Genomic DNA, 121,191 nt, shown 5'->3' with positions numbered 1-121,191 from the left:
ATGATACAGATCTCTTATTTGGGTCATACATGAAAAAATATTATTTTTTATTGTGAATATCGATAAGATTAACTTGTCACACATATAAAAATTTATGAGATCGTACCACAAAAGTCTCACTCATCCAATGTTGAGCCTAGCTATAGCAGCCATCAAAATTATTGATCACCAATGTGCTGACAAATGACTTGGAAATTTCAACGTTTCTAGTTTAGTCAACAAACGCGTCTCTCTCAGTTACATATCTGAACTTGGAATTATATAATTTATATTTACATTTTACTATTTTGTTTGGAATTGAACGATTAGAAATTCTGATTTTGTTTTAAACTTAGGTCTTTGATATTAAATGGACTATAAACCATCGATAACTTGAAATTATTTTTAAAATTGTGCATGTTCGGACATTTTTCTTTATTAGAAATAAAAATTTTAGAATATGAATAAATAAAACATCGTTGTTGCATATGGCACAAAGTATCTGCATTCTCATCAAAAATAAAAAGACTTAATATGGATATTACACGCACGAGCTGAAAATTGTAATAAACGTTAAAATCATAGATTTGCTTCTAATTCTATCTCTAAAAGGCCAAATCAAGAAGATTATCTAAGCTCATATATAGAACTTCACAAACTTAATCCAGTTGATGTATGACATGTAACATATTATATCACGCTTAAGAATAAACAATTGGAGTGTGAAGTTTACAAAGCACTAGCAGGAGACTCATAAGAGCAGTCCAACGCATAACGATGTGCCAGAGTTCCGATATCATATTAACATCGTGAATTTGGATGTAACACCACCTCAAAAGCTAGCTGAAGCTTAAAGGGTAATGATTATCCAAAACTATATATATATAAATCCTAAGAACTTAATTTAGTTGATGTGAAATATCAAACAAATATTTACTAGTCTAGATCAATTTTTTCAACACAAAAACTTCTATAAAACCGTGTCACCTCGTCCTCCTATCCCGGTTTCTTACTTCCCATTGAACTCGCAAATGTCACGCTTTTAGTTGGCGTTGTTTGTATATTTTAATTCGTACGAGGCTTCTTTCTTTAGATCGATCATCATTTTCCTTGGTACCTGCACCAACGTAAAGTTTAGAGGATTTTAAATGTTCTCGCGTCAATCAGATAAATTGAGGATATTTCAGTGATGTTGTAATAGTAGCCACAGTGCCGCAATTAACATTTCAACAAATTTGTAAATATAGTTTGTTTATTTTCATGTTCTATATGCCGAATATGTATCTTGTGAGACGGTCTCACAAATCTTTATATATGAGACGGATCAACTATATCGATATTCACAATTAAAAGTAATACTCTTAGAATAGAAAGAATAACTTTTTCATTGATGACCCAAATAAGATATATGTCTCATGCAATACGACCTATGAAACTGTCTCACGTAAGTGTTTGCATTGGGTAGGTTAGGTTATGATTTTTTTTTTTGTAATAATGTTTTCGTAGAACCGAATAATGTTGACTTGATATTAGAAAATAATAAAGTGAAACCGAAAAATGATCATATGTCACGTCTATACTCCTTATAAGATATACCAAAAGTTCAAACATGAACTAATTTGCCGAATCAAAACTAAAGGAAGGTAACACAAAATAAACATGTATTGAAGAGCATTTTAACTATTATCTCAACTAACAAAATACAGAAATTTGGTACACATGTCTATATTTTTTTTTCAAATTTGTTTAAACTAGAAACTTGTGAGAAAAGACTGGAAACTGTGCTTGAGACATCTTGGAATTTTTTATTTTTATTATTTTCAAAATAAATAATGATCCCCATGGAATAATAAATAATAAAAATATAAAATGGCCACACGCGTTGTGGTCAATTTCCTTGCTAAGGAAGCTGGTTGAAAATTGATACACACACCACCCCGATTTCCAAGTGGGTCCTTCCATTTTAATTATATAAAACTAAAAAATAAGAAAGAAATTATACTAGCTAATTGTGCGTTTCGTTTTCAAAAAACAACGTTATCCTAAGCTGGATAACACATGCAAGTCATCTAAATATCTTTTCCATCTAAATATTCACTACTGTATACCATTGATTTGTATGTCAGAACAATACCTGGTTACAAATTTGTAACCGGATATTGCAATTTTTTTTAATTATGAGATATGCAAGCGTGAGTTTCACGTTAACTCGAGACACTTACGTGCATTGTACTCGTGCGCTATCGACAATCAATGGAAACATTAGTCGACCAAACACATTTTGATCGACCAAATTGGTCATCCTGGATGACCAATTTCGTCGACCAAATTTTTTTTGGTGGAACAAATCTATTTGGTCGACCAATGTTTTGGTTAACCTAGTTTGGATAGACTAAAACTTGAGAAGTTTTTTTTGCACATAATAGTAATTAATGACGGTTAAATGATTTTGTTTAAATGAAAATAAAATATTAATTAAAATGACAGTAGGACCCATAAATATTTGATTGGTATGATATTTGATTGTGAAATGTGATATATTTGAAAGAGAAATATTTGACTGATGATGTGGATCATGAGGTCCACAAATATTTGAAAGAAATATTTTTCTTATCGTGGATGACCTTATATAAAAAAATATAATTTTAATTATTTTAGTCGATAAAATTTTCCACGTTTCCTTGTGTTCAAGAATCATAATATTCTCGATTAAGTTAATGCACCACTTGATACAGCTAAAATGTTAGAGACCCAATCGGTATTCTAATTAGCAGTATGTGGTAAGTGGGCAGCCGGCCGTCCACTTAAGCTTTTTTTTTTCACTTAAATATCTAATTTATTTGTTCGTTTCAGAATTTTAAAAAAAAATTCTCTAAATCGGATTCAAACTCAAAATATATGACACACTTTTTTTTTATGCGATACAAATTGATTGAAAAGTATGTCAAACAATTTTTCCAAATATTGCCTAGTCAGAAAGATTGTAAAAAGCGACGAAGCGCGTTTCATAAAGATTGATGTTTTAGAAAACTAATTTTTTTTTTAATGAAATATTTGATCAAATGGGTGTTCATTTATCAATTTGAAATTGGCCCTACACACTGGGGAAAAAAATATCGATGGAGTCAACTAAAAATTTAAATTTGACCAAGGATGGAAATATTTTCTTGCCCATCAAGTTGATTTCTTTCAAGAATGAAGATCACTCCTATAAGTAGAGACCCCCGTTTATTCCTAAACCAACCAACTTAACAAGCTAATTGAAGCAAATAAGCACATCGCCCATCGAGCTTTTTGTGTTGTTTTTGTAAAAATACAGCAATGTCATTTTTTTCATGGATTTTGAGGCTCTTCTTCAAGTCAATCAGTTCACAAAAATCCGATGATTCCAGTGTAAGCATTCGCCATAAGAAACTACCTTCTAATTCCGCTGAGGAAAAAGGTGTACCAAAATCTCGGAATGCTCCAATTATAGTTCCAAATTTCCCAACAAATTCCACACATTCGTGCCTGTAAAAAAAAAAAAAGAAACATAGGAGATCGTAAGCCCCGTTCGGTTGAAGTTTGAAAACCTCCAAGCGTATAACTGTGAAATCGGCCAAGTAGCTCCGAATAAAGCTGATCATCGGCTCCACGCGTGTCTCTGCCTAGCAGCGAGAATTCAGAGAGGTCTTGTTTCCGAGCCCGCATCTCTGCGGTTTATGGCCCGGGGACTTTCCTGAGCGCAGCCTACATATGCAGGCACAATGCCCACACGCTTCGTCTCCTATGTGATAGTTATGTGCCATCCATATCTCCATTTTAAAAGTTAAATAGTATCTTCAGCTTTTCGATGTGGGATTTGAATTATTTTTTTCATGAGGGGCAAGACAACTAACACGGATGAATAGATTTAGACAAGTCATTCAGGATCTTACTCGTCTACGGTAACGTGAGCGAATCCACTCCGGTGACACGTGAAGAGGAGTACGCTTCTCCTCCACATGCCTTGATATCAAATGAGTAGACGGTAAGGATGAAACTATCCGAACATCGTTTGCCAAAACACTTTTGAAATGATCCAGGTCAAATATATCAGAAAATTCACTGCAACAGCCAGAAAAGCCACAGAACAGCTTACTTCCACAAACTAGAACATATAACACTGCTATCATGAAAGACACAATTCAATGTAGCTCAGTTTTATTGAAACCGAAATACTGGTGGGCAGAGCAAATGAAACAAAAAAAATTAGAAAGCTGAGCTACAATACCAAGACTTGTCATATCCAACTTACACTAACATGACCTCGTTCCAATGTATTCTTAATTCTTAAACGAACCAAAAAAAAAATCAACTCTAAAATCCCCTTCTCATCTCACAAAAAAGAAAAATTAAAATTTTGCTCATAATTTTTCGAGGAAGGGTGAGTTTGGCGCACAAATGAAGAAATGGCGGAGAAACAAACCTTTCGTCACCCCAAATTACATTAACTTGCAAAATGGGGACAACCAAAGACGCACCAAGAATTCTTGCAATAACAACAGCATCAACAATCTGATTCCTCTGCTGATTCATCCCACCTGAAACCACCACAATCAAATACTTTGCTCTCTCCTTCACAATCTCAACACTCTCTCTTCTGTATCCTGCACTAAATTCCAAACAAGGCCTATAACCAAACCCATTAGGCTGCTTCCAAAACCGAACCAAATATTCAACATCCAAAGAAAAACAAGCACAGAAACCAAGAAAAGAAAAAATCTTGGACTTTTGAACAAACTACCCAGCTTTCACTCATTGATCCAGAACAAAATGTGTTTATATTCCTAGAGCTCATATATCACTTATCTCACGGATCCGTGAGACTGAGAACATCTCACAGAAATTCTACTATTATTTTAAACAATAGCTCCAAGTGATATACTTACTACTACTTCTGTATTTTACGGTTTTATGCTGATTGTTGGGGTTCATTTTATTTATTTGCAAAAAATGTCGAAGGAAAAGTTTGAGAAATGGTTTTGGTTATAAAATCCAATTGTAAAAAAATAGGTCACATCGATCTATTTGATCCAATATATTGGTCCATGTATATTTGATCCAACTTGTTCCTCACGATTTTCCCCAGAAAGATTCTTCAAATCACAAAAATACTTGAAAATTAAGCTACTACCTCATCAAGCTAAGGCACAAACATGGGTTTCTTGTCAAATCTGTTGAGTAATTTGTCGTCAAGTATATCTGATATAAGTGCTCTAAAAACCATATATGTTAGTGAAGAATGAAGAGAAATCACCTCTTCATTCTTTGGATCGATCATCATTTTCCTTTGTACATGCACCAACGTAAAGGATTCTTAATATTCTCGCGTCAATCAGATAAATTAATGATATTTCAGTGATGTTGTAATAGTAGCTAGCCACAGTGCCGCAATTAACATTTCAATAAATTTGTAACAGTGTCAAAATAGTTTGTTTATTTTTATGTTTTGTCTAGGTTAGGTTAGGATTTTTTTTCTACCAATGTTTTCGTAGAGCTGGATGATGCTGACTTGATATTAGAAAATAATAAAGCGATAACGGAAAATGATAATGTGTCACGTTTATAATCTTATAAGATATACCAAAAGTGAAAATATGAACTAATTTGCCGAATCAAAACCAAATTAAGATAACACAAAATAAACAAATTTAGAAGAGCATTTTAACTATTATTATCTCATGTCTATTTTAAAAATAATAATAATAAGAAATCATGCATTTACTTGGTTAGGTCACTTCTAATGGAAACTAACCATATTAGCGAACAACCAGTATCGCAAACAAAACCTGCGATTTCAACTAATAAATCTTATGGGGAATGGATTTTCAAATTTGTCTAAACTGTAAACTTGTGAGAAAAGACTGGAAACTCTGCTTGAGACGTCTTGGAATATTTTATTTTTATTTTCAAAATAAATAATGATCGCCATGGAATAATAAATAATAAAAATATAAAATGACCACACGCGCTGTGGTCAATTTTCCTTGCTAAGGAAGCTGGTCCAAGTGGGTCCTTCCATTTTAATTATATAAAACTAAAAAATAATAGAGAAATTATACTAGCTAATTGTGCGTTTCGTTTTTAAAAACAACATTATCCTAAGCAGGACCTTTTAGAAAATTGGCTCAAAATTTATTATAAAGAAAAATATAATCTTTATTATTTTAGTCGATAAAATTTTCCACGTTTCCTTGCGGTCAAGAACATAATTTTCTTGATTAAGTTAGTTCATCACTTGATGCAGCTAACATATTAGAGACTCAATCAATGATCTAAAAAAGGTATATGATAAGTGGGCTGTCGTACACCGTTTGGTGTTTTTTTACTTAAATATCTAATTTTTTGGTTTGTTTCTCGTGTCAAAAAGATTGAAAAAATAGAAAAACGCTTTTCATAAAGATTGACGTTTTAAAAAACTAGTTTTTTTTTTTTTAATGAAATATTTGATCAAATGAGTGGTTCATTTATCAATTTGAAATTGGCCCTGTGCCTGTAAAAAAAAGGGGAACATAGGAGATCGTAAGCCCCGTTCGGTTGAAGTATGAAACCTCCAAGCGTATAACTGTGAAATCGGCCAAGTAGCTCCGAATAAGCTGATCAAAGGCTCCACGCATATCTCGGCCTAGGATCGAGAATTCGGAGGAGTCTTGTCATCAAGCCCGCATCTCTGCGGATTATGGCCCGGGGACTTTCCAGAGCAAAGCCTACGTACATAGACACCATGCCCACACGCTTCTTCTCCTATGTAATTATAACGTGACACCTGGGATCTCCTTTTTTAAAATTGAATTGTGATTTGTAACTTTTAGATGTGGGATATTTTAGCGACGGAATACGTATTCCTATCGTCGCTAATTTGCGACGGTTTAAGTAACCGTTGCTAATTTGCGACAGTCATACTAACCGTCGTTAAATGACCGTCGCTAAATGATCTTGAACACTTTTTTGTTGCGGTGAAGATTGTTGGTGTTCAAACTTCGGGTAAAAACCGAAAATCGAATTTTGTAATTCGGATATAAATATTAAAACCGAGTTTATTTGGTTCGGTTTCGGATTATATATGTAAAAATCGAAAAAATCGAAATTTCATTAAATTAATAATTTTTTTTATATTTTTTTTATATTATGTATTTTGATATGATATTTAGTGAATGAATAACTATTTTGAATAATTTTTAGTTGATTATTGTTTTTTTAATTAATTTAGACCTTATATTTAAATATTTTTGTAAGCAAACATGTAGAAAGTTAACATATTATATTTTACAATATATTTATATTATTAATTTAAATAATTATATCAAAATCGAATTAACTGACCGAAATAACCGAATCGTTTTGGTCCGAAACCGAACCAAATAAATTTCGGTTTTAATATTTATATCTGAATTACAAAATTCGATTTTCGGTTCCGTTCGGTGTTCGGTTTTTTCGGTTTTTACCCGAAGTATGAACACCCATAATCTTCACGACAATAAAAATGACTTTTCGCAGCGCGCAAATTTTCTTTCCGCAGCGTATATTGCACGCTGCAAAGTTGCAAGCCGTTGAAAGTTCAAGATTATCAGCGACGTACATGTGCACGCTATTGATACAATTATGCGTAGCGTGTGAAGAAATAAGTATTTCGGCATTTAGCGACGGTTTCTAAAACTGTCGCAAATGAGCGACGGTTTGTCGCTAAAATATTCTGTCGCTGACTTGCGTCCGTGCTTACGAAGACGTGAGCAGCGTCCGCGCTCCGTAAACGCGGATTGCAGTAGTTTTGAAATTGTTTTTTTAAAATTATTTTTGAATTTTTTTTAAAATTAAATTATTTTTAATAAAAACCCTTTTGTATCATGTTTTATATTATAAATAATCAAATGATTAGACTTGATTAATTTGATAAGTTTACGAGTCATGCCTTTATCTTTCCGTCAATATTAAAGATATAACTTCAAAGCGATTTGAAAAATTGAGCTTATGTGCCCTAAACAACTGTCTGAAGAGCGATATTCTTCACTAGTACTTTCTTTAATGGCACTTTTTGATGATTTAAATTTTTACATTCGTTCAAATGCAATATACCAAAAAATAATAATAAATGTACAATAATTACTGGTATTGTGTGGGCTGTACATGCTCAAAGAGGGGAACAAAAGAGTTGGTTTGAGTCCAATGCATTGCTTCACAGGTGAATCTTTCTCTGCCCCCTTAAAAAAAACAATAAAAACGTGCAGACGTGACCTTTTAACACATATTTCAAATGCATCATGATCGAATCTTCCCCAAAAATGATAAATCCTTGATGTGTGCTTTGACTTGGTTAGTTTAAGATTGACAACATTTGAGTTCGTCATTCAGATTGACGTGTTTGTATCCGTACCATTGCACATACACTCGGGGATCGGATACTTTGTCACGTCCCTTCCGGATTTGCTCGTCCTGAGTTCAGGCTGTCCGAACGAATCTTGATGCAAGTTTAGTACGATTTTATTGAACTCGGCTTCAGGAAGAGATTGATTCATAAAGTATCGAAGCATGTGTCTTTTGTTTGGGATGATGGTCTTTTTGTGCCCTCCATATGCCCTATGTCCCTGTTTTCAAGAAAACACAAGTAAATCACTGAAAGGGAATCTAAGTCATCCCTTCATCCAAAGTAATGGGTTTGTCCCAGGAGATGGACTCAATACCTGGATGGCATGGCCCATATTTCCACCATGAGATGCCATGAATACATCACTATTTTCGGACACTATATAATCAATAGCAGCCATTAGAGATGCCTTGTTCGCAAATGCTCCAAGCTCCCCTGGCAATGAAAGGTCTTCCTTGGTGTAGAAATGAGTAAAATCTGTGGTTAATGGGAGTAAAGCTTGTTTTCCTCCCAATGGAATCCCACCGGCCCAGTAGATTCTTGTACTTTTTGGCGCCCGTAAAGCTTTAAGCAGTCTGCATACACAGTGACATTATAGTATATCATATAACAGAGTATATCCTACACAAAATGATTGATTCTCGCAAAGAATCCTAAAAGTATTACCTTGCTACTTCTAATGCATTCAAGGGGCAGAGGCCTAAAAGTTTTCTTTCTTGATACGTCATATTGGATCTTGAAGTCAATAGATTTGGGCTCGTTTTTCTCTCATTATTTATCATTTCATCATATTCTTGGCCCAGTCCAGGGAGGCACCCAGTTCTTACCCATACATCCTTTTCCATTCGCAGATGAAGAGCGAGATATGGTCCTTTGCTTCTCATTCTGTCTGTTAGCTTGTTACCAATTTCTGATATATGTGAGGCAAATCTCAATGCATGAAATGCCACCTACAAGTTTAATAGGATAGCATAATTAGATGTTAAATTTGAAGCAAAGGCTAAAGAAGAGAAGGGATCATCTTTGCAATGCATAAGGGTCGGGTCAATACCTTGCAGCGTAGCTTTTGAAGATCAGGAGGAAGGTCCTTAGAAAGCCTAGAGTCAAGACCACGTAAAATCAATACCCCATCCCTCCTTAGCTGCAGGACAAGAAACTTGCTTCATTTAAAATCACTTGCCATTTAAAAAGTAACAGAAACGTTAGAACCTCAATCTTTTCCTGTTAATCATTTTTTAAGTGTATACAAGGACATAGAAAGCAACAACGAGGATAAAAAAATCTTGGACAAGTATATGCATTCAGCATAATTTGACAAAGGCATTGACACATAAAGTTCTAGCGATAATCACCACTGGAATGGATGACTTTTTCCCATCTTTTTTACGCACTCAACTTTGGAGTCCATTCCTACATAAGCAATTTTTCTAAAATATTTTTTGTAGAAAAAAAATACGGGTGAACAATTCGGTTAAGACTGATACTGACTTATTTATAAAGCGAAAAACAAGCTAGAGGAAGAGGGGAGCCAATGAGGGGCAAGACAACTAACACGGATGAATAGATTTAGATAAGTCATTCAGGATCTTACTCGTCTACGGTAACGTGAGCGAATCCACTCCGGTGACACGTGAAGAGGAGTACGCTTCTCCTCCACATGCCTTGATATCAAATGAGTAGACGGTAAGGATGAAACTATCCGAACATCGTTTGCCAAAACACTTTTGAAATGATCCAGGTCAAATATATCAGAAAATTCACTGCAACAGCCAGAAAAGCCACAGAAACAGCTTACTTCCACAAACTAGAACATATAACACTGCTATCATGAAAGACACAATTCAATGTAGCTCAGTTTTATTGAAACCGAAATACTGGTGGGCAGAGCAAATGAAACAAAAAAAAGTAGAAAGCTGAGCTACAATACCAAGACTTGTCATATCCAACTTACACTAACATGACCTCGTTCCAATGTATTCTTAATTCTTAAACGAACAAAAAAAAATCACTCTAAAATCCCCTTCTCATCTCACAAAAAAGAAAAATTAAAATTTTGCTCATAATTTTTCAAGGAAGGGTGAGTTTGGCCGCACAAATGAAGAAATGGCGGAGAAACAAACCTTTCGTCACCCCAAATTACATTAACTTGCAAAATGGGGACAACCAAAGATGCACCAAGAATTCTTGCAATAACAACAGCATCAACAATCTGATTCCTCTGCTGATTCATCCCACCTGAAACCACCACAATCAAATACTTTGCTCTCTCCTTCACAATCTCAACACTCTCTCTTCTGTATCCTGCACTAAATTCCAAACAAGGCCTATAACCAAACCCATTAGGCTGCTTCCAAAACTCACCATTTTCATCAATTTCAGCCACATTTCCATCCATACTTAGTCGAGAACTGAAAATCACACCAACCATTGGCGATTTCTCTCGGAAAACAGCACAAGGGTTAGGTGAAAGAGGCATTGTGGGATCAAAACCGAACCAAATATTCAACATCCAAAGAAAAACAAGCACAGAAACCAAGAAAAGAAAAAATCTTGGACTTTTGAACAAACTACCGAGCTTGGAGATGAAACTCTGCTTTTTCTTAGGAGAACGTAGCAATGACTCGAGAGATGACTGTGAAATGGAGTTGATAATTGAGACGGGACAGAGATGAAACTCTGTTGGTTCTTCTTCTTCTTGTTACTCTTTGAAACAGTCATTTCATACGTTGAAAAAATGCTCACTCTAGGAGCCTTTTATCTATTAAGTATAAAAAAATGTAGCAGCATTTTCTTGGGATTTTGGATTTCTTGGAAAGATTTCAGATAAAAGAAGAGGAGAGGTAAGAGAGAGGGTTGTGGAGTAATGGATTGATGCTCGTTTTGCATTCGTTTCGTATTGAGCATTCAAACGTGAGAGTCAGAGGAGGTCTGTTCTGTCAGGTTTTGGTATATTTTCCTTTTCATGTTTGGGTTTAACGTTTTTTGAAGAAATATTTGTGATAGATCATACTTATAAATTGTGGCTTGCCAGAGAGAATGTGGAAAACATTTCACGTGTTTTACTAAATAAATATATTTACTCGGAACTCCATTGAAATTATGGATTTTTTTGCTTCCAATTTTATATGATAATTTTAGAGTATTTTAAAATTATTTCAAAAATAATTTTATTGTAATAAAATATTATTTAAACTAATGACATGAGTTCGTGAACATGTTCACAAATTAAGCTTATGTTGAGCTTGTAAATCGAGCACAAGACAAAGTGCTTCTTTATTTGATTTAGAATATAAACATTTTTTTATCGGATTAAATTTGAATTTTAACTTGTGTAATTTCATAAGTTTAGTTTACGTTAAGATTGATATATTTGATTTAAAGTCATGAGTTTGATTCGATAAATGATTTGAATGATATATTTCAGATGACATTCAATTATTTTCGTGTATATCAAATCCTCAACGGACTACGATTGAATTTTAACTCAAATCCTCGTCATCTCAAATATAACCATCAAAGCATAACATTATAGTCTAATTAGACATTCCTTGAACTGATATATCCAAATGAACTTCTCACATCCACCCTACTAATTGATTTTAGAGTGTTAATTTTAGTCATTGGTGATTCCTAAACATGGAAACTAGTGGACACATGCACTGACAGTATAATTTTCTGCATTATGTGTGTTGACTTTTGAAAACTCCAATAATTACCACATCATCTTTTCATAATTTTTTTTTTTCAGAAATGGTCATAATTTATAGTTCTATCTCATATCAAGATTTATATACGAGAGAAAATCTCGAATTTGATATTCAATTATAACATATAAATTATACAAATACACACATTTTATTTTTAAAAAAATATTTCATTTTTCTTATGTCAGTCTCCTTGAAATCATCATTTTCTCACTAACTCCTCAAAATAATTGATCAACCTAAACTCCAACTAAAAACAATTCATCAAACCAACCACACGACTTTTGTTCAACTAATAGCGCTTTCCACATCTCAATCATTTACCTCGATCGCTTTGCTTCGGTAACACGCTTTTAATATTTGGTGCAAATCCTTACCAACAACATTCATTCAATTTTCGATTAATTGTGAATTGCATTAAAAAGTGTGAGTCAATCTTAGAATTATTGTCGATTAGTAATTAAAATGGCATATTAATATACCATTTGCATAAATTAAATATACTTAATTACTCAATTGCCATATATATTTAAGAATGATTATATATTAAATGAAATAACATAAAATAATTAAGAATACTTAAGCACGATATTAGCATTCACTCATATAATATTCTCGTTGGTAATTATTAACCAACTAAATCACGATATTAAAAAATTGGGACACAACGTTCGAACTACCATGTAAAAATTAATAATTTATAAAAATGTGTTAATTAAGCTAAATATAAATTAATGGATTTAACAAATAGATACATACACGTTCAGATTTTTCTAACATGTAATATTTTTGTCTTTTTATATTGATTTATTTTATTTAATATATGTAAATTTGAGTGAGTCTTATGTGAGATCGTCTCACGGATCATAATCTGTGAGACGGGTCAACCCTATCCATATTCACAATAAAAAGTAATATTCTTAGCATAAAAAATGATACTTTTTCATGGGTGACCCAAAAAAAAGATCCGTCTCACAAATAAGACCCGTGAGACCATCTCACACAAGTTTTTGCCTGTAAAATTTTTATTAAAAAAAGGGAAAAAAAAGAAGGTATCACTTTTGTTAAGTGAATGGATGCAATACAATATGTGTAAACAATATAGTGGTGAAATAAGTGAGCATTTGACCAGTAATCGTAAGTTTGATTCCTCTTATCGATATTTTTTCAAGTTAGCTTATCGCTAGAGTCTGTCTAGTATGATTTATTTGACTAACATGATTTTCAAGTTATTGTGTTAGTTCGATGATTTATCAAGTGTGCGTCAAAATATAATGAGGAAAAATTTGTGTGAGACGGTCTCACGGATCATATTTTGTATGACGGATCTCTTATTTGGATCATTCATCAAAAAATATTACTTTTTATGCTAACCGTTACTTTTTACTGTGAATATTGATAAGATTGACACGTCTCACAGATAAAGTTTCGTGGGACCGTCTCACAAGAGACCTACTCTAGATAATGGTTGCAATTTTCATCCAGAATTGATATCTTTTAGAAAAATGCACGATTATTCCAACGATAGAAGGAAATAAGAATTGGCCTCGTTGAATGCAGAATATTTCAAACACCATGGTCCAGGTGTGGATAAAAAAAGGAAGAAAAAAATTGATTTTTAATGAGTTATATAAAGTTTTTAATTCTTATTAATTAAAAAGAGAAAATAACAGCTCCTCTCTTTGATGGCATCGTCGTAATTACATATGAACTATCTATTTCGTACGATGTAATATATTTTTGGAAGATAGTTATTGAAATAAGAATCCTCAACCGCTGAAATAATCAGTCGTTGGAGGATGATTTAATGGGTCAATTAATTAAATAATTGCGACGAAACCAAACTTAATCAGTGATTAATTCTATCGTATTCCGCCATATGGAAGCTCTGGGAGAACAGAGAAGATGACGAAGGAGTGGAACTACTATTCAAATTAAGACCGTTTCAAATTTTTTTATTGAATTAGGAGTAAATTTGTATTAAATCTTCGTACTCACACTTAAATTTGTATTTAAGTTATGTCAAAAAAATTATTTGCTTTCACTCATTGATCCAGAACAAAATGTGTTTATATTCCTTGAGCTCACATGTCTTTTCTCAGATGAAAATCGATAAAAAAATATATATGATATCAATATATTATTTTTGAGTACCAATTGTTTTATATATAGTATTTATATATGAATTTTGAGTACTCATTCATGTATAACAAATATTGATATTAATGACACGTTTGTTTTTTTTGGATGAAAATCGATACAAATCATTAACATTATTTTACTAATATATGATATTTGAGTACAAACTATTTTAAATCTGGTACTAATTTATGATTTTATTAGAACCCAAAGATATGTAACAAATATTGATATTAATAAAGTTGTTCCAATTATATACTCAAAATCTTATTTTTGTATCAAATCTAAAACAATTATACTCTATGTCATATATCAGTACTATATTTTATTGTTTCGTAACTTATTTTCATTCGAAAAGATAAAATTTTCATTAATATCAGTATTTGTTATACATGTTTTTTAACAGAAAAATCATATATTAGTATCATATATGAAATAGTTGGTACTCAAATATCATATATTAGTATCATATTTTTTGTTTTTTGTACTTATTTTCATCCAAGAAAAAGACATGTGACTCAAGGAGTTCAAACACATTTTTTCTGCCAATATTTGGTATTCATGTTTGGGTACTCAAACATTATATATTATTACCAAATCTGAAACAATTGATACTTAAATATCATATATCAATATCATATTTTTTACGTTTTATTGATTTTCATCCAAGAAAAGATACGTGGTCAAAAAAGTTTAAACACATTTTTCTGAGATTAACAAGTTATTAGATTTAAAAAAGTTCAAACACATTTTTCAATTTTTGTAGGTAATGTTATACACACACACAAACACAATTATCCATGTGTATCGAGAAATTGAATGTTCGCTCAATTTTCGAGTATAGCTAAAAAGGTGATTAACAAGTTATTAGATTTACAATGGGGAGGGACACAAGGAATCAATATTTTTATATGAAAATGATGAAGTTGTTGATTTGTTATAATCAAATCATGGGAAGTTGAGCTACTCATTTTCTATGAAGATATCATTCTAATAAATTAATTGGCTTTGGTAATAAGGCTCTAAGATTAGTGTGTAATCAAACATCACATCCCCAGTTTCAATCTTTGGCAGATTTAAATTTCTTAAATGTGATTTTTTTGGCATTTTGCATAGTGTGATCACAGAAAACATAAAAAAAAAAAAAAATCAAAGGTGAAATCTAACGAAAATTTAATTTTCACGCATAGACAAATCATCGTGATTCAAGGTCGGACGTTGAAAATGGTTTATAAAAAAACTTTATGATGTGTTAAAAAACAATCTCTTTTTTTGTGAAATTGCAAATTATTACACTATTGAAATTCTATAAAAACTAACGTATATTATGAAGTTCTATCAGATTCAGAAGATCATTAGTGTTATCACTGTTCACATGCTCTTTCATCGTAGTTATAAATGTAAAGTGTGAAGTGTTTTAATAGGTGGAGATAGTCTCTTCAGAATCAAAATTCATTAAGTGTCGAGTTTTAATACTAAGAGTTTTAGTGGGCAATAATAACTCCTAATAAAGTGGGTTAGTACAAGTATGTACTGATCAAAATCTTTTAGTGATATCTTCTGGAAATAAAAGAAGATGATACGTAGAAGCGTTTTGTCGTTCGAACTTTCAGAAACAAATCTCGTGTTATTTTACTTTCTACTGTTCTTAAGTTTCATCAAATGTTTTGTTCAAAAAAAAAAAAAGTTTCATCAAATGTTGTTGACTTTTTCGTACTTTTAAGTACTCTGCTGCACTTGCAAACATAGAGATAAGCTTCTGACTTCTAAAAAAGTTTGAATCACATATTGAAGAAGAAGAAGAAATAAAAAATTTGTAGTATTTATTCAATCTCCTTCTAAACATCAACCGATACTAACATATTGAATGATTTATGTAAATTAATTTTAATCGAAAAAAAATAAAAACGCCTATTCCGTTAAAAAATACCAATTATATGTTACATTATCCACTTTAACTATCGAAAATATATTTTAAGAAATACCGAAAAATATATCCAAATATATCATACGGAGGCAAATTCCTTGTTTTTTGTTTTAAAAACAATTATTTAGGTACGTTCTCATGATTTCCATTGAAGTTCTCATTTTGATTCAATTATTATTTTATGGCAATTTTTTTTGGAAAGAATCACAAACATCTATGTTCTACTTTTTGATTTCTATATAAATAAATAAATAAAATTATAGAATGTCGAGATATATTTAGATAAAGTTAAATATATAATGGTTTATGTATTTATGTCAAACTCAAAGAAAAACGGCTTTGTGGTTTTGGAAATGGTGTCGTGGTAGGGTTTTAAAAATGGATAGAAATTTTTTTGTCAATCATTTAGTACGCAGAATGTCACAAATAATTTCCCAATAATGTCCCATAATATATATATATATATATATATATATATATATATATATTTATTTATATATATGTTTTGGAAATGGTGTCGTGGTAGGGTTTTAAAAATGGATAAAAAATTTTTTGTCAATCATTTAGTACGCAGAATGTCACAAATAATTTCCCAATAATGTCCCATAATATATATATATATATATATATATATATATATATATATATATATATATATAATATATCATGTGACGTGGGCCAGAATAGTTTCAGCATTGCCATCTAGATTTCCATTTTCTGAACACAAGTACAAATTAATCGAAATGGTTAATCTCTTGCTAGAACCATTGAACAAGGGAGAAAAGAGTGAAGCAGGTCGTGCACCCTAGCTATCTCTAAACCCACGGATTGGACGAACGAGAAAGAATGCGAAATAATTGATGCACAAGTTTTCTGTTCTTAGTCTCGTCTCCAGTAAATGCGAAACCTGCACGTGATATGATACGGTGAAAAGTCTTTCATAATTCTTGATGTTTGTAATTAAAAATATATTTTCAACCTTAATATTTTTGATAAATTATGATATTTTTAGCGATGAGACATGATTATACTTCAATGGTACCTTTTTTAATATAAACCAAGTGCAACTCTTATAAGCCGCAAATTTGTTTTTTCTATGTGGAATTTTTTTCTTCATTTTGTTTGAGACCACAAACGAGTATCTTTGGTTTTGAATGGATAAGTAATCAAGTGAAGATGCATTATAGAATTTGTAGTGAATTTAGGAAACAAAGTATATAAATCCCCATGTTATTTTCATGTGGGAACTGTCCCCTTTGCATGTGCATTAAGTCCTATCAGTGTCTTATTTATTAATCTGAGAAAAAAAAAAACTATTTGGGGAAATATATGTTTACGAAATTAAATCCAAATAGTAGTTTATTTATGATCGAATAATGTTATGTTTAGACGAAAATCGAAGAAGACTAAAAATTAAAGGCATACCTGACATGTGTTATGTAAATTTTGGTTTTTAGAAAAATTAGTTTTTGAAGGTATAAACGATTTTCTGAATGGACATGGTTTTTTGTTAATATTCGAAAAGTTGGTCAAAATATGACAAATATATGTAAATTTAGTTCGATCAATCAAATCGAATAAATAAACCAATATAGTACAAGGCCGCGAACGACATATCAAATAGTTAGCCCAAAAGCAAGATCCAGACTGAACTTATTACCACATGTAAAGTAGAGAATACAAATGGCCACAGCAGAATTCCACTCGTAACAATCCATGCCCAGAAACCCACCGTTTTCTGTAATATAAATGACAAAAATTTACGTGAGACGTATTTTGTAAGACCGATATCTTATTTGAGTCATCCATGAAAAATAATAATTTAATGTTAAGAATATTACTTTTTAATGTGAATATTAGTAGAGTTGACCTATCTTAGTGATAAAGATTCGTGAGATCGTCTCACATAAATTATCTAGGTATATAGATATTTGTCTATTTTATTGATAAACAAGTAAATAATTAATTACTTGATTATGAAATGTAAATGGAATATAAAATTGAATATTCTAATTTTTATTTATAACAAAACACATAAGAGTAGGTCTCATGTGAGACCGTCTCACGGACCTCAATCTGTGAGATAGATCAACCCTACTCATATTCACAATAAAAAATAATACTTCTTGGCATAAAAAGTAATACTTTTTAATGGATTACCCAAATAAAGAACCGTCTCACAAAATACGACCCATGAGACCGTCTCACACAAGTTTTTTCCAACACATAATTAGATCTGATTATATGAAATAGGTATTTTTACTCCGTAAAATAAAATAAAATCCAAAGTTCCAAAAACAAAGGTATATATGTTAAGCGCCTTAAATTTAAAAGCAACCCATTGTTTTAGTTCAAAAACCCAAACCCACTCTAAAACCAATACACGATCTCGCGCCACCGCAACCTATGGCGCTCTCCGCCGCTCCTCCGCCACCCGACCCTGCCTCCCACTCCCACAACCACTGCGGATGCTACCACCAACACCAACACCAACACCACCACCTCCACCACTACGGCTCGGCCCCTTTTTCAAAATCCACCGAGACCCTCGAACCCTCTCCTCTTTTACACGCCTTCAACCAGGCTCCCCTCCAATCCCAACCCCAATTACGCACAATTAGCCCCCCGACCCCCTCACCCACACGACCCTTCGCAGCTTCTGTATCCTGTCGCTTCCTCTGGACGTGGCTTTCTCCATAGACCTGTAACAATGCCTGCATCTCGACCTGTTTCGAGACCGCCATTGGTGTTCCCTTATGGGGATTCGGGTCAAGGAAATATGGGTTTCGTTAGACCGACCTACTTGCCCCACACACACCTAGGATCTGCTCCTGGTTCTGTTGCTGTCGCCGCTGCCGCTGAACCGGCTGGTGGGACGGGTGGAGGGGTAATTCCCGGCGTTGTCAAAGGAATTCCTGTCTCAATTTCTCATCAACCAAAGGTTCTTCATGTTTCATTTATATACTATTACCTGTAAAATTTGAATTTTTTTCCGTTGCAATGGATGGCTAGCTGCTTGGTTCCTTTTGGGTCAGATTTTTTTCATTTTAATTTTGAGGGGTTGTTCTCCTGTGGGTGGGTGCATTATCTGGGATATCTTTGAAGATGAAAGCTGCTAATGTTTCATTTGGTTTTTGGTCAGAAAAGAGAAAATTGAAACGGAACGAAATGTAACGATTACGAATACTGTATCATTTGTATGCAAGTTGTAGTATGTGTTGATGGAACTTGGAAGAACAATGTAGTGATCACTAATTTACTTCCGTTATTTTGGAACTTTAAGTAACACCCTCCATTTCTTTCCTATCCTCTCTGAATGACTTATTCACATCTCAATGTGATACTAGTTTGATGACCTGGTGCCTGGATCTTTTAGAGCCTTCACTTCTCCTCTTGAAGCTGTAAATGTATACGCAATGCCTTCAAGAACCTTTTTCCACATAACCTTGGTACCACCATTCCCCACTATTTTTAAACCTCGACAGAGAGATTGTTCAGCATCGCAATGTTTAAAATTTTAAACTTTCCTGAGGAGTCAAACATCTGAAAGAAATAGACTATGGAGATGAAATCTTATGCATCAAATCTTTTTTATTTGTTCACTTGTGCCTAAGGAGTGTGTTGCTGTTTTATATTATCATTTAGTAAGAGGAAAATTCGAGTTTCAGTTAATGTCGTGAACATGTATTTGTCATGTTGCCAAAACATTCAAAGGAACAATGATTCGTTTGTGCACAAGGCACGGTGGCTGAAAATCTGCTTTTTCAGAATTTTTGTGTCAATTCCATAAGTTTGTGTTCCTTGATTTCTCTCGAGCCTTCAGTGATGTAGGCTTTATTCCTTTATAAAAGGCTGCACTTGTTTACTGTTCCAATTTGCCATCTCTTTCCAATATATACATGCGTGAGATATTGTATTGAACACATATATATGTATATAAAAATTGCTACAGGTTTGCATTTTCTTCCAAGATTTTGTTTCACCCTCTGGACTTCTGAAAGAGAACATCCAAAAAAAATGTTTTTACTGGAAAGTTCAGTCGGGTGGAGACATGGAGTATCTCAAGCATGCAATTTTTTATGGTGAACTTATCTTAATTATTTTTATTTAGTTATTTTCTGTGACTAATTAGGTAGGTCTTCCCCCAGTTTCAGTATCTGATAGGCACAATCACACAGACCCAAGGTGAATTCTTACTTCATTTTGCTTTCAAATGTTTTTAGTTCCTTGCCACTTTCTCTATCCTTTTTAAATTCTTTTTTTTATTTTATTTTCTGGACAGAAATAAGGATGATACTTTAGCAGTTATCCGAGACCGAAAGGTAAAATTGTCATCACTTTGAATATGCAATTCTGGATGTGTGGTTTTCAGCATACACATATGTAAATATGTCTAAAATTTAAATTTTCAAATGTCATCTATTTAATTGTTTCTGAGACAGAAATTTGATTTTTGTTAGTCGTAGACAACAACCAAATATCAGAAGAAGTATTTTAAAAATTCAGGCGAATTTGTAGTCATAGACAATAACTGACGATTTGTTTTACAACTTGTTGCCTAATATTTTCATTTTTTTTGGTGAACCTTGTTTTGCAGGTCCGAATATCTGATAATGCTTCTCTTTATTCCCTCTGCCGATCTTGGTTGAGGAATGGTTTTCCTGAAGAAACTCAGGCATGCTCCGGGAAACACTCTCCAATTCAATTCTCATGCTTATAGTTTTTATGCTTTCTTCTTTAATCCGTGGTTCACATCAATAACTGGCACAAACATAAAACAAAAAACATCACATCCCCCAGATTGATTAAGTTGTTACCCTTGTGGTAAGCCAAAAATACATCATGGAGTTCAAGCAGACTAAGTCAAGTACTGCTAGGAAATGAAAAGTTATCTGCGCGACTTCTTCATAAATTTTTTTCCTCAACATACCACAGTTTTAAGAAAATATTTTTAAGTAATGTTGTCTTTAGATTGAAGATTTCTCAAACCTTCTATGATATGAATTTTTTACCCATGCCTTTTTCTATGAGTAATGCGTATCTAATGAAATTACGATGGTTTTTTTTTCTCGCTTTCTGCTGATTTGATCTAATTTGATTTCTTCTGAGTCATCAAGTGCACTTTTCCTTCATCTTTTACATTTTGAACATCTTTGATAAGAATGTGAATATGTCGTTAGTAACTGTGTGTTCGTTATTTTTATATTTTTTCTTTAATCTGATTTTCCACTTGGGTAGCAGCCTCAGTATGTTGATGCTGTAAAGTCTCTTCCCAGACCTTTGCCTGCTGCTGCACTAGTTTTCGATTCTCCAGAGAAAAAGGAAGGAAACAAAGAAGAGGGGGATGAGGTTGGTACTTGAATTTGATGTTATTGTACTTTAGATATCAATTTCTCATTTCTATGTTTTTTAGAACCTCTTTTTTTGTCAAATTTGTTTGGAAATTTTTTTACGTTGGTAACGTGTGGAGGCGTATGGATAAAAATACTTGAAAGACTAGGATTTCAAATCATCTTTGCAAATCCACTCAACTTGCTTGGATACTTTTCAAATTCATGGATTTGAAATCCTTCAAGTTATAATCTAACTTGTTTCTGGTTCAGACAATGTATACAAATATTAAGTGATGGTTTATTGCATGCACCTTAGATATCAATTTCGCATTTTTATGTTCTGTGTAACTATTTTTTTGTTATTTTGGTGAACATAGTTTCATCGTCATCATCATCATTTAAAATTGTTTTGGAAAAATTTTGTATGTTGGTTGTGAGGCAGCATTTGGATAGAAGGATTTGAAAGACTTATAGTTTTATTTGTTTCTTGTTCATGACAATGGATTCAAGTCATTAATTAATGGTGTATTGAAATCCACTTCAAAGCCTGTGCTTACATCAAACTTTGAAATTAAATACAACCCAAAGAAATTGATCTATTGTTTATTTTAATTGCATGGAAACTTCTTAAATGAGTACAACTTAAACAGGGTTGATGCTCAAGAGCTGTCTGGCACACAAGTTTTATATTGACATGATTGTAAGTTTATATCATGAGTTTAGCTTGTGAATTCGAGCTCATGAATAGGTTCACCTGTTTTATCGATAATAATTAAAAATATTTTATATAGGGAATGATTTTATACACATAAAAATATATGCAAAAAACAAATTATGTTTTTATTTTGATATTAAAATACTAAAATGATTTTGAGCTCTAGATGTAGCTGAAGCTCTTTAGAAAGCCCTATGGTTTCCTAGTGATATTTGTCTGGTTTAATCATTTAGCGTAATTTCGTAACGTGTTTCATTAATCCCCTGAATTCGTATTGTGATGTCTTCATAGTAGTCGATGATGCAATGGTAGTTTGCCTGGCCTTGCACCTCTAAATTTTTATTCATTAACTTTATCCTAGTTCAGGCTGGTGACTGCAAATGAACTGCAATTCACGTTCTGAGAATAAATAATTCATGAATTTTATGGTCCATGCCGACAATCATATGCCAACTGGCCCTGCTCATATTCTATGTTGAATGGGAAACCACATTTTTTGTTTTTACAAGATTTCAAACTGTGTGTTAAACTTTACACCATGTTATATGGTTTAACTAATCAGAGGAAATATGCTCTTGAAATTTAAAGCACTCTTGTCCTGGATTCTCGAATTTCATTTCCACCCGCACAATACACCTACAGATGTATTTGCTTTTGTATCTGAATGCAACACGTGCAATAAAAAGGTAAGAAATTATGTCCTTCAATTTCAGGATGAGGAATCTGTTGAGCATTTGTCTATGGATGAGCTGTTGCAGAGACATGTCAAACGCGCTAAGAGAGTTCGTTCACGGTAAACTGTTTTTTTTAATAAATTAATTAATGTTCACATTCACAAATGGGCTTTCGGAATGGAGAAATATCTTTGTTGCTTTGCAACAGCATTGCTGAGGCTTTACTAGCTCTGGCATGTTCTTGTTTTCATCTTGAGAATACAAGTATGTGGCTGTTTTTATTAATGCACAAGAGTTCAAGATTCTGCGCTGGTAATGAGCTTGCTGCTCGGGGATTTAGAGTCTGGAATATTCATTGTGTATATTATTGATTGGTGCTTTTGTTTGAAACGTGTTGCAAATTTTCTGGGAAAAATTAACTTATGCCACCACTAGTTTTGCTTCAGTTGTTTTGGGGTGAAAAGGAAGGTTCTCGATATAATCCATAGGCAAAGTCAAATAAAAAAATGACTCTTGCCAAATACATTTTTTTTATTTAGTTGATTATCTTATGAAAACATTCAACTTCACTATGTTTTGGTTGCTCACACATTCTGATACAGGACGACCCTATTGACAATTTGCTATGCAGATTAAAAGAAGAAAGACTTCGACGAATTTCAAGATATAAAACCAGGCTTGGTCTTCTTTTACCCCCAATGGGTGAACAACCCTTCAAAAATGATTCTGGTCCAGCAAATTGAAAGACCCCATTCTCGTTAGGATCTGTCTTACATATTTGCATAAAATCTCACGATGTGTTCGCATTCATCTCACGTGTTACCTTGAAGATGTGGGAAAGATGAAGAAGACTGGTGGTTTGCTCAACGACACTGGTGCTTTGGATGGTGACAAAGCTAATTTAAGGGTATTTTTTTTCTTTGGGTGTGTGTTTTCTTATTTGTATTGTGATGATTAGAATACCAAAAAAATGCATTTAGATGGTTGGAATGTCGAACATGGGCAAATGTTATAATAGTTTCTCATCATATCGATTTGTGGAAACAGTTTGAAAAGGTTTAAAAAGATATTAAACGGATTCCTCGTGTAATTCAGGTTAATCTTTTTCTTTTTCTAATGTAATTCAGGTTTAAAATAAATATATATGTTTTTTATTTTTAATTATTATTTTCAATGTATTGAGAAATTATGTGAAATTTCAGGATAACTAAAATATATTGGACATGCAATATATGAGACAGATATACATTTTTCCCTTTTTTTAAAAAATTAGATTTAATTTTCTAGATGCGTAATAAGATGGCATATCGCATCGGAGTATGACTTATCGTGCTGCTATTACTACATGTTCCATTAGTCCCCATTCTAATTTCAAATTGGGTTAGTTTGTCAATTTGATCAATTTTGAAGTTCTATTTTGAACAGTCGAATATATTTTTCTCTCAAAACATTTATACAATCAAATTATATATTATAAAATAGGTGACTGCAGAATAATAAATGTGATATTAATTAAAAGAGAGAGATCGAGAGGAAACATAAATGTACGTACAATTGCAGTTCATCTCAGCCAGCAGTTGTTCCGCGATAACAGTAGTCGTGTGGAAGCTGGGCATATATCACAAATGATACAGATGCACACATGACCGAAGAAAAGTATTGGCAATACTTTGTCAAACGCAGTATGTTATATAAAAAGCCACCAAATTGGTGATATGAAACAAACAAGGGGTTCGTGAGAGAAGTTATAATGAAACAAAGGTCCACATGGAAATATCGAATCACCAGCTCCGTCAATTTTGAATTGAAATGCCTCAGTTCAACCTTCTCCTTCTAGTTTCGCGCAAATCGCGACTATCCATATCATTAAGCCGTGACATGATGCTTCTTCTCCGGGAAGAATAAGGAGAAGAAGATGATGAAGGGGCCACCTGCAGACCAACCTCATCACCATTTCTCCTCGACATGGTGTGCGCTAGAGAACCGGAAACTTCGGAGGGTGGAACGACAGGTAAAGTAGAGTTGGTCTCTACACTTGAATCCGGAGGATGGTGTTCAGAGTGCACCAAAGGAACATTACGAGTAAATGGATTTCCAACTGCAACTGATGATGCCCGTGCTTCACTTCGTAAAAACCTATTGTTTATAACAGTCTCCAAGTCTTCAACTAACCTTTCTGCATTACTCAAAGCAGATGAAAGCGAAGAAAGTGATGCAGCACTTTCTGTTAATACTCTGGAAACTTGCTGGATCCTCTCGCGCCGGGTTCCACCTGGTTCAGCAGTTTGCGCCTCCTGAGAGCCCGAGTCAAAAATGGGAACAGCACCACCAACCTGCTGGTGAGCCTGATCGCCCATAGCACCAAGACTGATCCTAATACGCCTCAATGCTTCAGAAACAGGAAGATTGGACAGACCACGAATTAGGCGTTGTTGCCTAACACTCTCAACTCTACGAGCTCTAGGTCTTGGAGGTATCTTCAAGCCAGATTCAAATTCAGATACATGCTCATTACTATCATTTCCATAAATTGGAATTACCGTGCTATCTGATACCTCTCCCTTACAAACAGGGCATTCTTTCGAAGTCGAATCAATGTATGATACCTGATAAAAACACATCCAACAAAACAAGTGACCACAACAAGTTAGGACAGGCTCCTTTGCTAGATCCAGGCATATATTACAATCGTAAAAGCTCCCACCTTCCTTATCAACCTTCTTGACCTCCAAATCCATCTCCAATGCCTTCGCCACCAAACGAGAACTATCCCTTTTATAGCCTTCCCCTCTCCCAATAGTCCTTTCTAGACTACCCAGGTTACCACTTCCGTCAAGAACAAGTCTCTCCCCATTCAAATCAACCATCAATTCACCCGAAGAATGAACAGTTTCCACGATATTTCGAGCTTGTCGCCACCTCTGGCGTTGCCTTGCTCGAGCAGTGACAGCCTCGAGCTGTCGAATTCTCTGCTCTATCCTACCATGAGCAGTTTCCAACTCATGCAACAAGAAACCAAATCTTTCAACTGAACCCACTGGTGGATCCACAGGTTCTTGATTTAAATCAAGATCCATCAAATTCTCCCCAATCAAATTATCATCGCCCATCTCACGAAAAAGCAGGAAACTTCGGGATTCAAAAAACCCACTTCAACCTAAACAAGAATTAAATAAAAAAAACACAGTAACTAATTCTTTTACTCGAGAACTGATTCTCAAAAACCAAAGACTTTTTCTATCTAATCTTTATAAATAAAAAAACTAAAAATTCAACCTTTGATTAACAAATATGGAGGTTCTGAAAACCCATTACTTCAAAAAAGACGAAACTTTTAAATACTCTAACGCCATGTTTGGGAGATCAAATTAGCACGAAAAATCTAGAAAAGCAAGAGATGACGTTTTGAACCTGGATTTGCCCCCCTCATCTGTACTGAATCTCCATTGTCCTTTTTTCTTTGATTTTTCTTCCATCCACTATTTATTTAACAAGTGGGATTCCCAATTCATGTTTTTAGAGAGAATAAAACGGCAGAATCATGGATTATTCGGGAGACTCACTGAGAGTGTGAGGTGAGAAGAAGTGCGGCGCCAAAGGGTTAAAACAAGAAAGTCGACGGGGGAGCCGAGAGACCATACGCGTGGTCTCATGGAATGCAGAAACGCGACTTTAGCGAGCAATTACAACTGGCGGTATCCCATATTTCATAATCTTCAAAATTTTAAATCTCTCTATAAAAGTTATAATTTCCTTCTTAATATATACATTAAACCATATAGATTGTTACATTACAATTTTCAAATTCACGTACAATTCTTACGAAAGTTAGGCTTCTATGTCACATTATGTCAACATCGAAAAATTAAATATTTATTCGAATTTTCTAAATTGTTGCGATAAAAATATATCTGTTTAAAATTTTATTTTGACGAGAGAATGCCTGATATTTTGTATCACCGAGCGCTCTTGGGCCTTGATGTTCTTGAAAATGGACAGTAATGGTCCCTCTTGCCTTCTGGTAGCTCCATTAATTAACTAACGATGGGACTGAATTAGGCCATTTAAGCTCGTTTATGCTATGCTTTTCTTTAATATTCCGCCCGATAGCCATCTGTTTTCCACAATTTAATCTATTTACTTCACATTCTCCCAATTGGTAGGCGTTTGGTATGTAACACCTGGTGTGATGACTTATCAAGAAATTGCGTCTCCAATGCAGGGATTAGGATGAATATTTAATAATTCCTACATTCACCCGACAAACCAAACGTAGGATTAATTACAAATACGAGTGGAAAAACAATCCCGTTTCAATGAGGTGGACGAACTATGAAGCCAAAAAGCCGCATAACAATGGATCCAAGGATCCAAAATATGCCAAAGAACACTATAAAACCTGCCAAAATAGTGAGGAATGGAGGCCCTCGAGCAGTGTCACTGGTTTTTGCCATTTTTGATTCCTCTGGGGGTTTAGTTTTTGATGCAAATATAGGATGCCACCTCTCTTTTACTTTAATTCCTGCTTCATTCTTGATCTTGAGTGGGAGAAACAATGTCAACTACCAAGCTCAGCACCACGATGAGACCAATAATTATAACGAGGCCTAGCGATGTTTATTGATGCCTTCCTCGTAAAATACTATCCAAAAATAACAGCATGCCCATGGTTTGAGGGACATAACCAGCATTTGGCCTTAGGTGAAAGCTAAGAGTGGTTTACACAAGGGATTGAAAAGAGAGGGACTGAGGGCACATGTTACATTTTTAGATAAACTAGGAATGTTTTTATCTTTTATCCCTACATACAGGTTTTCGTATTTGCAAATGAATTTTGATATAAGAGACAAGAAAGGGTTGGAAGGATGCATTAAGTTCTCGTGTTAGTGCCACAATCTTGTTGCTTATTTGACAGTGAGGGTCACAATTAAAACAGCTTAGGACCATCATTTGATAACACTTCTTAAAGAAATCACTTCATATGTTGTAAATGCAAAGCCAAAATAGCAAAATTTCGATTTTAGAGTTGAGTCATGTACTCTATGCATGAAAATACAAAGATCAGAAAATGTTTTGGTAGATATGGGTGCAGGAAAATGCAGAGAGGTCATAACTCCCAGAAAACGGTAGGAAAGTTTTTGTATTTGAGAAAAAGTGCAAAAGATTTAGATTTTTTAAAAAGTTTTAAGAAAAATATAATAATTACATTTTATATTTCTCTACCAATTTATTTGTAAAAATTCAAAGCATAAATAAAGTCATGTCCTTAACAAACTTGCAATATATAATTCATTCCATTGTTGAATTTACAGGCCAACTTTTTTTTTAAAAAATGAAATTTTGAGCTGCAGCATTTATTCACTCATAATTAGCCTCGACTGTTAATTTCTGAGCATCAAGTGTGTAAGCCAGTATGCTTAGAGCTACAAAAATCCTCATTTCAGTTACCTTTACAAAAATACTCCCAAGTTACCAGTATTTATAATTTGGGAATACCATGAGACTGCTCATTTTGCACTCAATGCTTTTCTCAAGCAATTGTTATCAAGAAAATAGTTAAAACTATCGCATCTATACTTTGAAATTCGAAGTTCAAACTGCTTTCTTGTAATAATTTTCAAGCCACTCCATTGCGACACTTTTTGGCCTCTCCAGTGCGAATCCAAGAGCACGGTCCCATATTAGCTAAATGAACAAAAACAAGGTAAAAAGAAGTTCAGGGAACTCCGACAAGTTTGGCAAGAAGAATACTGTCAGAAGGAAGAGGACAAACCTGAGAACAAATGCCAATAGACCTTGACACACGGAAGAGAACAGTATGATATCTGTTTACAATATTGAACAAAATGAGAACGCTCGTATCATTTTTCTTATCATCTTTGGAAAGACGAGACATTAATTGCTTTTATTCCTTGCTTCTGTTAGACCATAGTGATTGAGCAACACTCCACTATGAGCATCTACATTTGGCCAAGGGTTTTTCACCTACAAAAGTCAGAGCCAAGAAAAAAATTTTCAGGTTGAACAAAGAAGGATGATAATAAAGGTCATCAGACCAGAATGGGTCGTTCGGCTGGGATTTTTTCCCCCTATGTTCTTTTTTATAAACAATCCTCCTTGCCTTTCCTAGTTCCAACCAAAAAGGTGGCACAACTTCATAAAGATTTGAAACCTGAAAGGGAAAAGAAGAAAATAAAGTCAGAAATTAGAGAGACACCACAGAAAAAGTATAACTACATGTCTACATCAATGCCCTGAGGCTAAAACAGTAACCAATTTTTGAAACGCTCTTATAGAACACCATCTTCTCCAAACACAAACTTGCCCCTCAGATTCATTCCGACTCTCCAACGGTTAGAAAATACTCACAGCACGCGGCCGCAGCTTAGATAATAGAGAAACGCTCCTATAGAACACCATCTTCCAGTATAAACAAAGTCACTGCACCACAAAATTTATCATGAAAAAATCAAAATATAACCCGCTAACTCACACCCACAAATATATCAATAAGACACACACACACACAAAAAAAGATCAAATCTTTTCTTTTTTCAAAGTACAAATATACAAGCCAGCATAAAGCTCAGCCTTACATTTGTTCTAAACACTAGTTTCACTAGAATTTTCAGCATATCAAGAAGGAAATCGATGAAATGAACTATGAAGCCCAATTCATAAGGAGTCTTACAGCAGAATCGACAGCAAGTATTCACGAGATGAATCAATCAAATCAATCTTCAGATTAAGAAATGCTTACGGTGTAGGAAATGCAGACATCTAATGATTTGTGAAAGAATGGATTGTTCTGTTAAAAAAACAGCGTTGTCAGCATTCGATCAAATGGCTCACACGCGGCCACCAAAGTCAACTTCCACATATCTACTTCAATTCTTATTAAAAATATTTTAAATTTTTTTGTTTTACATATATTATTTTACTTCCATTATTATCTATTAAATTAAATTATTTATCAATTATTTATAATCATAAACAAATAAAAAATAAAGTTTTACACCGGGGATTCTCCCTGCGCCAAATTTGTTATGTAAAATAAAACAATGAAACAACTATATTTCTTTAATTAAAATGTTTTTAAAATAAGAAACTATTTATATATATATATTAAATAGTATGCAATTAATGGAATTTTTTGATAATTTTAATTGGGGGGAAAATATCTAGTTGGGGGGAGGGGTTGTTTTGTACGCGTGTAGGGAGACAGGGCCGGCTGAGGGTGTCATACTTCATCCTAATCTGATTTCCTTCATTTTGGGAACAAACACCGACGGATTGCAAGTGGAATGTTCATATTTTGCATTCGATATGCGGCCCTACATCGCCAAGATTGCTGAATGGAACTCGGGTTTGAGAATTTTCAGCTCCGTGGGTTATTCTTTCCTTCTTCTTTTTTTTTTTCAAAATTTTTTTGACAGTTATTGTTTGGTTTATGGCTGGTTTTGATTCTGGAAAAAGGGTTTTTTCTATGAGTTCTTGTGATGATGATAATTGGTAAGTGGTCATAGTCTTTATGAATGTGATCAATTTATTTATTTGATATTTATTTTTTATTCATTAATTCTTTTTTGTGGTTGAAATACTGTTTCTTGCCTGGTATGGTTGGTACAAATTTTAAAAATTGGAAGGAGAAGAGTCTAAATTGACCGGTTCTTACTGGCAATTCTGAAGTTAATTATCCAAGTCATTCTCCTACTTCTTATGCACTGTTACACGTATAGATAGGCTGCATTTACGCTGCTAATAGGAAGTCTAGGAATAACTTGCTTCTAATTTCTAGTTGTGGGGTCGTATTTCTGCATTACACGCAGTTCCTCACACCTGAAGTCTTTATAGTGGTGTTTGCCAAATTTCATCAACGTTATTGTTTTGCCTTTTCTTTTTTTTTTTCCTGTCATCATCTTGCGTGGTATTAGCAAAAAATATGTCACTGTTTTGGTTCGAGAAGGCAATGGGTACATCTTTTGCATGGAAAATTAACTGCATATCAGCTCATCAGTTGGCCAGTGACAGTCAATTATAGTTCACATCTTGGTGTTTTAGTTTTTCTGTATTGTTTTGCATTCCATGTATTGACTTCTTTCAAATTTTTATGTGCTTTCAAATTTTCAATATTGATATTGAAGGAATGCTTGTATCTCTCCACTTCGTTTTTCTCCTTCTCTCTAAAAAATAATTATTCACGTTTGGGAGGGGCGTGGTGGGGTTTGAGGGCTTCATGTATGGTTATAAACTAGTACATTGGCATACGCGTTGTGTGATTGTACAATTTTTTTTATAATTAATTTGATTTATATTCGAGTAGCCATACCATGATTGTAAAAGTTAATGAGATGCTATTATGCAATTTGAAATGAATGATAAAATGAAAAAAAAAAGAGGAAAAAAACCAAAAAATCACCAAAACTCCGTTTTTTGTCCATATTATAGAGATTCTTAATACTAGTAACAGATAATGGATTCACTTGCCTATGGGCATCCCTTTAATCTACCGCCTGTTGTGTGATGCCTTGAAGTGTCAAGGTGCTCTTTAAGCATCCCTCTTACAAGCTTTGGTCTTTAGGCGACAAAATTTACAATACCATGTCTTATTCCTCCATAAAGCATGTGCCTCTCACTTCGTGTCTTTCACCTAAGCTTTGGAGAATTTGTGCACCTTTAATAACTACAAGGGGTTTTATGCAAAACAATTGTTTTACACTCAATTTATAATCATTGCTTTAGTTATAATCTGATATTGATCCCAATAACTGAATATGAAAAGCTTGTTGGTTTGGGTGGTGCCAAAATCAATGCAATATTTATTTGCTACGGATCTTGGACAACTTCTTGGCAAGAGGGACATAATTTTTTGGAAAATGGCGGTTCATGACATATCTTGGTCTGTGTGGCTAGAGGGAAATAGAATAATTTTTTACAACATCGACGACACGAGGGAAAAGTGCCGAGAATATATCGAGATTAAAATATCTAATTGGATTGGATCTCATGTAGAGTGTTTCAGAATGTCTCATTCTCAGATTTATTGAGAGATTGAACTTTTGTGTATTGTTGATATGGATAGAGTCTTGTGTAGCCTTTTGTCGTGAATTTTTTGGAAATAAGCATAATTTTTTGAAAAGTTGTGGTTTATGGTATATATTAGACTGTGTAGCTAGAGAGAAATAGAATTTTTTTTTACAACAATGGAGACATGAGTGCTCGTGTAGAATTTCAGTCAGATCTATTGAGTGATTGAGATTTTGTGTATTGTTGATATGGAGAGGGTCTTGTGTAGCCTTTTATCGTGAGTGGATTCTAGTCTGCTTATTGTAATTAAAAGCTTTTAAGCATTTAATAAAATATCGTTTCTTATAAAAAAAATTGAATATGAAAAGTAATTTTTTTTAGTACCACAAGTTATCAATTCTTTAAGTTGTCATTTTCTGAGCATCAATGCTTCATGAAAGAAGGTATTGTGCTTTGATGAAGCTAATTGTGAAGAAATTTTAGTAATTCATGTAATCGTGTTTGGAATTACTTGTGTTTATATGAAATTAAGGTTCTCAAATTTTTCTCTCTGACTTTTGGTGAGTGAAACTAATGTTTCTGTCATAATATAAAAACATGGAAAAAATCATCTTTACAATTTGATTTCCTTTTACCATTCTTCAGTAGCACTTTTATCGGATCAGTTCTTATGTTTCTGTCAGCATATACCTTGTTATCATTTATTCTCTGCCAATTGAGTTATTTACATTCAATGCAATTTACAGGATAGCTGTTCTATCATCTCTCGCATTCTAAATAAAAGCGGTAATTTTCCGGTTCTGAGAAGTGGTTGTATAAATGACACTGTGCCAAAGTTATATGCTACTCTATGTGAAAAACAAACCTCAGATGTACAGAAAGATAATCCTGCATCGGATATGTTGGTTGATTCGTTTGGGAGGCTGCATACTTATTTAAGGATCTCCTTGACAGAACGCTGTAATTTGCGATGCCAGTACTGTATGCCTGCTGAAGGTCTGGAACTTACTCCTAGTACCCGACTTCTCTCTCAGAAGGAAATCATACGTCTCGCTGATCTGTTTGTCAGTTCTGGGGTTACGAAAATTCGCCTGACTGGTGGGGAGCCAACCATCAGGAGAGATATTGAAGAAATTTGCTTAGAGCTGTCAAGTCTTAATGGATTAAAAACTTTGGCAATGACCACCAATGGAATTGTTCTGGCAAATAAACTTCCAAGATTAAGAGAATGTGGACTTAGCTTGCTGAATATAAGTTTAGACACATTGGTTCCTGCAAAGTTTGAATTCATGACTAGACGTAGAGGCCATGACAGAGTAATGAAATCAATCGATGCTGCTATAGAGTCAGGATATAATCCGGTCAAAGTATGTTTTGTAGCATTCTCAATATATCATTACTTTGGCTTTGTTTCTTCTTTTTTAATTTGCGAGCTACTAAATCAATTATCTAGCATTAGTAGTTAGAACTTTTCTGCTTTCAAGATCTTCAGCCACACCATCCACATGCATATCTTTTTATGTATTGTATTTCAGGTAAACTGTGTTGTTATGCGTGGATTCAATGACGATGAAATTTGTGATTTTGTCGAACTGACGCGTGAGAAGCCAATCAATGTGCGGTTCATTGAGTTCATGCCTTTCGATGGGAATGTATGGAATGTGAAGAAACTCGTACCTTACTCTGAAATGTTGGATATACTGGTAAGGTGGAAACCTACAGGTCCTTCTTTTAACTTTAAAATTTCCTTGAGCATTCCTTAAATGGCTCAATATCACCAAGCAGGTTAAAAAATTTACAGGACTTCAAAGGATTCAGGATGATCCCACAGAAACAGCCAAGAACTTCAGAATAGACGGGCATCTGGGTAAGGTTTCTTTCATCACATCAATGACGGAACATTTTTGTGCTGGTTGTAACAGACTCAGACTTCTAGCTGATGGGAACTTTAAAGTTTGCCTCTTTGGTCCCTCAGAGGTGTGATATCTTCTCACTGGCTATAGAGACATTCTTGTACATCATAATGGTGATATCTTGTAAATTAGATCATGCTTATAACTAGCTGTTTATACATGTTTCTTTTTCTCTTCATAAATGAAACTGTTGTGGGTTATAACTTCGTGACAATTGGTCAAATGTTCTTCCTCTGTCATCATTGAAACAAATGATTAGGAGTATGGTAGTTTGTCTCTAACAAAATGATTCCCAGGAGTAGTTGGCTTGGGATTCAATGCATGTTTCATAAAAAAATTGGCATTATGACATGGTACTTTGTTTTTAGATTTAATTTCTGCTCTTGTGAAAGTTAAGTTTACAGATACCATTCGCGTGAGAATTTTATTCTGTCAGGTCAGCTTGAGGGATCCTTTGCGTCACGGTGTTGATGATAATGAACTGAAGGAAATTATAGGAGCAGCGGTATGTAACTCTATTTGGCTTGATAATGTTTCGAAGACCAAAACCTCAATATCCAGTCCATACTGACTTGTGGGATTTTTAAGCAGGGTGGTGGTGGGATTTTAAATTTTGTGGCCCTCTTTTACAATTCTGAGTTTTGTTATTGATTTTTGTTTAAATACACACTCCGTGGTCTTTAATTTCTGAACCTTGTTCCAACACCAGGTCAAGAGGAAGAAAGCAGCTCATGCTGGAATGTTCGACCTCGCGAAGACGCCGAATAGACCAATGATACATATTGGTGGCTAGGGATAGCTACCCCTTGTACATTATTATGTATGTTTTAATCTCTCCTGAGTTATTTTTTTGGAGCATTTAGAGTTGCATTTCCTTGTGCAACTCAACGGAAAAAGGATGGCCACACTTGTACTCCTCGATGGAAAATGTTCCACCAGATTCAACCAACCTTTTAAATTTAACGGAATGTTGTTAGTATTCTCCCTGAACATTTAGGCCATATCATTCAGTGTCTTGGATTAATTGGCTGATTGTCAGAATGTTGGACACTCTATCCATTTAAGTAAGGCCAGCACAAATACTCCACGGTACAGCTACATAGAGATGCACTAGAATGCTTATGGACAAAATTATGACATCTCATCAACTCTCCTAAACATATGGCATATTTCTGTTGGGTTTTTCCATGTTCTCTTTGCCTTATGTATTGATAGTAGTTGTTCGACGCTCCATTATGAATGTAATGTTCACTTTTATTGGCTGTTTTGCAACCTCTATCTGATGATTGCTACTTCTATCGATCTCATCAGTGATGCTTATTTCTCTTTTCGTTCATTTCTTGTTTCAACTGCTAGTACAAATATTATTTTCAAGACACCTCAACTAAGTACACTTCAAGGTCTTCCACATCTTCATTTATTTGTAAGAAGAAGTACATGTTTTCAACACCCTTTCTCAATTGAAGTGGATGATTGTTCTTAATGTCAGAATTTATTGTGCGAAATTTTAGGTCTAATAGCAGTCTTATAGATTTAAGGAAATCAATGGCTTACCCAACCACAATACCTTTAAAATGGCAATTTATGAGAATGTTTCTAAATTTTCCCTTTATGGTTCCTTTTACTCGAGTGGGATTAAAGAAAGTCTTTTTCATTCCCCTGATAGAAGAAAAACTAAATTTAAGTGATATTTGAACTTAAGCACATTACGTCCATCTGGGTCAAAGATTCTGCTATTTTATTGTGTAGTCTTTTTTCTCGGCTGTTCTTCTAATTTCCTGATACACACATTATTTCTTTGCATATCCTGATGTTTTTACTGACAATTGTTGTCTTCTTTTCAGGGAACAAATCTAACGTCAGTGAAATTGTGTGTAGCCGGCAATCATTCTTCCATATGGTGGATCTCAAGTCTAACAAACAAAAGGGAAGCAGGAAAATAAAGAATGGAGAGTAAAAAGAAAGAGCAAACAAAGGAAAATACTATATATGAGGACACACTTCAGTCATATCTACTGAGGCTCTGCCTGATTAGGCTGAATGTGACACCAAGTTGCCACTGTAAATTAATCTTCATGTTTGTTGTATTTTGAACACCTGCAGTCACCAATTTTCCCAGAATTGCTAGTTGTAAATGCGTGCGATCCTCTTGTGAAGGATGTGTTCCTAAATTTTTTTACTCAAAATGAACTTGCTACATGCTGTGACAATGGTCATGATGGATATATGTGTCGACTAATGCAATAATATCTAAGTCTTATGAAATTCTTTTTATCCATGGAGAAGTCATTAACTGCTTTGGCTAGGTGTTATATGCATTTTGTTATGTTCTCCCAAATGCTCTGCATGTATAAGACATTTCTTCTTGTGTTTAACGTTGTACCATCAAGATTATGCAAAGTGCTGTGATTGTTAGTTTACATCTACTTCATTGCTCTTATTTGTCATTAACACGAAATTACGAATCATTTAAGTGTTACCTTTTTGTTTTTTTCCATATTCATTAACTGGTTTAGGTGAGATCTTCTCTATTTATTCCTTAGCATGCTTTATCTTAAAGAGTCCATTAATGGTACAGCATAAAAAGATTCGCCTAAATAATTAGCTACTAACAAAACTAATTTGATCTTGTAATTTTGTGGGAAGCCTGCCAGGTCGCTTCGATGGGAGCTTAATTTTGAGAGTTATAGACTTTCACGGTAACTTTCCTTTTATTTAATAAGTTGGGTGAATATTCGTGATTTTTATATTACTTATAAAGGGATATGAATATATAGGTGACGTTATACAGCTACTGGAAATTTATTTTCTTTGTATCAAGTACAAGTGCTTAGAGAAGCTACCTTAGTCTGTTGACGTGAAAAATATGCCTAATTACAAAATAGGCTTCCATTAGTGTTATTGTACTTCAGGAGCAAAATTATTTTTACATGACTGAAATTCTGTACATGGTATGAAGACTGTGTAAACAAAACCGAGTACGCACTTAATCTCTTTGTTTATATAAATCACACGACTAGCACTAATGCCATATGAATTAGCAAAAAACTTCATGAATCTAAAGATGATTGTCAGACCTTTTGGGTCAAATCTATATCGTTCTGAACCAAACATATAAAACCAATCTCTGGGACCATCTGGAGTATTTCTATAGTGGTGAAAACACGTGCCGAGGGAAATACCCGATTCCATTTTTGATGGATAAACCGCATCTAAGACTTCCAGATAGAACATCCTCAGTAGATCCAAGTAATAGTGACTAAGAATGATATGGATTTCTGTGGCTTTCTAGGTCCCTCAAATAACAGCCACTGCCCAGTCCTTTGTAGCATCCCAGTAAAGTCACAAAACGAGAAAGCCTTTCCAAATTTATCCAATGACACCAAATACCAAATACCTTTGTTCAATTCCAAATACAGTCACCTCACAACATGAGAAAATGAAGAGCCAAAGTATGTTTTGCTTGATCGCTAAGCATAAATGGAACAATCCGTTCATGCTCTAAAGAAGTAGAAAATGAATGAAAAAAATATATTGAACTTCCCTTTTCTGCACACAAACTTAAGATAGAATCTTATGCATCTCTGAAGAGACAGTATGAGTTTTCGACTAGAATAGTGGAATCTCACCAAATGTATTGATCTGAGAAGACCTGAATGGAAGCAGAGGAAACACATTCAAGTCGTGAATAAACCCATCCACGTCTCCAAGAAAACCCAAAAGTGCATTCGTATTATCGCCCCAAATTATTTCTTCACTCTCCTTAATTCTATGTTTAATTTGCAATGCAGGCATAATTGCTGGTTTCATGTTCTTTTTTGGCTTCCTTCCGCATGTCTTTGAAGGAAATGCTACGGATGGAAAATCACTCACTTGCTTCTTGCTTTCTTTTCTTTCGTCGGGTTTGCCTGTAAGTCTCTGAACTAGCTCTCTGAAATTGTGAACATCTGTCTTTATAATCTCTGGTGCAACGATGTGAATTATACGTATTTTGGGCTTGAGTTTAGAGATTGTACGAGAGTCGTCGTGCAAGGCCAACTTAGCTGGTACTAAACTTGTGCTATACGGGTGTGACTTCATGTTATCTTCGAGTTTCTAGCGAAGTTTGGTTGGGTCGGAGATGAAGGGATATATAGAAAGATGCTGGTGTGTGGTAGTTGTATTACCTAGATTTGAGTGTATTTATACTAGAGAACTTATAACAACTTGAGTTGGCGAGTTGGATACGATGACAGTCCACAATAAGGAAGGGAAAAATATGTTTTGCCTTTTGGCAATGATGATCAGATGCGTTCTTCTTCTGGCTAACAAGTCTAGTTTTACATAACCGTACATATCCCACGATAATGACCAGCAAAATAATATTTTTTTACTATTATAATACCTTATCAACTAATCAAATTTCAAATGTTGTACCCATTAAAAAACTTCATGTTGATGATCCACGCAGCATGGTTTGCTTGCGGAAAACCATTAAATTAGTCAATGCTTATCTTAAAAGTATTTATCCCATCATCCGTACGAGATACGTATAATTTTTTCCGTCTTTGAGCAAGCCGACATTCTTTCTCTCCTTGTATGTTCAATCTTAATTGTCCCTTGTTTTATTTTATCTACGACGTGATATTGTGATTCTTGAGAACTTGGGGACATTGCTGTACATGTTCATGAACCTAAATAGATTTATATTGTGTTGATTCTCCTTGGAGCATCTGTTCCACAAAAGTCAATGATATTTTCGAATATGAGCAATGTGAAAGCATGGCTGTCATCTTCTTGAGCATAGCAATTTACCTAAACTCGCTCGTATTTTAATCGACTTTGGATATTAGATCGTTCAGTTTCGTTTACTTTATTCAAAGTAGGCTATTTGAAAGAGTATGGGGGTGGTTGTCTCCACGTTTCTTGTGGATACCTCGTTGACATTGACAAATGTCTTAAATTGATCTAGTTAACGTTTGTCTTTGGGACAAAAATTTGTTTGAGACGGTCTCACGAGTCGTATTTTGTGAGACGTATTTCTTATTTGAATCATCCGTGAAAAAATATTATTTTTTATTGTGAATATCGATAGGATTAGTCGTCTCACAGATAAAGATCCGTGAGATCGTCTCACAAGAGACCTACTCTTTCCATGGTATATTCTGCAATTTTTATTTATTTTATATAATAAGTAGGGTTGACTTGAAATGCCTCCCCACTTCTAAACATTTAATAAAATAAGAGACCGAGACTCTCAATAATGCACTAATTATATTCTTCGATTTTTATTTATTTTATCTTGAAAGCCTCCGATAATTCTGTTGCTGATGCCCAAATGATGACGCCTTGCCTGGAGCAGGTAGAGTTTCATAAATTTCTTGTTGATATGATTTAATTAATTCTAATAAAAATTAACGACGAGTTGATTTTTCTGTTTATTTTGATGACTATATTTAATTAATAATTTTTAAACACTTAACTTTTTATATCATATTTAATTTAATATTTTCACACTATTCAATTATTTACTCACTGTTTTTAATTAAAAATAATAATTATTTAAATAATTCAAAAGCATTATTAAGTAGTAAAAAAATGTGAAACCCCAAGCCCAGTAAAATTTTTGAACAATTATGATCAACCAGGGCTTCGGGGCCGGTCCCGAGGAGAATCTCTGGAGGCCTGGCTCCTTGGAAATGTTTATAAAAAAAAGTAAGTCTATTAAAAGACAGTCTCACGAATCTTTATATATGAGACATGTCAAATATATCGATATTCATAATAAAAGTAATATTCTTAACATAAAAAAGTAATATTTTTTCAGGGATGATTCAAATAAGAGATCTGTTTTACAAAATACGACCTGTGGGATCGTCCCACAAGTTTTTGTCTTATAAAAAAAGTTTAAAATTTTTCCAATTAAACCCCGGTTTGTTAGAAATGTTTAAATTAATATTTATTTTTATAATTTTACCTCATATATAAACATCCCAGTAGTATTTTTTTTAAAAAAAATCTAAATTCTAGTGAATAGTTTAAATTATAAGATAAAGTTCCAATCATCAATAGAAAGGGTAGGAGAGTGATGATTTGATTATATATCAAAATTGACCCGAAATCAATTTATTTCACAACGAATTTATAGAAAGTTTCAAATATGAGCCAAAATATTGTTTTAAAATAAATAATTTATATTTTCAAATTTTCTATGGCCAATGTTTTCTAGAACTAGATGAAATACTGCGAACTGTTAGTTCTTAACTTGGACTAAACCAATAAATCTATGATTTTGATAAATTAGTTCAAGTAATATTTTCCATAAAATACAAAAACTATTGAGTATCACATTTTCTTAAAACTATAAATGTATATCTTTTTGAATAATAATTATATATATATATATATATGTAGAGTAGGTCTCATGTGAGACCGTCTCACGGATCATAATCTGTGACACGGGTCAACACTACCCGTATTCATAACAAAAAGTAATACTTCTAGCATAAAAAGTAATACTTTTGCATGTGTAATCTAAATAAGAGATCTGTCTCACAGATACGACCCGTGAGACCGTCTCATACAAGTTTTTGTCATATATGTATGTGCATAACATTTAAAAAACTTCTTATTTAAGGCCGACAAAATAACTAAAACAACACGTACAATATCAACAAGAACAAAATAACTTGGAATATAATTCATAATCTATTTTTTCCCCTAAAAAAGGAGAGAATATTCACACTCGGCAACTGTACGTATGATAGATCTTTAAGCTTCTAATATTTCCGGAAAATGAATCACCTCCGCAGAGCACATCAACCTTTCCGGCTGAAAGAACGCAAAAACCCAGCTGCTCTCGTCGACGGAGACGACTCGCTGCCTGCCGGAATATCCGCCAGAGCGGCGGCCCAACGGCGGATGCTGAGAGAACGAGCAGGCTTGAAGCTGTGTGTTCTCTGGGTCTTGGAGAAAATATCGGAAGACTGAGATAGAATCAAATACACAAGAGCTTGAACAAGAATGAACAGCGCCACCTTCGACAATATGTTGCTCATCTCCAACTCCATTATTATATTGAAGTAACAGAAAAATATTAATGATTAATAACAACTTTGAAAAATCCGTAGGTTTTTCTTAAATTTATGGAGACGATAAAGTTGGAAGATCGGAATTTATAGGTGGGATGAGACAGAGAGGGTGGCTTGAAGATTCTCGCCGGCCTCTTTGACTCAGCTTTTGGAACAAGCAGTCTTTCATGGAACTTCAAGAGTCCAATTTATTTAATTTAATTATATAAAATTGCAGACAGGTGATTGTCAATAACTGATTATCATTCATTTGCCATAATTTATTAATGTTAATATTTTAAAGTGACCACAAATATTATAATAAATTATTACGGTGAAATGAAATTTTTGTTTCGAGAAAGACACTACTGGTTATTACGAAGTTTCCCAGGACATTGACGTCGGAATCATATATACTTCACTGTTCAAAAGTAAAAGGTAAGTGAATTACTTAATTCTTCTTCTTTTTTCTAGAAGATGAAATATATTTTTTTTAAATACAAAAAATAAAAGGTAAGTGAATTACTTCTTCTTTTTTTTTTCTTTCTAGAAGATGAAATATTTTTTTAAATACAAAAAATGATTTTTTTGGAAGCATTCTCCATTCCCCATTGTCAAATACGTGCGATACACATTCATTCATATATGTTGGTGTATGTACGAGTTTTGAAAAATCTTTGCAATATGTTTGCGATGGTGATTTTAGCTATGGTAATTTCTGTTGCTAAGCAGAATTTTTTTTGTGATGATCACTTGATTGCTTTCGGCCGACCTCAGTGATATGCTTGAGCAGCAAGAATATATTGCTTCATTAACACATACTAATTGATGTATATTTATCTTGCAGGGTGTAGTGAATGCCAATTGCTCATTTTAAAGTAAAAAACTTGCAACAGGAAGGAAAAAGTCGTTTTTTTCGGAGAATTTTTCATCTTTTGCGATGAAAAAAATTGTGTATTTGCATGAGATATTTGGTTGGTTGTTTTGTCTAATTGAAATGTTGACATACCCAAATTCCGAATTCATATTCTTCTTCTTTTTTTCAAAAATAATCATGTTGGTATGACCTCTTGTTTTTGCTTTTAAAAAAAATATTGTACCATTATATATATATATATATATATATATATATATGAAATAATGATAAATATAGTTTTGATATCCTGCACATCTACCGTGCACACCTTTGTGAGCACCGATGAGATGTCAATCACTCATCGGATGTGATGAAATATAGAAAAATTGCGCATGCAATGGATGAGTGACACCTCATCGGTGTTCATAAAGGTGTGTACGGTAGGTGTGCAGGATATCAAAATTGATGGTATATATGAATATATATATATATATATATATATAGGCATAGGCGTAAAACCCTTGCGAGCTGGAACTCTCAATTGTTCCAAAATGGCCTCCTTGATCTCCGAAACACTTCCGAAATTCACAGCCGAAACTCTAAAAGCTGCGGCCAAACTGTCTCAGCGCTGTCACATCGTCCCCGTTCATCTACGCTCTGCCATTGACAAGTACCTCCAAGGTAAGAAAGACAGAGCAGAAAAAGTAACAAGTTTTCCGAATGTGATTGTTCCAATCAATTTTTTCCCTGTTTAATTTTCTATGTTTCATAATATTGTTAATTTATTTGCTTTTGCGTGCAGTTTTGTTTGGTTGTCTAATTTTTTATTTTTGATTTAGATCAAGAGGTTGTGCATATGAAGAGGAAGGTGTTGAGCTTGTCGCAATCATTCAATGGAATTAAGGAAGCAAACTCGCTTCTTCCAGCATCGACCTCGAAGGAGCTGGTGGAAGACCCGCTCAAAGCCAATGAATGTTCACAGAGGTGGAAAGTTAAGTCTGCTTATGGGGATACTGGCCTTAAATATCAAGAAGATCAGGCTATCGCTTATGTTGCTGCACGCATGCCTGCTGTATACTCTGCTCTTTACCGCGTCCTCAGTGAGGTATAAAAGTGAGTGTACATGCGAGCTTGGGCACTACTCTGTTTTTGTACATATTAATTTGTTATCAGTTGTACGAGTCTGACCTCTTCGACCCCCCAAAAATAAATTTTTCTGGTTTAGGAATGTAAATTCCAAGGGTTTTGTTACTATTTAGCGAGTGTACTTATCGTTCCTCCCTATTATTCTTTCTACCGTATATCAGTCTTCAAATGTTTTTCAGAGCAATGCAACGTGCTAAGGAACTTTTGTATATCGCGTGTGAAAATTAATTGATTATGTTAAATATTTATTTGGAAAATCATGCCTCTCAGGGGAAAAAGTTCAAAAGTCACTTGATGTTTATAAATCTTTCGAGGGGTGCTTGATATTGATTGTTATTCACCCTCCAGAATCAGTGAGTCAGAATCCCAGAGCTTGGACTTTTTTAGTTGTATATAACTAAATTCTTTTTTCAAGGGATTTTTGCCATCTCTAAAGATCGTCAAAATTTTCTTGAATGTAGAGAAGGTGAAAATGATTTTTTGTGTTCAAATGAATTCCCAGGTGAGAAGAAGGGTTCCTGATTTTGTTCCAGCGAAAGTACTAGATTTTGGGGCAGGAACCAGTTCAGCATTATGGTAAGCATTAGGTTTTATTTTTAGGAATTCAATGATTATGGATGAGCTAAAATTGTGGATATATTCAAATTGAGTTAGGGCAATGACGGAGGTGTGGCCAGGGTCATTGGAGCAGATTAACTTGGTGGAGCCGTCACAATCAATGCAAAGAGCAGGACAGAGCCTGATGAAAGGTGGTGTTATGATAAATAGAATTGTGATCTTCTGAATGAAAGTTGCCAATCTTGTACATATAGTACAAATTTTTACTTTATTTCTGTGTTGCTATCATAGAGTTGAGGTTGTGGGTAATGCACGCTTGGGTGTGTGTTTAAAAAGAATTGAGCTCCATGTAGGTGAGATAATACGCACGATAGTAGATAAATGCAATGCCATTAGTTTTATTTAGTTTTGATCACTCAAAAATTAGAGGAAGCATCATTTGAGTAGTATTTACCTTCTGGTTGATATCTTATACACGAGGTTGTACTTTGATTCTGCAATATTTTCAAAGACGCTCCTTTTTCCACTGTACTGAATCTTTATAATATAAAATCTGAGTATCATGGGCTGATTCTTATTTTCATTTTGGTAAAATCGCAGGACTACAAAATTTGCCCCTGATCCATAGCTATGATAACATCCAGTTGTTGACTAAGCATATTAACAAGTCTGGCAGGCGACATGACCTTGTTATTGCTGTAAGTATCACAACAGACCTTATTGTGTGTTAAGTGACATTGGGTACGAGTGGAATGAGTTCGTTACTTGTGGAAGACATTTTTTTCCGCTTCTCCTTTTCTTCGAATTATGTGAGCTTATGTGGTTAACATCTCATTGTTTTGGGAAATTGGGTGAAGTCGTATGTGCTTGGAGAGATACCATCTGTGAAGGACAGAATTACTCTAGTGCGCCAACTCTGGGATCTCACTGGAGATATCCTGGTAATGTTCTAAAACCAATTTTTTAGCATGTATATTCCTCTCAGTGATTGCTAAGTTGGTTTTTGGATTATACCCATTTATTCATAATACATTTACCTCTACTCTCATCCATATTTGTTGAAACCATCCTTCATATGGATTTGTTGACAGAGTCAAATTTTGGAGCTGGCTTGGCAGCAAAATATTTAACTTACACAATCAATGTGAAACAAATTGAGTCACAAATGGGATAATGTTTGCAGAGTTACATCTCTGGCATATGGATGAGGATAGAGGGAGATTTTAGGGCATTTAAGAATAAAACTAAAGATGCAAAGTCATGTGCCTTGTATGTATTTAAAATAATCCTAGATGCTCTAGTGGAGGCACATGTAAATGGGAGGAATTAGCCGTTCGCCCCTTCCTCTTATGTTATCTTCCTTTCCTTCCCTCCCAGTTTTCTCTCTTTAAAATGGTGTTCTGTTTTGTGAGAAATTTTTTTATTGCGGATTTAAAAATTTCTGAACAATCCATGGGTTTTGACACGATTAAGACTCCACTATATGCTGTTGGATAATCAACAATTTTTCCCAAATTTGCAAAGCAAATATCATGTGCTGTCTGTCCAGCCAAGAAACAACCTGATATGAGCAATTGTGGATATTATACTATTACGCATTCAAGCATATGTGTCCTTCATGTAATTGATGTAACTAACTTGGTTGAAGAATACACCACATTTATTCTGACCAGGATCAATACCAAAAAGTGATCCACTGATGTTTCTAATTTTTTTTGCTTTTACTTTTTCTTCTAATTTGTTTTTTCTTTTCTTTTTTTTTTTTTTCATATTTGGTTTGGTGGTGCACAAGTGGTTGCTCTTGACCGGGCTCCATTTCCCTTTCCTGGATAAAAATTGTCTGTCCTCGCTCATTGCAAAATTAGCATTCCTGAGAATATTAACAATGTAATTTTTGTTATGGGCCAGAGACTTGCTTCTGCTTTGCTGCTGACTAGGAGTTTTCCCATAGTTTCAGAAATATGTGTGAACACGAGGAATTTTGCAGTTTACATGAGATATATGTGTCACGTGTTATGGAAAGTTCTCTTGATGACTTTCATAGTCAGAGCTCCTTTTCTTCGAAGTCTGTATTGTCTATTGATGCGCAAAAAGTTGAATTTCAGAGGGAATTTTTTATTTTTATTTTGCTAATCAATTTTTTCTCACATGTTACAGATACTGGTGGAGCCTGGGACACCACAAGGATCAAGTATCATATCTCAAATGCGATCCCATATCTTGTGGATGGAGAAAAGGGTAAAATCCCTAAAATGATCAGTTTCAACTACTGGTGTTTGTATTTCATGGATTCTTCCTTGTGCTATTCTTCTCAAAATTTAATCTGGTTTTCTATTTTTTATAGAGAATTCGCAAATTGCAAAATGCTGCCCATAAAGCCTCCAAGGATCTGTTGACACTTAAAACCGGTGCATTTATAGTTGCACCTGTAAGTTTATGGTTTTCCTCTTTCATAACTTGCACTCTATTTGCTTAGAAGCAGCAAGTTCCTTGTCAGTCTAATGGATCTCAAAACTTTTTTTACGCTGTTGTTTAAAATTGATGACGGCGTTGCAGTGTCCTCATGATGGACCGTGCCCGTTGCAGAATACAGACAAATACTGTCATTTTGTTCAACGCCTGGAGAGGACATCATCACAGCGATTATACAAGGTTTTGCCAAAACCGCACTCTACTGCTACACCACACATGGACACTCAGTCCGCAGCACAAAGAGATGTAGACTTTATGTAATTTCTATTTTGCGTGCATAGTGAGACAATTTGAAGACTTAATTGATACATCATTTAACACTTTACGTCAAATGCCCACTTTGACTTCATCATTTTTAAATATATCATTATCTAAATGATGGTAAGGAAGGAGTCTGTAATCAATTGATTTTGTTTGGAAGCTTGAGGATGAACTGTTTATCTTAGAGTTTTTGTCTTTGCTTTCATTATGTAGCAATCCAAGGGTCCTCTACGTGGCTTTGAAGATGAGAAGTTCTGTTATGTAGCTTTCAGGCGAGGATTACGACCAAGGTTATTATAATTATTGCTTGAGCATAAATAATAAATTTATATTCAATATCATCATAAACATTTCCGAGTCTACTTTCTAGCTCTGAATCGGATGTCATATTTAATATGATGGACACTTCAACACAATCATCTTCAAATCATACTTGTGAGTGGTGTACCAAAAATATATTCATGCTTATATTTTGTGTGGAATCAGTCTGGTGAGTGTCAGCTGTTACGCCTTGTCTGATTTAAAATTAATTCTGGTATAGGAAATTTATCTAAAGGAAAAGGGTGATAGATATTGCAATTTCTTGTACATCATACAGTAAAATTTATTGTGTTATACTAGCAACGCACACAATATAAAATGCTCTAAACTAATTTGTTAAATAGTCTTGTAAGAAGAAGAATTCTGTGTTTTATGTTTTGGCTTTGACTGGAGAGTGGATTTTCTTAGACTAAAGTATTTGGCTTCTGGCCATTAAATTGTATTCTCGTGGGAAATTCTTATTCTCGTATCAGCTTGAAGAGACTGCTTTCTTGTTTATATTTTACTGCATTTTAAAATAAGATGAATTCTCTGCAACTGTGCTATTGAATCCAACCTCATCAAGTTTGATCTTATTCCCCTTGAGTTTTGGAGGACTGTTATTTCTGTTGGTTTTATTATGCACATTTGACATTACACAGAGATTTGTGATGGTGTGATTCCTATGTTTGATGATTTTTTATATGGCAGATTTGTGGGTTTATGGGTCCGTTAGATTGCTGCACTATGATTTTGTCTAAATTGAGAAGTTTTATCCCATCTACTTAAATTCACACATATAGAAAACCTTTTTGCCATCTCTATTTCTCATCAGTTTATTATAAATCACCTTAATGCATCTTAGATAGTTGAAGGTTCGTCTTTATTTGTTTCATCTTTAGGCTGTGAAAACATAGCTTAGCAATCAGGAATGACTAGCATTGGCTCTGTTTTCTAGAACAATCAAATATCAGTATCTGTTTTAAACCAATAATGTGCCACGAACAACTTGATCTATGCTATTTTAGTTAAGAATCAATATTTTCATTTCATTTCCTAGTTGCTATCCAAGTGAAATGTGGTCAAGAGAGTATGTTCTTAATTTTCTCTTCCATATCCCAATGAATACGTCATGTTCCTCATTTTAATTTTACGTCTATCTGATAAATTAATTGGTTATCTTGAGCAGAGAACCTTGGCCACTTGATGGTATGAAGTTTGATACGTTAAAAGAGAGGCATGCTAAAAGGATACCTGAAGATCTAGAGAAGGATGTTGGTGAGTGTTCCAATTTTTATATTCGAATTCGAGTACTTGTGATCATCTCATGGTTGTTCTATGCCGATTGCTGTCCTCTTGAGGAATACTGAGTAAATTTTGAATCGTCGTTCCAGAGAGCCAACTTCTGTATGAAGCAGATGAGAAAACCGCTGCATCTGATTCTAATGTGTCGGAAACTGATTCATTAGTGGAGAATGATGATGTAGAGGAAGAATACGATGAGGACAAAAATGGAGAAATGCCTCATGCCGATCTTGGAAGTGGGTGGGGAAGAATAATTTATATGCCATTTCGAAGGGGTAAACGAGTTGAGTTGGATGTGTGCCGTTCAACCAATGGCGAAGGAACAGAAGGCTCCTTTGACCGTGTTGTCATCACGCAGAGCAAGAATCCCACTTTGCATCATCAAGCCCGGCGATCAATTTGGGGTGACTTGTGGCCTCTTAGGGGCGAAAAATCTCAAAGGTTTTACATGTAAATGACATGCAAAAGCTAATAAGCTATAATCTTCTCATTGCTAGTACAAAAAATACTATTCGTACTAGATTTTTTAATACAATAATTTGTACTAGATTTTTTTTTTTTAATAATACTCTTGTATTAATTTTTTTTATACATCCGCTTCCTGTCCAAGAAGGTGCAAGTGGATGTATATAGCTTTCAGCATGTTCTATGTATTTTGTTTCTTTTTATTTATTTATTATTATTATTTCTATTTGGCCTTTATGTTATCAAATTCAAAGTTCAAACATCACATGCCAAGCAAATGGAGTGAGATATTTTCAGTCTTGTACCGTTGTACGTTTCGTTGAGTCAACTGTAATCATATAAATATGTTATTTTGATAAATTTTAGTTATTTTTCTTATAATAATATAAATAAATAATCATTTATTTCTAGACTTGATTGATCTAATCTAATCTTAGTATTTCTCTCCTATGATTTGTGTTTGATATTTATCTCTCAGATATAATATCTTAGATTTGAATAGAGTCTTATTTCTAATAAACTCTTGTTTTCATGTTTGTAAGATTTTGTTCTTACAAAATGATAATTTGGTCAAGATATGAAAATCTATATATATATATATATATATATATATATATATATATATATATATATATATATATATATATATATATATGGAATATTGAGAGAAGAACGCGACGACTTTTACGTAACTGTTGGAATTTTTTGAACTTGCACAAGTTCAGTATTGAAGATCTTCATATGAAGATTTTGTGTAATTGATTCACAAAATTGCCGTGTTGCTGATTGGTGTTGAAGACACGTGCATAACAACACTGATGCAGAGTGTTGATCGAAGAGTGTTTTTCTATTTTTTTTAAGCAACTTCGGTTTATGCATCTAGTTTTGAGTTTGGTTGATTTTGATGCATTTTAATTCCTTAGAGTGTCAAGAAATTTGGTTTTGTTATACTCAATAGTACTGCTTTGGTGTAAATGGTTTATATATTTTTCTAGTGAATTTTTGTCATGAGACATTGCACAAATTTTTATACACTTGTGCATAATTTAAATCTGGTCCCTATTTATTCAAGTTATACTTGTGTGTCAAATAATTAATTTTCGCTGTATGTTATGTGTATTGACAATATCAGAGCACAACATTAACTTCTGATACATACGATATATTAATTTCATGTACGTTTATGATCAACGACCCCTTCATCCCCTTCATAATTGACATAAATTTATCTGGCAGGGTGTAGTAAATGCCAATTGATCTATCCTTTGCCGGGCTGTCGAGTCAATGGTGGAGGGTGGTGCAACACGAGTACACGACAGTATTCGAGGACGGTGGTATGTGTTTGGTTCTAAATAGTTTTGTAGATATGTAATTTGTTAAAATTTAGTTTTCATCAACTAATTTGAATTTTTGTGTGTGTTTTAGTTCTTCTTTCATCCGAAATAACTAAATATATCAAATATTATTTATTTGACACCGATCATCTCTTATCTAACTCGTATGACAAAAATAAAATTTACTGATAGATACAATAAAACCAATCTAAGCATAAATAAAGGAGAATATAAAGCAATTTGTCCTTTGTTTTGCTTAGATATATTTTATTATGTATAGTTTAGATTTTATTCTTGCTACATAAGTTACGTTGGAGTGTCAAATAATCAATAGTGGATTTAGTGATTTTGGATTAAAAAAAACAAAAAATTTCAAGATGAAAGTCAAATTAAATGTCATCATAATATACATTCATTTATTTGTTTATGTAATGTATATGTATGCATTTTTTGTGATATCTCATGTCCAATAAATTCATCTTTAGAAGTATGGTGAAAATCTATTGCAAACAATTTCTCGTCAGTGAATGTACCTATATCCAAGCCTCGTATATCAATCTAGAAACAAAAACAGTGAATGAAGTCCAATAGAATAGAGTTCAAGCAGCTAGATCATTAATTTTCGCGAGTGCGCCGACTTCGCATAAAATTCAATTGTGAATTACCAAGCCCTTTGATGTTGTGCGATGGCTTAGGATCGAGGTCGGTGTTTTTTCTAAGGGAATGAAGAAGAAACAGATCAAGAATCGAGTTTTCTTCCAAAGCAAATGAACGATGAAGACATGTTTTGATATGGAACAGATACATAAACTACTTTGGGTGGGAAGCCAAGATAACCTATGGACTTTTGTTTTCAAAGCGAAGGAGATAAAATGGTAAACTGAAGCTCTAATAAAATTCAAATTTAATTTTACTGCATGCTCTGAATCAAACCGATATATCATCCCTTAATTAAAACAAATAAACACATTTAATCTCTTCAACAAATTTAAAGATTATTTGTTGATGCAATCCGGGTGAAATGAGTAAGAGTTAGGTCAGGTGCTCCACCGGATCAAATCAATAATGTTTCAATGGCCCAACCTTCTGATGAACCATCTCTCCATAGATCCTCCCTGTCTTTGAGCTATCCCCTCAATGTCCCGGGTTGCTTGAGATCCGGGCTTCTATGCAGATCTTCGCCTTCTTGGCCCGGATTTATCCATGACCCGGGACATCCCGGAGTATCATTTGTAATTAGAATCTTCTAAGGCTAATAAATAATTGAATCATAGTTGATGTTCTTAAACTTTTAAGGAGATATTTTGGTTACCACAGATAATTAAATGTATAATCTGGTCTCTAATATAATTGTATTATTTTAAAAATATATAATAATATGAAAGTTTACACATCCTTCAAAAGTGTCGCTTTGGCCGAGTGGTTAAGGCGTGTGCCTGCTAAGTACATGGGGTTTCCCCGCGAGAGTTCGAATCTCTCAGGCGACGCGGATGGTTACTTTTGCACAATTTCTCAGTAGAAATTAAATATCTTTAACGACCATTTTTGTCCAGTTGTTTTTTTTAAAATGTATATTGAATTTTTTTATTAATTTATTATATTTTTTTTTTGAAATCAAAGAAGTAAGAGGACGATTAATTTATTATATTTTAATAATTATTTGCTACAACTCTCTTAAATATATAATTTGTAGAGGATAATATGTGAATTTAAATATATATATATATATATATATATATATATATATATATATATATATATATATATAATCATATGAGATAATATATGAATATTTGAATTTGTAATGGCTCGTTTCAAGAAACATAGCTGATGCGATCCAGGCGAAATAGATGAGCAGGGTCGGGTGCTCCACCGGATCGAATCAAGTATTTGTAGTGTTGTTTAGGAAAATGAACAAGGTATATGGCTTCAATCTTGACCTGCAAACAAGAAGATGAACTCGTGAATGGGCGCCGGAGGGGTGTCCGACGTGACCACTCCGATGCTTAAATCAGCAGGCAAAGAAGAAATTAAGCAATATATATGCGAATATATGTGAACAATACTTTTTAGTTCAAAGAGTCTCTCTCTTAAATGAATTTAATACCTGCTATTTATAGGGGAGGAATGGGTAGTTTCCTCGATTTCCGTGACATCTACTAAGTCGGTTTACCTTCCTAGCTTCTGATGACTTCTCGGACACTCCAAGCCCAAGTTGCTCTGGCAGATTAGATGGCATGTAATGATTATACTCAAGTGTGGCTCACTTGTCGAGGTAACGCTATTTTCGAGGTTGCCAAAGTGGATATGCAACTGGAAAACACTACCCGGTCAGGGGAGAAGCACCCGACCAACTCTATGAGAGCTCGGGTAAATAATAAAGAATTGCGTACAACACCAATCCATCCGGGAAGAGGAGTTATACCATCCGGGAAGAGGAGTTATACCCGGATACTCCTGAAATCGACCCTGACTATGACCCGGATCCTACTAGGGGTATCACCACCCATCCCTAAAATAGTCGGGCTAGAGCTTGACTCGCTGTCCCGATTTGATCCTTTCTGCACTCTTTGCAATTGTGAACAAATATTTAAACAAGGGAACTTTTGGAGTGTCTCGTATCCCATATCCTTGACTCCCCGATGTCTGATAATCACTATTCTCGAGAGAATCGATCGAATACATTAATGAGGATGCTACTGAAAATTGCTCGTTTTTCAAGGTAATGATGAGTCTATACTCTCAATAACTGCACACGTCTCTTCACTTGGACGCACGATTTCCTAAGCGTCCTACGATCGTCCGATTAAATTTGAATCGAAGGTAGAGATGAACGCTCTACCCTATAAATAGAGACCTTGCTTATCCTTCCATCTTATCAATGCAATGGCAAGCTCAAGCAATTCGAAAGCTCCTGATATGGCGGGGGAATTTATGCGTGCGGTCACAGAGAGACGGAAGACTGATTTAGAAGACGAAGTTTTCCACAAAATACTCCTATTTTGGGAAAGATTGTACGAGCTGGAATCTTCTCAGTACGCAGAAGGGGCTCCTGCTCCTGAGAACGTGGCTCGTATGCAGAAGTACCGTGAACGTCTTTGTGTTGCGGAGTATGTGGACATATTTACTCACCATGGTGTCTACGCACTAATGCTAGAAAAGGAGTTGAAGATCCTGGAAGACATAGCCGGGTCAGATAGCTTTGGCAAGACCGCTACCGGAGATCTCAGCGGTTGGCTGCACAAATGGAGGGTTGCTGTAGAGGATGAACATCTCCGTGTAATTCGTGCTCATTTTTAATAATGAAATGTCCTTTTGTTTTCGTTCTAGCACTTATCTGGTAAATAGCGAAACCCACTTAAACGAAATTAAATAATGAAAATTGACATGACTAATAATCCCTAGATAATAATGCTTAGGCCAATGAGGTCTCGGTCTACCAGTTTGTTATGTCGAGATCTCGAGATTGTAGTCCGAGAGAAGGAATAAACAGGGACCAAGAATCCCCCGGTCTGCTGACGTGGTGCCATAATAATATGAGATTTATTGAACTCCTGCCAAACAAAAACGTTCCGTATTTCGAGGCACCTCAGACTTGACGTTTTGATAGCTGTTCAGATCCTTTCGTCTGCTCCGCGCAATTTACGAGGGACATCCTGATCATACACCTGTCCAAATCTGATGGCTATGATCAACTCTTGCCTTTGAATAATAAAGGAGACGCTTCGCATGGCTGAGACTCTTGGATTTCCCCCACATTTAAGGACGTTTGCCTATAAGTAAGAGGGTGAACACAAAAAACAATTTCCCATTTTACCATGTCGAGTTCAGGCGGTTCCAGTGCTTGCAGCAGCACACACGTCTTGGTGACCCCGGCAATGCGTCCTCATCTAGAGGAGCTGAAGAGAGGCATCGAGGAGAGCGTGTGGAGGAAAGTTATGACCGTACGAGATAAGGCCCACGATCTGGATTTTTCCTACCGCAACAGTCTCGTTCTTACTCGAGCACAAAGAGCAAGAGCGAGGAAGTATATCCGAGAATTTGCAGTGGCTCGGATTACAGACCTGGTTAATGACCAGGTTCTACTACACATGATGCTGCGGAAAGAATGGCATGCGCTAACCAAGATAATGCACAATGAAACCTTTGTCAATCTTCGAATCCACGAGCTGACTAACTGGATAACAGAATGGCGAGATTCTGTGTCTGTTGTAATGGATGACATAATTGCTCGCCGCTTCTTTATGTAATGAGAAATTTATTGCTTTTTATTGCTTTATTGCCTCTTTTCCAGAAAATCTATATAAATTTACGTGCGTCGCAACAATAGATGCTCAACCAATCGTAATAATTCGAATTATAAAACTGAAAACGTCTCCGCGATATACCTGTCTGGGAATCTATTCCGGGGTGCGATATCCTTCTTCCTGGACTAAAAACACAATCCCGGGTAATTAAATTTCCGGGCTATCGAACAAGTTGTCGGGGGCCTCGCCTTTTACTTCGCGCATTTTGCTTGTGTACTTCCCTCAAATTTACGTGTTTCCAAGTAAAAACCGGGATTTAAAATCTCCCCGGTTTAACATAACATATAACATATCGAGGCCTCAAACCTCCCGATTTATAAAATAACATGCCGGGGCCTTAAACCTCCCGGGCTACCAAAAACTGGGTAATTCAAAAGGTACCGTGATAGTACGTACCTTTCTTGCTTCAACGGTTATCAACGTTTCGAATTTCGAGGCGTTGATAAGTCTGACACCATAATGATTACGCGTGTCCTTACCGATTCCCAAGGATCATCTCGTCCATCCGATTAGATGCAAATCAAGGGTAGAGATCGAGTCCTTCTCCTTATAAGTAGTGCCTAAATTATTTTGAAAATATCACTTTCAAATTCGAATCTCCGGCGAAGCCCTGCTTAAATTGCTCCTCGAAGCTCTTCCGTGCAAAAAATCACCCACTTCCGAAGCTCCTCTTCAAAACCTGTAAGTTCTCTATTTTTATCATGTCAAACTCTACTTCTTCAACGTCGGGAGCCAATGCGCGAGGCTCTCCTAGCGACGAATCTGCTGCGTTACGCTCCGATGCTTCTCAATCTCCCCCACCCCAACGCTCTGTCACCCAACCTGCTAAGAGACCAGTAGCCTCTTTAATTAAACCATCTTCTTCTAAACCCTCCATTCCTAATTCCTCCCGAATTCTCGCCCAAAGAAAAGGTAAGGGCAAAACTCGGGCCGTGAGCCCTCCTCCTGTCGAGGCCCCGGGATTTCCCTGGTTCTCCTCTCTGAGTAGCACCCTGCGCCCAGGGGCGGATGAAGAACTTAGGACCTTGGGTAGTATTCCTTCCAATCTTTCTATTTTAATACCCGAGTCCTCTGATAGGGCAAAAAACCCCCCTCAAGGGTACACTACTTTTTTCCGGGACCAAATTAAGAATGGTCTTAGATTTCCGATTCACCCCTTTTTCATTGCAGTTGCCAAATTTTTTGGCGTACCCATTAACCAATTTCACCCTAATTCTTTTAGGATAATGGCTGCCACTTATGTCCTCTTTAACATGAATAATTTTCTTATTAACCCCCTCATTCTTCACTATTACTTTTCTTGCCGGTTTGGGGATAATGCCTTTTCCCTGACTGCCCGGCATAACGCTCGCTTCCTTGATGATATTCCCTCTTCTCAAAAAGGGTGGAAAGGAAGATACTTTTTTATTCGACTTCCGGGAGATCTTCCCTGCTTGTCTGGCTTTCTCTCTTCTCTGCCTACACAACCTTCGCTTCCCGGCACCTATAAATTTGAAGAACCCTTCATCGTGAGCCAGGATTTGGTGGAAGGGCGCAAATACTCATCTTCCACATTAATTTCTGATGATAATTTGATCACATATGGGTTGAGTCCCCGGGGTGAGGATCCCGAAGATCGCATGATTGATGAGGTGGCGGGCTCGGGCCCTCAACCCGGTAATTCACCCTTCTTTCTTGCCACCCCCTCCCTTGTTCTTTCCTTGATTTACTCAACACTTACTTCTCCTCTGTCCAGATAACTCCGAGATGCAAGCAGCTTTCGCTAAAAGACGAGCAGTCGAAAAGGCGGCCCGGGAAAAGGAACTCGCAACAAACCGGGCAATGGCCGAAGCAGAAAAACAACGTGCTATGGAGGAAACGCCCCGGGGAATCGAAATTACTCGAGAGAATCCTTCCCGGGATGATACTCTTCGGGTAGTGGTTGAGACCTCAGAGGAGGCCGAAGATCTGGTTCCTCTTAGTAAAAGGCAAAGGATCTTGGCTGTCGAGCCCGAACTGATTATCTTGGATAATCCTCCTGCAGGTGATCAGGGTCCTTCTGGTTCCCACGAATCCCTTCCTCCTCCGCAGTTCAAGGAAGCCTCCAGCTCCGAATTTCCTTCGACTAACATTTTTTTCGAAGGGCCTACTTCTAGTGGCGCGAAACGCTTTAAGCAGATGCTCAGTCTTTCTGAGGCGGCCTTTCTAAAAAGTGTTCCGGCCTGCAATAGATTTCTGGAAGGATCGAATCGCCTCTATTCCGTAAGTTTTTCTCCTTATTACACTTATATTTTGACACATTCTTTATGACTTTTGCTCTTTGTTTTTGCTCAGGCTGCTCAAATGATAATGTCTGCTTTTGAGGAGGTGGCTGCAGTAGCCACCAAGACAAATAGGCAAGCCCGGGCGGCTCAAGAAATTCATGATCAACTTCGAGAAGATATTGCCCGGGCTACCAAGCTGCATGAGGAGAAAGTCACCGGTCTCCTGGCCTCCCTGGAAATGGCCAACCAGCATTTGGCTTCCGCTCAGCGTGCTCGGGATGAAAGTTTAATCCGAGAAGAGGCCTCTCAAAGGCAGATTGCTTTCTTGGAATCCCGGACCCGCTACCTTGAGGAAGAAGCTACTCGCCAACAACATCGAGTCGTGGCTGCTGAGGATAAGCTTAAATCCTTACAGCTTACTCAAGAGGAATGGAAGACTATTTTCCTTCAATCCTCAGATTTCCAAGCGGCTGTTGAAGATAGATCATACAACTACTTCAAAGTCGGTTTTGAGAAATGCCGGGAACAGTTTGAAGAGGAAAACTTAATCCCGGCTAACAAAGAAGGCTTCCCGGATATTGACAAAGCCATTAACTCCCTTCCTAAAGATGGTGATGCTGACCAAGAGGCTGGGGAGTCCGGGGATCAAACTGCACCTTTAGAGTAGGATTGTTTACCTTCTCTCTTTTTTCTTTGTAATTTCCGGCCTTCGAGCCCTTTAATGAAGAACTTTCTTTTCTTCCTTGTGACTAAATGATATGTGAAATACATATGTATTCCCAGACCCGGTCCTCATGGTCATTTGGGCCTTTTAAGAGCCAAAGCGCGGAGCCTTGGGCCGGGGAGCATGTCCCGGGACTTGGAATGGTCGAGGTGTGTGGCCCCGAGCCAGGGTGTAGTGCCCTGGGCTTTTAAGAACCAAGGTGCGGAGCCTTGGGCCGGGGAGCATGTCCCGGGACTTGGAATGGTCGAGGTGTGTGGCCCCGAGCCAGGGTGTAGTGCCCTGGGCTTTTAAGAACCAAGGTGCGGAGCCTTGGGCCGGGGAGCATGTCCCGGGACTTGGAATGGTCGAGGTGTGTGGCCCCGAGCCAGGGTGTAGTGCCCTGGGCTTTTAAGAACCAAGGTGCGGAGCCTTGGGCCGGGGAGCATGTCCCGGGACTTGGAATGGTCGAGGTGTGTGGCCCCGAGCCAGGGTGTAGTGCCCTGGGCTTTTAAGATTAGTATTCGTCGAACTTAAGATGTAAGAAATAATAGAACACTTCTGAGAAAAATATATCTTCCATTATATCTTCAATCAATACATCCATTTAAGCATAATACTGTTTTAAATTAAATACATTCCAAGGTCTCTTGAGGGAACGCCCTTGTGCATCTTCTAAATAGAAAGATCCCGAACTGACTTTTCGAGTAATCTTGTAAGGTCCTTCCCACCTGGCTTCTAACTTTCCGACTTCCCCAGCAGGATTGACCTTTTTCATGACGAGATCTCCTATTTGGAAATTTCGGATCCGGACCCTTTTGTTATATGATTTCATAATCCGATTCTTATATGCTTCCATTCGGATGCATGCTCGATCTCTCTTTTCTTCTATCAGATCCAATTCCATAGCCCTGGCCTGATCATTGCTGCTTGGGTAAGCTTCTACCCGAGAAGAAGTCATTCCGATCTCTACGGGAAGGACTGCCTCAGAACCATACACTAAGCTGAAAGGAGTTTCTTGAGTAGGTGCCCGGGGAGTAGTCCGATAAGCCCAGAGAACACTAGGCAATTCTTCCACCCAATCTTTTCCTTTACCTTGTAATCTGGTCTTTAGTGCTTGCACAATGATTCTATTGACAACCTCTGTTTGACCGTTAGCTTGTGGATATGCAACAGAGGTAAAAGATTGAATAATCTTCATTTCCTGGCACCACAACATAATTTCTTTGCCCTGGAATTGTCTGCCATTGTCCGAGATTAGTCTTCTGGGCACCCCAAATCGGCATACAATATTCTTCCACAGAAATTTCAACATTTCCTGCTCGGTAATTCGGGCTAAGGGCTCGGCTTCAACCCACTTGGAAAAGTAATCCACTGCTACTAATAAAAATTTCTTCTGAGCCCGAGCAGTTGGGAAGGGACCCACAATATCCATACCCCATTGATCGAAAGGGCAAGACGCCCAGATGGGCTTCATGAGAGTGGCCGGGCTGTGCTTAAAATTTGCGTGATGTTGACAGCTCTGACAAGCTTGAACTATCTGGGTGGCATCTCGGTTAAGAGTTGGCCACCAAAACCCGGCAAGCATGGTTTTTCGAGCTAGAGACATTCCTCCAAGGTGCTCTGCGCAGCATCCTTCATGAATCTCCCGGAGTACATAATCTACCTCCTCTTCAGGTAAGCATTTTAAGAGAGGCCCCTGGAATGATCTTTTATACAAGATTGAGTTTAAGAAAACAAACCTGGAAGCCTGTCTCTTAATCTTCTGGGCTTGACCTCTGTCCTCGGGTAGTGCACCCTTTTCAATAAATCTGATTAAGGGCGTCATCCAAGAGTTTTCTGGATCGGGGGCTCTTCCTTCGTCGGTCGAGAGGATCAAACGGGAGACGTGCAACACTTCTCGGGTACTTACTTCACTTAGGGAGGCAGCCATTTTTGCCAGAATATCCGCCTCGCTGTTCTCCTCTCGGGGTATCTGTTCGATACTCCAATCCGAAAAGCCCTCCGCTCGTGTTTTGATAAGCTGTAAATATTTCAGCATCCTGTCATCTTTGGCTTCGTAGACACCCCTTATCTGCTGAGTGACAAGCTGTGAATCAGAATATATAATTATTCGGGAAGCCCCGACTTCCCGAGCAGCTCGAATTCCAGCTAGCACAGCCTCGTACTCGGCCTCATTATTAGTTACTCGGGAATCAATCCTTATTGCCAATTTGATTTTTTCTCCCGGGGGAGATATCATCACGACTCCTACTCCGCACCCTGCCAGGCTAGACGCCCCATCTACAAAAACTTTCCACACTTCCTCTTCACTGGGCTGGATCATCTCAGACAAGAAGTCTGACAAAGCTTGTGCCTTGATAGCCACTCGTGGTTTATATTCGATATCGTACTCCCCCAATTCCACAGTCCACTTAATCATTCGCCCAGATACCTCAGCATGAGTCATGATTTTACCAAGAGGGCTGTTGGTAAGAACCACTATTTGATGTGATAAGAAGTACGGTCTGTAGTGACCCGATCCAGAATCACCTACTAATCAAAAACTAAGCATGCAATTAACCTAATTAACAATAATCAGAGATAACAGCGGAAAAGTCAACAACAATAGTGGTTATACACCCAATCGAAATCGAAGTCTAGACTAACTCAAAATGAAATACCCAATACAACCATATCGAAATCAAAACAATACCGATAAACTAAACCAACCAGCTACTCAACGTCCTCCTCCTGCTCCTCCTGAGCTGTCCAACCTGAGGCCTGCCCCGTGGGAATGGGGTGTCCAAGAATAAACAAAACCGAGGACGTGAGCGATAAGAACGCCCAGTACAAAAGTATGAGTATACAGACCTATATGAAATGCACATGCTATGATATGATACCAGGGTAGTCAAGAAACAGGAATCACAAAGGATCTCAAAATGCTCAGTCTAGAGGCGCCAAGTGGATAGTGCCGCGCGGTCCAACCTCTGGGTCACTGCATCCACTACAAGACAGACGTGGACCTAAAATGTCCCGGACCACCGAAGCCCTCCCGACCCGTCGGCCACTGTGTACTCTCGGTGTCCATGCGTCCACAAGACAGGGCTGAGCGGTCCCAAGATATAGCTTATCTCGAAAGAGATACAGCTCAACAGTAAAGGCTATCTCGAAGGAGAATACGGCTCAACATGAAATGCAACGTGCAGTAATAAACGTGACATAATAGCATGCATCATATGACATATATCAATGCACCACATAATCATGCAACACATATAAGAATGTATACTCAACCAGGATATCTCGGATAATACTTTCGTACCTCTATCACAGCAATCCTAATTCACTGGAACAACCAGACAACAGGTCTAATCCAAGCCTATTCATCAAGTGAAAACCATCACTAAACTTATCTACCAGACTTAACTAGATAATCCTGAGATAAATACTGATAAAATTCCAAACCTTCGTCCGTCGCTAGCCCGCTGATGCCGCTAGCTCCCAACTAGAGCACAGCTCTGCTACAAGACCAGCAGCTCCCCGCTAGTGCCCAAATCTCGGAACAAGACTAGAACCTGTCAGAAACGACTGAAATGCTATGGAATTCTCTGAATTGGCGAGTCAAAATGAGGAAATCCGACCACTATTTATAGGCCATGTTCGGATCCTCCGAACACCACTTCGGAACGTCCGAACGCTACGTGTCCATTGGCTCTTGACAGCTCAAGATCGGATCCTCCGATCATACACTTCGGACCGTCCGAACATGCACGTGTCCAGCTGCTCTTGACACCTCATGATCGGATCCACCGAACCCACTTCGGACCTTCCGAACTCCCACGTGTCGATCAACTCTTGACACCTAATGATCGGATCCACCGAACTCACTTCGGACCTTACGAACTCTTCGGTGCTTCCGAACCATCTTCGGTCCGTCCGATCATGACTTGGTCAAAATTACACATTAAACCTTCTTAATCACCATTAATCCGTTAATTACCCAATTTGGGATTTGGGCTACTACATTCTCCCCCCCTTAAAACCATTTCGTCCTCGAAATCTAGGCAAGAGAATGAACAAAACGAAAATAACAACATCATTACCCTCAAAATCTAAGGGACAACCCATCACTAGACGCTTAGCTAACACCGAATGACCCATCGGAGTAGAAACAGAAAGAATGACGTCTAGAGAAACATGCGGTAACTTATGACGCTTAACAAATCGTCCTGGTCACCCCAACGACCTACACTTCCCTGACTACTCTCATCACCAAAGTGGTCAGCCATTGCTACAACAATAGAATGGGGAAACTAGTAAATTGGTCAACGGAAATCCCAAAACAGAAATCTATATCCCAAAATCGTATGCATGCTCTGATACCATAAATGTAGTGACCCGATCCAGAATCACCTACTAATCAAAAACTAAGCATGCAATTAACCTAATTAACAATAATCAGAGATAACAGCGGAAAAGTCAACAACAATAGTGGTTATACACCCAATCGAAATCGAAGTCTAGACTAACTCAAAATGAAATACCCAATACAACCATATCGAAATCAAAACAATACCGATAAACTAAACCAACCAGCTACTCAACGTCCTCCTCCTGCTCCTCCTGAGCTGTCCAACCTGAGGCCTGCCCCGTGGGAATGGGGTGTCCAAGAATAAACAAAATCGAGGACGTGAGCGATAAGAACGCCCAGTACAAAAGTATGAGTATACAGACCTATATGAAATGCACATGCTATGATATGATACCAGGGTAGTCAAGAAACAGGAATCACAAAGGATCTCAAAATGCTCAGTCTAGAGGCGCCAAGTGGATAGTGCCGCGCGGTCCAACCTCTGGGTCACTGCATCCACTACAAGACAGACGTGGACCTAAAATGTCCCGGACCACCGAAGCCCTCCCGACCCGTCGGCCACTGTGTACTCTCGGTGTCCATGCGTCCACAAGACAGGGCTGAGCGGTCCCAAGATATAGCTTATCTCGAAAGAGATACAGCTCAACAGTAAAGGCTATCTCGAAGGAGAATACGGCTCAACATGAAATGCAACGTGCAGTAATAAACGTGACATAATAGCATGCATCATATGACATATATCAATGCACCACATAATCATGCAACACATATAAGAATGTATACTCAACCAGGATATCTCGGATAGTACTTTCGTACCTCTATCACAGCAATCCTAATTCACTGGAACAACCAGACAACAGGTCTAATCCAAGCCTATTCATCAAGTGAAAACCATCACTAAACTTATCTACCAGACTTAACTAGATAATCCTGAGATAAATACTGATAAAATTCCAAACCTTCGTCCGTCGCTAGCCCGCTGATGCCGCTAGCTCCCAACTAGAGCACAGCTCTGCTACAAGACCAGCAGCTCCCCGCTAGTGCCCAAATCTCGGAACAAGACTAGAACCTGTCAGAAACGACTGAAATGCTATGGAATTCTCTGAATTGGCGAGTCAAAATGAGGAAATCCGACCACTATTTATAGGCCATGTTCGGATCCTCCGAACACCACTTCGGAACGTCCGAACGCTACGTGTCCATTGGCTCTTGACAGCTCAAGATCGGATCCTCCGATCATACACTTCGGACCGTCCGAACATGCACGTGTCCAGCTGCTCTTGACACCTCATGATCGGATCCACCGAACCCACTTCGGACCTTCCGAACTCCCACGTGTCGATCAACTCTTGACACCTAATGATCGGATCCACCGAACTCACTTCGGACCTTACGAACTCTTCGGTGCTTCCGAACCATCTTCGGTCCGTCCGATCATGACTTGGTCAAAATTACACATTAAACCTTCTTAATCACCATTAATCCGTTAATTACCCAATTTGGGATTTGGGCTACTACACGGTCTTAGCTTCCGGGAAGTTACGATTAAAGCCAATGCAATCTTCTCTACCTCTGTATACCGGAGTTCGGGCCCTCTTAGGGCGTGGCTGACGTAATAAATAGGCTTCTGATCAGAGCCTTCCTCTTTGATCAACACTGAACTGACAGCATGCTCTGTAGAGGATAAATATAGGAATAATTTTTCCCCGGGCTCGGGCTTTACTAATACCGGGAGCTCTGCAAGATGGGCTTTCAAGTCCTGGAAGGCTTGTTCACATTTATCGTTCCACCCGAATTGCTGGGCCTTTCTCAAGATTTGAAAGAAAGGATAACTTCGGTGTGCTGATCGGGATATAAATCGAGAAAGGGAAGCAATCCTTCCTGTTAGTTTTTGTACTTCTTTTACAGATTGGGGGGAAGGCATACATAAGACAGACTTCACCTTCTCTGGATTTACCTCAATTCCCCGATCTGTGACCATGAATCCCAAGAATTTGCCACTCTTTACGCCAAAAATACATTTGGCCGGGTTAAGCTTGATCCCATATTGCATGAGGGTGGCAAAAGTTTCCTCCAGATCATCAATAAAAGTAGTGACCTCCCAGGTCTTGCTTAAGATATCATCCACATAGACCTCTACGTTCCGCCCCAGCTGCTTCTCGAATACTTTATCCATAAGACGCTGATAGGTGGCCCCTGCATTTTTCAACCCGAAAGGCATTACAACATAACAAAATGTACCTCCCGAGGTGACGAAACTGGCCTTATCTTGATCTTTTTTGGCCAGGGGAATTTGATGATACCCCTGGTACGCATCCATAAAGCTCAGCAGCTCATAACCAGAAGTGGAATCTACCAGCTGGTCAATCCGGGGCAGTGGATAATGATCTTTGGGGCATGCTTTGTTTAGATCACGAAAATCTACGCACATGCGCCATTTGCCAGTGGATTTAGGTACTAAAACCACATTGGAAAGCCACGTAGGGAATTGAATCTCCCGAATGTGCCCTGCCTTCAGGAGCTCCTTTATTTGTTCGGATATGACCCTGTCCTTTTCAGGACCAAAATGCCTCTTTTTTTGCTTCACGGGGTGAGATCCCGGGATGATGTTCAAATGATGCTCCGATATAAGGGGAGAAATCCCCGTAAGCTCCTGCTGGGACCAGGCAAATACGTGAATGTTAGTTTTTAAACACTTAATTAAACTTACCCGGGTGGTCATGCTGAGATCCCGAGCCACCCGGATTTGCTGTCCCGGCCCCACTTCCACCGCCTCCTGCTCTTCTTCTGCCACAAAGTGGATCTCCCCTTCCTCCACTATTCTTTCTCCTGTCCTAACTCTCTTCCCCTCCCTCTTAAATCTGCTCCGATCCGCCCGGACCGCTTCTACATAACACTTTCGAGAAGAGGGTTGATCTCCCCGAACTTCTCCTACCCTTGCTCCCACAGGAAATTTTATTTTCTGGTGGTAGGTAGACGCTACAGCCCTTAACTCATTCATAGCCGGCCTCCCCAGGATAATGTTATATGATGACGGGGAGTTCACCACAGTGAAAGAAGTCATCACTGTTTTCTTTAGATCGTGAGAGCCCAGAGTCAGCGGCAAAATAATCTCCCCCTCTGGATAAACCATGTGTCCGGCGAAACCAAAAAGAGCAGTTTCCACTGTTTCCAGGTGATAGCCCTGTAAGTCCATCTGCTCAAAAGCATCTTGGAAAATTACATTCACAGAACTGCCTGAATCTACGAAAACCCGCAGAATGTCATAATTCGCCACCCGGGCTTGGATCACCAAGGCATCGTTGTGGGGTAGATTCACCCCTTTCAGGTCTTCCGGGCCGAAACTGATGACTGCCTCATTGCCCCTCATTCCTTCCACCTCCAAGCACTCTTTCCTACTTCTTGACTTCCTTGCCCGATTGGAGTCTCCGTCAGTAGAGCCTCCGGATATCATTTTAATTGTCCCTACAACGGGGGGTGACTTCTTTCTCTGCTCAGGTTCAGGCCCCCTTCTTCTTCCGGGCTCGGTTCTAGAGTTGTTTCTCACACCTCCTTTCTGAGAACTAGATCCGGGCTGTCGGGATGCCCACGGCGGCACCCTAGACATTTGAGTATTGATAGTGGGCTTTGGGAAGGAAGGCGCAACATAATTTCCCTTTAGAACTTTGCAATCCTCAGTATTATGATAGCCTAATTTGTGAAGCGCACAAAATCCTGTCTTCTCTGGCCGAGCCAGTTGATGATCCGGAGCTAAATCCCTACTACACTCCTGCACCTCCCTCTCTCGGGCAATCTTCAGAGGCACATGATGAGAGAAATGCCCTGGATTGCCCCTCTTCTGTCCCCTCTTCTCGGGTTTGGATACCCGGTCTCCCCTTTCTTTCCTCACTGCTTCCCTCTTCTGTTTCTGGGCTTCCTCCATATTTATGTACTTCTCTGCCCGGGATAACAGATCCTCAAAATCCCCGGGCACTTTTTTGGTTAGCGATTTAAAGAATTCACCCTCTCTCAGACCCTGGGTGAAGGCAGTAGTCTTGGTCTCGGTGGCACAAGATGGGACGTCTAGAGCCACTCTGTTGAACCTTTTGATGTAAGCCCGCAAACTCTCCTCGGGACTCTGCTTCACCTCAAAAAGACTAAAAGCAGTCTTTTTGTACTTCTTGCTGCTACTGAAATGGTGTAAAAACACCCTCTGGAAATCCTGAAAGGAGTTAATACTCTGGGATGCCAGGCCTTCGAACCACCTCTGAGCTGAATCCACCAACGTCGTTAGGAATACTTTACACTTAATTCGGTCAGTGTAGCAATGCAACATGGCCGTATTTTCAAATCTGGCCAAGTGTTCCTCTGGGTCAGCGTTGCCATCATAATCTTTTACTTTGGCGGACTTGAAATTCCCGGGAAGAGGTTCCCGGACTATGATGTCTGCGAACGGACATCCTCTCAAGATTGTTCGGGCAACGCTTCGTTCTTCCAACTGTCCTTCGAGGACCTTCATCTTCTGCCGTAAATTTGACAATTCCTCTGCCATGGTAGGAGATTTGGATCCGGCGCTAGACTCCTCATCTTCCCCTGTTACTTCCTTTTCCCTCCTCTCCTGTTCTTGCTCCTCTTCATGTCCTTGTTTATCACCCTGTTTATCACCGGGTGGTGTAACAGGTCGAGAGACCTCCTTTCCAGCTGCATATAACGCGACGGCATCAGCCATCATTCTTTTTAACTCCTCAGGGGTCAGGGTAATGTTTGGCCCAGTATTATTGACATTGTCTTGTCTCGAAGTCTGTCCCCCATCCCCCTGGGCATGAGGATCACCCTGATCGGTTCTTCTTGTACGAGCCATATCAACGTCTTGAATTCAGTATATTTCCCACAGACGGCGCCAATGATGCGATCCAGGCGAAATAGATGAGCAGGGTCGGGTGCTCCACCGGATCGAATCAAGTATTTGTAGTGTTGTTTAGGAAAATGAACAAGGTATATGGCTTCAATCTTGACCTGCAAACAAGAAGATGAACTCGTGAATGGGCGCCGGAGGGGTGTCCGACGTGACCACTCCGATGCTTAAATCAGCAGGCAAAGAAGAAATTAAGCAATATATATGCGAATATATGTGAACAATACTTTTTAGTTCAAAGAGTCTCTCTCTTAAATGAATTTAATACCTGCTATTTATAGGGGAGGAATGGGTAGTTTCCTCGATTTCCGTGACATCTACTAAGTCGGTTTACCTTCCTAGCTTCTGATGACTTCTCGGACACTCCAAGCCCAAGTTGCTCTGGCAGATTAGATGGCATGTAATGATTATACTCAAGTGTGGCTCACTTGTCGAGGTAACGCTATTTTCGAGGTTGCCAAAGTGGATATGCAACTGGAAAACACTACCCGGTCAGGGGAGAAGCACCCGACCAACTCTATGAGAGCCCGGGTAAATAATAAAGAATTGCGTACAACACCAATCCATCCGGGAAGAGGAGTTATACCATCCGGGAAGAGGAGTTATACCCGGATACTCCTGAAATCGACCCTGACTATGACCCGGATCCTACTAGGGGTATCAATAGCCAAATACCATGACCAGGCCCCTCGATTAGGCTAGCACAGTTCTTTAATATCTTGAATATTAAGCAAGTTCTCTTTCAATATAAAATATGCGATTAATCGCAATGTTTTTCAATCAACATAAGACACTTTTACAAGATAGAATACTTTGTTCATATATTTATTTAAATACATTCGATTTGAAATCTAAAATCGAACCTCGATTTTGTTGCAAAAAGAGAGAGAATGCGCGCGTGACCATAATTACATTACATATATATGTTTCATTAAGACAGTATATATTATGTACACAATTAAAAATTTCGAACCAAATCGACATTCACTAAACGAAGTCAAATTAACCACCCTTTCTAAAAATACCATGCTAGTACGAAATCAAGAAGAAAAGAAGAACCATCAGCAGCCCAGCTCCCCATGGCGTGCAGCTGCCTCCGTGAACAGAATCTTGGTTTAGTCGGGTCACGTAGACGAGGGATGTTTGGAAGATTGAGTTCAAGTGCAGAACCAATAAAAACAGCAACGGCGACACTATCAAGATCATCTTTATTTGATCGAACAACCCTTCGAAGAAGGAGTTGATGTATGAAGTAATTCTCAAGAACACGATGACAATGAGAAAGAAAAGCAATAGATGAAAAAGTAGATGTGGCTGAGGAGATGAACTGTAAGTGTCCCACATATAGTTGATCTGATAATTGTTGAAGTTTTTGGATTGCATTTTGAGATGGCTGAAGGGAGCAGGGCTTTGCTTGATCTTGTGGATTGTACTGTATCGTGAATATGAATGCTTTTATATAGAAAGTATGTATATAGATGGTTTATTATATTCTACATTGTCCATCATTTGGGTGAATACACAATTTTGAGGCAGAAATTTGTGTGAGACGGTCTCACGGGTCGTATTCTGTGAGACATATATCTTATTTGGGTCATCCTTGAAAAAGTATTACTTTTTATGCTAAGAGTATTACTTTTTATTATGAATATCGATAAGGTTGACCCGTCTCACAGATAAAGATTCGTGAGACCATCTTACAATAGACCTACTCTAATTTTGATATGTTTCATCACATCCAATATATGAATGTCACTTCAATGACGGACAAAGTTGATAAACAACATAATATATATATATATATATATATATATATAATCAGGCACACATCACTATTAGGCGAATGTTTTTAAATTTTGGGGCTACGAAAATAGCTAGAGTCGGCCCCCGGCCCGTATGACGAAATGTAGGGTGGTTGTTACTTGAATAAATTAAAATTTGAAGTATATTTTATAAGATAACTTTGTACACAAATGATTATTTTCCCCAATAACACAAAAATCAAAGAATCTTTTTTTATTCAAAAGAGCGGGGGAAATCAAAGTATATATATTTTCACATTAGGGACGATATATACGCATATATTTAGGTCATTGGCGACCCCTTGTACATATATTATATATATTATAATTAATTTATAATATATTTATGTAGATTATATAATGCATCTATGCCAGACAGCCAAAGTTTAGCAATTAATTATAGAAAAGCTTAGAGATGAGCGGCCCTCACAGTTACTTTAAATTTAATACAATACAAATAATTAATAGTATCAAAGTTATTAAATTAATTAAGTGGAGTTGGATTACAGGTGCCAGAAATCGAATTATATATATATATCATGGTAAATTGGTGAAGATTGGTAGGAAAGCCACGCAGGTTATGGACCAAAGTCATTAATGGAAATTAATTGACGAAAATGGTTGGAGAATTAAATAATTTAATAACATAAAGTTTACTTTTTCTATTTTTTGGTTGAGAGACTCACTGGCTATGAGTCCAACATTTCTAGAACAGTTACGAATGGATATGTTGTCTTTCTCATGATTTCACCAGCATGAGTCTCAAAGATTTGTTATTTTGAAATCCAACGATTCTTTGTTTTTCTCTCTAAAGTAAGACAAAAACTTGTGTGAGACGATCTCATGGATCGTAGTTGTGAGACGGATCTTTTATTTGGGTCATCTATGAACAAGTATTATTTTTTATGCTAAGAGTATTACTTTTTATTGTGAATATGGGTAGGGTTGACCCGTCTCACAGAATAAGATCCGTGAGACGGTCTCACATAAGACTCACTCCTAAAGTAATATGCTTCCATTTTCTTTCATTATCTAACAATGACCACAAATTTGTGGCATCTTCATAGATAACTATTGCTTTCTCCTTTGGAGGAGAATTTGGCATTTCCTTGTGATTCTCTCTTGCAAAATATTTTAAAAAGCATAACATTTCGTCACATGATTAAATGAACTATGACGCTTACAATGATCTCCGTCTTTCAACTCCTCATATGATTGTGGCCCCGAGAGTCTGGACTAACATTTACTCCCTGAAGCCACTATTAGTCACTTCTTTGTATGATCGAGGCTAATGAAAATTCATACCATGATCATTGTATTTATAAAATCACAAAGAATCTAAAATGAACATAAAAACACAATGAGACCTACTAGAAATTGAACGATAAACTAGATAAATTATCGGAAAAACTACACCGAAAAGCCAAAGAATGAAAAACTAGAAATAAAGAGAATTCGTGTTAATTGTCTCACAACGTTTAGATAAAATCTTTAGGAGTTGCGTATATGGACTTGGACAATCCTCCCTTCTTGAGCTAGCTTTTGAGGTTGAGTTAAGTTCAAGTTTCAATCTTAACATGATATCAGAGCCTAGGTTCCACCGTTATATGTTGGACTGCCCATATTTGGGTCATTTGTAGACTTCACGTGAAAGGGTGTGTTAGTTGTCCCACATCGGTTGAATAAAATCTCTGAGAGTTACATATATGGTCTTGGACAATCCTCTCCACTTAAGTTAGTTTTTGTGTTTGAGTTAGGTTCATGTTCTAATTTTAAATTCGAACATTGAAAATTTGTGTAGTTATTGCTGGAGCATTTTTTGAGTTTATGTGTGGAGTTATATGTTTTATAAAATGATATTAAGTGAATAAAATAATATGTTAAAATTGAACGAATCGAAGTTTAATTTGATTTATATTTTTATTCATATTATGTTTTATAAAATGATATTAAGTGAATTAATTTTTAGTTGATTATGATTTGTTTAATTCATTTAGATTTTAGATTTAAAAGTTTTACATAAAAAATTAAAAAAAAAAATCGAATGAGAACTATAGAACCGTTTTAGTGGAAAACCGAACTGATAGCTCAAAATTCAGATTATATATTTTTAAATCGAAATAAAATCATGTGAAATTGGGTTGATGAGATGCTAGAATAAAGGTAGTATCCTCACATCACATCTAAGGGTTTAATTTTGATTTGGACATGTGGGGTCTACATAAATTTATGGACCCCACATATCCAAATCAATTTTGGGCTCTTAGATCTAGCATTAAGGTACTTACCCTTATGCTAGCATGAAATAATCCGTGTGAAAATTGAACAAAACCTATGACAAAAGCGTACTGTGCAGCTGCAATATATCGGTCTGAAAATGTTGGCGTATACTACTTTGTCTTTTCTGCAAACATTACACATATACAGAGACGGGCATGTACTGCTACTGGTGGACTAACCTCGTAACATGTAACGTTCAAAGCACATCCCAACGAGACACGTGTCCATAGAGAGGGCCCTTTCCATGTCTTTGAGATTCGTCCCTCCCGAAATAACCCTTCACTTCTCAGTAGTCCCACTACTACTTCTTACAATGGCGACGAAAGGAAGAAAAAATCTTAAAGAGAATAATATAGTAACATCTGGATTTACTTGAAAGGCATCTGCTTTTGATTTTATGCTGTTTGAAGTGTAAAGAAAATGTCTTCCCTCACACCTGGGATACTGCAGAAACTCTTGCAAAATGTTGGTAACAAAGATTTCAAGGTGGCTGGTGAACACCGCTCTGCCCTTCTTCAGGTATGAATCTGTCACCTTTTCTTTACTATTATAAAGGCGGTTCTTTTTTTATTGTATTCAATGCCGACCCCAAACTTTATCCCGCGGTTAATGTATTTCTTTGGTTCAAAATTAAGATTTCTACACAAATGTATTAAATTTGAACTAGTTTTGGATGCGATAGGTCAGCCCTTCATTTAAGGAAAATAGCTTCAGTTTGTGTCAAGATTGAATTTTTTATGTTTATTTTTCCTGGGTTAGTGGACTCCGGTGTTACCAGTCAAAGATCTACTATCGTGAATTTGTGATTAATAGGATTTTTAATTGTGCCACTGAAGCATGGACATTATAAAACTGGTTCTATATAAATATTTTTCGTTGTTCAATCGAATATAGTTTTCTGCTTCAAATTTATTCATCTGGGATTATAGTTGCATATTATCAGGTTATAAGTATTGTACCTTCTCTGGAAGATGATCCATGGAAGACCAAGGGATACTATTTAAGGGTTTCAGATTCACTGCATTCGGCATATGTATCAGTATGTAACGATGATGTGGAGTTGATATTGAGTGATAAGATTCAATTGGGACAATTCATTTACATTACTCGGGTTGACCCGAGTTCCCCTGTCCCTGTTCTTTGTGGTATCAAACCGATCCCAAAGAGACGGCCGTGTGTTGGAGATCCAAAAGATTTGATTTCGAGTGATTTTTTGAATGCCAAGAAAGTGGAAAGGAAGGTGAAATCAAAGAGAAATGTGAAGAAAGTTGTGGGAAATGAAGATGGGATTGTTAGAAGGCTTTCATTTGGAAACGGAAGGAGTGGCAGTATGGAGAGTAAGAGGTTGAGCTTGGATTCGGCTCGAAAAGGATGGGAAACGAGTCCTAGCGGTAAAAATGGTGGTAAAGGGGCATCAAAGGTTAAACCGAAGGATCATTTGAGTCGCTCAGATTCCGTAAGTTCTATTTCTTCCCCACATGTATGCAGATTTGATGAAAATCTGTTCTTGTTTTACAAGGTGTATTCCCTGCAATAATAAGAAAGTATCTCATTTTGGAATATCTAAAGCTAAAGAAGTTAATTTGGAGTATTATATCTTTCACTTGGCTTCACTTTTATCCTTCGTTTTTTGTGATTTTGAATCGACCCCTCGTTGAAAATTTGAACTGTCACTGAATAAAAATATACTGATACGCAGTTCTAAACTCTATTCAACTCATCATGATAAAAAAACAAAATGATTTAAGCAAATTTGATAGTAGATCATCAACTCTAGCATGCCGAAATGATTGTATGGGCTGCATGTTCCAAATAATATGAATAAGCTAGTTTTTTAAGTGTGTTTTACTTTTTCCACTCTCCGAACAGGGGTATTTCTTGAATCTCCTGTCATGGTAAGGTCTTCTAAAGTAATGGCGGTTGATCTATAAAATTTTATCTGCTTGTCCATGCTTGTGCTGGAAAAATTGTTCGTTATTAATCCTTGGCTCCTTCCTGCCTATTGAAAATAGAGAACATAGAACATGTGAATATCATCTATTTACAATCAGAAAGATACATTGCCATAATAGGTTTTTAAAAATGATTCTGTTGAATACTATTATAGTCTTAAATCTACACGGGGAGCGATTTCTGTGTGTATTTCCATCCCTGTACCTGTGCCTATTAGAATCCTCTTCTTTTTAACTATAATCTTTTCTATAAGCCTTCGCTAATAAGGTCTTACTTGATGACTCACAGAATGTATCAAGCATTTCTCCTCTGAGAGCCAAGAATGTTATCCGCTCTCCAAACCTTTTGACTAAGAATACTAACAAACTCTCCCTTGAAGATTTACGAAAGGGTTCAAGCATTTCACCACTGAAGAACAAGAATATTGTTGTCTCGCCTAAACTTCCGCCTATCCGTAATAATACAAAAAGTGTGAAATCTTTAGACTGTGATTCTTTTCCTTCTCTTTTGAATAAGGTTGTTCTAAGTTCTAATAAATGGTCTGATTCAAGAATATTCTGGGATTTGCTTCCTTCTTCTATCCACGGCCTTGGAAAGGTATATACGCACAGGCTGCACACTCTAAAAGCTCATATATTTTGTAATCCGTCAAATTCTGGTTTAGTTATAGATTCGTGATATTTTTCAGGAAGTTAAAAGCCACAGGAACACTGCATTTGTCTCTGCAGTCCGTTCATTAGAAGAAGCATCGGTGTTTGAAAGTGTCATTCAGTGCATCAGGTACACAATTTTATCCACATGCATTGTTAGAACTAACACAGTTTCATCAATTGGCTACATTATGAATAGATTTCCAAAAACTAGTGTGCTATAGCTTACTTATCAATGCGCCGTCCTGATTTTCCCAACAGCTATTACAGCAGGAGGAATTAAAGACAGATGCCCTTATCTTAAATTAAAAATTGAAAAATCTTCAAATATACGTGTAATTATTTAAAATTATTCGACCCACTGAACTTCTTGTGCACTCTCATACTGTATAATTTATGTTTCAACGTTTATTTTTCCAGCTTAAGACTAATTTCTCCACCCCTACTGTGTAGCATGTTTGCAGAACTATGTGATTTATCTCAGAGAGATTCTTGTGAACCGTTGGTGGAAAAATTTTTGGACCTTCACGAGCATATGACCAAAGCTGGCTCAGTCATCCGTACCCTGATGAATACTAGAACTTCTGAAACAAAAGAGGTATACAACTCACAGAATGCATCATTATGGGTTCAAGCTGCTGTTGAGACCTGTCTTCCCAAATTTTCGTTATACACAAAAGGAGATGAGAAGGCTACTACAAATGGTGAAAAACATCATTGCATCGTGCTAGAAAAAACTCCAGTGAAACCCAAGACAGAGAATCATTCTCCTAAAGATAAGCAAACCTACTGCATTAATAACTGCTCAAATAAAACTGAGCTGAAAGTGAAAGAATCATCTATCTCAAAAAAGCGGCTTTCTACCACGAAGAGAACAAATGCTGAGCACGAACCATTTTTCCCAGGGTCTGGATTAAAACCAGCGTCCATTTTGGCTGAAAACTTACTCTCTTCTTCACGTATGTGGTTTTTTGGTTATTTGGAAGTTTCTTTAAAGAATGGTTTTGGGCTAAAAAGAGGTGAAGACCGTTCTAAGATAATAGGCCTTCTCGGGCACCTGAAAAGGGTTGATCAGTGGTTGGATGGTGCGTTTCATTATGATGCAAGAACCAATGAGAAAATAGAGAGTTTGAGAAAGAAGTTGTATGAATTTCTACTTCATCACCTTGATTCTTCAGTTTCTCATAGATGATTTTAACTGGTTACCGTAGTTCTGCTAACCGAAAAGAATGTCTGAGTTATAGACCGACTAAATATTCTTCGTTAACAGACAAGTTAATAGTGCTAAATGTAGCAGTAGATTTTTGTATTGTATGTGATTTGATTGAATCTGTTGCTATTGTAGTTTCAATTGATGTCAGATGAAAAATTTTCATCAAGTTTTATGCTTTGTCGTTGAGAGCGTTAAGAAGTGCAAGCCTGGCTTTGATTTGTCAATCTGGATTGTCTGATCAAAATCAGAATCGAACGTGCTTTCTTATAAAATAATATTAGGATTATTTTTCTTACATGTAGATTTTATATTAAGATCATCTAATGGTATGAACTTATTTGGAGGATAGAATTAATTGACTAAAATTATTATTTACTGAAAAAATTTCTTGTCAAGTTTAAGAGTTACATTTTGAGGATTTATTTTTGTTTTGTTTAAATTTATTACTATTAGAAATACTGCTTTAGAATTAATCAAATTATTTTTGTATTCTTGCTAAAATATTCATGATTTACAATTTTCATGTTATTGATGGAACCAACTTTTTTGATATCGATGCTCCCTCTCCCTTCCTAATTATTGCTATTATTGTGCTACAGTGTGAATATATATAAATAGTCACAATAAAAACAAAATCTCGTTAGTATATTAAAACAAGATCTATTCACGACATAAAGTGGTAAATAAATTAATCATAAAGTCCTTAAAATTTCCATAATTTTTTGGTCAAATCAAACAAAATCGTTATATGATTAATGTATTCAGAAAATATTTGTACATCAATATTCAATTTGTCAATATTTTTTCCATTTTCGCAAAAATTGAGCCAAATCTCTGTTAATCATGTGCAAATTAAAAGCACAAAACTAATCCAATCTTTTGCATAAAATAGGCATTACTAACATCAAATCCTTGCATTTCCTTAAATACAAGGATTTTCTCATTATAAATAGCATGTCACGTTTCTACAATTATACATAATTAAATTTAATCCTAAAATTCGTAGCCAAGACGATGTTCCTTAAATCAATTTTCCTCGTTTATTTAGCTACAATTTCCATTATTCCATTGTCTGTAGCTCAAAATCTTGAACCCAAAACTTCTGGCTTCACCGTAGATCTCATCCACAGAGACTCCACAGAACCGCCTTTGCAACGTACCAATAACGCGTTGCGGCGTTCCTTCGATCGCATGAAGCGTTTGAATGCATTAAAATATTCGAAAAAACCCGAGACAGAGATTGTTACATCCCCAACCGGTGAATTTATTATGAAATACTCCATCGGCACTCCCCTGGTTACTACGTTCGGCATTGCGGACACCGGGAGTGATCTGACATGGACTCAGTGCCCGCCATGCATCAAATGTTTTAAGCAAATAATACCTCTCTTCTATCCAAAAAAATCATCCACATATCGGAGAATCCCTTGTAAGGATGCCACTTGCCGCGATATTCAACTGGGATCATGCAGCAAGTCTCGGCATAACTGCCTTTACTCTCAGGGATATGGCGACGGATCCACAACCGAAGGCGAGCTCGCCAGGGACACACTTACATTAGGCTCGGGTACGGGTAAAACAGCGTCGTTCCCGAATATTACATTGGGGTGTGGATTCAAGAACTCCGGCATTTTTGGCGAGGACGGATCGGGTATCGTAGGTCTCGGGGCGGGGAAATACTCACTTGTAGGGCAACTGTACCCTGCGATCCAAGGGAAGTTTTCGTATTGCTTGGTGCCATTGTCGTCGGAGACAGCGAACTCGAGCAAACTACATTTTGGTACCGAAGCTGTCGTCTCGGGTGCCGGGGTTGTCTCGACTCCTTTGGAGCTAAATACAGCGGAAGTACCTTTCTACATTTTGAAACTCCAAGGGATCACCATTGGGAACCAAAGGTTTTACGTGGACGACGACGAAATTGCTTCCAAGCCACGTTCTCAAGAAGTAAACACCATCATCGACTCAGGCACAACGCTGACGTATCTCCCATATAGATTGTACAACAAGGTGGAGAGCGTAGTTAAATCTACGATCAAGCTGAAGCCCGTTCAGGATCCACTCGGGGTTTTAGATGTGTGTTATTATACTCCAAAAGATCTTAAGTATTCAGACATTATCGTGCATTTTAAGGGGGCCGATGTGAGGTTGAAGACGGAGAATGCTTTTGTTAGAACCAACCATGTCACGACATGCTTGGCTTTTAAGCCATCGGCGGATTTCCCTATTTATGGTAACTTGGCACAGACGAACTTCTTAGTAGGTTATGATCTGCAGAAGAGAACTGTGTCCTTCAAGCCCACGGATTGCGGTAAATCTTAATATATGATAATATATTATGATGTTAAAATAAAACTCCTAAAGTTAAATATTAATTTTATTTTTGTTAATTTTTAACTTCGATTTTTGTTTAACTTCTTCTTTTTTAAAATATATATTATACATAGTTAATTTATATCATAATAGATCATTTGAAAATTAATATTAATTATTAATATTTTCATGTTAAATAAAATTTTAAATAATATCAATCAAATAAATATGTGTAGTAAAACACGTATACGTAAGTAACATTCAGTTTAAAATATCATATATAAAAATTTAATTTCTAACAAATGATAATAAATTAACACTATAATTCATATTTATTATAAGTACTATCTTAATTAAAAAAATATAAGGATTATCTCATAAATTTAATACAAAATTATAAAGTAATTTTCATTTTTTTTAAATTTCTCATTAAATTCTTTTTTTATGAAAAAATTAAAATAACTCAAAATAATCAAATTATATTACAAATAAAAATTATAAAAATTTGCAAAAGAGCATATAGAATTTGCATGCTCTCAATGTCTATTTTAATTGGAAAAAACCATAAGAAAAATGACATTTTCTTGCATAGTTTTTATAACACTTGTAGAAAAGTGTAAGCTTGAGATATATGAGACATTAATTAATATCAATGTTTATTAAATTTAAAATATAAAAAAGTATCATTCTAATGTTTTTATAATATTTTTCGTCAATTCAATTAAAATAATGAAATAAAGTCATTCTCATTTTCCATCTCAACTCTTAAAGCAAAAAATTATAAATTCACCAAAATAAATAAATGAAACATTAATTAAGTAATGGTGTGTAAGTGTAATTAATAAAATTCACAAAACAAACTCATATATTTTTAAGTATATAGATCTGCTAAATTTTAACTTCTTGCTGATTTTTTAGAACACATATTATAGATAGTTAATTTTATATCAGAATGAATCATTTGTAAATTAATATTGATGATTAATATTTCATGGTAAATACATTTTTTTAAATAATATCAATCAAATAAATATGTGTAGTAAAACATATATATATATATATATATATATATATATATATATATATATAAAATAAGTAATACAAAGTTAAAAAATATCATATTTTAAAAATTAATTTATAATGAATGAAAATAAATTATCACTATGATTCATATTTATTAAAAGAATTATCTTCGTTAAAAAATTATAAGGATTATCTAATAAATTTAATACAAAAGTAGAAAGTAATTTTCGCTCTTTTTAATTTATCATTAATTTCTCTGTCTGGTTGAAATAAATCAAACTAATCAAATTATACGAAAAATAAAATATAAGAAAAATTTGCAAAAAGAGCATATAGAATTTGCATGGTCTCAATGTCCATTTTCATTGGAAAAATACCATCAAAAAATGATATTTTCTAAAATTTGATATGTATTAAGACATTAATTAAATATCACAATTTATGAAATTTAAAATAAAATAAAGTATCATAATGTGTTTGTAATATTTGTCGTCCATTCAACTAATATAATGAAATAAAGTTATTTTTATTTTCAATATCAGTCTTTAGATCAGAAAATTAAAAAGTCACATAAATAATTCAAACATTAATGAAGTAATTGTGAGCGAAAGAATAACTAAGTAAATTAACAATTCAAACTCACATATTTATAGATAATATAGAAGATATAGATATCTATTGTTTGATGCACATGCATGTATGGTTTTGTCTTTCAAAAAATTCTATCTAAATTGATATTTGTTTCCTTTGTTTGCATTTTGTTCTGAAAAATGTCAAAAACTCGAATATTACTCAAATTTAGCACATAGCAAATAAAAGAAGTGTACGATTTAAGGATAAGTCACCCAAAGTCATTAATTAAAACTAGTTATTCTGTACACGCGTTGCGTGTGTGTACAATCTTTTTTATCATTATCGATGGACTAAAGAGAAAATTGACAAATTATGGAGATACTAAATTGATATTTGAATGATTGAAATAAAAATAAAAGTGTGTGTTGAAATAAAACAAAAAAACAAAAAAACAAAAGTGTAATATTACTATAACTGTAAGGATAAAAATGGAAAAAAAGATGGTGTCCTCCTTGGCAGTTTTTATAAGGTGCTCAACCTTAATAAATAGTATAGAAGTATAGATTAACGAAAATGGTTGGAGAATTTTGACGGGTGTTGAATAATTACAAAACCACAAAATATATATCTAGCAAGATCTTGACCGTCCAATTGTTTCACTCAATCGTCAAATTCCCGGTTGGCCGAAGTCCTCAAGCGCTCTTTGGCTTTAGCGACTTCTAAGTTCCAATCCGTCCTAGCCGTTAGGAAAATAAGAGTCGCTGTTTGTAGAAACACACCTATAATCATCCCCCACCAAATTCCCTAGAAAATACAAAAGACACCGAGAAATTTAGTGAGACGGATTATATTTAAAAAAAGTATTTTCAAATCTAAAAATATTTTAGTTTTGAATTCAAAATTCAATATAGAGATTAGCAAAAGTGTATGATGCAGCATACTTACAGCAGCTAACAACTTAGTTTTGAATCCAAGCAGGCATCCGATGGGAATTCCAAATACATAGTAAGTAACTATGTTAACATATGCCACTATAGCTTGCCAACCACTTCCAATTGCCACACCTAAATTAAATGGTAAAATCAGGCCAAAAATTCACTGATTGAACCATATCTAAAAATAAAAAACATTTCAAAATGATAATGTCTGAGTAGATTCACTGGGAATACTAAAAATGGGCAAAAAAAAAATTTACCTGAGCGTATGGGTTGAATGCCATTTAAGAGGACGGATATAGCAAGAAGTGGTAACAATTTTGATGTGGCTTGGATTACCTGAGCTTCACTTGTGAATAGTTTGCTTAATCCATGTCGAAAAATCAGTACCATTAAGCTCAAAAGAATGCTGATGAGAATGCTTGTCATATTCAGTACTATAACTGAAAATTTCGACACCAGTGGATGCCCTGCTCCCAGCTCATTTCCAACTCGAATGCTGCATGCGTTTCATTTTAACTTAAGCCGATTAGAACTCATGCATGTTTCTCGAGCATGGAAAAATTGCGTGATCCGGATCGAGTTTAAATAGCATCGCATTTGAGTTAGCATTTGAGTTAGATACATAAGTATACTCGAATTTGCGGCATACTGATGAATAGTATATGGCTTCACTCAAATTTGCGGCATCGCATGTAAAAATAGACAGAGTTTAACTCGCCCGCTTGCACCTTAATTTGAAAAGGTAAAAAGAATAAATAAAGGATTTGTGGGTACCTTGCTGCCATGGCAATTCCTAACATCAACTGCAGGTCCCAATTCCAGTAATTTGTACTGAAAATCATTAAATTTTGATCATAGGATCAATGAGAACGTGATTAGTGAATATTTCATTTATTAAAACTTGACCAACCAGATAGATATGGAATCCAGAGCAATTGTGGGATTCGGGAGAAGGCCTGATATAAATACAAGTATTTGGAAATACCATATCTCTAAACTGCAAAACGACAAATGTCGTGAGAGAAAATGTCCACATAAAAAATTCATCCTTAAATTGGGTTTGTTCGATTTGTTCAATCTTTTTCCTTGAGAAAAAAAATGAAAAATCTGTCACTCCTAGCACGTACCATAACATGACAGCAGACGCCACAGTGAGCTTGAAATAAGGCCAAATCCCTCTAAGAGCCTCTGAAGAAAACCCAGTCCAGGTTTCTCTGCAAGAAGGGCTCAAAAGCACATACAACAATTGCAAAATGACCAAAATCCACCAAGAAACACTAAGTACAAGAGCTGCCGCAAAAAGCCCATATTTCAAAACATCGACTACTAGCCATGTCAATAAAATGTGCGATAGAAACACCCCTATCGCTATGTAGGCCAATGGGTTCACGATGTTTTGTGCTTGGAGGAACCGTTGCACGGGGCAACTTAGCGCGAATGCGTAGAGTTGTGGAATTAGCCCATGGGCGAACCTTTGTCCTTGGTGCGCAATTTCGCTCGATTGACCTATCGCTTGGAGGAGTGAACCCGAGTACCAATACAAAAACGATAGTAGAATAGCTGCTCCGAGGTGTAGGATGATTGCTCTCTGGCAAATTATGCCCATTGCGCTGTATTTTCTGGCGCCGTATGCTTGGCCACATACTGTTTGCACTGCACTAGCCATTCCCAACTGTAAAAACTCCTCATGTCATCGTAATTTTCAAGTAATAACAAGATGTGCATGATAATGTGTGAATAACGGGGAGAACAAAAGTAATAAAAACAAGAAGACAATATACGATTTATTGGGAAATTGTGAAGGAAAATATGTGATACTAATTAAAGTATACCCTTCTAAATAAAAAAATTCATTGTAATACTGATCAACCTCTGATTTTAAAACGATAACACAATAACTTACTAAAATTCATATTATTTCAAGAAATACAAACAGATATAAATGATATGCGGTACCATCAACCATGCACTCTCGTGAAATTTAAGTCTAAAGTTGTCGTACCATAATCCCGTAAGCAAGGCCTTGAATACCAATATTAGCAATAGAAGCTCCCGCAAGCTCAAGCGCGCCCAAATGACCCGCAAACATAAGCGTCACGAAACTAAGCATGAAATTGCAAATCGACACAGTGATCGACGCCCACGACAGCAACCACACCAGCCTCGACTCCCACAGCACAAGCGGACAATACCATCGTAAGGCCACATGCTCGTCTTGAAGGATTTCTTCGACAGCATTGGACGACAGATCCACAAGACGACCTGGCCCGCGCAGCAGGGACTCGGTTTCTGGTGAGACCATGCTCATTCTGTGCTTGATACGGAGAGTATTGCGAAGTGATCCGCGTAGTAGTTACTTATATTGATATTTTAAATCCAACAACCATTCTGTGCAGTTGAGAATGCATGTTTTCTTCAGCTGTGTGAAGTTGCATAAAAATTGAGAGGTAGTAATACTAATTAGTGTTCCATATGAAGTCGGTTGGTCGTTCGTTTGCCGCATGAATTTTTGGCTAATAGGGGTAAATTCTTTATTATAGTAGTTGGGAGTAAATTAAGATTAATTTTATTAATTTATATAAAAAACAAAGAAAATTATATAAGATTAATTTTATTAATTTTAAAAAAACAAAGAAAATTATATAATTGAATTAAATAATAGTACGTTCACCGAATTATGCATGTAAATCCTAACAACTCGATGGATCATGAATTAATATATGCGGTATTTTCGACATATTATAACTAAGAGAAATTCTCCCATTACTTTCTATGAATATTGTTCATCTATGGTTGTATTTTGGATTGATGGATTTGATTTGGAGAAAGTTTGTCATTCTACGATTGATCGGGTTTCTAATTTGTCGATAATTAATATTTCTTCCCTACAAGTTGTGTAATGATCTTGATGGCCTGAAATAAGCAAAATTAAGTTTGCAGCTTTGTTGGTTCTTTGTAGGCGAAGGTTTACGATCTAACAAAGGCTAAATAAAGGGAAGGAAGCACACAACTATTTTGTTCCCCAAAAGAGTCGAGTTGATGTTTATTGTTGTGATATGGAAGTCATATATCTCTACGATGATATGTATTGTCAACTTTGAGTCTAAATTAACTCTGGTAGACCTGTATTTTGGTATTTACCTAAAAAGCCTTGTATCAATAAAAATATCTTCCAAAACATACCTAACTTAACGAACTCTCATCAGATAGATGGATATATAGGTATTGTTCTAACATGAAATTTGTTAATTACCAAATGTAATTTGAAAATTTAAACTAGCTATAATATGTCCGATTAATTCGTTGTTATTCTTCGAGTTTTCTTGCTTCTCCCTCCATCCCATAAATTTAATTTAGGTAGTTTTTTTATGAGTGGCGAAATCAGAATCTCGACATTTGGAGTGCAAAATCTTAGACATATTATTGAATATCCGATGAAAATGAGTATGAATATAATAAATGAAGACGAAAATAGATGATATATAATCATATCCAAACACGACTCATCGCCGTCCTTACATCTGAATAATACTAATAATTATATCGTAAATTGAATTCTAACTTTAAAATACATAAGTAATAATTAATATTGTAAGAATTTAATCCTATCATATACGCAAGCGTCGATCCTTGTAAATAACTTAAAAGAATTTGTAGGGCCGTGATAGGTTACAATTGCATCAAAGCTATAATATTCATTTAATTATATCAACATGCAAGAATCCCCTTTTACTAAATATAAGTATTCTTTTTTTTTTTTTTGAGTGTTAAATATAAGTATTCTATTAGAACTTGTTGTTGAGTGGATTTTTTTTTAAAAAAATGTATATATAAACGAACTATTTTAATATATTTTAGAATTAAGTTTATTTCAATAACTTTAGATAATTTTAGATTCTTTTTATATGAAAATACACAAAGTTCAGAATCTTTTGCATTATTTTACTTATCAAGGGGTAGTTATATAGTTAGGTAGGAAAGTCCGATCGCATGGAGGAAATTACTGGCCAGTAGGGTCCCACCTCACCAAAATATGGATTTTACACACACACACATTTATATATATATATATATATATATATATATATATATATATATATGTATAATAGTTTTATTGACTTTATTTACATGAGTAATGTCTTTGAACATACTCTTTAACCACATGGCCTTTAACAACAGTTTTATTTGACCTATAACAACGGCTAAAAACCGTTGCCTTTTGCCTTTTTTCTTGTAGTGTTATCCACTTAATCATTCATTCAATCATGGTGTATGAATGAATGACCATGATTTATCACTCAGCCCACATATCATGTGATGAGTGAATATTGAATGTATTACACATAATATTCAAATATCATATTTTTTTTTTTTACAAGTACACAATATATATTTAATTGATTAAAATAGGTTATGTCTCTTAAAAAAAATAGGTTATGTAATTTTTTTAAAAAATAAAATAAAATATAAAGATGAAAGAAAAAAATTGCAGAAGACCTTCAGTGGGCCCCATTCCACTGGCATCCCGATGTAACAAACTTGGTTACTAATTTGGAATTAAATAGATAAATAATTTCTGATAGCCTTCTTACCCATACCATAACCAACCTTTCCTTAAATCGCCAACTCCAAAAGCCTTTCGTCCTCCATTTTTCCAGCACTCAAAAAACTCCCAATTTTGTCTTAAATATATGCAACAATAGATTTAAATGTGAAGTGAACTCACAATTCTTGAATTCAGCCAAAAAAAAAAACCCCACATAACTACTACTGTCATTTCCTTGCTCTCTTTTTTTGTGAAAGTATTTAATTTCCTTACTTTTAAAACCAATAAAAAGGTAAACAAGTTAAATAAGGACGTCATTAGGGTTTCTTTCTTGTTGATATTTGTCTGCAAAACCCATGATTCTTTGTTAGCATCGGTACTCTGCATTTCACTAGTTATGATTCTTGGTACTTTTTGTTCTTTAACAATTTTTTATGTTTCTTGAAAGGTGTAACGAGACAAAACGTCCCAAAATATAGGAGACAAGAGAACTGTATAAAGCTGGTGAAAAGATGTATGACCAAGAAAGCGCTTGTTTTGATGATTTTCAAGCTAGTTTACAGGAAAGACTGGTTCAAGAACAAGATGATTTCTCCCAAGCCCAGATCCCAAATTGTGATAATAATCACAATTTTTCGATGGAGGAACAGATTCAGATTCACCCTGATCAAAATAATCAGTTAATTTCCACACAAGCTGAAGCTGCTGCTGTTATGGAGATGGAGATTCGAAAGCAACTTGATTTGGAGTTCCAGGGTACTAATAATGATAACAGTAATACTACTGCTTCTCATTTGATTCAAGAAATGGTGCATAACTCAAACTGGCATGAAATGTGTAGCTTTAATGGTGATCTCAACCAGTACCAATATCATCCTAATATCACTGATATCCAAAATACAATACCAGATACTCCCTATCCCACCACACCTGATCTGCTTAACATGTTTCCGTTACCTATATGTTCTCCATCTTTCCTGCTTAACAATCCTGATTCATCAGCCCACAAATCTTCCAGTTTCTTAGCTTCGCTCGGTTTTTTAGGAGAACTCAACCCAGCCGTGGATGTATCTTTCATGGCTTCGAGTAGTGTTGTTTATGACCCTTTATTGCCTTTTAATCATCCTCCTCAGCCTCCGTTGTTGAGGGAGCTTTTCCACTCTTTGCCTCATCAAGGAGGAGGGTACGCATTAGGTATAAAAAATGGATCTTTGTTTGGTGGGACTGTGGACGAAAGAGAGCATGTTAACGGTGTTCTATATCAAGATGATAATGGTGGGAGGCATTTTGAGAATGGGGTTTTTGAGTTCTCTGCTGGAGAAATTGATTGCATTATGAAAATTAGTGGGAAGGAAACTAAACATTTTACTAATACTGAAAAACACAGAAGAGTTCTCTTCAGTGACAAGTACCAATCTTTGAGGAAATTGATTCCAAATCCCACTAAAGTATGTGTATAATCCCATATATTTTCCATTTGTTAATCTTGTTCATTAATTTACACGTCATGAAAAATCCATTTTACTTGTGTATGTCCATAATGTTAACGGCACAAATATGATATTTTATCTGATATGTTGAAATTTTTCGTGAGAACCATTCAAGAACGATAGAGCCTCGATCGTGGGGGATGCTATTGACTACATAAACGAGCTAAAAAGAACTGTGAACGAGCTGAAAGTTCTGACAGAGAAGAAAAGGTGTAGCAAAGAGAGACTCAAAAGGCCAAAAACAGAAGAAAAGGGTAGGATATCAATGGAGGGAAACGAGTCAAATTCTTTAGGTGAAATGGAGCAGCCTTACAATAATTCATCACTCAGAAGCTCATGGCTACACAGGAAATCGAAGAACACTGAGGTCGATGTTCGAATCGTGGATGACGAAGTCACAGTGAAACTTGTTCAGCAGAAGAGAATCAATTGCTTGCTCTATGTATCAAAGGTTTTGGATGACCTTCAGCTTGATCTCCACCATGTTGCAGGAGGGCTTATCGGTGATTGCTATAGCTTTTTGTTCAACTCCAAGGTGCTCAATTCATACGTTTATCTTTTCCATTTATCAATATTTTTGAGTTTGTGCTTCATCTATGGTATTACCCACCCTTCAATTATTTTTCTTAATTACTAGCCCTAAATACTTACTATATTCCATCATATATAACATATTGTGGTAACCACAAGACATAAATGGCTCAAATTTTCCTTCCACATATGATATAAGCTAAAAACTTCATTTAAAGTAAACATGCCGGTACAAACAATTTAAATAATCATTTCATTACAAATGCAATTTTTTTAATACATTTTCACTTGGTTTTCTGAAATATGATAATTATAGAATTCAGGCTTAAAATTTCTTTATTTTTTCGGTCTTTTTCTGTCGCAAATATTTTTTGTAAAATGTGTTACATTATTTCACAGATTTGTGAAGGTTCCATAGTGTATGCAAGTGCAATAGCCAACAAGCTTATCGAAGTTGTGGATAAACAATATGCAGCCGTTCCACAAACTAATAGCTACTAGCTAGGTATGCACCACCTTCTCAAAACTTGTTGCATTCTTCTTTATCTTGAATTTGTAATGATTAAATATACTTATTCAGAGTAATTGAACTAGAAATCTGTTCTAAAATTCACGTGTTTGGACAATATGAACAACTTATTCCAAAGCTGCCATCCTTATTTTCTCATATTTTTTTCTCATAAACTTGTTTTCTTTTTAACATGGTAACATATGTATTTACATTTGAATTAAAAAAAAAAAGGCAGTATTTAAATAAATAGTAAATTACAGTTTCACGGGACAATAAAATTCAAAACTGTGAGTACTTGGTCAAACTTTTGATATAGTCCTATTTCTTAAAGTGGACAGTAAAATTTGTACATGAAGTCTTGCCTTGCTACGAAAGGCTAATTATAAGGCGTCTGCTAGTCTACTTTAAGTACCAAGAAAATAATAATAAACATAGGGAGGCCGGAGGTGGCCTTTTTTTGAATTTATAAGTTTCTGTTCAACAAAAATAAAATTAAATTTAATAGAAAATTAACACCATCATATTTTATATGTCCTTGTTTACTACAACAATTTTCTTGGTTGGTAACATTTTATTCCTGTAAAATTTCAGATTCGATGGATGGAGCTTTGCATTTCTCTATATGTATGAGAGCTTAATTAAAGGGTAGAAAATATATAAGCATCGACTTACTAGAAATTAATTAATTGTATTTAGTTTGTCAGGAAGCTTCGTCTTTGTTTAATTTAGTATGAAAACCATATGTGGTAAGAGATTTACATTATATTATATGATTTATTTTGGATCAGAAAGTGTCTAACTGATTTATGTTGCAGTATCAGTATTATTTTTATCAGTAACTATGCAAATTTTATAAGCCGTTGGAAATAATTATCTAGTTTGGAGCTAAAAACATAAGAATTTATTTATTTATTTATTTATTTATTTATTTATCACACGTCCTCTTCATTTTCATTCTTCCTAACTCCCATAACCTGGCCTTCTATTCTTGAACCTCCGGTGGTGATGGTTCCCATTGAATTTCAGTCGCCCCGAGTCCCTAAATCGCTTCTTTTCAACCGGATCCACGACACATTCTGGTGGTGGCACGGGATACCTAATCGTATCATAACAATATGAATAATATGTGTATTTCTCCCTAAATCTTCTCATTGCCACCTTTTGTTTTGGCGTCATACTGGCAAAATCAGCCCCGTCAAATTGGTTATAATCTGGGTTGGTGCAATCGGTGGTGACCGCCTCCTGCAACAGATCGGTGGCACATCCGTGGAGGGTGAGATCGGTGAATTCAGCAACGAAAGGAGCATATTTGTAATTTACTCTATATTTGCCGCCGGAAGTAGCCCAATCCGAAGCATCCCAGATGGTGGCGTATAAAGACATAGGCTTTGACGGGAAATCAGCTCCCATTGCATCATTGCGTACTATCTCCCGGATTGGAACATCATCTACGTAGAATCTATATGAATATTGAAAAAAAGAAAGGAAAATAAGTAAGGTGGTTTAATAAAAATCTTAACTTAAATCAATCTTTCTATTGAAAATATTGAAAGCATATAAATTAATAGACGATCAAAATATGATGGGCGAACGTTTTGTGTATCGTCAAGTTCCATTTTTAATATATAAAAAAAATATGGTACAAAAATAAACCATTAATCAATTTTTTTTTGGAGTTGTGGAGGGTTTTTTTACAATTACGTCTCGAACGCGGAACGTCATCCTAAATTTATGATTCTGATTTCAGATGTAGGAACAAGTTATCCATCAATATGATAAATTTTAGTTACCAGATACACTAGCTTAACATTTTTGACTGGGAGTGCACCTCTAGCTAGCGCACGCAGTAATTTACATGTGAACAATTTAATAAAATCTTGGCGAACCCTAGAATCTATCTAGAATGGGTATTCAACCTAAAAGTCCATTCATTTAGGCATGAATTAAGCTCATCACTGTTATGGTAACATTAATTAATTAGTCTTTAATTTCATACTGTTTACCATTTATTTGACTTTCTAATCCTAAAAAAATGCGTAAAATATCGACATTATTGAAAATACACTATTCCTCTGAATGCTCCTTAATCATGAATATTTTAAGTTTAAAAATTACTATAATATAATTTTAATAATATTTTCCGATCAATATTTTCCAAAGCATGTGATGTGGGTCATTTTCAACATATTTCATCTCTATCATGCTCTCTTTCCGTTTCTTATGCATGTGAGTTTTGACTTTTGAGAATATAAATATATTTAAACCAATAGTACAAATTTTTGTTTCTTTTTTGTGCATAGACAGTGAAGCATCGAGTCTTATTTTCGCTAAAAACAATATTATTTAAATAATATATTATGTTGCAAAGGTCAAATATTGCACAATCGCCATTGACAATAACATCCAAAAGGCTTGACTAATTGAGTTGGGACCAAAAACTCCTATATTTAGTGCATTTGACACCTATCTCCATTACACGTTATAATTTTTTATTTGATAAAGTGATTTTAAAAAGCTTATAAATTTTTTACATTTTTTATGTAGAAATTGTAGTACCGATCGCTTACCGTTTTATCAAAAGTTATAGCTAGTGCTAATGGTGCAACTTAAATATTTTAAACCGCACAACAGCTCAAGCATTACGGTTCGATTGCTCTACCAAGCAGGGACAATTATTGTACCCAACATATGTATCTAGTTGTATACATTTCCCCCCGCTATATTATCATGTTTCTCGAAAATCAACTCTTTTTTTTAATCAAATCATCTAAAATTTTGGGTTCTATACTATGTTTTCTATCCTTCTTAATGTATTTTAACTTTCTCATCTCATAAAGTGGAAAAAAAATATACAAAATTTTTTAAAAAATGAACTCACATAATGTTCTTGTTGGTCCAAAGTATGCTGTAACAATGAAAATCTTGAGAAGGGTCGAACCAAAGGTGGTATCTTTCTTCTCTCCCCCGACTTGTACTTCCATTCCCATACATATTCGTTTGAAACCTCCATGCTTTCCCTCTTATACTCCCTAAGAATTCAAAATCCAATTCGTCGTGCCATTTGGGGAATAAATCTCCATTTGTTGTCTGCCATATGCATAACAAAATATTAGATGATAATTAATATAATTACTATACCATGATCAACTCAGGCGCATGATATTGCTAATCTAACTTACGAAAGGAAATTACAAGGACAAGGGATGCTGAATTTCACATATTGTTACGTACGTAAAACGCGACGACTATTCCTGCAGTGAAATCTGCTGGCAACTTGATTTTAGCTCTGAAGAAGCCATGACTGTAAAGATCCGAAGATTTGAACCCTGACCCTGTAAAGTGAACAAATCAATCAATATGTGGAAAAATCATCTTAAAAACATGATGAAATTAAAATTCGATTATGAATTATACATTTGATAAACTTATAATATGCCATTAATTAAATACACGCTTTTTTTACTTCATAAAATTCTATCGGAGACACAAAAAACACAAAGTGCGTGTATGATTAATTTATACATGCCTGTGTACTGGTTGAGTTGGAGTCGAACGGATCGATCATCGTCGGAGGGGACAATATTCGCATCACCAAATAAAGGGCTGAATCCTCTGGAGAATGAAATGTTGGATATGTTGAAAGCTGCAGCATGAGCTACATGGAGAAGAACAAGAACGACTAAATAATAAAAGGAACAATATTTGATTTTATCCATCAAATTCCTAATAATATTGATCATGTTTCGTTTTCTTCATCGACCAAGCCTCAAAAAGAAATTTGTGTTTGCTGTCATATCATATAAATATATATATATATGTATGTATGTATATGTATATGAGAGGCGTGTTCAACTATTCATTCCTGGATTCTATGTTATTTTCATGTTTTTTTTTTCAAGTGACGGATATACGTCAGAAGTGGATGACTACCTAGCCGTGGGTTTATTTCATCCTATCTATATGGACATTGTCCCCATTATAAGATGAATGACCAAAATTTACCTATGCATATATAAGACCCACTTTTTTTTTGAAATTGTACAAAGGAGAATTTAATAAAAAGCGTGTTTCTAACTAATTAAGGAACAAGAGCCCGCGTGATGACGTAACTGAATAAACCTAACATAATAAAGATTCGTAGGGTTTGGAACATCTAGATCATATTTTTTTATGCATTTAACCGTTGTATTACAGGTGTAATCTTTAAATTTAGACCAACTATTTTGTTATTATATATATAATAAAATAAATTAGTTTCTTGCAATTATAGTTTATGCATGGGTTTGAAAATACTATATCAGCGCACTACTAAATAATAAATAATAACTATTAATTCAAGTATTATAATTAAAATATATTTAGCATAAAACAAATTAATATAAATTACTTTTTTAAAAATTATGATTGAAATTCATGATAGCATTCATTTACCATCATATCATGATTTTTGCTTCTTCTTTTTTTAAACAATGCATTAATGACTTACCTTGCACATTTAAAATGAAAGATCACGAGTGGATTTGGTTTTAAATCAAATTTTCAAAACTATTATATCATTTTGGCTTTAAATTAAATGAAGACTTTGAATCTATTGTATTGGTTAAGGGTGCATTTGGGGAAAGATTTGAAATCTATGAATTTCGATTATAGACTTATAGTTATATTGTTAACAATGAACAATAAATCAAATCTTAAATTTATATTTTATTTACGAATTAGTTACACAAAATATAATAGATTTCAAATAACATTTTTTTTTGGGTAGATTTGAAGTTCATGGTTTTGTTTTTTCCAAAATAACGAAAACACGTTTGAAATACATGAATTTGAAATCCATCAATACAAGTGTCATCTAAGTGTATATATATATTTTTTAATTTCAAATTCACTATTCAACTTAATAATTTGAAATCATTTGATTTGAAATGCTCCCTTAAATCCAATCACATTAATCTCTTAGGTTGCTGGTGGATTTTGAATATGTATGATTTTAAATCCATCTGATTGCTTGGTAGAATTTCAAACTCACTCTTTTGTTAATTAATTAATAATAAGAATATGATGATAATTGTGATGTATTTGAAATAATACACATCTGAAACACATTGAAGATGAGTATTATTTTAAATCCAAATTAAATCAAATATTTTCATCAAACAAAACCTTAGGTTTATATGTGTATCGTTCGTGTAACCTGATATATCAGGTAAGTAATTTTTGGTATTAAAATTCAGTATTGATCAATTAATGTTAAATTAAGTTTTTGTATTCAAGGAAAAATATTTTTAAAAATGAAGCTGATGAAATATTAAATTAATTTTCATACATTTAATTAATAGACTGTTATCTATTTTTAGAAATTTGTGTAAAAGATCAAAAGTTGGAGAAATCAAGATGTTAATAGCCTAATATAGTATAGCGATTCATATCTGGAGAAACAAAAAATAAAATAATCTTAAAGGAATTGTGTGCAATTAATAATAATAACATAAATTATTAATAAGCAACACAATATTACTTTATAATTTTTAATCAAGGCGACCATTTTTCTACTAATTTCTTCTTGTCATTTCAAATAAAATTGGGTGGTGAGGTGGTTGTACCAACTATTCTCACTGAATGGACTCCATCAATTCCCGTAATATCATTCAACGTATATTCTTGTGTGAATGTCATTTCATTGATGCTCATATAAATGTGTACGTTATTTAATTCTATGATGACACTAATGACTCGTGGGAATTCAAAAAGTTACCTGTGATGCTATTTATCATTTGGACAATATCGTCGTTATATATGTAATAGTCTACATTTTTTTGGTTATGAGTGGTTCATCTTTTCAAGTTGATATGCAAAAAAATTCCATCGATTAATGGATGTTTCTACATATTCTCATTGTTAAATTGAGTATTTCTCGTTTTTGTTAAAAAAAAAAAACATAACTGATGATAGCAATATAATTCAAATAGTTTAAATTATATATTCAAACGATACTATTCTATTGTTCTTTTAAGAAGATTGGTATAAAAATTATCCAGTAATCTCCTTCCACTAATTATATCAACCTACAACTAATAAGAAGCAAACATGTGAAAGTTGCTCGAACATCAATGGTAAAATCAAGTTGTAATTGATAATAATGATATAATTCAAATCTTTAAAAATATATTTTCCATTACTCAAATAGATGTGTTACATCAGAATGTCAAAATGGTGTCTGGAATCCGGAGTCGTAAAAAATATAATTTCCCTTAAAAGCTATTATTTTATCATCTAATTTTTTTCCCTTTATTCTATTTATAAAAAAAAAAAAGAAAAAAAAGCCAGCTACCAATATAATTTTTTAAAAAAATTACATATATTTTTAGAATAAACTCTTCCCAAAACGTACGATATCCTCTACCAAAAGTGGCTGAATAATGCAATTATTGACATCTTCCCTTTCTATAGCTCATTAGATCGATTAAACGATTTCTACAAGATTATTAATTTATAAGAAAGACATGCAACAACCGAATATACATATTCCAATCGATCATCGTTCCTTAAATTCATTTTGCAGTTGGATTTATCTGAAAAAGAAATGTGGACCAACCCCACTCAAGAATCTGCGCCATCTCTTCCGCCTGCACCATTCTCCATTTGATATTTACATCATTATGTTTTCCATTCTCGACAGGGTCCCATTTTTTCAAGTGATGACACCGTCACACAAATTAAGTAAATAAAATCAAGCTTCTTTTTTTTGTACAAAAATTAAGAAGAAGACAAAAGCAGAGACCTGTTATATTTTTATTTAAATTAAACATTTTCTTTTTCCAACTCAAGTTCTTGGAACCAATTTATTGCTAAGTGCATGAGTTTGAGAATAACAATTTGATTCCAAGTCTATGAAAAAAATTTAGAATTCGGGAAAGAAAAAAAATTCGATTCATAATAAAATTTCGAATGCAATATTTTAATAATCCATCGACATGGGGGAGGAAAAGTTTCGGAAAAAATGAATTTAAAAATCTTGTTTACTTCAGCTTGAAGGGAGACTCCCTCAATTCCACCGCAAAAATATATAATCTTGTGTCGTGTAATTGTTTAGTGGAACAGGTTGAGCTGTAAAATGTGTATAAAGGTAATTGGATAGTATCCAAAAACAATTGAAAAACTAGAAGAATACATCATTAGATGGACGTTTCCAAGGGACCACCATTTTGCAATTTGGTCTCTGCATGTGAGGATATCCGGTTAAATGGAAACATTCGATTCTTTCGGTATTTGACTTTTGATTTTTGTAAAATATTTGTATAATATGTTATTATATCTACTCGAATTATTAATTATATTAGTTTCTTGTGTGACGGTCACAATTATTTATATTTCATGGATCGGATCGGAAGAAGAATCGTCTAAAAGAAGTTTTTTGTCATATCGGCACAATACCACACCCAATATTGGTTTTTTTTTTTTTTTGTTTTTTTAACTCTGAAAATTCCTACGTGTTTTTTAAAAAATAAAATTTTGGGAAAGTATATTTTTTGTTTGATAACTTACACATATTTCATTTTTTATCATGTTGCCAGTCAATTCATGATCTTATTACACTGAAACTTAACTTTTTCCCTTCCAATTACAGTTTTTTTTATCGGAGTGTTGATTTGACGTCAGAAAATGATGTCATGGCACTGAACATTGCTAACATGTATAATTATATATTAGCACTCCGATGAAAAACGAATAAAAATGAGGGAAAAAAAAAAACAAACTAATAAGCTAAGACTTCGAATTGATTGAAAACAAGAAAAAAACATACAAGTCACAAAACAAAACAAAAATACTTTTTCATAAAATTTATGGAGTTCGACTTTGCTAAGTGAATTCCCGATCTTGATGAGAAACGAAGCATTTTGGAAAAATACAAATTTGATTTTTTTTTTATTTTTTATTTTTTGAGAAACTATGCTTTGAATCGAAACCATAGTGCGCAATAAGCCAGGGCCCTTTCAACCCGGCCCAACATAATATTTCTCCACAAATTTAGTGTAGTTTCATTATCAGTCCTTAGACTATAATTTTCTGCTTTCATTCTGTATTCGTTTATTGTATATATTATGAACTCTCACAAATTTTTGAAATACAGATCGATATTAGAAAATACCGACCGACATTTGAAATTGTCAACTTGTCTAATTTCACGTTAGCAATTAGATCAAAATAGCCAAAAGTACAAATTTGTGTACCAAAACTAAAATCTGAAAACTTAATTTATCAAAACAAAAAATCGAACTAGTTAATGGAAAAAAAATTTATTTTCTCATTTCTTTGACTCTAGGAAAGTTAGTAACCTACTAACCTGGGTTGGGCTTTAAATGAGAAATTTATTTCTCATTCTCAATTTTAGATCTTTGGATTTTAGCATTAGAGTAGTATGCATATGATAAAATGAATTCCGCATTTATTTTAAAAATAAAAAATAAAAACACTTTATAAAGTTAGACATATTCAGGGGATTTCTCTATTCAAACTCGTTCTAAATTACAATAGCTTCGAACATTTGAAAAAATATAACAAATTAATGCCACCTACTTTTCAATGTATCGACCATAAGATTTGCACGAGTCAATGAAATTTAGTGTGGTTTTGGAAAATTTTCCCCTTCTTTTCAGTGGTTAGATCGTTGCATCAGTTTCAATAACATTAATTAATTCATGACCCGGCAGCTATTGTTTGTATTCAAGTGAAACATACGTGGAAGACGAATTCAAGTGTCCTTTTCCATGTTTGTGTGATCGCAAATGGCCGAGGTCGGTCCGATGATTGGCTCTTTTCAGATTCCATGCACCGATTGGACTCCGCCTTCTAAATATGCATGGTTGGCGGGGGACCTCGTTTTATTTTTCGTGAAGTATCCGATGTACACACGTTTTTATTGAAAAGCATATTAAATGGATCGGGACACCTGGTGAAAAAAATGTGCGAATTAATTGTCTATATTATTAGTTTTAGGCATGTTATAAACATAAAAACCAAAATTTTGGGAGTCTAATTCTTAAATATAGATATGTATAAGAATTTATTTTCGAATTATAATATTATTGTAAAAATGATAAGTTCGAAAATATTAAATAATACATGATATTCAAAAAAAAATTATAAGCGAATAAATACATGGAATTCGAAATATTAAGCTTTGATATCCATCTAATTGGAAGGAAATATTACACACAAGACAGTTTTTCTACACAATGAAGTATCTCAATATTTATGGAAAAAGTGTCTCGAAATTTATGGAAAGAGCATCTCCAAATTATGGAAGGATATCAATCAAATATGTTAAGATTTTCACATCACCCATATAAATATCATTCTATACCATTCAACATTTCACATCATTCATACACTCAAAATTTTCGAAATTTTGCTCTTCAAAATTCTGCTGCAATCATCAAAATTTTTGTCGAAGTTCATAAAAATATTTCTCTCGCTCATGTGCTCAGAATCCGATCTCCACCGTTCCGAATATGCTTTTATATGTTTTGAATAACATATCCAAATTTAGCCAAATCCAACGGTTAGTTTTCATAATTTGCCAGAAAACTGCTCGGATTTTTTTTCATAAATTAACTTTTTATTTAAAAAACAGGAGAATTAAAACAAAATTAAAAAGTACACATAATTTAAAAAATACATTCACACATATTTAAATTTTATAACATAATTAAAAATTACACATATTTAAAAAAATACACCTAATTAAAAATCAGACATGATTAAAGAGTGGACGAATTCCACTATGCATCCTTGGGTAAGATCATAACATGTCCGATCAAGTTCTTTTGAAACATGTGGTTATTAAAATTTATTAAAAATAATTTTAAAAAAAAAATTAAATAATGAAAAGAACATCACCGCGAAGGACCCACAATCATCTAGCACGTTGAAACAGCTTCATCACGCAGCTTCATTTGTCCTTATATGTGCACTGAATCTGGTTCTTTTTTACTTCAGAGTTTCTTAACCTTGACAATTACATGCATCGCTTTATATTTTTTGGTTTTCCCGATATAAATAGTAACTTATTCCCCCATACAGAAATCCAGATACAGAGTGAAATGGAGTCGAAGAATATTCTACATATGAATGCAGGAAATGGTGAAACAAGCTATGCCAACAACTCAACTCTTCAAGTAATTATCTATATTTTATCTATCTGCGTTATTAAATTAGAGATTCAATAAATCCATTATGAAAATCACATCTATATCTTCAGATCCTTTGCAAGAATAGAGATATAATCTTTTTTATATATAAAAAAAAAGGCATCAATGAATGATACTACATGTGGACGATGTGTTTTTGATGGAGTGATAACTCTTTTCTTTTTAAAAAAAAAAAAAAAATTATCCCAGTTCATATATTCTTGCAAATCATCCAATCTATACTCTCTTATCTTCTCTTTTTCTATTTAAGAAACAGATTAAATATATTTCTCAAATGTAAATAAACCGTTCCAACCCTTATTTAACTTCTCACCCAAATTAAAATAGAAAACAAAGACATCCATTAGGGGTATTTTGTTTTTTTTTTTAACATTGGTCAATTATTTATTTGAAATACACTTGATAAGGTAAATTTCTTAAATAAATAGTTGACCAAGATTATTTTATAAATTTACCCCCATTTTTTTTATGATCATAGAAAATATGAATTAACATTTTATAAATTCTTTTTCTCAGAAATATGCCATAACAAAAACATGGTTCATATTAGATGAAACACTGAAAAATATGGTTGACAACGAAAGATTCGCCAAATGCTGCTTCAAGATGGTGGATATTGGTTGTGCATCGGGCCCCAATACATTGTTAGTTGTCTCTCATATCATGGACGCTTTACAAGATTTTTGTAGTAGATTTCAAGAAATTCAAGTTTTCTTAAATGATCTTCCAGGTGATCATGTATTAAAATAAATTTCATTAATTAATTTCAATTTTTACAATATCTTAAGGGATCATATCCCTTCGATGCACTATATAAATTTGTGGTTTTGTTAATATAGATAATGACTTCAACAATTTGTTCACGTTGGTGAAAAAATTCTACCAAGGAAAAGAAACGAAAACGAATCCACAAGTGCTTTGTATATGGCTCGCCAGGATCTTTCTATGATAGACTGTTTCCAAGCAAGAGCATGCATTTCGCTTATTCTTCTTACAGCGTCCATTGGCTCTCTAGGGTATGTTCTAATAGTTTTTTTTAAAAAAAATTAATTTTAAAAAAAAAGTTTCAAAAATAAATTGCATGTGTAATGTGCATTGATGGTGGAGTACTTTTGCCTTCCACTTTATTTTTAAACAATATGTTTTTATTAAATTAATTTTTTTTTACAGTTTCTAGTATGTATGATTTATTTTTAACAAATGTCCAAATTTAAAAGGGTTTAATTCTTTATTGTTTAAATCTTATGGTGCCTAATGATAGACCATTCTTGGCCTTAAAAATGACAGGTTCCCGAAGGACTTGAGAGCAATAACAAGGAAAATATATACATAGCCATGACAAGTCCGGCGGACGTATTGGAATCATATGCAAACCAATTTCAAAGAGACTTCTCGAAATTTCTAAGCGTTAGAGGAGATGAAATAGTCTGCGGTGGGCGTATGGTGTTGTCGTTAGCTGGGAGACGTATGCGAGACACCTCTTCCATAGATGAAAATGCACAGTACACAATCCTAGCCGAAACACTTCATGACATGGTCATTGAGGTAATCTCACTCACCCATTTTGGGGCTTTGTCTACGCTCCATCTCAAGTAGAGTTCCTCTCATTTTTATGAAAATAGGTCACATGCTTGAGGAGAAACACCCCACGTGTTCTTTTAGCTAGATATATAACTAATCATGATTGATCAAGTGCAAACATGCATGCATACAGGGGCTGATGGAGAAAGATGATCTATATTCTTTTAACGTGCCTATATACACCCCATGCCCACAAGAAGTTGAGACAATAATCAGCAACCAAGGGTCCTTCAAATTGGACAAGATGGACGTTTATCCTGTCCCGTGGGTTCCTAGCCGAGACGTAGATGGTGATCTACTTTTTGAGAAAATGAGAGGTGCAAAAGATGTGGCAGGTGGTATTCGAGCTGTAGTTGAGCCAATGCTGGCCAGCCACTTTGGCAAGGTCTTGAATTATGACGTGGTATTTGAAAAGTATGGAAAAAAATTGGCTGAGCATTTGTCCAAGGAGAAGCCGTCGTACTTTACAATAGCCATTTCTTTGAGAAGAAAATGAAGAAAAAGATGCATGGTTCGAGGATCATAGTGCGTGAAACCCTATGTTTTATGTGTTTAATTTGTAGCTAGCATCTCTTAACATAAAGATTCATAGTGCTTGTTTGGATAATGTAAAAGCGATTTATTTAGACTGTAGTGTTTCAATTGAGATATTTAAAATTGTGGATTAGAAATCCATGGCTGCAAATCCGTTTCACTTGCTTTGTTGAATTAATTTGGTTGAAACGTACATAGGCTTTTGGTCATATATATTTATTTTTTAGTCTTCTATATTATTAAATTTTATTCTTAGCAACGCAACGTACGCTTATGACATGATGACGATATAAATAAAGTTACATCAATACTCTTTATGAGAAATAATTAAAAAATTGAATAATACATAACTAAACTACTTGAAATGTGTGGACCTCATGACCACAGAATTGTTTCAGGATAATCGGGTGAAAAACTCGATACACAACATAGCAATAGCTTACTCATATGTCTAATTAACGACGGTTTAGATAATTAGCGATGGTGAATTGTTTCAGGATAATCGGGTGAAAAACTCGATACACAGCATAGCAATAGCTTACTCATATGTCTAATTAACGACGGTTTAGATAATTAGCGACGGTTTATCTAAACCGTCACTAATTTTTTAAGTAAAATAAATAAAAAAATTAGTTTATAATTTAATAAATTTACCCAAAAAACTTACATGATACTGATTCATATGCAAGCTCATATAAATAAAATTGGTCAAAAAATAGACATTGCCTACTAGCTCAAATGAACCAGACTCTACGGTCGATCGTCCACGAGGATTTAAGAGGTAGATATGATAATATTAGAGTAATTAATGTTCATTCAAGTTGTGATATTGGTTTCTAGTGAAGGGGGTAGATCATTTATTTTTCGACAAAATAAAAATGCAAAACTCGTGAAGAATTGTATTCGGGATATAATGGAGCCGATGCTGGCTAGATATTTTTGGTAGGGTTTTTTTTTATTAGGTTGTCATTTACATTCCATTTTTTGTTTTTTGCATATTTCTTTTGCATAAATTTCACACATTAAATGGAATGTAGACGACACCAGACAGAGTACAAATATAATGATCTTTTTTATTATTATTAATTTAATGAATACTAAGAAATTTTAAATACTCTATTAGTTAAAAATCAAGGTTACCATAATAATAATAATAATAATAATAATATGAATCTTTTAAGACCGATCCAATATATAACAAAACATCTCTAAATTAAACTCGATAAATTAATATCTGTTTAAAATAATATTTTTTTCAATCCCGACTGGGGTCAGTGTATTAAATTAATAATTTCGACAAATTAATAAGATAATAAATTTTCGAAAGGCCCTGATATAAATATATTGTCTCTTAATAATATAAAATACGATATCTTGTACACTCACATAATTCTTTACATATTTAATCTGTCATGGTTGATTTTTGAACACCTTTTAGCTAAGAAGCCATTGTTGAGAAATATTATTATCGCTGAATGAGTTGAACTGATGTCCTTTATAAATAATAGAGCTGAATATATATTTTTAATGCAACTTAAATATGGAAACAATTAATTGATGTTCGCCCATTGTACACTATATGGGGTTCGCCCACTATTAATGTTGTTGCTGAAAAACGAAACAGAACACTTAATGATATGGTGATGTGTATGATTAAACATTTGACCTTATCATGATCACTATGAGGAGAAACACTAAAGATTGCAGCATATATCTTAACAGGGTTTCAACTAAAGCAATGACAAAAATGTTTTATGAACTTGGACAAGCAAAAGCTTAGTCTTAAGGATTTATACGTTTAGAGATGTTCACTTGAGGCGAAGCCTTATAATCCTAATGAAAAAAACTGAACTCGAGTACGATTATTTTTGCTTCTTAGATACTATGAGGCTGTGTTTGGTTAGAGGATAAAATAATAAAATGATTAAGAGAGAAATGATTGAAGTAGAAATATAATATATAATGATAAAATAATATTATGTTTAGTATGATGGTTAAGAATGAGATAATTAATAATTTTTTGATAAATTGACAAAATTGCCTTTCTTTTTTCCGTCGGCGGCGGCGGAGGTGGCGGCCGGTCGGTCGGAAGCGTCGGCGGTCGGCCGGAAGCGAAGACGGCAGTCAGCGGTTGTCGACCGGAATCGGCGGCAGTGGTCGGCCGGAAGTGGCGTGCGGTGGTCGACGACGGTGGAGTCGGCGGCTGATGGTGGACGGGCGGAAGCGGCGACGGGCGGTGGACGGCCGGAAGCGGCGACGGACGGCGGCGGTGGTCGGCCTTTGGCGGGGGTTGCCGGTGGGCGGTCGGTGGAAGGAAGTGATGGTGAGTTTGGATTTATGATAAGGGTAAAATTAGAAAAATAAGATGGATTAAGAGTGTGATAAATAATCCTAGGTGGTGAGGAGATATTATTTTAACTTATCTAATATAATCTAATCATTCATATAAGAGATTGACTTGATTAAATAAAAAACGTACCAAACAAGTGATTAGGTGGGTTAAAAAAAATAAACATACCTAATCCTCCAAACCAAACGCAACCTGAAAGATTAAGGGATACAAATTTTATGATCCCACAACTAAGTTGATTTTCGAGTTAGAAAATGCTCGGTTCTTTGAGGATGATGAGTTTGCGTGGGGCTTGAGGAGATACGTTTAAGGATATTGTCTTTGAAGATGATGAGTTTGTGCGGGGGTTGAGGAGATACGTTTAAGGATATTGTCTTTGAATATGAATATGTAAATATTCACACATATGTCTGATGCATTGATTAGAAGCATATTTCTCATTTTGAGCAAGACACAATACATTATCAAAACTTAGAGATCCTCTCATTCGATATATTATTTCAGATAAACAAACTCAATCATCTCCAGAACCTATGTCATCAAAAAGATCCACCAGAGAGCAGAAAAATGCAGTAGTCAAATAATAATTATCAAAATTATCTATTTAATGTTGATGGTCCCCAGAAGAACGCGTAGATATGAAAATATATTAAGGATTATGATTTTAAATACGCTTCCGTTACAGTTTATCGTTTAAATCTTTATGATTTAACATAATTGATTCTAGATTTTCATACGGTGATTCTCCAAATTGGTTTGGTTAATTTCTTGAGTTCACGTGAAAAGCCAATTATACATATAATGTTTGTATTTTTTTCAGTTCTTAAAAGAAAAAATACTTCTCGATCAGGTTCCAAAATAAAATTTATTCATGAAATTATCTTTTTCTTATTCATAAGATTTTGTTAAATATTTGACTAAGAGTTTTGCTTTTTTGGACTTTTATAGAGATTGAGTTTAGATTTAATTTGATATGCTTAAAATGTTTATTTCCTTATAAATTATATCTTACCATGATTTGTGGGTATCTAATCAAAGAAACAATTTTAGGGAAATGGCTATAAATGTAAGGACCATATCTTGTGCACAAGACTGAAGATATAGAGAGAAATACTCATACAGAGAAAATTAAGTCGTAGAGCATCGCCGTTTGAGGAATACGAAGACAACAATTGCGAAATTGTTGATTGAAGATTTCTTTTTGTTTTGTTCCAGTTTCTAGTACATATTTTTTGCATTCTTTGGTTATTCTATTGTTGTTTAGAATGCAATTTGATTCTTTAACTTGTTAAGGAAGATAATTTTTCATATATCACTTGTATTGATTTTGTAAACTCAATTTGTTTTTCTAGTGATTAGTTTGCCATAAGTTATCGCACAAGTATTCATAGTTGTTCATAATTATTTCTGAGTTATTTTTTTTAAGTTATTTATTTTTGTGTGTTATTATTCTGAAGCATGTTTTCACTATGCCTTACTATATCTAGGACAACATTGATATATGATACGCACTACGTTTTTAAAATTCATGTTAAACCAAATTCCTTACAAGTTCATTTCTATTCAGAATCCATGAAAGGGTCGAAGCTTTTTGCGTTTGGATGTTGCAGTGTTCGATTTGGGGAAAACTTATATGTAATGTAGCGATGGAATATGAAGTTTGTAATAAAATTATATGTTGGGGGTATTGGCAAGTAACTTATTAATTATTATAAACATAGTCTCATATAAATAAATAACAAAAAAGAAGGAATATTATGTAGTCGATTTTCTTAGGAAATATTAGTCATCACCAAAAAATGAAATAGACTTAATTCTATGTTATTTTTTATTATTTAATGTTTTCTTATTTACCAAAATGACACTCGCTTTGTGTCATCTGATTATATATATATATATATATATATATATATATATATATATATATATATATATATATATATATATATATATATATATATATATATATATATATATATATATAAAAATAATAATAATTAATTAAAGTTGAGGTCTTTAAAATTTTTAATTGATTTGATGAAAATTTATTTAAAATTATAATAATATCCTCGTTATATAACTTTATTTATTGATGATTTTTTTAAAATTTTCGTAAAATAGTTTTTCTTTTTGAATCTTACAAACCCTATCTTTATCTATTATTTAATTTTTTAATAAAATAATTAGAAAATAATAAAAAATTATCTTTTTAACTAATAATTTGTTACGTGCAAAAGTGCGTAGTATATATATACATTAATACGTTAATTTTAGGCTAATGACGATAATCACACGGAAATAAGGTTTTGGGACTCAGATAATGGACACGGATTAGAGATCAGGTGCACTTTGGACCTGGAATTCACGTTTTGACGATTCATTGGGCTTTGATCGAAGACTGAGCCCAATTGTTTATCTGCAAAAGGGCCCTGCATTTCAGCTAACATGCATGTATCGATATTTATATAAGCAGTTTTTGTAAAAATATGAAAGTTTTCGTCCAAATTATTAACTAATAAAGAAAATACAATCTTTAATTAGTTTATCTAATTTTTTTAAAAAAAAATAATTGGTTGAGTATTAAAAGTTGTCATTTAAATGGAGTTTTTCGATAAATATTAAATTACCATTTCGTAATCATAAATGTTTGACCTCAAATACATGTTATTTCGATATTATCTTAATTTGAAAAATTTAATGCATAGTATTTTTCTACCAAAATTTCTATATATTGTATTTCTTGAACTGCCTTCTTAAAATTCAAAGAAGACAACCGAAGAGATTTAAAATAGAGATATTCAAAAACTTTCAAGTAGACATTCAATTATTCTCAATAATAAAAAAATTAATGAATGCACTTGTACACACACACACACAAATATATATATATATATATATATATATATATATATATATATATGAGATGCATTGTTTTCATGTTATTCCACGTAAATAATCTGATTTCTATTTTATGTAGCATTTCTTCTTATATTTTTACTTATATATTCCTTTATACTATATATTATATTCGAGTCATAATAAAAACAAGACATTGACTTGGTGTAATTTTTGAAATCCTTCAAATAATCATTTTTATTTTTAGCCCCAAATTTATTTATTTTTTGCATGAAAAACTCAATTTATGAAAAGATAAATATAAACAACTTATTAAAAATAAAAAGATTATTAAATATTTTTATTTCTATTTTACAAGAATAATGATATATAAAATCGACTAGGTATACACTTAACTCTTCAGAAGATAACTAATATTAACCAAGTTGTAGAAATATGCAAAGTATATAATATATATTTGTACAAGTTCGATGCCAGCCGGTGGAGATGTCTTTTCCTCGTGGTGTAATTAATGTTGAATCTTCGAAGTTTGAATATATACTTCTTGATAATCGAAATTTCTTTTGATCCACCCGGATTTTAAGCACGAGTTTGAAGATCATTAATTGAAATTTATGAATCCGTCGACGTATTTCGATTGGCCGACAGCGACATTGTTGGGATTATCGAGAATTAATGTGGTAGAGTAGATGCTACTTGTGGGGGTAGTGCCCTCACAGGATCACAGCCATGATTTTACATGGTGATTAAATCTGGGTCTTTGATCACTTCATGGGGTGTATGTGTGTTTAAATCTGGGCCTTTGATCACTTTATGGAGACAGTACCTCACAAGGTAAGATGAAATAAACCAATTAATGTTCAATAATGTCACGATAAGACAAGTTAATTAAATGGTGGGCCCTAACATGTCTACATCATAAAATATGTATATATTTAACTTGTATATATAATAAACGTAGTATCATGTAATTAATTAATTGGTTAAAATTTGTGTGAAGATCTCTCATGAGTTATATTTTATGACACAGATATCTTATTTGAGTTATCAATAAAAAATATTATTTTTTATGCTAAGAGTATTAGTTTTTATTATGAATATCGGTAAAGGTTGACTCATCTCACTGATATATGATTATTTTGGCACTCGGTAATTTCAATTAAGCAGAGTTTTTGGGTAAACTGCTAAATAATAAACCTAAATTAAAGAAATTTCGATTATTATTTATTAAACAAAGTCAAGACAAACTTATCAAGAATCTCGGTGGGTTCCGCAATTGCTAGCTCGTACGAAAATGTACCAGCTCTTCGGACTTTTAAATAGTCAACCAATCCATCCGATCATGTATATACAATTTCATATAATATGACAAATAAATTTGAGGGTTGAATTTTTTTTTAAAAAAAGATAATAATACAGTAATACCTAAAATTTTACGTGTTTTCCATTTAACACAAAAATGGTGAATTTCTCTATTTCTAACTATTAATATTTTTTTCTAATTTAAAAATACTGAGTATGTATCTACTTGTCAGAGGTCTTATTTCTCTGCTTGCCATTATTTTTCAAGAACAATTCTTTATGGAAAAAATAAGAGGCATTATATTTTATTTTATTTTCTAATTAGTTCTTGACAAAAAGTTAGGTCTCTTGTAAAACGGTTTCATAAATCTTTATCTGTGAGATAGGTCAATCCTACCGATATTCATAATAAAATTATTAATATTCTTGGAATAAAATTAATATTTTTCATGGATTATCCAAACAAGAGATATGTATCACAAATATATATATATATATATATATATATATATATATATATATATATATATATTTGATCGAACTGACTTTGTCAATTCTTTAGAAAAACACAAAAACTCAAGCTTTGTTTAAATAAGAACTTATAAAACGTTTTTTATATATAAAATTGTTTTTACAAATTATTTTTAGAAAAAGTTTTAATATTAATACTAATATTTTTTTTAAAATACTTATTCAAACGAAATCTTACCGACTTAACAAGTGAATCAAAGTACAAATCGAATCCCAAATAATAAATAATTAATTATTTTGGGTGTCAAAGTATATACATTATATATATGCATTGTAGGGGTAAAAATAATTTATATTTATTGTTATGTAATTATATAATATGATACAAGTATGGACAAAAAAATTAAATACTAGTCATAATTTAGCCATAATTACTTAGTTGAGATTCATTTAACTCAATATTATGCGGGACCCGCCCTCTCTGACAAGGGGAAAGGTTTGACCAATTGCAGCACAAGGGACGGGTGCCACGAAACAATGGCGCCTCTGTTTGACTTTAATTTCATTCGACGTCACTACTGACATCTCCTTTTTGTGAACTCAATAGAATTAATAAATGATTTAAAAATTATAGATTTGTTAGGTATTTTAGCATTTACTGCAAAATACTCAGTACAAAGTGTTCTTTGAAGATATTATTTAGTTTTTCCTCTGCATATCAAAAAAACGTGCACGTTTTCAAAAAATATCTATGTACCAGGTGGCCGCATGTCGACATAGGTCTCTGGTGAAACGATCCACGAATCTTTAATGAGACAATTCAACCCTACTATATTCAAAAAAAGTAATACTCTAGTAAGTTTGTTGGGTGATTAGGAAATAATTTATATCCGAGCCGGGTGTTTTTTTACCAAGTCAACCCTCTATGAATGATTAATTATATTAGTAGGTTAAAATATAACTCCTCACCCCCTAGGATTATTTATCTCACTCTTAATACCTCCTATTTTTCTAATTTTATCTTTCTCCTAAATTCAAACTCACCACCACTTCCCGCCTAAAATCAAACTTACCACCACTTCCCGCCACCGACTGCCGCCTCCACAACCGCCGCCTGCCGACCACCGGTCGACCGCCGACGGACCGCCAACCGCGGCCCAGCACCGGCCTACAGGCGATGGACCGGCGGCCGACAGCTGTTTAGCGACGGTTTGAAAAAAACCGTCGCAATTAGCGACAGTTTGTTTTCAAACAGTCGCTAAATGTCAAATTTTTTAGTAACTAAAATAATTCAAAACTAGATCGGCGACGGTTTCTCAAAAACTGTCGCTAATAGCGACGGTTTTTAAAATCCGTCGCTAATTTCAACCAATCAATCGATAGTATTCTATACATAACTATTTCAAGTTTTTCTTTCTCCCTGAACGCACAAGAAAAGGTAGAAGAGCAATTTCGTCTTTTCATCCAAAAATTCAAAATTATTCTACCTAAAAATCTTACAAACATAATATTATTTACACCATATATTACAATCCTACCAAAATCATTTTCTTTATCATTTACGTAATAATAATAGTTTATCATATCCTTCCAACAAACGAAGCCTTAGCATAAAAATTAATATTTTTCATAGATTATCCAAATAAGATATCTATTAACACAAATACAACCGTGAGACCGTCTCACACAGTTTTTACACACACACACATATATATAAATATATATATATATATATAAATATATATAATATATATATATAATTTATTTAAAAGTTCTTATCAAACGAAGCTTGAAGTTTTGTGTTTTTCTAAAGAATTAATTGACAAGTCATTCGATCAAATATATATATATCTATATATATATATATATATATATATATATATATATATTATATATATATATATAGATATATATATATATATATTCTTTTTCTCTCACATTTGCATTAGAAGTTTTATCCCCACCGCGTATTAGAAATATCAGAAGTTTTCTATCGAGTGGTACGTGAAAATGCCAACCTTAATAAAAGCATTTGCAAGGTTTTTTTTTTTTTTTTTTTTTTTTCAAAACAAGATCATGAACTTTGACTTAATAAAAAAAAAATATTTGAAACGAAACTTTATGACCACGTCACATCAGTGGAAACTTTATCCCCATGGAATCATATTTGAGTGTCAAGATAATATGAAGTTTCTTGTTATGTGTTCTATTCGATGTTTAATGAAATGTTTAATTTCTCTTTAAAATAAATTGCAACACCCAATATAAAATCATCACGTTATAACCAAGAAAAAACTATACTCCTTAATTAATTTTACGTTTTAAAAAGGTAAGTTCACACAAGTTTTTACCAAAATGTAGAATTAGAAAATATTAATAGATATATGTAAATAAATAAAAATTACCGTAAATATGCAGATAAATTTTATGTTTACCTTAAAAAAAGTCATAATCACATGTCACATCAATGTATATATGCATCATCATCATGAATACTTTCATTGGAGATGAATACAATGAACATACACGATTAATTTCATACACATCAAATCAAATCACAAGAAAACGATTACAAGTTATACACCACATACACACACACAATATATATATATATATATATATATATATATTAAACATAAAATGTCCATCTTATCTATATATAAAAGAGAGAATATCTGATTCATATGCGGAGATAAAATTAATATTTTTGATTGTATGTATTGAAATTTATGTGACATTCCATCCTCTCCCTCTTTCCTCGACCTTTTCTATCTGTCGACTTGTTTCCTGTTAATTTCTATTCCCTCCATGCTTCCAATTCATGTGCTTGAATTCTGTGATATTCTTTTTTGCTCAATCCATCATACTTTATTTGAATATTTTATTTTTCTTTAATCATTTTGTAGTTTACTGCTCGACCTTTTAAGGGTGAAAAATGTCTGGTTTGGACTTGAGTTCAGCTTCTCACTTTGTTTCTCAGATCCATCTCCAACCGCAGCCGAATTCCGACGATGAACCTAACCGCAACTACTTTTCCGGGGATAATATAGATAATTCATATCCGGGTTCCCTCGATGCAGCGGTGCGTAGGCCAAGAGGCCGTCCACCGGGCTCCAAGAACAAGCCTAAGCCTCCAGTATTCGTGACACGAGAAAGCGCGAACACGCTTAGATCACATATCTTGGAGGTTGGCAGCGGCACCGACGTGTTTTCGGCTGTGGCGAGTTACGCCAGGAAGCGGCAGAAGGGGATTTGTGTATTAAGCGGTACTGGAATCGTCAATAACGTGAGTTTGCGGCAGCCGGCTGCGGGGGGGTCGGTAGTGACTTTGAATGGGCGGTTCGAGATATTGTCGCTGTCGGGCTCGTTCCTTCCACCGCCCGCGCCGCCGGGTGCCACCAGTTTAACCATATACTTGGCCGGTGGACAAGGGCAAGTGGTGGGAGGGAATGTTGTCGGTGCGTTGATTGCCTCGGGCCCAGTTACCATAATTGCAGCCTCGTTTACCAATGTGGCGTATGAAAGACTGCCGTTAGACGACGAGGAGGAGGATGAGGAGGGGGAGGAGGGGCTTCGACTGTCGGATGGCGGCGTGAAAGGCGGAGTAGGTGGTGGCCATCAGTTTCATGATCCATCATTTGGGCTTCCTTTCTTGAATTTGCCATTTAATAATATGTACAACGGCCAGCTTCCAATGGAGGGCGATTGCCCCGCCGCCGGAAACCCAGGCGGCATCGGCCGGCCACAGTTTTAATATTGCTTAACTAAAAGGTTTGACAATTTTCAAGTGTCATCGTCCGGACATCCTCTCCATGTTATTGTACATTTATTTCATCGTTTTTGTTAACAATTTTTTTTTTTAAAATAAAAAATCGTAATCCTCAAAATAATAACTCTTAAGTAGTCATCTTATCTATAATTTAATCGCGATAAAATATTTGCTGTTTGATTATGCATAAATTATCTTAATGAGAAACAACATTAATCTTTCTTCTTATACACACACACACACACACACAAATTCATTGCTTCACATTTATGAGTAAAACTGATGAAATAATAAGGAGAGAATTAATCGAGCATGATTAAAATTGGATTACCAAGCAATAATCAAAATTAGAAATTTATTTTTTTCAAGGAAAAAATAATTAATTAATGATATTTCGTGCAAAAAAATTTCCTTAATCGAAATCTGTAACTAAAAATTTCTTTTGAATGAATTAAGTTTTGACAGAATGCTTCACTTAATTCAACAATTAATCTTGTTTGACTTAATTAGCGGAGTACACTCCAAGAAATGGTAAAAGTCATACCAATCTTGCTAGCATCCCATGACTAAATTGGCAAGCATTATTTAGACTAGTAGGCCCTTCCGATGATAAACGGTTTCACGTGTCAATTTTGTGAGGTAGATATTTTATTTGAATCACTTATAAAAAAATTATTATTTATAATAAAAATATTACTTTCATTGTAAATATGAGCAAAGTCGACTCGTCTTACGAATAAAGATCTGTACGAACATCTCACAAGAGACATACTCCTTTTATAATAACTTGTAATATATATATATATATATATATATATATATATATATATATATATATATATATATATATATATATACACACATTAAGCTATATATATTTTTTTAAAATTTTTTTTATAACGACTTTATTCTTAAATATGTATTAGATAAACTTCTGAGCTAATTCACGTTAAGCTCATATATGGTATTATGAGCAGAAGCTCAAATACAAAAGTTCGATAGTTTTTTTTTTTTAAAAAAAACATCTAAATAAGTCCAATTTTTTTAAGTGTTTTCTTTTAAAAAACAAAAACAGTTTTGACGTTTGGATAAATATAAAATAATGTTGTTATTATAATTTTTTAAAATGAACTAGAAGTAAAAATCAAAAAATCATAAATTTCAACTGACAAAAAAAAATTTTGCAAGTGTTTTTTAAAATGGTTTTTGTGATCAAACATTACATTTTTTGAGAAATGCATTTTTTTTTTACTTTTTTCAAGACCTTCTTAATTTGACCAAACGGGCTGCAGGTGAGGAGGTTAGAAAATGTTGATTGGAGTGGTAATTTTATAGAAAATGATTTCACTGTACGCATTTTATTTGATTTTGAAAATTTTAATTTAAAAAAAAACAAGTGTACTTCTAGAGGCAATATGATCTACAAGTATAATGGGTTCAAGTTGTTGGCCAGTTTCTTTCTTTAAAACTGAATAATTCCACATACTAGATGTTTATTATTGGTTTGTCGGGTTACCTTGAGGTAAAACAATGTGCTGAATTTTCGGAATAATTTTTAAATGAATTTTGGGAAATTTCCCAAGAAATAATTGCAGGTTAGATTTCATGTTGACTTATATATGAAAATTTCAGTTTGCAATTAGAATTCAAATCTTATATGAACACTCTCTACCATTGATCAAAACAAACTTGTTGACCAAATATGAATAGAAACACTTCCTAAGTCCAGTTCTTTAGGGCCGGGTGAACATTGGCTTCAAGAACTTGGTGACACCATGGGACACTCCCCCAGGCACCATTCAAGGCGCCTTCAAAGCAGTACCGGAACACAGTTGCTCCTAAAATTGTAGCTTTAGCAATCATCTTCCTTGACTGTGTGGGTCGAAAGGAAGCGTCTATCCTTCAGATCACTCGACAGGGTAATAAACTTATCAGAGCAGAGCTATATGTACTTCGGTATATCAAAAGGAAATGGATAGAGCTTTACTTGGAATTGAGTCTAACGTATAATGGCCAAGTCGTCCTGTACGAAACAGATTTAGTAATTTGGTGGCTACCCTCTTACAATTAGTTTCTTCTTCTGATTCTAAAGGAAGATGGAAAACCTTCAGAAGAAGTTTGAACTCTTCTTCCATAAGTCGTGCCATATCTTTTCTGTTTTCTAAGTCACCCTTAAATGATGAGATGGCCTCAAAAAGGGTCCGTCTTACATTGTTGACAATGAAGTCCTGGATGAAAAATCATCATAACGGTAGTGTTTGGAAATGTATCAGGATACCACGTGGAGAAACAAGAGAAAGATGTGCAGCTTCTTTGTGTCATCCCGAACTTATCATCAAGAAAGTGTGTTGGAACATGGTAAGATGCTTGGAGAGTAGAAAATGTTGCAATGCATTCTTTCTAATTTAAACACAAACAGATTACCTGAGTGTGATCTGTTGGATATTGTTTTTTCCGTCTTTTGTCCAGATCTGTTCCTCCTTCACTTGATAATCCTCCAATTTCTATGCCAGATAACTTTCCCCATTTCGTGTATTCGTCACTGGAGTTAAGAATCGATAGGAAATATTGGACGAGTTCTATTTCTCCAACTGCACTATCTTTGATTGCTCCTGCATTTTGCAAACAAGATCTGAAAATCTCCTTTAAAACTCTACACTTGGAACACACTACTGATTTCATATGTGAGTGGTTGCACGTGCGTATAAACACGTGAGAGTGTTTTTACGTTTTCCGTTTATTTAGGCACAAAGTGGAACACAAATATATACTTCATCAATTAAATAATGGTACCTGTTAAAGCAAGCTTGGAGCATACCCAATCATCATTTATCTTGGAAGGTAAAATACCTGGAGTGTCCAAGACATAGACATTTGGATGGCTAGCAATCTGCCATTGAATGTTTTTAAGTAAAATAATTTACGATATTTAAGAAGCTTGGAGGAAACAGCACAAGAGGAACAACAGAACAAGAATGCTACCAGGCAGATGAACTGGGGAGATACAAGTTGTATGCGTAACAAATTAAAGATCACAAGATAAGCAGAAACTATAAAGACCTAAGAAACAAATGGCAAGATAAAGTTGGATAGAAAATTAACGGTCAAATACCACGATATCAAATACCTACTGATGCAAACAAGGTATCAGAATTGAATAAAAATATATATACTTGTTCAGTCGGCTCAGTAATTTAATTTTGGTGCAAGTTGTAATGGAAAGAGGGTTAGTCACAGCTCAGGCCTTAGGATAGGGGCCACTAGAAAGACTTTGTCTAATAAGTTTCACCAGCAGCGACTTCGAATTCTCACAATCTTTTCAAAACCATTAAATTACAAGGTTTGCTCATTAAATAGTGTGTCAATGCATGTGAATAGAATTCCGTACCTTTAAGCTGCTTATACACTTTGTCTCGCCTGGCTGTGGACTCACAATAGAATGTTTTAACTTCCCTTTCTCTTCAAATCAATGAACGTCTTGTAAATTTAGAAGCATAAATTTTATATTTGGAAAGGAAAAGCAAGAAAAGGTGGCAAAACTATATGAAATGCATGACTATGAAACAAATTTTTTAATGATTCGGTGGTGTTATATGAACGAAGAAATCAGCACCTGCCGCTGTAATCCTTCCAACCTGATGTAAAGCATTGGCTAGCGCAGATTTTCCCACGTTAGGAATACCAACAAGCATTAATGATATGGTATTAGCAAGATGATGATCCATTTTGTTCATTTCTTTGACTCTGGCTTGTATAAAGTTCAAGAACTGCGAGTTGTTAGTATGATAGTAAGATCATAATGACATCAACAAAATTAATGTCATTTAAAAGGTGGGATGAAGATAGTTGGGAGGCTTCACAAACAAAGCCTTGTATTTGAAAAATTAGAAAAAAGTATTTATGGAGTTGCCAGCAATCATTCGACGGTTCATGTATTTTAGGATTATTTTTTTATTAAAAAAGTACACGATTTGGGATAAAATAGTCATTTTACACCTTTCACTAGACATTTTTAGGAAATTAAGAACAATTTAGAACCTAAGGACGAAACTTGTATGATGAATTATGGTGGGGAGATATCAGTAATAAGCCATGGAACATGGCTGCAATCACCTGATATTTTATGCAAAAAGATCAGCATGATAAAGATTATATGTCCTCGTCAAATAATAGCCATTGGATGGCTGCACACTAGCTGCACTTCAGATGATGGATTATATTTGAAAATGACAGCACAATTACCTCCTGGACATTTTCCTTATTATGGGAATTGACTGCAAAAGAAGAGCAGTTATGTTCCTTCAAAAACCTAAGCCATTCCTGCACAGGCAAAATGCAATATTACTTGAGAGTAGAACATGTATTCGGAAATATAGATACTGTAAATGTTTTGACTGAAAAGTCGAAGTCATTAGGTGAATAAAAAATAAATCACAGCTAATATTTGATATAGAAAAAATTCAACTTTCAAAAGCATAATCAAGAATGTTGCAAGTCTACATATTTCTATGCGCAGATATATATTATTCGCCAATCATAACTTATAAGGGAAACTAAAACTGCTTTAACATGCAAAACAGAAACGGGAATAAAAGAAGAGGCATGTCAATAAACTAGTAAACTGCTCGAGATATCTGATCTATTTACATCATATGCTAACGAATGTGAATGTAACTATTACATACTAGCCACACTTCCTATGTGAAAGCTTCAAAACCCGAGGGCTCCAAAGGCACCATTTTGTTTTTTACTTCTATCCCTTTACCTAGAGTATCACATCTGAATCTGATATAACATGCCATTCACAACTGTGAAAAGTGACAACAAGTAAAATATAAGCTGTGCACAGCCAAAAGAAATTATACATAACCAACCAAACACCTTTGTCTGATAGCGGTTTGCCAGATCCTTTTTATTCAGCACTATGATGTGCCTCGCGGACGGAGTTAATTTCCTCAATTGCCCGTATTCTGACGACCATGGAATCTAAAAATGAAGAAAATATAGATGGGCAAGTTATTTCTCATGTTTCTCCTACAAGCACATCATCTTTAACAGATAAGCTGCTATATTATGCTTAGGCACGGATTCCATCCAGAAAGATAGGCCATCCCCAAATAGAAAATTTAAATTCTATTTCAAAGAAAAAGCAATTTTCAACTCCAATAAACGGTTAAAAAGGGAACCGGCCCGATCAATCCGGTTAAAGCTAGAAACTTTATTTAGTGGATCCCGGCACTTCACCAAACATTTGAAATCCATGAATTCATGCGTCGACAAGTAACGGACTCTGGCTCACACAAACATTTCAACAAACACGTGAAGGGCGTATGAACCACGTAAAAATTATAATGATAGGAAATCTACCCTGGAATCTCTGACTTCAAGAATAATGTCGACAAGTGGTAAGCGTTCAGCAATGGCGCGAGAAGCGGCGGCCATGTGAGGAGTGTACCACCAATCTGAGCCTCTGTTTGCAGCCACCTGCTTTACTGCTTCTCCTATCTTTTGAATTAGACTAGCCGTGGCCGCCATCATTCACAGTTCGAGGCTAAAGGAGTGTTTAGCATAGGTTCACATTAATACACCCAAACAGTTCGGGAAAAAAAAGGAGAATCAACCTGAATATAAGATCAGCCCATCAATATCTTTTACGGGCCGGATAAAATTTTAGTTTGACTTGGGTGGGTCAGTACCCGTCTAAGGACAGAATGGTCATAGTTCGGGTTCGCCCCGGGATTCGACCCAATTGATCGTTTAACTGGAGCAGTCAAAATGGATCGTCCCGTTGTCAATAAATAATCGAATATAAGCTAGAGCCAAGTTCCGAATAATTCAAAATGACTTGTCGAATGCAATTAGCAGGATTTATACTCATCCGAGTTTGAACTCATCCTCAAATGTTAAATTTGTGTTCAGTCAAATTCAAATATTATGATATTAAGAAATTTTTCTCAGAAAAATCAAGAATTCAGGTTAGGGATTGAGTTGAGATTTTAAAGTCGAGTTACATTTTTTTTCGGAGATATTTAAAAAATTGAAGTTCTTTTGTAGTGGTTTTTTTCCGAACAGTATTATAAATAAGTGTCGAACTGAATAGAACACATTAAAAAATGGTATTATATAATGATTATATCGAACACACCAAATAATATAACGATTTGTCGGAAATAGGGTCGAATGTGGGGCTGTTGGATAATTGTAAACAACTCGTAGCATCAAATATCATTCGATTCAATGAAAGATGGGGATGGTGGAAATAATATAATATTATTTAGGAGCCAAAAAAGAAGACGAGGATTTTCAACGTGAAAATAAAAATAAAAAAAATCCAGAACTATACATTTCGAGTAACAACTCTTCTTATCCTCCCTAGACAATTGTCTTTAGGCCTGGAATGTGGTAGGTACATCAATGGACTCGCGGGATTTTGTCTCTCAAGCCTGCAACAAGCAACGAAAAATATTAAGAAATTTTCCCCAGAAAAATCAAGAAAGCGATGAGAGGACGAACTTGTAATTTAAGACAAAATAGTGAAGAAATATCGCGATTTCGATCTTGGCAAGATCGTTTCCGGGGCACAATCTGCTTCCAGCACCGAAAGGAATAAAATTCCCGGCTTTGGGTGTGAATCCCTGCACATTATATTGGGACGTATTAGGATTAGAGACTGAAGTATAATAAATCACATAATATGCCCATAGCGCCACCAGAAAAACTTAGCGCTATATTTCAATCGCAAAGAAACTCACATCCCATCTCGAAGGATCGAACTTCTTCGGTTCAACATATGTTTCAGGATCTAGATGAACACCCCTAAACCATACCAAAACTTTCCATCCTTTCGGGATCGTGTAACCTGAAGATTGAAGAATCAAATCAAGAAAACGTGACTTTTTTGTCGGACACAGTCCATTTAAGAACCATGCTCTATGCATGAACAAAATCTAAAAGGGCATGGATGGTTGACATGGTAGTTTTACCACTGATGCTAACATCCTTCCTTGCCTCTCGGAAGACCACAAGTGAGAATGTAACGACGCGAAGTGTTTCATCGATTACCTATGAGATTTACAAGCATAATTTTTTAAGAATAAAGGAATCTGAAGCCGACATCGTCAATGAGTTAGTAAGACAGCAAACCTTGGAAAGATACTCCATTTGTCTAACTTCTCTAAGGGTCAAACCTTGTTGGCCTGGTGGCCTGTTTTTCACAATTTCTTCTTGCTCTGCCTGAATGCATCCCACATTTTATATAAAAAAAAATCGTCATGAATATAGCGAGAAAAAGGAGTTTAAAGCGCAATACTGATGGCCATTTCAAGGAAGTGGGATTCTGCGTGACTTTAAAAAGTAAAACTACTGTTTCCTATGGTAGTAGAATTGATGCAAAAATGACAAAATAGGATGGGATTCAACGTCCTTGTATCGTGACTATCGTCTCTTATTTAGCTCAAGTTTTTTTAATAATTGGAGTGTTATTATCTCATCATCAAGCCAAATGGATTAGTACATAAGAATAGAGCCAGCAGTTGCTACACTGATAGCACAACATTAAGCTCTCATTTAACATACAAATATATAGCAGAAAACTCAGTTTATTCCATTCCCTGAAATATTTAACGTTACCTTAGCTTTTTCAAACACATGGGGATGGTTTTGGAGGAACAGTGTTGCCCACATAGTAATATGCCCCGAGGATTCATGGCCAGCATTTAGGTACATGACCAAAATGTCGATAATCTCTTCGTCATTCAATCTTCTACCATACTCGTCTTCGGCATTCATTAGAGCATCCATCATGTCTTTCCTCTCGCTTGGCAGATGTTTCCTCCTCCGCTCCCTACGTTCTGTCACTATACCTTGAAGAACAGCGACAAGTTTTTTACGAGCCTGAATGATCAACAGTTGACTTAAGAATCAAATTTGAGAAGATCTTTTTATGATCACTCACATTGGATTATTATTATCTAATTCAGTGTCTTGAATACAAAAAACATGTCACAAAAGGTGCAATCTTTACTACATAGATCGAACACATTCAGCAATGCTAATTACCTTAAGTGCCTTATGGTAAGAAAATCCAGGAATATTGATTGCCATAGCTCTGATTCCATAATTCAATGCGGTATACTCCCTCTCCAAAGTTTCCATAACAGCTTCACTTTCTGAGCTCAAGAAAATGTACATTATTATCTTAAAAGTTAGTTTCCTAAGTTCAGTCAAGAACTCGATTTGCCCAATCTCTGCCCATTTTTCTAAGGCCGATACCACATTATCTTCTATATATTTCAGGTAAACAGATAGCGCATCTTGCCCGTTCACAGGTGCTGATGTCAACTTGCGCAGCCGCCTATGCTCCTCATCGAAAATTCCGACGAAAGAATTCTTCCCGATGAGGTTCATGGTGGCCGATGGCCAACCTGGCTTGAACGAGTCATCGTCAGTTAAAACTCTCCGACATGTTTCTGCTGTGGTAACAATTATACTAGGGTTGCCAAACATGTACACCTTGTACATTCCAGTATGTCCAAATCTGCAATTTTTTGGAAAAAAAGCAGAGCATTATTATATACCGGATCGAGTAATATATCAATGAAATCGATTAAATTTCGAACATTCAATCTGAGACGTGAGAATGTAAAAATCCAAGGGAAACGTGAAAATGGTGTCATCGTATTCTCAATAGACTAATAACAATTGAATTATGTGCTTAGCCATGTAATTTAAATTTTTTTATATAATTTTAGTCATTTTCATCGAAAACTTTGATCAGTCTCATATCAAAATAACTCATCATAAAATGTAGCTAAAATCACAAACAAAAACAAAAATATCGGACTAAAATTAAATTGACAATATAAAATATCGAAATCACAATCGTCTTTGAACAACTTGAAACTAATAGAAGTTACCAAATAAATTTAGTTTCACCATTCCATATGATGTAAGAAACAAACACAGAAAAGCAAAACGAATAGATGTGATTCGGTAAGACGTGAAATTTAGAAAAGAAGTCAAATTTATGATGAGAAAATAAACCGGATGTGTCACGTCATAACAAGATTGACATGACAACTCAAATACTTTCGAGAGTTTTCTTTTCTTTTCTTTTTTTAACATATATATATAAATCATTGTAACATTTATGGAATGGAATAATAGTTTGTGAAATTTTTGTTAGTGTTTCCGGAATAAATTCTAATTATGATGTCGAGTTTTGATCAGACCCAACTTGTTCTGGTCGATAGAGTAATTTTTTGTGCGAGTTGTGAGAGTGACGGACACTAATTTTTTCATTTACCAGACATTTGACTAATCCTAACTGATAAAAAGATGTAAAAAAAAACACATTCACTTTTTACACTTCTGACAATGTAAATTACTAAAGCACACAAAAGATACAAAGTTAAACAACCAATTACTGATAAACTAAACATGGGGGCAATAATTAATTATCACATGCCATCTTTCTGCATTCCATGAGACTTATTATGTTATATATCGAAAAATAACTAAATAATGCGCCTAAAAATGAATGATAAAAAAAAAGAGAGTAACACAGAATATGTCAACTTCATGCCTGCTCCAAAGATTCTCAGTCCATACACGACACATTCCTTTTATTTTTCTTTTTTATTACAGCATTCTGGTGCACTTCATCCAAGTGATGGTGAACACTGAATACTATATGACCATAGTCTATAGTATATGCGCACAAACATATACAAGTACCTAAAAATGAAAGAGTGAAAATTGAGAGCGATGGATTAAAAAATTTAAAATTTTGTTCATTCTTTCATAAATAAGTGAAATCACTCCCTAACTCTCTTGTCCCCTGTCATAGGTTACATGAATACACACACACACACACACACAGAGACAGAAACTCTGTAAATAGAAAGAGATGGTGACCTGTTGACGAAGTAGGAGATGAAAGATTCAGGATTGGCAGACTTGAAAGCTCTGAGGAAGGACCACATGTTGCCGATAAACGGCCAACCGAAATCACCTGGCGGAAGTTCATACCTTTTGTCACCCAATCCCCTCTCACAATGCCAGCAATTTACACTCTTTAACGCCCATTTCACCATAAAAACCCCACAAAAACAACCCAACAATACAACCATCCAACCCATCTTCCACGACTTAACTAGTAGCAGGGCAGGAGAAAAGGCTGTCAGAATATCAAAAGGAGTGACCTTTTCAAGATTTTGAGCTTGATTTTCTTGAAATTGAAAAGGGGTAACTGTGTGATTGGCAACAAAGATGTTGAAGGAGGAACAGCAGAAAAAACCAGAAGAGAAGAAGTTTGATACTCGCACGAGTCCTTTTCCGAGTACTATGATAGTGCATATAAAGGTGAGGCAGAGAGACGTAGTGGATTTGTTTCAAACAAATAAGTATGTATATATATTAATAATAAAGTGGATGAATTGAGGGGATGTAATTTCTGTATGTATATAAATGGAAAACAGAACATATAAGAAGCTAAATTTGCCGGCCTGGTTCTATTCGTTTTGTCGTCGTGTTTGTATGGGCTTAGATACAACGTGCGACGATGGTCCCAAATTAGAATAACACAACGTTGTGTTTTGGAGTTTGTCTTAGAGCTGACAGGTGTTTACATTTACGAATGTCGAAAACGACTTCAAAAATATTCAAAGTTAATATTTTTGTAACTACGTTTGGTGTTTCTTAAGCCAAATTGTTAGTGAGATAGAGGTAGTCGTATTACTGTAAACTCTTTCTGAATCGACCGAATTAACGTTGTTTTTCCTCTTCACACACACCACTAATTGAGATTAAAAAAATATTTTTTCATCATTGTACTTTAGAAAATTCTTGTAAATTTTTTATTTCGCCGTTAGCTGAAGCTTGGAAAATTCTTGTCTAACTGTAAATATAATAATCATGAACACATTATTCGCTCGTATCCCTTGTTTTTTTTTTTTTTTTTTTATGTCGTTACCTAATAAAATTTATATTTCTTAAAGTATTAATCTCTATTTTTTAAAAAAAAAAAAATAGTTGACCTTAATAATGTATTTTTAAATGGGTCATGGGCTGCCTCTTTTGACAAAGCTAAGAAACGGCCCACGGCAGTTTCGAATTCCCTACTTGCATGTCCAGCATAAAAGTTTGGTATCAAAGCATGCATGGAAAGAAATGAAAATTCTGATTTATCATTTTGATTATTATTCAATCCGTTTATATAGAAAAAGAAAAAAGGTAAGAGGAAAGTAATTCGAGCCAAATTTGATCCTAAAACACCATTGTTTGATAACTCCCGAGTATTGATAATAAACTTAGCAAATTATATTTTTGGTCATAGCAAATTTTAATTAAACAAATAAACACATTGAATTGACTTAAATAATTGAATTTTAATCCTAATAAATTTAGTAGTGATTATTTATCGTCTTTCGTAAATTAAATCAATAAATTTAAAATATTTATATTGATAGATAAAATATTATAAATAAATAAAAGCTATTAATGTTAGTGAAAAGAAAAAAATAACAAAAATAAATTACAAAATTCATAATATAAAGTTTATAAATGTCAATAAAAGTCGTGCAAAATAAATCTATAAAATTTTATGAAGTTCTTTAGGAATATGCAAGCTTTTACAAAATTGAACAGAAATCTATCAGTTTCACAAAATATAATATTTAAAAAAAATTAGTAAATCTCTGTAACAAACACACTTCGTTCGAGTTCAGGAAAAATATAAAATGGTGATATGTTATGTTTGGAGGATAAATGATCACATCGCTCTTAATACACAAAATATTATAAAAAGATATTTTTAAAATAGTTAAAAATAACATTTTAATAACTAAATAAGTGTTAAAAAAATCTTATAAACAGACATATTCAATGTTCTGATTTTATATAATATCCAAATCTTTTATACAAAAATGACTTTAATATTAAAAAAAAAAATTATTACGATGGAACTTATATGTTAGGTAAGCCTTTAAATTAAAAAAATAAGAGTGACAGCAGTTATACAAATCTCAAAATCATTTCTGAAAACTAAATAGCTAACGCATCCGGAGTGTCAATATCATAATATATTTTCTGGCCACTAAATGATAAAAATATCCTCTGTTTATAGGAGCCTTTTTGAGTAGAAAACGACCAAAAAACAGCAACTCCGAACCAGAAATGCCCATTAAAATTGTGTACCATCTGCAGCAGAACACATCACTACGCAAGAACAGACGAAAACACTGAGTTTGTGAAGAGC

At 34.7% G+C, this 121,191-nt stretch overlaps 16 protein-coding genes, 2 long non-coding RNA genes, 1 other non-coding gene and 1 pseudogene across 30 annotated transcripts; 9 read left to right on the top strand and 11 right to left on the bottom strand.

Annotated features, from left to right (window-relative positions):
• Positions 1-3,428: 3,428 nt before the first annotated feature.
• LOC140821951 (uncharacterized) lies at positions 3,429-5,401 on the bottom strand. The gene is made up of 2 exons (XR_012115868.1): positions 4,427-5,401; positions 3,429-4,065 (listed from the first exon to the last, which is right to left on the bottom strand). It is a non-coding gene; the product is annotated as an uncharacterized lncRNA (long non-coding RNA).
• A 2,605-nt stretch (positions 5,402-8,006) lies between these two features.
• On the bottom strand, positions 8,007-11,401 carry LOC140822094 (O-fucosyltransferase 20-like). Its single transcript, XM_073182819.1, is given in 7 exon segments — positions 8,007-8,582; positions 8,679-8,937; positions 9,029-9,312; positions 9,414-9,503; positions 9,954-10,122; positions 10,483-11,014; positions 11,017-11,401. Coding segments are annotated over 7 exon segments (1,635 nt in total). The 5' UTR covers positions 11,081-11,401; the 3' UTR covers positions 8,007-8,345.
• Positions 11,402-18,463: 7,062 nt separating this feature from the next.
• LOC140821963 (uncharacterized) lies at positions 18,464-23,944 on the top strand. 2 transcript variants are annotated; one of them, XM_073182653.1, is made up of 7 exons: positions 18,464-19,073; positions 20,265-20,317; positions 20,415-20,454; positions 20,730-20,807; positions 21,371-21,481; positions 22,894-22,973; positions 23,486-23,944. In XM_073182653.1, the coding sequence occupies exons 1-7, from the start codon at positions 18,843-18,845 to the stop codon at positions 23,595-23,597; spliced, it is 705 nt and encodes a 234-aa protein (XP_073038754.1). In that variant the 5' UTR covers positions 18,464-18,842; the 3' UTR covers positions 23,598-23,944. The 2 variants fall into 2 exon arrangements, with proteins under 2 accessions (XP_073038754.1, XP_073038755.1); XM_073182654.1 differs by having other exon boundaries at positions 18,465-19,073; positions 21,374-21,481.
• A 504-nt stretch (positions 23,945-24,448) lies between these two features.
• LOC140821835 (uncharacterized) lies at positions 24,449-26,517 on the bottom strand. Its single transcript, XM_073182474.1, has 2 exons — positions 26,266-26,517; positions 24,449-26,011 (listed from the first exon to the last, which is right to left on the bottom strand). The coding sequence occupies exon 2, from the start codon at positions 25,962-25,964 to the stop codon at positions 24,669-24,671; it is 1,296 nt and encodes a 431-aa protein (XP_073038575.1). The 5' UTR covers positions 25,965-26,011; positions 26,266-26,517; the 3' UTR covers positions 24,449-24,668.
• Positions 26,518-26,817: 300 nt separating this feature from the next.
• LOC140821933 (uncharacterized) lies at positions 26,818-29,726 on the bottom strand. Of its 4 annotated transcripts, XR_012115865.1 has the most exons (4): positions 29,546-29,726; positions 28,976-29,295; positions 28,628-28,839; positions 26,818-28,539 (listed from the first exon to the last, which is right to left on the bottom strand). It is a non-coding gene; the product is annotated as an uncharacterized lncRNA (long non-coding RNA). The 4 variants fall into 4 exon arrangements; XR_012115864.1 differs by having other exon boundaries at positions 28,628-29,295; positions 29,451-29,726; XR_012115863.1 differs by having other exon boundaries at positions 28,628-29,295.
• Positions 29,727-30,028: 302 nt separating this feature from the next.
• On the top strand, positions 30,029-36,124 carry LOC140821712 (GTP 3',8-cyclase, mitochondrial-like). Of its 5 annotated transcripts, none has more exons than XR_012115831.1 (7): positions 30,029-30,240; positions 32,628-33,248; positions 33,417-33,584; positions 33,667-33,858; positions 34,236-34,299; positions 34,504-34,593; positions 35,639-36,124. XR_012115831.1 is itself a non-coding variant. In XM_073182273.1 (7 exons), the coding sequence occupies exons 1-6, from the start codon at positions 30,181-30,183 to the stop codon at positions 34,585-34,587; spliced, it is 1,194 nt and encodes a 397-aa protein (XP_073038374.1). In that variant the 5' UTR covers positions 30,029-30,180; the 3' UTR covers positions 34,588-34,593; positions 35,639-36,124. The 5 variants fall into 5 exon arrangements, 3 of the variants coding, with proteins under 3 accessions (XP_073038374.1, XP_073038373.1, XP_073038372.1); XR_012115830.1 differs by having other exon boundaries at positions 34,504-34,614; XM_073182273.1 differs by having other exon boundaries at positions 34,231-34,299.
• Positions 36,125-36,666: 542 nt separating this feature from the next.
• On the bottom strand, positions 36,667-38,730 carry LOC140821713 (VQ motif-containing protein 25-like). Its single transcript, XM_073182274.1, has one exon. The coding sequence runs from the start codon at positions 37,872-37,874 to the stop codon at positions 37,404-37,406; it is 471 nt and encodes a 156-aa protein (XP_073038375.1). The 5' UTR covers positions 37,875-38,730; the 3' UTR covers positions 36,667-37,403.
• A 1,711-nt stretch (positions 38,731-40,441) lies between these two features.
• On the bottom strand, positions 40,442-41,040 carry LOC140821929 (uncharacterized). Its single transcript, XM_073182612.1, has one exon. The coding sequence runs from the start codon at positions 40,841-40,843 to the stop codon at positions 40,592-40,594; it is 252 nt and encodes an 83-aa protein (XP_073038713.1). The 5' UTR covers positions 40,844-41,040; the 3' UTR covers positions 40,442-40,591.
• A 1,162-nt stretch (positions 41,041-42,202) lies between these two features.
• Positions 42,203-48,430, top strand: LOC140821984 (rsm22-cox11 tandem protein 2, mitochondrial-like). The gene is made up of 12 exons (XM_073182686.1): positions 42,203-42,380; positions 42,539-42,804; positions 43,348-43,421; positions 43,500-43,594; positions 44,004-44,101; positions 44,261-44,344; positions 45,561-45,641; positions 45,748-45,831; positions 45,960-46,055; positions 46,350-46,426; positions 47,626-47,714; positions 47,831-48,430. Exons 1-12 carry the CDS (start codon positions 42,251-42,253, stop codon positions 48,193-48,195), a joined length of 1,539 nt encoding a protein of 512 aa, XP_073038787.1. The 5' UTR covers positions 42,203-42,250; the 3' UTR covers positions 48,196-48,430.
• Positions 48,431-50,945: 2,515 nt separating this feature from the next.
• TRNAS-GCU (transfer RNA serine (anticodon GCU)) lies at positions 50,946-51,027 on the top strand. Its single transcript has one exon. It is a non-coding gene; the product is annotated as a tRNA-Ser (tRNA).
• Positions 51,028-62,633: 11,606 nt separating this feature from the next.
• Positions 62,634-65,987, bottom strand: LOC140822228 (uncharacterized). The gene has a single exon (XM_073182969.1). It carries the CDS (start codon positions 65,985-65,987, stop codon positions 62,634-62,636), a length of 3,354 nt encoding a protein of 1,117 aa, XP_073039070.1.
• A 4,311-nt stretch (positions 65,988-70,298) lies between these two features.
• Positions 70,299-74,099, top strand: LOC140821964 (uncharacterized). Its single transcript, XM_073182656.1, has 5 exons — positions 70,299-70,642; positions 71,067-71,579; positions 72,365-72,673; positions 72,765-72,856; positions 73,180-74,099. The coding sequence occupies exons 1-5, from the start codon at positions 70,544-70,546 to the stop codon at positions 73,916-73,918; spliced, it is 1,752 nt and encodes a 583-aa protein (XP_073038757.1). The 5' UTR covers positions 70,299-70,543; the 3' UTR covers positions 73,919-74,099.
• Positions 74,100-74,953: 854 nt separating this feature from the next.
• Positions 74,954-76,265, top strand: LOC140822078 (aspartic proteinase CDR1-like). The gene has a single exon (XM_073182801.1). It carries the CDS (start codon positions 74,954-74,956, stop codon positions 76,256-76,258), a length of 1,305 nt encoding a protein of 434 aa, XP_073038902.1. The 3' UTR covers positions 76,259-76,265.
• Positions 76,266-78,478: 2,213 nt separating this feature from the next.
• Positions 78,479-81,120, bottom strand: LOC140822040 (protein DETOXIFICATION 41-like). The gene is made up of 7 exons (XM_073182762.1): positions 80,786-81,120; positions 79,911-80,455; positions 79,694-79,780; positions 79,558-79,614; positions 79,041-79,279; positions 78,791-78,909; positions 78,479-78,649 (listed from the first exon to the last, which is right to left on the bottom strand). Exons 1-7 carry the CDS (start codon positions 81,089-81,091, stop codon positions 78,506-78,508), a joined length of 1,497 nt encoding a protein of 498 aa, XP_073038863.1. The 5' UTR covers positions 81,092-81,120; the 3' UTR covers positions 78,479-78,505.
• A 2,313-nt stretch (positions 81,121-83,433) lies between these two features.
• On the top strand, positions 83,434-86,592 carry LOC140822051 (transcription factor bHLH91-like). Its single transcript, XM_073182778.1, has 5 exons — positions 83,434-83,621; positions 83,778-84,777; positions 84,935-85,354; positions 85,750-85,855; positions 86,453-86,592. The coding sequence occupies exons 2-4, from the start codon at positions 83,842-83,844 to the stop codon at positions 85,849-85,851; spliced, it is 1,458 nt and encodes a 485-aa protein (XP_073038879.1). The 5' UTR covers positions 83,434-83,621; positions 83,778-83,841; the 3' UTR covers positions 85,852-85,855; positions 86,453-86,592.
• Positions 86,593-86,753: 161 nt separating this feature from the next.
• LOC140822052 (probable xyloglucan endotransglucosylase/hydrolase protein 30) lies at positions 86,754-89,631 on the bottom strand (annotated as a pseudogene).
• Positions 89,632-95,888: 6,257 nt separating this feature from the next.
• On the top strand, positions 95,889-98,330 carry LOC140822053 (benzoate carboxyl methyltransferase-like). The gene is made up of 3 exons (XM_073182779.1): positions 95,889-96,039; positions 97,360-97,617; positions 97,787-98,330. Exons 1-3 carry the CDS (start codon positions 95,965-95,967, stop codon positions 98,147-98,149), a joined length of 696 nt encoding a protein of 231 aa, XP_073038880.1. The 5' UTR covers positions 95,889-95,964; the 3' UTR covers positions 98,150-98,330.
• Positions 98,331-107,869: 9,539 nt separating this feature from the next.
• LOC140821869 (AT-hook motif nuclear-localized protein 23-like) lies at positions 107,870-109,025 on the top strand. Its single transcript, XM_073182522.1, has one exon. It carries the CDS (start codon positions 108,102-108,104, stop codon positions 108,918-108,920), a length of 819 nt encoding a protein of 272 aa, XP_073038623.1. The 5' UTR covers positions 107,870-108,101; the 3' UTR covers positions 108,921-109,025.
• Positions 109,026-110,510: 1,485 nt separating this feature from the next.
• Positions 110,511-114,576, bottom strand: LOC140821947 (DAR GTPase 2, mitochondrial). Of its 4 annotated transcripts, XM_073182634.1 has the most exons (10): positions 114,303-114,576; positions 113,817-113,921; positions 113,178-113,255; positions 112,549-112,702; positions 112,324-112,394; positions 111,729-111,825; positions 111,360-111,547; positions 111,041-111,163; positions 110,923-110,958; positions 110,511-110,835 (listed from the first exon to the last, which is right to left on the bottom strand). In XM_073182634.1, the coding sequence occupies exons 1-9, from the start codon at positions 114,471-114,473 to the stop codon at positions 110,935-110,937; spliced, it is 1,011 nt and encodes a 336-aa protein (XP_073038735.1). In that variant the 5' UTR covers positions 114,474-114,576; the 3' UTR covers positions 110,511-110,835; positions 110,923-110,934. The 4 variants fall into 4 exon arrangements, with proteins under 4 accessions (XP_073038735.1, XP_073038734.1, XP_073038733.1 ...); XM_073182633.1 differs by having other exon boundaries at positions 110,511-110,958; positions 114,303-114,575; XM_073182632.1 differs by having other exon boundaries at positions 110,512-110,835; positions 110,923-111,163; positions 114,303-114,574.
• A 544-nt stretch (positions 114,577-115,120) lies between these two features.
• On the bottom strand, positions 115,121-119,406 carry LOC140822086 (ent-kaurenoic acid oxidase 2-like). Its single transcript, XM_073182810.1, has 8 exons — positions 118,851-119,406; positions 116,994-117,471; positions 116,565-116,828; positions 116,079-116,168; positions 115,919-115,997; positions 115,688-115,794; positions 115,449-115,570; positions 115,121-115,378 (listed from the first exon to the last, which is right to left on the bottom strand). Exons 1-8 carry the CDS (start codon positions 119,072-119,074, stop codon positions 115,273-115,275), a joined length of 1,470 nt encoding a protein of 489 aa, XP_073038911.1. The 5' UTR covers positions 119,075-119,406; the 3' UTR covers positions 115,121-115,272.
• Positions 119,407-121,191: the final 1,785 nt, after the last annotated feature.

The sequence above is a fragment of the Primulina eburnea genome, unplaced genomic scaffold, assembly GCF_022965805.1.
Source record: "Primulina eburnea isolate SZY01 unplaced genomic scaffold, ASM2296580v1 ctg739_ERROPOS11973397, whole genome shotgun sequence".
NCBI classification, from domain to species: Eukaryota; Viridiplantae; Streptophyta; class Magnoliopsida; order Lamiales; family Gesneriaceae; genus Primulina; species Primulina eburnea.
The sequence above is the reverse complement of the archived record's forward strand: the minus strand, read 5'-3'. Positions and strand labels throughout refer to the sequence as shown.

What these genes read in the sequence shown, in the direction of transcription:
- LOC140822086 (XM_073182810.1), bottom strand. Translation starts at nt 119,074, where the DNA reads ATGGGTTGGATGGTTGTATTGTTGGGTTGTTTTTGTGGGGTTTTTATG. An exon ending in ATGTGTTTGAAAAAGCTAAG is followed by an intron (nt 116,169 to 116,564) that starts GTAACGTTAAAT and finishes GGATGCATTCAG; the next exon opens with GCAGAGCAAGAAGAAATTGT. An exon ending in AAATGGAGTATCTTTCCAAG is followed by an intron (nt 115,998 to 116,078) that starts GTTTGCTGTCTT and finishes TAAATCTCATAG; the next exon opens with GTAATCGATGAAACACTTCG.
- LOC140822053 (XM_073182779.1), top strand. Translation starts at nt 95,965, where the DNA reads ATGGAGTCGAAGAATATTCTACATATGAATGCAGGAAATGGTGAAACA. An exon ending in CCAACAACTCAACTCTTCAA is followed by an intron (nt 96,040 to 97,359) that starts GTAATTATCTAT and finishes TAAAAATGACAG; the next exon opens with GTTCCCGAAGGACTTGAGAG. An exon ending in TTCATGACATGGTCATTGAG is followed by an intron (nt 97,618 to 97,786) that starts GTAATCTCACTC and finishes GCATGCATACAG; the next exon opens with GGGCTGATGGAGAAAGATGA.
- LOC140822228 (XM_073182969.1), bottom strand. Translation starts at nt 65,987, where the DNA reads ATGGCTCGTACAAGAAGAACCGATCAGGGTGATCCTCATGCCCAGGGG.
- LOC140821713 (XM_073182274.1), bottom strand. Translation starts at nt 37,874, where the DNA reads ATGAAGTCACACCCGTATAGCACAAGTTTAGTACCAGCTAAGTTGGCC.
- LOC140821835 (XM_073182474.1), bottom strand. Translation starts at nt 25,964, where the DNA reads ATGGGCGATGATAATTTGATTGGGGAGAATTTGATGGATCTTGATTTA.
- LOC140821964 (XM_073182656.1), top strand. Translation starts at nt 70,544, where the DNA reads ATGTCTTCCCTCACACCTGGGATACTGCAGAAACTCTTGCAAAATGTT. An exon ending in ACCGCTCTGCCCTTCTTCAG is followed by an intron (nt 70,643 to 71,066) that starts GTATGAATCTGT and finishes GCATATTATCAG; the next exon opens with GTTATAAGTATTGTACCTTC. An exon ending in CTATCCACGGCCTTGGAAAG is followed by an intron (nt 72,674 to 72,764) that starts GTATATACGCAC and finishes GATATTTTTCAG; the next exon opens with GAAGTTAAAAGCCACAGGAA.
- LOC140821984 (XM_073182686.1), top strand. Translation starts at nt 42,251, where the DNA reads ATGGCCTCCTTGATCTCCGAAACACTTCCGAAATTCACAGCCGAAACT. An exon ending in GACATGACCTTGTTATTGCT is followed by an intron (nt 44,102 to 44,260) that starts GTAAGTATCACA and finishes AATTGGGTGAAG; the next exon opens with TCGTATGTGCTTGGAGAGAT. An exon ending in TCTTGTGGATGGAGAAAAGG is followed by an intron (nt 45,642 to 45,747) that starts GTAAAATCCCTA and finishes TATTTTTTATAG; the next exon opens with AGAATTCGCAAATTGCAAAA.
- LOC140821712 (XM_073182273.1), top strand. Translation starts at nt 30,181, where the DNA reads ATGCGGCCCTACATCGCCAAGATTGCTGAATGGAACTCGGGTTTGAGA. An exon ending in CTGAAATGTTGGATATACTG is followed by an intron (nt 33,585 to 33,666) that starts GTAAGGTGGAAA and finishes ATCACCAAGCAG; the next exon opens with GTTAAAAAATTTACAGGACT. An exon ending in AGGAAATTATAGGAGCAGCG is followed by an intron (nt 34,300 to 34,503) that starts GTATGTAACTCT and finishes TTCCAACACCAG; the next exon opens with GTCAAGAGGAAGAAAGCAGC.
- LOC140821963 (XM_073182653.1), top strand. Translation starts at nt 18,843, where the DNA reads ATGCCTGCATCTCGACCTGTTTCGAGACCGCCATTGGTGTTCCCTTAT. An exon ending in ACAAAGAAGAGGGGGATGAG is followed by an intron (nt 21,482 to 22,893) that starts GTTGGTACTTGA and finishes CTTCAATTTCAG; the next exon opens with GATGAGGAATCTGTTGAGCA. An exon ending in GCTAAGAGAGTTCGTTCACG is followed by an intron (nt 22,974 to 23,485) that starts GTAAACTGTTTT and finishes TTTGCTATGCAG; the next exon opens with ATTAAAAGAAGAAAGACTTC.
- LOC140821929 (XM_073182612.1), bottom strand. Translation starts at nt 40,843, where the DNA reads ATGGAGTTGGAGATGAGCAACATATTGTCGAAGGTGGCGCTGTTCATT.
- LOC140822051 (XM_073182778.1), top strand. Translation starts at nt 83,842, where the DNA reads ATGTATGACCAAGAAAGCGCTTGTTTTGATGATTTTCAAGCTAGTTTA. An exon ending in TGATTCCAAATCCCACTAAA is followed by an intron (nt 84,778 to 84,934) that starts GTATGTGTATAA and finishes GAACCATTCAAG; the next exon opens with AACGATAGAGCCTCGATCGT. An exon ending in GCTTTTTGTTCAACTCCAAG is followed by an intron (nt 85,355 to 85,749) that starts GTGCTCAATTCA and finishes ATTATTTCACAG; the next exon opens with ATTTGTGAAGGTTCCATAGT.
- LOC140821947 (XM_073182631.1), bottom strand. Translation starts at nt 114,473, where the DNA reads ATGATGGCGGCCACGGCTAGTCTAATTCAAAAGATAGGAGAAGCAGTA. An exon ending in CAAACCGCTATCAGACAAAG is followed by an intron (nt 113,256 to 113,816) that starts GTGTTTGGTTGG and finishes TTGCCTGTGCAG; the next exon opens with GAATGGCTTAGGTTTTTGAA. An exon ending in TGGAAGGATTACAGCGGCAG is followed by an intron (nt 112,395 to 112,548) that starts GTGCTGATTTCT and finishes ATTGATTTGAAG; the next exon opens with AGAAAGGGAAGTTAAAACAT.
- LOC140822078 (XM_073182801.1), top strand. Translation starts at nt 74,954, where the DNA reads ATGTTCCTTAAATCAATTTTCCTCGTTTATTTAGCTACAATTTCCATT.
- LOC140821869 (XM_073182522.1), top strand. Translation starts at nt 108,102, where the DNA reads ATGTCTGGTTTGGACTTGAGTTCAGCTTCTCACTTTGTTTCTCAGATC.
- LOC140822040 (XM_073182762.1), bottom strand. Translation starts at nt 81,091, where the DNA reads ATGAGCATGGTCTCACCAGAAACCGAGTCCCTGCTGCGCGGGCCAGGT. An exon ending in GCGTCTGCTGTCATGTTATG is followed by an intron (nt 79,781 to 79,910) that starts GTACGTGCTAGG and finishes GTCGTTTTGCAG; the next exon opens with TTTAGAGATATGGTATTTCC. An exon ending in AAACTAAGTTGTTAGCTGCT is followed by an intron (nt 78,650 to 78,790) that starts GTAAGTATGCTG and finishes TGTATTTTCTAG; the next exon opens with GGAATTTGGTGGGGGATGAT.